At 44.4% G+C, this 121,896-nt stretch overlaps 5 protein-coding genes, 4 long non-coding RNA genes and 1 pseudogene across 15 annotated transcripts; 4 read left to right on the top strand and 6 right to left on the bottom strand.

Annotated features, from left to right (window-relative positions):
• The first annotated feature begins 20,619 nt into the window (after nt 1-20,619).
• Nucleotides 20,620-25,317, top strand: LOC140622094 (uncharacterized). 3 transcript variants are annotated; one of them, XR_012021802.1, is made up of 3 exons: nt 21,127-21,297; nt 21,704-21,846; nt 22,059-25,317. It is a non-coding gene; the product is annotated as an uncharacterized lncRNA (long non-coding RNA). The 3 variants fall into 3 exon arrangements; XR_012021803.1 differs by having other exon boundaries at nt 20,620-21,293; nt 21,704-25,317; XR_012021801.1 differs by having other exon boundaries at nt 20,620-21,297; nt 21,704-25,317.
• Nucleotides 24,864-31,890, bottom strand: ABCF3 (ATP binding cassette subfamily F member 3). 2 transcript variants are annotated; one of them, XM_072807606.1, is made up of 21 exons: nt 31,733-31,890; nt 31,352-31,499; nt 31,134-31,213; nt 30,579-30,625; nt 30,281-30,378; nt 30,059-30,181; nt 29,594-29,860; nt 29,199-29,279; nt 29,049-29,108; nt 28,867-28,923; nt 28,735-28,757; nt 28,573-28,628; nt 28,255-28,455; nt 28,074-28,150; nt 26,966-27,010; nt 26,755-26,887; nt 26,128-26,216; nt 25,945-26,036; nt 25,625-25,757; nt 25,411-25,498; nt 24,864-25,320 (listed from the first exon to the last, which is right to left on the bottom strand). In XM_072807606.1, the coding sequence occupies exons 1-21, from the start codon at nt 31,803-31,805 to the stop codon at nt 25,162-25,164; spliced, it is 2,130 nt and encodes a 709-aa protein (XP_072663707.1). In that variant the 5' UTR covers nt 31,806-31,890; the 3' UTR covers nt 24,864-25,161. The 2 variants fall into 2 exon arrangements, with proteins under 2 accessions (XP_072663707.1, XP_072663708.1); XM_072807607.1 differs by lacking the exons at nt 30,059-30,181; nt 30,281-30,378; nt 30,579-30,625; nt 31,134-31,213; nt 31,352-31,499 and having other exon boundaries at nt 31,733-31,866.
• Nucleotides 31,891-34,365: 2,475 nt separating this feature from the next.
• Nucleotides 34,366-43,559, bottom strand: AP2M1 (adaptor related protein complex 2 subunit mu 1). Of its 2 annotated transcripts, XM_072807608.1 has the most exons (11): nt 43,404-43,559; nt 41,246-41,362; nt 39,077-39,342; nt 38,245-38,327; nt 37,499-37,634; nt 37,270-37,411; nt 36,713-36,832; nt 36,474-36,609; nt 36,274-36,371; nt 35,633-35,744; nt 34,366-34,974 (listed from the first exon to the last, which is right to left on the bottom strand). In XM_072807608.1, exons 2-11 carry the CDS (start codon nt 41,317-41,319, stop codon nt 34,840-34,842), a joined length of 1,302 nt encoding a protein of 433 aa, XP_072663709.1. In that variant the 5' UTR covers nt 41,320-41,362; nt 43,404-43,559; the 3' UTR covers nt 34,366-34,839. The 2 variants fall into 2 exon arrangements, with proteins under 2 accessions (XP_072663709.1, XP_072663710.1); XM_072807609.1 differs by lacking the exon at nt 41,246-41,362 and having other exon boundaries at nt 43,404-43,517.
• Nucleotides 43,560-44,645: 1,086 nt separating this feature from the next.
• DVL3 (dishevelled segment polarity protein 3) lies at nt 44,646-61,154 on the bottom strand. 2 transcript variants are annotated; one of them, XM_072807603.1, is made up of 16 exons: nt 60,939-61,154; nt 55,476-55,545; nt 54,828-54,949; nt 54,595-54,704; nt 54,265-54,400; nt 53,986-54,079; nt 53,695-53,764; nt 52,884-53,023; nt 52,623-52,699; nt 52,440-52,507; nt 52,136-52,285; nt 51,239-51,370; nt 50,886-51,053; nt 47,679-47,894; nt 47,175-47,585; nt 44,646-46,311 (listed from the first exon to the last, which is right to left on the bottom strand). In XM_072807603.1, the coding sequence occupies exons 1-16, from the start codon at nt 61,097-61,099 to the stop codon at nt 46,280-46,282; spliced, it is 2,157 nt and encodes a 718-aa protein (XP_072663704.1). In that variant the 5' UTR covers nt 61,100-61,154; the 3' UTR covers nt 44,646-46,279. The 2 variants fall into 2 exon arrangements, with proteins under 2 accessions (XP_072663704.1, XP_072663706.1); XM_072807605.1 differs by having other exon boundaries at nt 44,646-47,585; nt 60,939-61,153.
• Nucleotides 47,044-57,866, top strand: LOC140622095 (uncharacterized). Its single transcript, XR_012021804.1, has 4 exons — nt 47,044-50,576; nt 51,572-51,723; nt 53,610-53,846; nt 55,428-57,866. It is a non-coding gene; the product is annotated as an uncharacterized lncRNA (long non-coding RNA).
• Nucleotides 61,155-67,747: 6,593 nt separating the features above from the next.
• On the bottom strand, nt 67,748-76,543 carry EIF2B5 (eukaryotic translation initiation factor 2B subunit epsilon). The gene is made up of 16 exons (XM_072807599.1): nt 76,287-76,543; nt 75,168-75,292; nt 73,937-74,122; nt 73,663-73,840; nt 73,324-73,404; nt 73,030-73,107; nt 72,448-72,760; nt 71,321-71,466; nt 70,968-71,109; nt 70,744-70,845; nt 70,246-70,353; nt 69,969-70,059; nt 69,540-69,663; nt 68,827-68,952; nt 68,309-68,419; nt 67,748-68,157 (listed from the first exon to the last, which is right to left on the bottom strand). The coding sequence occupies exons 1-16, from the start codon at nt 76,479-76,481 to the stop codon at nt 68,098-68,100; spliced, it is 2,166 nt and encodes a 721-aa protein (XP_072663700.1). The 5' UTR covers nt 76,482-76,543; the 3' UTR covers nt 67,748-68,097.
• A 79-nt stretch (nt 76,544-76,622) lies between these two features.
• On the top strand, nt 76,623-94,968 carry LOC140622090 (uncharacterized). Of its 2 annotated transcripts, XR_012021800.1 has the most exons (3): nt 76,623-76,735; nt 92,759-92,826; nt 94,500-94,968. It is a non-coding gene; the product is annotated as an uncharacterized lncRNA (long non-coding RNA). The 2 variants fall into 2 exon arrangements; XR_012021799.1 differs by lacking the exon at nt 92,759-92,826.
• Nucleotides 83,038-84,123, bottom strand: LOC140622089 (uncharacterized). The gene is made up of 2 exons (XR_012021798.1): nt 83,932-84,123; nt 83,038-83,817 (listed from the first exon to the last, which is right to left on the bottom strand). It is a non-coding gene; the product is annotated as an uncharacterized lncRNA (long non-coding RNA).
• LOC140622087 (TSSK6-activating co-chaperone protein-like) lies at nt 84,179-85,194 on the top strand (annotated as a pseudogene).
• A 491-nt stretch (nt 94,969-95,459) lies between the features above and the next one.
• Nucleotides 95,460-103,290, bottom strand: LOC140622033 (5-hydroxytryptamine receptor 3E-like). Its single transcript, XM_072807459.1, has 8 exons — nt 103,250-103,290; nt 101,161-101,413; nt 97,996-98,189; nt 97,740-97,909; nt 97,262-97,422; nt 96,460-96,664; nt 96,077-96,292; nt 95,460-95,950 (listed from the first exon to the last, which is right to left on the bottom strand). Exons 1-8 carry the CDS (start codon nt 103,288-103,290, stop codon nt 95,721-95,723), a joined length of 1,470 nt encoding a protein of 489 aa, XP_072663560.1. The 3' UTR covers nt 95,460-95,720.
• Between the last annotated feature and the right edge of the window lie 18,606 nt (nt 103,291-121,896).

Here is a 121,896-nt window from a genome sequence, read left to right as displayed (position 1 = left end):
AGTTTATGGGGCACCTGGGTGGCTCAGTCGGTTAGGCATCTGCCTTTGTTTGTTTAAAGATTTTATTTATTTATTCATAGAGACAGAGAGAGAGGCAGAGACACAGGCAGAGGGAGAAGCAGGCACCATACAGAGAGCGTGATGTGGGACTCATCCAGGGTCTCCAGGATCACGCCCTGGGCTGCAGGCGGCGCTAAACTGCTGCGCCACCGGGGCCGCCCAGGCCTCTGCCTTTGGCTCAGGTAATGATCTTGAGGTCCTGGGATCGAGCCACATGGGGCTTCCTGCTCAGTGAGGAATCTGCTTCTCCCTCTCCCTCTGCCGCTCCTCCCTGTTCCTGCTCTCTCAAACAAATAAAATCTTTAAAAAAAAAAAAAAAAAAAAAAAAAAAAGATTTAGAATAGGTTTTGATCAATATATAAGGAGAGAAAGGAAGGTACCAGCAATATAAACAAAAGCAGGAAATAGGATGCCTGGGTGGCTCAGCGATTGAGCGTCTGCCTTAGGCTCAGGGCATGATCCCAGGATCCTGGGATCGAGTCCTGAATCAGGCTCCCTGTGAGGTGCCTGCTTCTCCCTCTACTTATGTCTCTTTAAAAAAAAAGCCGGAAATCGGGATCCCTGGGTGGCGCAGCGGTTTAGCGCCTGCCTTTGGCCCAGGGCGCGATCCTGGAGACCCGGGATTGAATCCCACATCGGGCTCCCGTGCATGGAGCCTGCTTCTTCCTCTGCCTATGTCTCTGCCTCTCTCTTTCTCTCTCTCTCTCTGTGACTATCATAAATAAATAAAAATTAAAAAAAAAGAAAAAAAAGCCGGAAATCATTAAAAAAAAAATAACCAACTGGAACTATGGATCAATAATCCCTTATCAACAATCCAAAATAAAAACAAAAAAACTCTAAAATCCCAGCCTTTTAGGGAAGCCTGGGTAGCTTTCTCCCTCTTCCTTTGCTCCGCCCTACCTGCTTTCAAACATGTCTTTGAAAAATAAACATAAAGAAAAGTTGAAAATAAAATGATGAAAAAAGATACAGCAAGATGATATAGCCTAAGGAAAACTGGAGTAGCAATATTAATATCTGACCAAGTAGAATTTAAATTTTAAAAATTTCACAAAGAAAAATAAATAATTTACAAAGAACAAGGAAGGACATTGTATACCTAATAAAAAAAACCCAAAACCCAAATAGAACAACAAGATATATATATCACAAACATATATGAATATAACAATAGAATGTCAAAATATACTAAATGACAGTTGGCTGGCCAGCAAGAACAAATAAATATAACAACAATTATAGTAGTCAGAGATTTTAATACACTCTCCTTGCAAACTGACAGATTTTGAAAAAATATTTATTTATTTATTTTGAGAGAGAGTGTGTGTGTGCAGGGGTGGGGAGTAGGTACAGAGGCAGAGGGAGAGGGAGAGAGAGAATCTCCAGCAGATTTTCCACTGAGTGTGGAGCCAAGCTCGATCTCACCACCCTGAGATCCTGACCTGAGTCAAAGTCAAGAGTCAGAGGCTTAACCAACTGAGCCAACCAGGTGCCCCAAACTGATAGGTTTAAAAAAATAAAAAGAAGGAATATAAAAGATCTAGAATATATACTAAGTTTAGATACATTTATTTATTTAACAAACACTAGATCACACAATATTTATCAGACATGGTTCTAGAACTTTACAGATATTAACTTGCTTAATCCTTATGACAACTCTAAAATGTAGATAATATTGCTATTATTCCCATTTAGTAAAGAATCTGAGACATGGAAATTAAATGTTTGTCTGAGTTTATACTGTTATTAATCTACAGAGCAAGTTTTGAAAGTAGGCAATCTGACTCCAAAGCCTGCACTCTGGGGATGCCTGGGTGGCTCAGCAGTTGAACATCTGCCTTTGGCTCAGGACGTGATCCTGGAATCCTGGGATCAAGTCTCACATTGTGTTCCCTGCATGAAGCCTGCTTCTCCTCCCTCTGCCTATGTCTCTGCCTCTCTTTCTGTGCCTCTTGTGAATAAATAAAATCTTAAAAAAAATCCTACACTATGAACCATCACATTATGCTTCATTCCACAAACAGGGAACACTCTTTTCATGTGCATTCAAAAGAATTACAAATATAGGTCACGTATTAGGTGACAAAGACAGACCAAAATTCATTCCAATATGTCAACATATGTTCCCTAACTACAATGCACCACAACTAAAAATAATACAAGGAAAAAATTTAAAATACCATAAATAACCACTACACACCTTTTAGAATGGATAATATCCCCAAACTGACAATTCCATATTATACAGTCATAAAAAAGAATGAGGTCTTGCTATCTGTGACAACATGGATGGGCCTAGAGGGTATCATGTTAAGTGAAGTAGGTCAGACTGAGAAAGACAAATAGCACATGATTCCATTCATAAATGGAATCTTAAAAAAGCACACATGATAAACAAAAAGCAGAATCAAATCTATATTTATAGACCTAAACAGAGAACAACGGATGATTGTCAGAGGCAACTGGGGAGGGGGGTTGGGCAAAATGGGTGAAGAGGAGAGAGAGATACAGGCTTCCAGGTATGGAGTGAGTAAATCAGTAGGATTAAAGGCACAGTTTAAGGAATACAGTGGATGATAGTGTAACAGTGACAGTAACAGTAACGGACAGCTGGTAGCTACACTTGTGGGGAACATAGCACAGTGTTTAAACTTGCCGATGACTGGGCAGCCCCAGTGGCACAGTGGTTTAGCGCGGCCTGCAGCCTGGGGTGTGATCCTGGAGACCTGGGATTGAGTCCCACGTCGGGCTTCCTGTATGGAGCCTGCTTCTCCCTCTGCCTGTGTCTCTGCCTCTTTCTCTCTGTGTGTGTGTGTGTGTGTCTCTATGAATAAATAAACAAAACCTTAAAAAAAAAAAAACTTGCCAATGGCTAGGTTGGATATCCGAAACTAATGAAACATTGTGTGTCAACTATACTGAACAAACAAACAAAAAACCTTAACTGCAGTTGCTGACAAGAGTGTGAAGCAGTGAACTCACTGTTAGCAGGAATGGGAGATGGTACCACCACTTTGGAAGACAAGCTGGTAGTTTTCTGACAAAGCTAAACATAGTTTTAGCTCGCAATCGAGCAATCACACTCCTAGCTATTTACTCAGCTGATCTTAAAACAAATGTCCACACAAAAATCAACACAGAAATGTTTATTGCACCTTTATTCATAATCACCAAAACCCAATAGGTGAACAGATGAACTATGATACATCATACAATGTAATAATTATTTTATTTTTCAATGTAATAATTATTCAGCAATAAAGAGAATGAGCTACCAACCCACATAAAGATTTAGACAAATTTTAAATGCATACTGCTAAGTGAAAGAGGACTGACACACTACAGAGTGTATGATTGCATTGCATTTATAGGACATTCTGGAATAGGCAAAACTATAGAGATGATAAATTAGTGATTGTCAGGGTTTGTTGTGGGGGAGGGTGCAGTGAGGGTTGAATAGGTGAAGCACGGGATTTTGGGGGGTACTTAAGTTATTATTTTTTTTTATTTAAGTTATTTTGAAGATGTTATTTTTAAGTAATCTCTCCACTCAAGGCGGAGCTCAAACTCACAACCCTGAGATCAAGAGTAGCATGTTTCACCAATTGAGCCATCCAGGCACCATTGGGCAGTGAAGTTAGTCTGTATGATACCATGCTAATAGGTGCATGGCACTCTGCATTTGTCAAAACCCATAGAATATTACAGCACAGTGAACCTTTAAAAGTCATTTAGGAGATTGAGGGATCCCAGGATGAAATGAAGAACATGACAAAAGATCTAATTGTATTACATGTGCATAAAATAGCTTCACTGAAGGAGGGGAGTGGGGAATGGTGCTAAGTTATTTTGGAAATGAAAATGAGTAGTCTAAGACTGAAGGTAGATGAACTGTATGTAAGTACTGTACTCTAGTTGATAAAGTTGTTTGCCTTGGAGAAATGCATTAACAAATTTGCAAGTACCATACATGTATACTGGTTTTGATTAATTAAGTCAATGGATAGTGGATAGTCGGAGACAGGTTTCTTACTGTTGTAGTGAGAGGTTACAAACGTAGGGAGATAGCTAAAATGATTTATATGGTAATGAGTTAGAATTGGAGACATCAGTAGGAACTTATTTAGCTTAATATAGACACAGATGGCTAATTATAGATATATAAGTATGTTTAGGGGAGCCTGGGTGACTCAATTGGTTAAGCGTCTTTGGCTCAAGTCATGATCCCGGGGTCCTGGGATTGAGTCCCTCATCGAGCTCCCTGCTCCGTGGGGAGCCTGCCTCTCTCTCTCTCCTTCTGCCACTCCCTCTGCTTGTGCTCTCTGTCTCTCTAAATAAATAAGTAAATAAATAAGTAAATAAATAAATAGGGATCCCTGGGTGGCGCAGCGGTTTGGCGCCTGCCTTTGGCCCAGGGCACGATCCTGGAGACCCGGGATCGAATCCCACATCGGGCTCCCTGCATGGAGCCCGCTTCTCTCTCTGCCTGTGTCTCTGCCTCTCTCTCTCTCTCTGTGACTATCATGAATAAATAAATAAAATCTTTAAAAAAAATAAATAAATCTTTTTAAAAAAGGAATATATATATGTATATTTAAAACTATATATATAAAATGTATATATAAAACTATTGGTGATATAATTATCTACATCAAAAAGCAATAGAATTGAAGGGGAGCAAAATATGCCACCCCCAAAAGGTGCCATTTTGACATAAGGGTTATTTTGAGCAGAAGGCAATCAAGATCCATCAGATTTAATAACAACTTTGACCTCTCCCTTAATAACTGCCTAAAAGAATTTAGATGGGGGCTTGGCCCAGAAAGAGAGCTATTACCAGAGATAACTTTTTATCAGAAAGATTTACCTGCATGGTAGGGCAAAATCTGATTATCAAACATCTGCTTTTCTTATCTTCCTATGCATTGCCCTCCTCCCCTTGGAGCCCCAGGCCTCTATCCCATTCCTTAGCTCAGGTTGGCATTTAAGCCTCAACTGCCTAACTGCCTTTGGGTCTCATATTCTTATGGAGCTCCCATACGTATGAAATTAAATTTGTTTTCCTCCTATTAATTTGTTCTATGTCAGTTTAATTATTAGACCATCCAAAGAACCTAGAAGGGTAGAAATAAATTTTTTGTGTGTGCCAAAGTAATCAACAAGTTATTGCAACTAGTGAGAGAATTTAGCAAGGTAGCCAGATATAAGATCAATCTACAAAAATCTACATCAGCTCTAGCCAACTAAAAAAAGTGCAATAAAAGGATGTCTTTTACAATAATGACAAAAACTATAATCTAGGAGTCTACTTAACCAAGACTATATGAAACCTCTATGAAGAAAACTTTATTTATTTATTTATTATTTATTTATTTATTTATTGGAGAAAACTTTAAAACTCAAAGGACATAGAATGACTGAAAATAACTGGAAAGATATTCCACTGTCTTGGATGGAATGGCTTAATAGTTAACAGTATTAGTTTTTTCCCTAGTTAAGCTATACATTCAATGCAATCCCAATTGAAATCCATGAAGATTTTCTGAAACATAGTATACTTACTCCACTATTTATTTAATGTTACTATTTTTTTTTTTTAAGTAGGCTTCATGCTGGACGTGAGGCTTGAATTCACAACCTTGAGATTTAGAGTTGTGTCCCCCACTGACTGAGCTAGCCAGGTGCCCCATTACTCCACTATTTATACAGAGAAATAAAGTTTCCAAATTCGTAAAGTCGGTATATAAAAAGAAGATTAAAGAGTGGGGTTTATTTTACCGGATTACAAGACAACAGTAATCAAAACACTGTGATACTGTTTCAAGAATAGGCCAATAGAAAATCTAGCCCATGTGTATAATATAAATGAGAATACAATATGCAATAAACATGGCACCAACAATACTAAAGAAAGGATAGGCTGTTTAGTAGATATGTTAGAAAAACTGGTTCACTAGATGGAAAAAAGGTGAAAACCATATTCCTATACAGCATCACATATAAGAGTGAATTCTAGATGGAGTAAACCTACATGAAAAAAAAATAAAACTATACAATTATTAGAAAAGTAATGCTGGGGCACCTGGGTGGGCTCAGTCAGTTAAGTGTCTGACTCTTGATTTACGCTCAGGTCATGATCTCAGGATCCTGAGATTGAGCCCTGTGTTGGGCTCTGTGCTGAGCGTAGAGCCTGCTTAAGATTCTCATTCTCTCTTCCTCTGCCCCTCTCCTGATCTCGCTCTCTCTCATGCAAAATTAATTAATTAAAAAAAAAAACACAATGTTGGGGCACCTGGGTGGCTCAGTGGTTGAATGTCTGCCTTTGGCTTGGGGCATGATCCCAGAGTCCTGGGATCGAGTCCCACCTCGGGCTCCCTGCAGGGAGCCTGCTTCTCCCTCTGCCTCTCTCTCTGCCTCTCTGTGTGTGTCTTTCATGAATAAATAAATAAAATCTTAAAAAAAATAATAACGTTGCAGAATATCTCTGATACCTAGGGGTTGTATCTCTACTTTTTCAAAGATTTATTTATTTTAGGGGGCAGGGGCGGGGAGGGGAGAGAGAATCTTAAGCATACTCCCCACTGAGCTCTCTGCTGGGTGCAAATCCAGATATGGGGCTGGATCCCACAACCCTGAGATCATGACCTAAGCTGAGATCAGGATTCTGTCGTTTAACTGCCTGAGCCACCCAGGCACCCCGGGAACCTAAACCCTTGAAAAGAACAAATCATTTTTGCAAAAATTGATGATTTTGCTTTACTTGTTATTTTTTATTTATTTGAGTATAGTTGACACACAGAAACTTTGATAATTTCGATTACATAAAAATTGAGTATTTCTTCTCCACAAAATACTTATTAATTACAAAGGAAAAAAATGCAATTTACAGCATAGCAACCTCCAGATACCACCTTAACCAAGTAATCAAAATTAACATCACCAGTAATGGGACAAATTGACATCACATGCCTTGTGATAAGACGCACTGAGAAGGCACAGCCTCACTCCTGTGATATTCCTGCCAAAAATAATAGCCTGAATCTAATCATAAGGAAACACCAGACTAACTCAAATTGAGGGACTTTCTACAAAATTATTGTCCTGTACTTTTCCAAAACGTTAAGGTCATGAAAGATAAAGACTGAAGAGTTGTTCCAGATTAAGGAGGCTAAAGAGATAAGACAATTAAATGCAATGTGTGATCCTAGATCAAGAAAATATTGTTTTCTTTTTCTATAAAGGGAATTGATGGTACAACTGGTAAATTTTGGATAAACTCTATAGATAATGATACTATATCAATGTTTATTTCCTGATTTTGATAATTGTACCGTGATTATGTAAGGAAGGTCCTTGTTTTTAGAAAACAACATATTGGGTTATTTAGAAATAAAGGAACATGATGTTCACAGCTTATTCCCATACAGTTTAGGAAAAAATTATACACACATACACACAAATATACACAGAATGATAAAGCAAATGTGGCAACATGGTAACATTTGGGGAATCTGGCTGAGGGGAAGAGCAGAATGCTTTGTAACATTTTGCAACGCTTCTCCAAGTCGGAAATTATTTCAAAATAAAATGTTACAAAAATTAAGGATTTCTGTTTAGTGAAGGAGAAATTTAATAGCTGTCACAATGAGAGAAAGTGTTTCCATACATATAAATTTATAGGTTTACATATTCATATGATTATAGGTAGAGTTTGGGAAACTGTCTAAGAAACTGGTAACAATGGCCTAGAGGGGTATCAATTTTATTTGAAAATACCACTGCATTCTTCAACTTGTTTAAGCACTCATGTATTACTTTTATATTTTAAGAATATTTTTAAAATTTGAAACAATCTCAAGTATACAGAAAACTTGAAGTACAGTACAAAGACCTTTTCCCCCTGGATTTTTTTAAAAAGATATTATTTATTTATTCATGAGAGACACAGAGAGAGAGAGAGGCAGAGACATAGTCAGGGGGAGAAGCAGGACTCCTGTGGGGAGCCCGATGCAGGACTCGATTCCAGGACCTCAGAACCAGGACCTGAGCCAAAGGCAGATGTTTAACCATTGAGCCACCCAGGTACCCCTTTCCTCCCTTGATTTAATGTGTATTTTCTACAAAGGCATTCTTTTTTTTTTTCTTCTTTTCTTCCCCAAGTACATGAGGATTTATTAACAAGTTCAAGCTTGGGTCCAACTATACCTGACACAGCAGAGCAGGGACTTGGACCCCAAAGGCATTCTTTTATATAACCATGGCACAACCATCATAATCAGGAACTTAACTTGATACATTTCTACCATCTGATCCTCAAACTCCAATCCAGTTTTGTCTACTGTTCCAATAATGTCCTTTGTAATAATAATATATAAAAAATAATATCCAGTTCAGGTCATGTGCTGCATTTTATCATATATCTGTAGTCTATTCTCTCTGGAACAGTTCCTCAGTTTTTCTTTATTTATTTTTTATTTATTTCTGATAGTCACACAGAGAGAGAGAGAGAGAGAGAGGCAGAGACACAGGCAGAGGGAGAAGCAGGCTCCATGCACCAGGAGCCCGACGTGGGATTTGATCCCGGGTCTCCAGGATTGCGCCCTGGGCCAAAGGCAGGCGCTAAACCGCTGCGCCACCCAGGGATCCCCTCAGTTTTTCTTTAATCAAAGAAAGTTGACCTTGACATTTTGAAAGAGTACAATATAGACGTGTCTAGGTGGCTCAGTCATTTTAGCTTTTGACGTTTGATTTTGGCTCAGGTCATTGATCTCATGAGATGGAGCCCTGAGTGGGGCTCCATGCTCAGCGGGGAGTCTGCTTGAGATTCTCTCTCTACCTCTGCCCCTCCCTGCTGCGTCCATTCTCTTTATCTCTCTCTTTCCAAAATAAATAAATAAATATTTAAAAAAATAGTACTGATGCTTCCTCATGATTAGATTCAGGTTATGCATCTGGCAGGAATGTTGCAGAAGGGATGCTGTGTTCTTCTGATTGCATCCTATCAGGTGGCACAAGATTTTGATTTTAGGGATGCCTGAGTGGCTCAGCGGTTTAGTGCCTGCTTTCGGGCCAGGGTGTGATCCTGGAGACCCAGGATCGAGTGCCACATTAGGCTCCCTGCATGGAGCCTGCTCTCCCTCTGCCTATGTCTCTGCCTCTCTCTGTGTGTCTCTCATGAATAAATAAATAAAATCTTTAAAATAAAAGATTTTGATTTTACATTACTGATGATTTTGACTCTGTTTACGTGTTTACAGTAGTGTCTGCTAGGCTTCTCTACTATAAATTAACTCCTTTTCCCTCTGTAGTAAGTAAATGTTTGGGGTGGAAGTATTTTTTTTTAAACTTTAATTTTTTTAAATTTATTTATGACAGAGAGAGAGAGAGAGAGAGAGAGAGAGTCAGAGACATAGGCAGAGGGAGAAGCAGGCTCCATGCACCGGGAGCCCGACGTGGGATTTGATCCCGGGTCTCCAGGATCGCGCCCTGGGCCAAAGGCAGGCGCCAAACCGCTGCGCCACCCAGGGATCCCAGTATTTTGAAAATATGTAAGTATCTCATTCCTCACCAAACTTTTAATTTATCCATGTATTTATATATATATCAGTATAGACATGGTTTTATATTATATACATGGGTTATAATCTCTTGCTATCATTATTTATACTGATGCTGAAACCAGCCCTAATTTGTCCAATGGGAGCACTTCCAGCTGGCTTTTGTGTGCTTCTTAAATGTCCCAATCATTCCTTCCTCATGTCTTTGCTTTCTAGTACAAGACTTCTAGACTGGGGGCACCTGGATGGTTCAGTGGTTGAGTGTCTGCCTTCAGCTCAGGGTCCTGGGATGGAGCCTCACATTGGGCTCCCTGCTCCATGAGGAGCCTGCTTCTCCCTCTCCCTCTTCCTGCTGCTCCCCCTGCTTGTACTCTGTTTCTTTCTCTCAAACAAATAAATAAGATCTAAAAAAAAAAAAAAAAAGATTTCTAGACTAATCTTGTATCTTTCATTCCTCAGTCCAAGAACCAGCCTTTTCACTAGGGAGTGCTGGGACTTTATAGCAGAGACTGATATTTAGAAGCCAGGATGTGGGCACTGTGTGTGCCCACTGAAGTTGGGTGGGGGTGTCACTCCTTCAAGATCCAGCCAGAGCTGGGACAGAGCTACATGCACACTTAAGTCTGCATTTATTTCCATATCTCTTTGTATTGAAAACCACAAGTTCATACCAATATCTCCAACTTTAATCCAGGATCACAATGTTTATTCTAGTTTTCTTTTTTTCCATATCATCACTTCCATCTCCAACTGTAAGAAATCTGGCTCCCATTTTCCCTAATACATTTATTTGTATTTTCTTTTTTTAAAATAATTTATTAATTTATTCATGAGAAACACAGAGAGAGAAAGACAGGCAGAGACACAGGCAAAGGGAGAAACAGGCAAAGGGAGCAGCAGGCTACATGCAAGGAGCCCTACGTGGGACTCGATCCCGGGTCTCCAGGACCACACCCTGGGCTGAAGGCGGCGCTAAATCTCTGAACCACCCAGGCTGCCCACATTTATTCATATTTTCAACCCCCCCTCCCCCGCTGCTTCCCTCTTCCACATCCAGGCCCCTTCTTCCCTGCTTGGTCTCCAACCCTCTGCATTGTGTTGCTGTCCTCCTGCCCCCTCAGCAAAGGCCTTCCCCCACATCGACCTTTCCAACACCCTGTCCTGGTCTTCCCCTCCTCAAGAGTGCCCTCCTTTGGCTCTGACTCTCCACTCCAGGCTGCACCCCCAACCCCCATTGCTATGGGCACTCCATCTTAACCCTTTGGGTCTCTGATAAAAATTTATCAGGCCACAGGCCATTCCCAACGCATGCATGTCCTCACCTCACTTCAGCTATGACGCTTCACAATTAGGCCACCTTCTTACACAGATGCCCTCCTCACTCTGTCCAGTTTCTGACATCCCACTCAGGGTCACCGAGGAAGACCTCACCCAATGTGAACACCTACCTTGCTCTACCTCACTTGTCAGCTTTAGGACTGAATTGCTCAAGAAAGGAAAGGAAGGAAAAATTTTTAATTTTTAGGATGCCTGGGTGGCTCAGCGGCTGAGCATCTGCCTTTGGCTCAGGGCGTGATCCTGGGGTCAGGGATCAAGTCCGTGGGCTCCCTGAGAGGAGCTTGCTTCTCCCTCTGCTTGTGTCTCATGAATAAACACATAAATCTTTTATAAATAAAATAAATAAATAAATAAAAATAAATAAAAATAAATAAATAGGTTAGAATAAATAAAAATAAATAAAAAGGTTAGAATTTTACTTCTTGCAAGAAAATTGTATGTCTATGTGTTTATACAGGATTATTTACAATAGCCAAATTATGGAAGCAGCTCAAGTGTCCATGAATAGAGGAATGGATGAAATGTGATATATATATACATACATACACACACATATATATATATATATGTATGTATGTGTGTGTGTATACATATGTGCACACACATACACTGGAATATTATTCATCTATAAAAATGAATGAAATCTTGCCATTTGCAATGACACTGATGGAACTAGATAGATAATGCTAAGTGAAATAAATCAGAGAAAGGCAGATACCATATGATTCCACTCATATGTGGAATTTAAGAAACAAACGAGCAAAGATAAAAAAGGAGGGAGAGAGAGACAAAGAGACAGACTTTCTAACAAAGTCTTAACTGTGGAGAACAAAATAATGGTTAGGCAAGGCGAGAGAGGTGGGGCAATAGGTGAAACAGGTGAATGGACTTAAGAATATACTTTTAAAAAATAATTAATTTGTTTATTTGAGAGAATGCATGGAAGGGGGAGGAGGAGGGTCAGGTAGAGGAGGAGGGAGAAGCACAAGCAGACTCTGTGCTGAACACAGAGCCCTTCACAGGGCTCAACCTGACAACCCTGAGATGGTGACCTGAGCCGAAACCAAGAGTGGGATACTTAACTGACTGAGCCGCCCAGGTGCCTCAAGAGTACGCTTATCATAGTGAGCACTGGGTAATGTATATAACTGTTGAATCACTTTATTGTACATCTGTAATTAACATAACAGTGTAGGTTAACTTCACTGGAATTAAAATTAAAAAGTTAATAAAAAAAGTTTTTACTTCTTGCAAAACAATTGCATCTCTATGACATGTTAACTTATATAATCATGATTACTGAAAAATGGCCGTATGAATAACTTGACATTTTACATTACTAATTCTATTAGAAAACCTTTTATAAACTGCAAAGAAAAATGTAGAGAAAAAAAAAAAAAACTGGAACCTTGGGCAGCCTGGGTGGCTCAGCGGTTGAGCATCTGCCTTCGGCCCATGGCATAATCCTGGAGACCTGGGATCGAGTCCCACATCGGGCTCTCGATTGTGTAATTGCAAATGGCAAAGCATGGAGCCTGCTTCTCCCTCTGCCTGTGTCTCTGCCTCTCTCTCTCTCTCTATGTGTGTCTCTCATGAATAAATAAATAAAATTAAAAAAAACTGGAACCTTATTCTGTTTTAAATATTAAAAGTATCACAAAATAGCAATCAAATATTACATTCCTCCTGATGGAAATATGTCATGCTTTTACATATCATTCTGAGGTGAGGATGAAGCAGGCAAATTGACAGACAGGAGCAGGATTCACAGGGCAGGCAGCACATGGGGGTATAGATGAAACAAGATTAACCAACCTGAACCATGAAGGATAATTGTTGAAGCAGGTAACGTGTACATAGGGTTCATTATTCTGTGTCTCTACTCTTGTTTATGTTTGCAATTTTCCATAATAAATCCCTTAAAATAGTTACTGCAAAATAAAAGAACATATGGCATCATTTTTTTTTAAGTTCAAGATCAAGCCTTGAAATGCACAACTAATATCTTCACTAGCAACCTGGGTGACAGGGATGTCCAAATAAGTGCCCTGCCATATTCCTTCTCCCAAAGTTGCCACACAAGCTGTTTGAACCAAAAGAACTGCATACATCACCAAATAATGCAAATAGCCCTGTGGGCTTGCTGGGACCCAGGCCAGTAAGGCCAGTGACGTGTAGCTATGGAGACAAGAATATTTCTTCCTACAAACCTTTTTTTAAAAATTTTTTTAATTGTTCAATTTGCCAGCATATAGCATAACACCCAGTGCTCATCCCACCAAGTGCCCCCCTCAGTGCCCATCACCCAGTCACCCCAACCCCCTGCCCACATCCCCTTCCACTACCTCTTGTTCATTTCCCAGAGTTAGGAGTCTCTCATGTTCCACAAACCTTTTCTGAGATTGCTGTTGTGTACATCGCCCAGTGTTGGCCCAATGAGGGATTTCAAGAGGAATCCCTTGTCCTGCAACTTGGACACAATGGATGCTCCTTTCAAGGCAGAAAACACATTCTACACCCTAATGGGGTTGGATGCCAAGTGCCTTTGGAATCCAGGAGGAGAAAGGGGAGATTGTTTCAGGAGGGAGGCGTTTTTGTAAGTAGATAGATAGATGAAGTTACCTTGAGACAGATTATGCCGCTTTTCTTCTTTATCAGGAATTACTCTAATCTCTGTTTGTTTTTCTGACACTGTCTACCTTCTAGCATGTTCTGCAAGCTCAACTGTTCTCTGAGGGTGGGTAATTTTACCTTTTCTATGCAGCTGAATGCATTTTGCTGCACAAAATTTGTCTATATTTGCACTGTCTCAGAAGCTTAAAATCTCCAGTGCTCAATAGGCATGAGGGAATCCAATGCCAGGACAGAGATGCATAGAGATAGGGAACTGATGTTAAAATTCTTACCATAGGGATCCCTGGGTGGCGCAGCGGTTTAGCGCCTGCCTTTGGCCCAGGGCGCGATCCTGGAGACCTGGGATCGAATCCCACGTCGGGCTCCCAGTGCATGGAGCCTGCTTCTCCCTCTGCCTATGTCTATGCCTCTCTCTCTCTCTCTGTGTGTGACTATCATAAATAAATAAAAATTTAAAAAAAATTCTTAGCATAATTTCTCTGAATAAGATTTCTAAGATACTGTAGAAAAATAAAACTACTGTATATAATAAGAAAAAAAAGTTCAGGAAAGTTAAAGTGTGAGTGAGATATTGCATGCAGAGTTATAGAGGTTCTTTAACAAATGACTGAGCCCTTGATACATCCTTCAGATTCTATAAAATTTCCTTGCTTCTTCTTCCTCTCTTGAAAGTCTTTAGCAGGGGATCCCTGGGTGGCTCAGCAGTTTGGCGCCTGCCTTTGGTCCAGGGTGCGATCCTGGAGTCCTGGGATTGAGCCCCACATCGGGCTCCCTGCATGGAGCCTGCTTCTCCCTCTGCCTGTGTCTCTGCCTCTCTCTCTTTATGTCTATCATGAATAAATAAAATATTTTTAAAAATAAAAAAATGAAAGTCTTTAGCATGTACACAAAAAGAAAAGTATGGTCCAAATCAGTATGAATTAAGTTCTGATAATAATAGTGACCACCATTTATTTTGTGCCTACTGTATGCAAAGTTCTATATCAAGTGCTTTATACAAATTATCTCATTTAATCATTATAGCTCTTTGGTGGAAATATTTTAATCCCTATATTACCAATTAGAAACTCAGAGGAGGGATCCCTGGGTGGCGCAGCGGTTTGGCGCCTGCCTTTGGCCCAGGGCGCGATCCTGGAGACCCGGGATCGAATCCCACGTCAGGCTCCCGGTGCATGGAGCCTGCTTCTCCCTCTGCCTGTGTCTCTGCCTCTCTCTCTCTCTGTTACTATCATAAATAAAAAAAATAAAAAAAAAAGAACTTTAAAAAAAAAAAAAAAGAAACTCAGAGGAGCACTTGGCTGGCTGTCGGTAGAGCATGCGACTCTTGATCTTGGAGTTGTGAGTTTGAGCCCCATGTTGGGTGTAGAGATTATAAACAAACAAACAAACAAAAAACCCAGGGAGATAGTATGCACACAGATGTTTATTATAGCATTTATCCATAATAGTGAAAATTTAGAAGCAACTCAAATGTCCAACAACAAAGTTTAAAAAAAATAAAAAAATAAAAACAAATAAATAAATTAATTAAAAAAAGTTTAAATAAGCTAGGATACATCTGCTCAGTAGACTATTTTGTAGCCATTAAGGTTTTTAATTATGTAAACTGTAGTAGAAAATTACAAAAAATAAAGAGTTTTTGATATAACAGTAACGCTAACTTTAAAGACAAATACAAAACAGCAAGGGTACTATGATGTAAAAAAATGCAATTATTTATAGTGTGTTCATAAATAAAGATCTGGCAAGATACAAATGATTGTAATTTCACTCTCTGCTTTCAAATGCCCTTTGCTATGTTGTCTTCATAATAATAAGGGCAGGGATTGGCATTGGAAAGCATGGGCTGATACTGAAGAAAGGGGAGCACGTGTGGAGTGAGGTACCAGGAATTTGGTACCACTCTGTAAGGGGAGAACTAGGGTAGAAGGAAACAGGGTTGGTTGTGGTTAGCTTCTTGCATCAATTTAGCTGGGGTAGAATACTTGGTTATTTAATCAAATACTAATCAGTAAAGTATCTCAAATTTATAGGCCCATGTTAATGTGAAAAGAAAAAAGTGACATTCATATTATGGAGAATCCCAAAAAGCCTGAATGCAGGGAAAGCACTGTATCTATTGCCTAAAGTCCTTTCTAAGTTTTCTGCAAGTTCCCAGCAGTTGGGCACTGGTATTTTCATTCCTTTGACCCTGCCTAGCTCAGACCTCCTGCTTCCTTATTTTGTTTCACAGTAATCTGGCTCCTGCCTTGATTTCAAAAAGCAAAAATACAAGCAACAGAAACCATTTATGAAAGATTGAGATAACCGGAAGAGGGTTTTGCATCTCAGAAATGCAAACAACTTCAAATCAAAGAATTGGCCCTCATTGTTCTTAGAAGTCCTTTGGCCACCCCACCTTTGGGAAATGTACTGGTCCTCAAGGGGTAAGAAGAGCAAACCCAGGACACATGCATATCTTCTCTTACCTTCCTCCTTCCCCAGTGACATCCCAACTTTGATCTTCTCACCCCACTTGGCAAAGCCATATAGCTCTGTTCTCCAGCCCTGAAGCAGCCTAGCATGCAGAACATTAGGGCTCTTCATGTAACAGAACTCACCTTCCTTAGCAGGTATTCCTCCCAGCCCAGGTGGGTCAATTCTCTTAATCTTTTCAATGATCTTTTTTTCCACTTAAAAAAATCTTTATTTATTTGAGAGAAAGCAAGGGAGTGCACAAGCAGGGGGGGGGGGGGGGAGGCAGAGGTAGAGGGAGAAGCAGATTCCCTTCTAACTAAACAGGGAGCCAGATGCAGGCCTCTATCCCAGGACCCTGGGATAGGACCTGAGCAACCAACCCACCAAGCCACCTAGGCACCACCCACTTTAAAATTTAAGTAATCCTGGCAGCCCCGGTGGCGCAGGGGTTTAGCGCCGCCTGCAGCCCAGAGCGTGATCCTGGAGACCCTGGATTGAGTCCCACGTCGGGCTCTGCGTGGAGCCTGCTTCTCCCTCTGCCTGTATCTCTGCCTCTCTCTCTCTGTGTCTCTATGAATAAATAAATAAATAAATCTTAAAAAAGAATTTAGGTAATCTTTTCAATGATATTTTTTAAACTTATTTTTCTTTTTTAAAGATTTTATTTATTCATGAGAGACACAGAGAGAGACAGAGACATAGGCAGAGGGAAGAGAAGCAGACTTCCATGCAGGAGCCCGATGCAGGACTTGATCCTGGAATTCCAGAGGCAAGAAGGGACGCTCAACCGCTGAGCCACCCAGGCATCCCTCTTTTCAATGATCTTACCCAAATTATCCTCCCATATTGTCCAAAGGAGAATTGTACTCTGAGAAGCTAGAGAACTCGGACTGAGGCACTGAGCTGATAAGCAGTGGGGCCAGGTGGCAGCCAGCCCTGTTCCAGTCCGGGGCTTAGGCTTTTACCACATCTTCCCTGATAGGCTAGCTCAGGGAAGTGAGACCCTCAAGGGATCATTTCATGAGCACAGAATCAAAGCAAGGGGGTGGAGGTGTGCCAGTGTGATTCGAACTTTGATGGCACCAGGCTCTGATGGCCCGACTGTTCCTTTCCACAGGAAAGGGTCTCCTATTAGGAGCTCTGGGACTTGAAGCAGCCTCCAGGCCACCTTTCTGGCCAGTGCTGAGATAGACATTGTGGGCTAATACATCCCTCTTTTAGGCAGTTTGGACCAGCTATTCTTTATCTTCTCTCTGGTCCATTAGGAGCTGATCATTTAGTTTGATTTTCAAAGTGTAACTTACCTCCTCATTTCCAAGTTCTTGGGGTGGGGGCCATCCTGGAATTACCTCCATCAGCTGTTTTCAGTGGGGCTGTTTGGACCTGAGCTGGTTGCTCCCAGGCAGGCCTTCCCCAGAGAACTGGTACTGCACATACCCCATGATAGGTGTGTAGAAGTTGTTCTGCGAAGAACCCTCCAGTTGTCAAGTGAGGGGGGCCTCTCTGAGCTTCACCTCTGGACAGTGTTCATATCAGAATATTGAGTAAATCAGCCCGGGGATTTACTGGTTGCCATACCTGTTTTACAGAGGGGAAGGCTAAACCTCAAGATTAGCTATTTGGTAAATGGTAAATGTCAAGTCAGATGGAATGCTGTTTCCTTGGACACCCAAACATCCCAGACCAAACCTTCCTGGCTATCCCATTCTTGAGCATACCAGTGAGGCAAAGGTGAAGTAGCAGTGTTCAGAGAGGCAGCCTGTGGAAAGTAGAAGGCAGCAGCCCAGCATTTCCCAGGGCACTAACATCTCAGCCTGGGATCTGAGAAGACAGTAAGATGGGACCAGAGACATTAGTCCTAGATTAAACTATTTCTTTTCTTGGGGCTGGAATCAAATAACTTGGGTTGGCAACTGTGATTATTTAAGGCTGATCAGAAACTGTGATTAGTATCGTATTATGTTTTTGATTACATTTTAATAGGAAAATAATTATTATTTAACAAATTATTTATTTTTATTTTTTAAATTTTTATTTATTTATGATAGTCACACACAGAGAGAGAGAGAGAGAGAGGCGCAGAGACACAGGCAGAGGGAGAAGCAGGCTCCATGCAACGGGAGCCCGACGTGGGATTCGATCCCGGGTTTCCAGGATCGCGCCCTGGGCCAAAGGCAGGCGCTAAACCGCTGCGCCACCCAGGGATCCCTTATTTAACAAATTAAATTTGTTTCATATAATCTTTTGAAACATAGCAATATGCCCCAGATGGGCTGGCAGGCCACTCAGATGTGGCCCTCCTAGGGCCCCAGTTCTCACTGAGGTCACCACGGCACAGAGCTGCTCACCACCACCTCAGGTACTAAATATCAACGTGGTTAAGGTGCCTTGCTGTGCTAGAGTGGGCAAGTGGACCTTTGGGTTCATCGTGACCTCAGAGCAAGCCCAGCTCAGACCCTCAACAAGCTGGCTGGATCCAAGCAAGTTTTCTTTTGCTTTTTCAAGTTTTCTTCTGGGCCTTCATTTTCTCACTTATAAAGATAATCCATACCTCACTGGTTTGTTATGAGGATTGGTCAATTCACATAAAATGCTTAGACCAACGCTTGGTATATAGTGCTCCATATATTGTTATTGTTACATCAAGCCACAGTCTCAGAAGAGACTGCTATATAAACCAGGCATCAGTTTATTAATATGTTATTAGAAATGCAGCTGACAGGAGACCTGAAAATCCAACTTTACTGGTCAGTATATCCTCTCTGGGTGAGAAAGGCCAAACCAAGTCACAAGCTAAAGAATCCAGATGAGGGTGGAATGCAGTGGGGGGATTAGTGGATAAGGCTCTGGGGCCTGTAGTGTCAAGCTCTGAATGACTAGGGCATCCAGGGCCTCTGAAGGCAAGACCTGCTTGAAGGTCAAGTCACCAGGTAACGTCAGCCTCTTCTCAGCAGGTCTGGGGACCCACTGAAAATGCTTGGTCTCTTATACTTTCTCTTCTCCATTGCGGGATCCTGGCACTCTTGATTCCAATCCCATATTGTGTATTGTTCTAATCACTTATTCTTCCTTGCCTTAATTGTGCCTCATTCATGACAGTTCTTAAATGCCCCTCCAACCCTGACACAATGTACAAGCTCTTGAATGACTTCTACATCTCAATCGTTGTTGGTTCTTATGAGTTGTATTCTAGATAATTCTACTTCCAAGTTCTGGACATGTCACACTTCTGTTCTGACCGTAGGGCTTGTGGAAGAAGAGAAGGAAGAAATCATTGGGGGTGAGAAGGTTTAGAATGATTTTACTCAAAGGTCCCTGGCAGTTAGGAAAAACCTAGATTCCTCTACTGTTGGAGAATTCCCAACTTGGAACAAAGTATTGAGTGATGGAACAGATTGAGTAGAGAATATCCAGAAAGAACTAGAGGGGCGTGTGTGCATGTGTAGAAGAATCTAGGGAAAAAGTCTTTGCAATGGGTAGGAATCCAAAAAGCAGTCCTTTCTAGCCCAAGGACACAAAGTTGGACGTGTAGGTACCTGTCATTTTGGTTGAGGCACCATGACTAAATACAGTGGTTTTCAGCCACAGGGCATCATAAATATTACCTCACTAAAAATCAGTAAAGCAGTGCAGGTCACAACTAATATTAATTATCATCATAATGGCTAACATTTATGGAACTAGTGGGCCCATGATGAGAGTGTGGTTTGTATTATCTGATTTAATATTCACAATAAACCTACAGTGTAAAGACCACTACTGTTCTTATTTTACAGATCAGGAAACTGAGGCACTGAGCAGCTTCATTTGCCAAGGTGACATAGCCATTCAATAATAGAATCCAAACTAGAGTGAAGTTCTGATTCCAGAGCTCTCTCTCTAATTTACAAGTTAAAACAAATCAGACTCACGGTCACTTACCCTCATCCCGGGTTCAAACACTTCCCTAAAAGGGCAGAAGGGCTCCTGACCCTGGGAGTGCTCAGTAGAACGTCACCCATTGTATGTAAAGCTGCAGAACAATCTGAGAATGGGGTGATCTGGAGAGATGTGGCAAGGCTGGAAACCCACATACTTTGGTTCTTGGTGCCCTCTCTGCACAAAAAGAGGTATCTGAACCTGAGCAAGACACTTAACATCTTTCTGCTTCAAGTCCCTGTTCTGTAAAATGGGAGTAACTCAGCAGGAGCCATTTAACACAAGATTAGTGGGAGGACAAGACCAAAAGAGTATTTGTGAAGCATTCTTCAGGGTTAAAAATGCTGTAGTGTCGGTTGACAAACATTTATGTACTCTAATTTAGGGTTTCAAAGGTCTCTGTATATATAGTAAAGCAGAAATCACTCCCAAACCACCCATTTATTTAAAATAAAGAAAACAAAACACTAGAATTACCAACAGGGCATGATGTATACATATTATAATGGGCTTAAATTACACAGTGATTTCTGCCCAACTTCATGCAAGTTAGCAGGTGTCAGGCAGTCTCATGCTGCATTCCTGCACACATGCTTTCTGATGCCTGCCTGGCTCAGCAGACAAGGAGGGTTGTGGGGTGGCCCTTCTGGGGTGACATCTTGATGATGGCCTTGAGTATTAGTGTGCTCATGTCTGATTCTGTCTCTGGAGGAAGCTCTAGGCTGTTGCCATATCAGTTCTCCCATGAAATGATACCCGTTAGATCCATAGCACTTTACAGTTTATTGAAAAAATTATTCAGTTTATACAAGATTGTCTGAATTAAAGACAATTAATTGTCTCAATTAAACCATCCAATTACCCAAAGAAGCAGGCAGGACAAATAGTATTATGCCCATTTGATGAATAAAGAGAATTTACTCAGGAGAGGTTGACTTGCCCTCAGTGGTAGAGCTGGTCTCACCAACCCCATGCATGACTTTTCACTATGCTGTTTTCAGAACACTTAATGATCCACTGAGCACCTAGCATGTCAGCCCCTGTGCCAGGTACTTCCATTCATCAGCTTACCCTCTGAGAGAAGCTTGTTCAATCCTGGGCTCCTGCCTCATGCAATCAATGATGAGTTTTAAGTGTTAGAATTAAGAACCCGACTGATGTCACAGGAGGAGCTAAGTGGCAGCTATGTAGCAGCTAGGAGTTGAGGTCTAGAGCCAGCCTGGCCTGAATTCCAGCCCTGACACCCGCTGTCAAGAGTGTTTCCTTATCTGTAAAATGGGCATAATAACTGTCAATTTATAGCGATGTGAAGACTGATTCAGTGTAGGTAAAGCACTTACAATGGTACCTGTTACAAAAGACTCCAAATATTATTTGAGCATTGTGCTGAAAGGAAGAAGGGGAGGTTTAAAAACCGGGATCCTTTTTCAACCTGTTAGTGTCCCAAAGCTTTCATTTCATTTCACTTATTTCAAGATTTAGGCCCAGTGAAAGGAGCCATCTTGCATTTGGGCAGAGCTCAAAACCTCTTATTGAGTCCCCATACCACCCTCCGTGGTCTCGCGACTGCCTCCATCATCCTGACCCCACATCCCTAGGGGTGGATTTTGGTCATGGCCTCCCTGCTGGTCTCCTTGCTTGTGCTCTCCCCCTCCTCCAGTGTCATTCTCCACTTTTTCTCACTTCAGTTTTCTCCAAATATTCACTTACCAAGCATTTTAATTGAACTTTAGATGCACAGAAGATGCAAAGGTGAGCAAGCCATTCAAAGGTATCGAGGATCTTAATGGTAACAGCACGCAGCTTATCACGGGGGAAGCACAGTGATGGAGAGTGCACTTGGAGAGTGTGGATAAAGCAGAGTCCATCACTCCAGGTTTGAAAAACCCTCGCAGCCCTTCAGTCAGGTTACAGACCTACCCTGTGAGTCTGCCTGGTACCTCCCGGAGGCTCTGTCATCCAGTCTGCAAGCTCAGGCTGGTGCAGAGCCATGATGCTCTGATGCGAGCAGGTTGTTGTTTGGTTTGGATCTGTGGGTGGACCAGACCAGGTCTGGGGAGCAGCTCCTAGTAGGATGTTCTGTTCCAGAATGACAGATCAGGTTGTGGCATGGCCAGACAAGGGTAAAAGGCACCTTCTCTATTCTGTGCTAAAATTTACCTGGAAACCAGTGACAGCATACCAGAATGTCTACATCTAGCAAATCTCAAAGACAGTAATATCACACTGGAATAAATAATTCTGACTGGCGTCTTTTGAGTGTTGTGGAGATTGGTACAGAGACCCATCGCGCCCTGGTCCACTGGGGACCAGCCAGGTTGTCTGAGAAGGCATTGGTGAGTGTGGTAGGGAGAAGCAGAGGCTAGGATTTCAGTGAAGATCCTGCAGAATGAGGCCTTTCAATCCAGCTGGCTCTGGATTGGTTCAAAGGTGTGACGGGGGGCCAGGAAGCCCCAGCACCAGCAACTGTGCAGGGATCAGCTTCCCAATGATTGGGAGTTAGATAGGGCCTCCATAGCATGAAAGGGGTGGCTGCCATGATACACTGGCTGATGTGATCAAGGGCAGTCTTTTGTGTCATCTTCCTCTCTCCTCCCTGCCCCATGCTCTCTGGAATGGAGCTGGTTGGCTTGGCCCACATTTCCCATCCCTCAGGACAACCATATTCTGCTAACTCCCTTCCCTAATTTCCAGAAGTTCACTTTACACACATGGTGGAGTCTTTCTCAGCTGCTGCAATTCATTTATTCCACCTTTCTGAAGTCCTGCAGCAGAGGCTTATATTGCCATATTTAAAAGCTCTTCACATTTCTTTCATGGAATCATAAAACTGGAAGCCAACTCAGAGGCTATCCAGTGCTGCCTCCTTAGAGCCCTTCTTCAGAGCCTGGCAGGGTTGAACAAGTCTGAGATGGGAAACTCACTCTTAGAAAGCAGCCTGAGCTATTTAAAAAGTTTTCTAGACCAAAGTGGTCTACTTCTGGAGTCACTCAAGAGAAAACTTACCTTTTTTCTCAAATAAGCCTTCAAATCATAGACTGGTCACCCAAGAATCACTTTCTGAATGCTTATGTATTATGTGCTTGCTGGCTAAGCCTCACAACAATCCTATAAAGAAACTAAGGAAGAAGGTGTTCAGAAAGCTTCAGTGAGGGACGCCTGGGTGGCTCAACAGTTGAACATCTTGCCTTTGGCCCAGGGAGTGATCCTAGAGTCCCCAGATCATGTCCCGGGATTGAGTCCCATATCAGGCTCCCTGTGTGGAGTCTGCTGAGGTCTCTGCCTTTCTCTTTCTGGGTCTTTCATGAATAAATAAATAAAATCTTAAAAAAGAAAAAGCTTCAGTGATTTCCTGTGGTTACTGAGCTAATATTGGTGGCTCCCTCTATTGTGACGTTGCTGGGGCTTGATCTGAGGCCCAACTCCCATGCCTGTGCTCTCTGTACACAAAGCCATGTCTAAAGAAGCACATTCTGTGTCACAGAACCCTCCAGGTACATTTTCACTGACTGAGGAATTGAGGACTCCTAGAGGGATTCACAAGTTACTGAGGGGTGAAAGGGCTGAGAGACTGGCAAACAGGCAGGCACAGAGCCTACCCGACATGGCCCCTGACTGGCTCACCTGTAGGCCTGAGGTTGGGAGTTTGGTGGGAGCTGTGAGAAGGCTCTCACGACTTTGATGGTGCCCATGGCCACAGACATGGCTGGAAGAACACCAACTCTGGACTTCTGGTGTGGGGGGGTGGATAGGGTGGTTTGAGGCTGGCCGATTGGCGGCCCTTTGGCCAGCTTCCTGTGTCCATCAGCACCTGCTCTGTAGTAACCAGAGTCTTCCTTCTTTATTTTCTCTGGCAAAACAGCCTCTTTCCTTCAGCTACCTACACATTACAATAGCCTCAGGGACTAAGAATCCTAGGTTGAGCTTTGTGACTACAATTCTCCACGAAGCCACCACGTTCCTTCTGTGGACTCTGGTTTCTCTGCTGTCTTTCAGGAACGCAAGGTTCCTTTAAAAAAAAAAAAAAAAAAAGATTTATTTATTTATAATAGAGAAAGGCAGAGACACAGGCAGAGGGAGAAGCAGGCTCCATGCCAGGAGCCTGATGAGGGACTCGATTCCGAGACTCCAGGATCGCGCCCTGGGCCAAAGGCAGGTGCCAAACCGCTGAGCCACCCAGGGATCCCCAGGAACTCAAGGTTCCTATTTTGGTTTTCTAACAATTATATATAGCAGCTGAGTCCTTAAGAAACAATATTTACAAGTCACATGGCCTCTATTAAACATCTCCTCTCCTCTCGGAGATCACTTAATTTGAAAACAAAGTGCTGTTTCTTCAAATTTGACCTTGTTCTCAATTCCCTACTTCCCAAGCCCTTCCTACATGATTCGAGGGAAAATAAACAACATGAAACCACCCAAACAAAATGGGGACAAAGATAGTTTCTTGGTTTTTCAACTCCATCTGAGGATCTAGATCAGAGAAGCAGGGTGAGCCTACGTCAGAGACCACTAGACTAAGCAGCTGACAAACGGTATAGGAGGCCAGGTTACAGCATCAGTTCACTTCCACAAGCAGTGGGACTGAGGCAGCAGAAACCAAGCCCCCCTTCAGTTGAGCCTGAGCCTAGGCTATAGGGTACAGCACGCCAGTGATGTACTATGCTGCCCTTCTTTCCACCAGCTCAGCCCACCCAAAGTCAGGCAGGTGACCTCTAAGCCTCAACAGCTTTAAGAACATCTCCTTCCAGAGACAAGGCTGGTGCTGCCACAGCCTCATCCGTGTGACTGATGAAAGTGTTACAAAAACCCCAAACCACAGAGCCCACACTGCCTAACAGTGGGCAACCACTGCAGCCCTGCCAGAGAGCAGCAGAGATGAAGCCAGGGAGATGCAGGGGGAGATTTAATTTACACAGCAGCCACTTGGGGCCCAGTCAGAGCTGGGGCAGTGGGGGGGAATCTATAACCAGAGGGCACCCCCCCACCCCTTCCCTTGAAGATCAGTCCTCACAGACACTTAGAGGCTCCCAGGGTTGTGCAGAGGATGCTCCAGTCAAAAGGAGATTTGGAAATAAGGCTGTCCCCAAAGTTGGGGGAAGTCCGTGGCCTGGAGATGGTTGCCCACATGGCGGCCCAGGGGTCTGAAAGACCAGTCCATGTCCTGGGCACAGTCCTCAGCCTGGTGGCCCTAGAGGAAGCCCTCACGGCGGAACTGTTCCTGGAGAAGGGCGCGGTACTGGTCAAACCCCCCCTCGACCCGGGTGACGCCGCCGCCTTCGCACACCCACAACTCCCGGCACACCAACCGGATGAAGCGCTCATCGTGGGACACCAAAATCACACCACCCTGAAAAGAGAGGAAACCAGGAATCACTCAGGCGGGCTCTCTGAGGTGCTGAGGCTTGGGGAGGACTGGGCAGCCTGAAGGCACACTGACCCTGAAATTGTTGAGAGCACGGCCCAGAGCCTCAATCGTCTCCATATCCAGGTGGTTTGTGGGTTCATCCAGAATGTAGAAGTTGGGGCTGGAAGGCAGTACCCAGGGAGATAGGCAGTTATGGGGGTTGGGAGAAAATGAACTCCCCTGATATGAAGATAAGAGAAACATTTTCTACTAGGCAAGATGGATAGAGGAGAAAGCAAGAGCTCACCAGGGCATGGTCATCTGAGCAAAGGCTACTCGGCTCTTCTGGCCCCCAGACAAGCTGGCAACAGGGCGCACGGCCAGTTCTCCAGAGATGCCATACCGGCCCAGCTGGTGACGATACTCCTCCTCAGGCCGCCCTGGAAGAGGCCTCACCCCATCAAGTGGGTTCTTGACCTGACTCCCTCCCTACACTCCCCCCTCAGCCTTACCTCCAAATGCCCATGTCCTTATACCTAGACTCAGGGCTTGTTGCTTGGCACCCCACCCCAAGAAAGGCCTAGCTGTAGGGGTCACCTCTTTTCTCGACTCAAATCCCTAAGGTACCAGGAAACTTGCGGGCCAGCAGCTCCACAGCACTGACATTCAGGTCCAGCTGCTCCACGTGGTGCTGGCTGAAGTAGCCAATCTTCAGATTCCTACAGGTGGAACAAAGGTGGAACGAGGGAATGGAGGGCAATGACTGTAAAGGAGTGTAGCTACAGAGTAGTTGAGGACTGGGGGCTTTACCTGTGAGCATGTCTGATGCCCCGAACAGGTGCCAGGTCCCCCATAAGTAGCTTCAGCATGGTAGACTTCCCAGCCCCATTCTCCCCAACCTGTGAAAAGAACCATGAGAATCATGAAGAGTGGATGTGTGTACAACACCGAAGCAAAGGAGAGAATTGGTTCCGACCAATGATTCCTTCAACAACTACAGAATATTAAAAAACTATATAGAAAAATGGAACAACTAGTACAGATGTAAAGGGAACTGACACCCGAATACCTACTAAGTGCAGGAAACTTAATCCTCCCAATAACAGAGTGAGGTAGAGGTCCACTTAGTAACCGAGCCAGCAACTGGCAGTCAAGACCTGAAATCTGATCCTGAAGCCCATGATCTCTCTTCCATGTTCCGTGGTTTGAGAAAACTCAGAGCTGAGACTAACTAGTAAGACAAAATCTTGCTCTAAGTATTCATTAAATACCACCAGCCAGGCTATCTCTGCAGAGAAGGATAGCAGAGTCCTTGGCCCAGGCCAACTCCTGCTCCTGCATACCATTTCCCTTTGAAGTCGTAGGATCTGGGCCAATCACACCACATGCTGGTGTGGGAGAGTCCCGGCTCACAGAACAGAGAAACAGAAACCATACCACACAAATGCGGGACTCAAGATCAGCAGAGACGGAGAGACGGCTGAAGATGACGTGCTTAGGGTCATAGTAGAAATCCACCTCATCTAGCTGCAGAATTGGCGGTGAGAATTTCTCAAACCCATCAGGGAACCTATAGGAGGTGGTGGTGAGGAACATGGGAGCAGCCAGAAACACAAGCTCCCCACCAGCCTCTTGGCCCAGCACTCACTTCATCACCACCTCCATCTCCTTGTCCACAGGTTTCAGCTCTGGTCTGAGGAGAGAGGGAACAGACCAGATTTATGACTTTAAAGACTAACTTAATTTGTTCTTATTACACAAGTAATATATGTCCAGAGAAAACTTAGAAAAAGCTTGCACTCCCACCATCCAGACCACATTCTTATTTTAGACTCCTTTATTCCAATTCACTATATGCTGAAAAATAGGGTCATCCTTATTGTAGGTTTTTGGCCCACCTGTTAAAACACTGTGATAAATATTTCAATGTCACAAAAACCTAAGCCTTTGATTTTAGGCTCCCCTCCTTGCACACCCACTAACACCTCTAGAAAGGTTGCTTTAAGATTAAGCCCCCAATGTTCAACATCATTAGTCATTAAAGCAATGCAAATCAAAGCCACAGTGAAATATCATTCACGCCCACTAGGCTGGCTAAAATTAAAAAGACAGACAATAAGTGTTGGCAAGGATGTGGAGAAGTTGGAACCCTCGTACATCACTGGTAGAAATATAAAATGATATGGTTGCTTTAGAAAAGTTTGGCAGTTCCTCAAAAAGTTAAACATAGAATTATCTTGTAACCCAGCATTCCACTCTGAGGTATTCACCTCAGAGCATAGAAAACATATACGCACGCAGAAACTTGTACACAAGTGTCCACAGCACTGTTAAGAAGAACATTTCCAATATCCTTCAACTTACGAAGCAATGGACAAACTGCTGTATGTCCTTACAATGAAATACTACAAAGAAAGGAAGTACTGATATGTGCTACAACATGAAGGAACCTCAAAAACATTATGCTAAGTAAAATAAGTCAGGCACAAAACATCGTCATAGGATTCTGTTTATATGAAACGTCCAGGATAAGCAAATAGATTAGAGAAAGTAAACTAGTGATTGCCTAGGCCTGTGGGGAGCAATACTAATTTCCAACAATAGTATAAAATGCTCTGCTTTCCTGTTGGAGAGGAGACTAAAGCTGGTTTCTAGAAAAAGGGAGATCTAGAATGGGAGGACAAGGAGTGCCCTGCAAAACAAGAGAAGAAATTAAGAGAACAGAAGTCAGGGCCTGGTCAAGGGACCCTACTTACAGCTTCTCCAGCATCTTAAGTTTACTCTGCACTTGAGAGGCTCTGTTGGCATTGTAGCGAAACCGGTCAATGAAAACCTGTGGGTGGATAAATTTAGGCACTGGTCAGGTTCCCAACATTCCTGCAAACTCTAACACCCATGGGATGGGCCCCCCTCCCCCGCCCTGCCTGTCCCATATACCTGGATATGCTGGCGATACTGCTGCTGTGCCTCATATTCACGCTGCTGGTTGAGCAGCCGCTCCTGCTTGCTCTTGATGAAGGTCTCAAAGTCTCCCCGGTAGCCATCTAGCCGCTGGCTGTGCAGGTGGATGATGTCTGTGGCTATGGCATTCAGGAAGTTGCGGTCGTGGGAGACGACCAGGATTGTAGAGGGCCATGTCTGAGGGGTCACAGGATGGCAGGCCCAGTTTGAGATGGCAGTCATCTTTCAGCCCCCGCCCCAGTGTCTTAGAGGCAGACCTTCCCTAGACCTACTCTAGCATCTCTAGGCACTCACTTGCAGGTAATTCTCCAGCCACAGGATGGCCCTTACATCCAGCATGTTTGTGGGTTCTGGAAAAGTGTGGGAGGATACATTTGGGATGAAGAGCTGTAGAACCTGACTGAATATTTCCATCCTTCCCCATCCCAAAGTCAAGGTGCCCCATTTCAAACTCACCATCTAACAGAAGAAGATCTGGCCTATAGAAAAGAAGAATGTAAGCCTTGAGGTCTTAGGTCAGCAGCTTGTGACCTCCCATGAGCCAAGGCCCATCCTCCACAGTATCCACAATAGGCCCAGGAGACTCACCTAGCAAACAGAGCCCGGGCCAGGGCCAGTCGCATCCTCCAACCACCTGAGAACTCTCTAAAGAAACAAAACAAAACAAAACAAAACAAAAAACAGAGATCACATCAGGGATAGGTGTTCACCAGGATAGGTAGAGACAGAGCCAACAGTGTTCATGGCCAAGAATGGCAAGGGCCACTCACCGGGTGGGCTGCTGCTGCATTTTAGGGGTAAAGCCAAGCCCAGCAAGAATGACTGATGCCCTAGAAGTGAAGAGATTGAAGAACCTGGTTGAAACATGTAACAGAAGGGAAAGGTAAAATCTGAAAGAGGGAAGGGGAAATCTTAAATACCTGGCAGGTGCCTTGTCAGCCTCAATCTCCTCCAATTTGGCATATATTTCTGCCAACTGTGCAGCTTCTGAGCCCTCAGCCCTAAAGTGGGGATGGGAAAAAGAGCACTCAGCCTGAATGGGGGCACTCTAGGTGGAATGCCCCATAGTCTACGCAGTTAGAAAGCAGACCACTGACTGCCTGTTGCCAGGACAGGAACAGACTACAGGAAGCACCTGTTCGAGTCAGTGAGGGCAGTGGGCACTGTGGAAGGAACAGGGCTTTATAGCTCCACGGTGCCAAGTTCTAAGTTCTGCTGCTAAGATGAGCGTGCAAGTTATGGATTGTGGCAGTATGACAGGTACTCTGCAAAGAAGAGCCATGGATGCCAGGTGCTCCCCACCTGGAGTGCTTACCTGCCAGTAGCAATCTGTGCGCTGAGCTCCCGCTCCCTCTGCAGAAGGTCCTCTCTTACAGTGTCACTTTCTAGCACACTCTGCAGGGCAGGAGTGTCATCTCCAGCAACCTCCTGCTCCACGTGCAGTAGGGAAATGTGGGCTGGAACTCGCAGGCTCCGAGTGGCCAACATCTTCAGGAGTGTCGTCTTCCCCAGCCCATTTCGCCCCACCAGCCCATAGCGGCGGCCCCATGCCAGGTTCACATCTGCTCCAGCCAATAGTACCCTGCAGGGGTAGGAACAAGACAAAGGATGCTGCTCTAGAGGAACAAGACAAAGGGTGCTGCTCTAGAGACAGGTATATAGCAAATTTAACCACAAAACCTAATGTTATTTTAACCCTGTTTCATCTGTCCAAATTCTTTTAATTGGAAAAAGAAAAGTGCACCCCCCTGCCCCCCCACACACACTGCCACTCCCTCACCTATCACCAAAAGACACATCAAAGTTCTCGATTCGCACATCATATGATTTGTTCTTGCCAGATGATTCCAACCGACTCTCCTTTCTGCTGCCTGCCTGGCTGGCTGATGCCTCTTCCAAGACTCTTTCAAAGAGAGAAATGGATGGCTTTTAGCACTCCCAGCCACCCTTCCATTCCAACAGACTGCTCTATTCTCTTCTCAGCCCTTCTTGCTCAACTCACAGAGGAGTGCTGGTCTTAAGTGTGTCCTTCTCTGAGCGCTTCTCCTGCTTTGCCTTCAGTCGAGCCTCAGCCTTCTCTAGCTTCTTTGCATTCACTGTCTTAAAGGTCCAAACACAACCATTTCAGCCTAGGTTGTAGGCTCAGAAAGGAGCCCCAGAAAGAGCATCTTAAGTCACCCTGCTTTCAGGGAAAGACATAATCAGAAACCCCCCAGAAAGATCCTCCAGTATTTACAGTCAACCTTCACCCCTACCAGAGACCCCCCCCCCTTCTTCCTCCTCCTCCTCCTCCTCCTCACCGAGGACTGTTCCCTCTTTAGCAGTCCTGGAAGTTTGGTGCCACAGTCTGTAAGCGATAAGAAAAGCAGTCACCTTCTCCCTGAGGGAAGGGAAACTAACATTTTGAGTAACTAATATGAAGCAGGCACAGACACAGACATTTCAAGGAAAGTCTCACAATCCCAGAAATAGCTATCATCTGCCCCATACTTCAAAAATGAAAATAAAAAACACCTCCCAGATTGAGAATACAGAGACTGGGGCTGATAAGCAACTCTTAGAAGCTCGTGCAGCTGATTAGAAAGTCACAAAATTGGGAAATAAACCTAAGTCGGTCCAGCTCCAAGGCCCATAAGCTTCCTACCCCACCTAATAGCTTGGAGAACTCTCCAGCCCTACTCCCTTTATTAGTGGCCTTCTTTGCCCTCAGTGAAAACGTCAACTAGCTACTACATCCTTCTTGTGAGGAAAAGGGGTACCAAGAGTCCTGGGTTCCAGGGGATAGCTGCCTGGGTGGGGGGTGGAGGCTGAGACAAAGGCGGAGAGCAGCTAGTTCAGTCTTCCCTCAGTCTCACCGTAGTTTTCTGTTATCTTTGACAACTGGATGGGGGCGTCTAGTAGCACCTGGCTGTTTCCCTGGGTCTGAGGCTCATCCCTTAAGGGCAGGAACAGAAAGTGCAGTCAGGAACTGAATAAAAAGCTCTGCGGCCACCAGATCTTCTTCCCTTACGTCTTGTCTCTTGACCGTCCACCTTCCCACCGCCCCCACGAGCCCCCCTACCCTGGCACGTACAGGCGCAAAGTGTTGTACATGCGCTGGCACACAGCCCGGATACCCGCGTCATCCTTGCTGTCCCCGGACACCTCCTGCAACAGTTCCCCCACCGCTTCCACCAGGTCATCCACAGACTCGAAATCCGCGCTGCCGCTATGCAGGACGCCTGGGCCGGGCATGGCGGGTCAAGGAAGATACAGGGAAGGGCGGACATACAAGCGGTTTTAGTCCCCGAGCCACGCACGGCCCCGGTTCGGGCTCCAGACCTAACCGGCCCTCTGGACGAGAGGTCACGCAGAGGAGAGGCCTAGCAGCGGTCCCCGGCACCACCCTCCCTCAGTCTTTCTCCCACTGGTTTCCATCTCGGCTTCGCCAGCGCACGGATCCGGTTCGGCTCACCCGTCACGTAGTCGAAGACCTGTCCGTCAATTTCGGGGAACTCGCTCCGCAGGATTTCAGCGCAAGTCGCCATGTTCCGGTCGGGCTCCCGTCCGCGCAGGCGCAGTTAGACCGCAGCCCAGACGCGCCTCCCGCCGGTCTCCCAAGAGCTCGCCTCTCCTTCCAAAGCGCATGCGTGGTGATGACGTAAGAAAGGCGCGGAGTGCCCGGAACCCCGTGGACCAGGTGGACGGGGCTGGGGGAACCGTGCGCAAGCGCCACTCAGAGCCTACGCTAGAGCTTCTCTCTCTGCGCTTGCGCTCAACGCTGTTTCCGCTGAAAAATTAGCCACATGTGCGGTTCTCGCTGCCTTCTGGGAGGCAGAGTTCCGAGAGGCGGCGGCGGCGGGGGCGGGGTGCACGGGAGCTCGCGGCTTATCAGGGCGCGATACACGGATGGTCCCGCGGGCGGGAACCTCCCAAGAGTCGGGCGGTTGATAATGCGCACGGGTCTCGCTAGATCCTCTGCATTCCCTTAAGCGCGTCTGTCTCATCGCGCCCAGCTGGCCGGTTTTGGGGGCCACCGAGAGCTTTGCTGACTCATGCTCGTCTCTAAGCTGTCTGAAGTCCGCTGCGCAGTTCTGGCGGCCCACCGGTTTTGTTCTGGGCCCCGGGACCTGCGGACCGGGCTTCTAGTATCCGTGTGGCCAGCCTCATCACCCCTGACAGTTCGGCAGTCCTAACGTCGCCCAAGGGCACAAGCTCACTTAGCGCCAAAGGGCAAGAAAATGAGATCCGCCAGTGCAAATTCATTGGTATTTATTCCGTTCCTACTCACTCAAAACAGACTTCTCGGCACCAGTAAGCTCAGTAAGCGAGCGTATAGAGCTACTTTGTTTCACGGATTCCCTCTAGAAGTTAGGAATTTCCCCCAAATGACGCTGCTTTACATTTAACGTGACATTTACATTTACCGTAACCTAGCTCTAAGATTTTCACCTAAGGTCTATTATCCTTTTGCCATTGAGAAGATTCAGTCCAACTATTTAAAAAGCTGAGGGGCCTGACTTGCTCAGTCCGAGAAGCATGCGACTCTTGATTTCAGGGTTGTGAGTTTGAGCCCCATAGTGGATGTAGAAATTAAATAAAACTTTAAGGGATCCCTGGGTGGCGCAGCGGTGTGGCGCCTGCCTTTGGCCCAGGGCGCGATCCTGGAGACCTGGGATCGAATCCCATGTCGGGTTCCCGGTGCAGGGAGCCTGCTTCTCCCTCTGCCTATGTCTCTGTGTGTGACTATCATAAATAAATTAATTAATTAAAAAAAATAAAACTTTAAAAAACAAAGCTTAAAAAGCTAAGCTACTAGATCTAGCAACCACTTTATGGGCGATAGAAAGGAATTCTGATGGGGAAACTACAAATGATGGCTTCTTCAACAGTATTCCAAGAGCTGAAGGGTAGTAGAACCTATGGTTTATAAGATTTAAAAAGTGAGAGGGGTGCCTGGGTGGCTCAGCTGGTTAAGTGTTGGATTCATGATTTCCACTTAGGTCTTGATCTTAGGATCATGAGATTGAGTCCCACATTGTGCTCCACGCTGGGCAAGGAGCCTGATTAAGAGCCTCTCCACTCTCCCTCTGCCCCTTTCCTGCTCCCTTCCTCAAATAGATGATAGATAGATAGATAGATAGATAGATAGATAGATAGATAGATAGATAGATAAAGATACCTAGATTAGATAGATTGCATTCACTGACCACAATGGACCTTTAGATCCAGATGCAAGTTGTAAAAAATTCCACAGGACTCTTAAGTGTGCCATGAGTTGATAATTGTTAAAATTGAATGACAGGACCTGAAGGTTCACTGGATCTTGATACTTCTATTTATATTTGAAATTTTCTCTAATAGATTTTTTTAAGGTTTAAAACAGTTGGAGCCAAACAAGGGAAAGATGATGACAGCAAATTTGCTTTTATCTGCTCCAACACACAGCAGGGCATGGAATATTCCCTGTAAGAACAAGCTTATCACAAAATTCTTTGGACAGGGAAGTTATAGAAAGGAGAATCCCTTTTATCACCCACTCACCAATGTTTGGAAAGCTTGAGTAATAGGGAAGAGGACAGAACTGAGAGGTCAGTTTCTTAGGACGGTGGGAAAAATAAAAACAAATGTAAACCTTGCTCAATCTCTAATTAAAAAATACCTGCTTAGGGACATCTGGGTGGCTCAGCGGTTGAGCATCAGCCTTTGGCTCAGGGTCTGCCTATGCCTCTGCCTCTCTGTGTCTCTCATGAATAAATAAATAAAAATCTTAAAAAAAAAAAAAAGGAGAAAAAGAAAATACCTGCCTAAAACTGAAAGTGAATGAGGAAAAGAATCTCCACTCTCTGGGAACTGGGACCAGGTGGAGCTGCTTGCCCTTCAGATTGTGTTTTGCGGGGGGAGGGGAGACAGGAGACCGGGGGTAACACCAGTCAGGATAAAGGCTTGGATGACCTCAAGGGGCCTAACAGTTGAGACATGACAAGAGAAGAGCCTTAAGAGAGTTCAGAATATAAACTTCTACTCATAGCAGGCAGCATAAGATCTGGGAAGAGAAATACCATCAGTTCCCCTCCCCATCAAGCTCCCGCAAGAACACTTAGCAACTCCGCTCTACAGAGTTTATTGGGTTTATAACTGGACGAAGTCACACGTGTACAAAATGAAGCTCACACTATCCCAAAGCAGAATAGGGATTGAGGGCTGGGGATCCGTTACTGGCCTTTGGGGGAGCTCCGAGGTGAGGGGCAGCCAACCCTCCCACTCCAGAGATGTGGCCACAGGGGAGGGGAGGAGAGGGAGCCCACCTGGCTTTGGTCACAGAACACAGAGCCTGGCACTGGGCCAGGGCTGACAGATGGATGGTGGAGTAGGAGCCCCAGAAACCACCCTGCCCAGGGAGCCCAGGGACTGCTCCACCAGTCCCGCTCACAACGTGATTGGTCCAGACCTAGACTCAGGGGCTGGTGCAAAGGGAAGGCAGCAAAGCAGGAGGGAGGAGACACTGAAGTGTGGTGGCCCAGGGCACCCAGACCTGTGGAAAAGGGCGGGTAGGGAGGCAGGCTGGCTGCTACTGGGCAGCTAGCAGCGGGTCTCATAAATGCCGCTGCGGCCAATGTAGCGCACCCATTTGATGACATCATGGTCGCTGTAGTTCAGCTTCGGTTCAAACACCTTCAAGTAGCGCACCTTGAGGCCAGAGGGTGCGAATGGCACCTGGGTAAGGGACAGCTCCAGTTAGGAATGTGGTTTTCCTCTCATAGCTGCTCTCCTCTGGGAAGTTCTGTAGCCCTGCCCTACTTCATCTCTCTCTACTACAGGTATTTGAATGACTGGGGTCCTGAAAGAAGCTGGGGGAAGCTTAAGAAGGGTCTTCTTAAGAAGAAAGCATATCCAAGAGCAACTAATAATCATTTGGGTTTGAAGTCAGGCCCTGACTGTGATAACCTGAAACAGTTCCTTTAATCAGCAAGAGGCAGCAACCAAAGACCCACTGTAGAACACACTTATCCTGCTCAATATTATGGGCTTAAAAAAATAAGGTGGAGAAAATTATATGTCTAACACACATAAAGCAAAGTCAGCCCATTCTCCTGTCTACAGATAAACTTTGTGTCTTATTTAGCATGCAGACAATCTAAATTTTTCCAAAAAATTGTTTTATAACAAGCTTTAGAAGTCAAAGATTTTTGTCAGTTGTGAATAGCAATTTCTAGTAAGAGGCCTGAAGAGGAAGGAATGGGTCTATGAATTAAAAGTCACTTCTCCCCTCTAGGTCTCATCTGCAGGTGGTAAGGGGCAGAAGCTGACCTGAACAATCCTAAGATCTTTCTTAGCACACCCTCCATGGGTCTAGGCTCCTCTTTTGCCATACCTCAAAGTTCATGGAAATGGGGGGTCGAGCCCATTTCTTCTTGTCATTGGTGGGCAGAAGTTCAATCTCTGCGCTGATCTGCGATTCCTTCATGCCTGCCATGCGCTTGATCCTGGGAACAGAGGGGCAGTAAGCAGCAAGTGCCCCTGATAGTTTGGAGGAGTTTCAAGGAGGACGGTCCCTTTCTGGAGGGGTGGGGGTAAGGGAACTGAAGAGGTTGTGGGAGTGCTCGGCCAAGGAGTATGGTGAAGACCCTGATAACCACTTGCTATGGAACCTTGGGTCTGCTATTCCTTTAGCACTGTGGGCTACAGTTTCAGCTTAGATACAAAGGTATGCTATCTCCTGCTATTTCACAGAAATATTACAAGAGCAAACTGGGGAAACACTGAAGCATTTTGATAAATGTATGCAGGCATCCAAGTACAGGCATGTGCACACTCACACAGAGGTATAGGGGTGAAAGCAGAAGCAGAGACTCCTGGAGAAGCAGACAGGCACATCTACCACTGCAACACACACACACACACACACACACACACTCTCTCTCTCTTTCTTTCTCAAGAGAATGAAGGTAAAACTTAAAAGAGGAAACACCAAGGCATCTTGAGCCCTGCAGTAGCCTTGTGAAGAAGACTCACTTCCATACGATGGCGTTCTCGCTGGCCTTGTACTTGGCCTTCCCCTTCATGCAGATCACCTGTACTCCGCTTGTATTCAGTGGAGTTGGGATCCTCACCTAGAAGTGATATACCTGTTAGGGAGCTCTGTTAAGCCCTGATATCAGTTGCCTTTATACCTGGAGACAGTGCTTCCTCCTCCCCAAGTCCCTTGTTCTTACCTCAATCTTCTGAGCCAGTAAAGAGGGTTTGAAATTGGATTTGATGACCACCTTGACCTCCAGCTTGGTACGTCCCACTTCTCGCACTAGTGGGATCACCCGGAAAGGAAGGATGATGTCCTTGGTGGTGCGATACCTTTAGGGGTGGGGAGCAAGGTTGGCACAGCAGAGCCTGTCCTCCTCCCTCTCCCCCCCTCTCTGCCAGCAGCACCCCCTGCCTCCTCACACCCCAATGGCACCTCATTAGCTCAAACTCTCCATCTGGTGGGATGAAGCTGATGCTGCGTTCAGAGTCAAACTTGCTGAGTCGCACACACTGGTGGAAGGTGCAGTCATCGATGGCAATTGATTGCTTTCCACTGTGAGCAGGGGCAGAAGGTCTCCTCGTTGGTACGAGAGAGTTGGGCTGGGAAGCTATCCCAATGCAGCTTTCTGCCTCAGGGTTCCCTGATGCTGACTTAGGGATAAGTGTGAGCTTTGTAAGCTCACCACCTCTGGAGAACTCTGCTGCTTGGGACCCAGAGGTTTCAGGCACACTGGGGAGAGGCCATCAGTATATATAAAACAGTCTCAGTCCTGGGGATCAAACAAAGGGCCTACCTACTCCTTAAGATGAGGACAATCCTCTCATCTCTCTTAAGCACAGATGTCAAAAGCAACTAGCCAAGCACACCCTTGGAAAGTGGGAGTTTGCATTACTGCAGAAATGATAATCCTGAAGGAACCTGTGATTCACCAGGCCCCACAGAGCCCTCCAAGGTCTACCCTCTCCCACCAGCAACCCTGCCTCAGGCACCTCTTGCTTGTTTCATCAGCTGTGCCTTTGCCTTGCTTCTCAATGACAATCTTGTCATTCATCCCAAACTTGCATTCAGGCATGCCACTCAGGTAGCTCTTCATCACCACCCGGCCTGACACATGGGCACTCAGCACCTGCCCTGGGGATAGACATGGGAACATCTGAGTTAGGACGAGGATCCTGCCCTGGTCCTGCCCCTCCAGCTTCATCACGAGAGGGCTCTCACCCTGTGGGGACATGAGGAGGTTCACACTTTCCAGCACATCCAAAAAGAGCTCATTCCGGCGATACTTGATGCCCTCCCGCCGCCAGCCAATCTGCCCAGTCACCTGGCTGGTGATCTGGGATTGCTCTTCTTTTGTCTACACAGAGGGGACAGAGAAAAACACTAATGGCCTCATTGCTCTCCACCTTCAATGATCCCGTCTCTGTCCCTACTCCACTCTCACTCCCCCTCCCTTCTAGTCCCCATCCTGTAACTCATCTCTTTCATAAGCTCCATGAAGCAGGGCCCGAAGAAAACTGGATCAAAGCTGTAAAGGTAGAAGCTGAGGGAACAGCTTACCTGATGCTGGAGGCCAAAGGGCCAATGTGATGCCAACCGGAAGCAGTAGGGGGACACAGACGGGAAGAGGCAGGCAGAAGAGAAGGAGAGGGCAGCTATAAGGCCTGTATCCTAGAGGAAGGCCCACGCTCTCTCCCCGAGGAACACCAGGCCTCCAGGGCAGTCCACACCCTTCCTTCCCCCAGTACAGAAGGAAACTGTTTGAACCCTATTCCCAGTAACAGAGATGCTGAGTCGGCTGCTCCTAGGGTGGAGGGCCACATGCAGCAAAATTGGCCTGCAATCACAGTAGAGGGCTCAGGCCTGTGCTTCCTGGTAGAGGCGGGCTCTTGAGTGAGCGGAGACAAGGCTAGGGGGAGCTTGAGGAGGATGGGCCCAACCCTTGCTGTGGCTATACAAGGGAGTACCTGGCTCTTGATACCCTGCTGAGTGATGAAGGTTTTCAGTGCTCCTGTCTCTGAATTCTGTGGATAGCCAAAGTCCAGGATCTCTGCAAAAGGAAGGGAACTATCAGCCCTGGAAAAAGCTGAAGGCTCCTTCAGTCCAATATCTCCCTTGGCCTGGACAAATCTGGCCAGCAGAGCTCTAGAAGAGTGTGGGATCATCTGCAGCAATGTCCTCTAGCTTTGTAGCATTTACTTTGAGATTTGTGCTTCATAAGACAACAATTAAAACATCAGATATTTTTCACAGAGAAAATGAGCAGAAGAATCTTATGGCCAGTGGGTGAGAGATCAAGAAGCTCTGAGTCCTTAGAAAACAAACAGACCCTGGGAAGGTAGAAAGACTCTGTTCCTTTCAATCATACCCTACAAAGGAACAAAGATAATGCAACCCCAGAAGCCGGTCATATCTCAACCTCCTTCAGGCTCTGAGGCAGAGCCTGTTGAGATAGAAAGCTGGAAGGACAGTCAGTGAACTAAGGCCCAAACTACAAAGGTAAGAAGGAAACATGCTTAACTGTAGGAGGTCCAGCTACCAAGCCCCAGATAGGTTCCTAGCCCCCTGAAAAATCTTTTGGTTCTCTGCCCCCTCTCCCCACCTCCACTCACTATTTCTTCTACTTCAGAGCTTCTTTTGGGGCTGAATTTAGACTGGCCTTTTCAGGGCTCAAAAGAGCAGATATTCAGGAAAGAAAGTTGAGAGGGCACTGGAGGGAACCTCACAAGTGCTCCTACCTCCAGGCTAGGCCCCATCAGGTTCATCCCCACCCTAGGCCCACCGCCCTGCCAGCCTCACCATCCAGTAGCTCATATATGAGCACAAAATTGTTCTTGATGTTCTCCTCGCTGATCTTGCCAAAGTAGGCAGCCATTACATCACACATCTTATAGAGGAATTCGAAGACCATGGCAGCATTGACATTTTGCTTGGTGACAGCTGCCAACCAGATGTTGGACCGCTTAACATGGAAGAAACTGGTGCGAGCGATGTTGGTGACGGGGCTGCGCACCTGCTGCCGGGCGTGGATAACATTGACTCGAAAGGCATCCACTGCATTCCTCCTGAGGGAAAAGAGTACACAGGGGCTGCTCAGCACCCAGGCAAACCCCACTCCATGGGGATCAACCACAGCTGCTAACAACTTTTCATCCCTTCACTGCTTAAGTCTGACACGTACTATGAATCTGAAGCCAAAGCCTAAACTACTGGGGCAGTTCCCTTGTGGCTCCCAGCATGGGAATAGGACCAGAGCTGGGCTGGTGTCTGAAGGCCACCAGAGACAGGTAAGTCAGGTGGGAATGACAGGAGAACAGGTATAGTGTTAATAAAGTGAAGTCCATCACACTTAAGGAGGCATGTTCCTGATGCTGAGGCCTGAGGCCTGCTGAGGTCCCAATTTCCCAGCTGCCACCTCTCCAGCTTCTCAGTAAGCTCGAGGCCCAAATGACAAAGACAACTTGCTTGTTCTTCAGTTCTCCCACTTGTGATCCCACCAGTGGGAGGTCTGGCTCTTCTAGAAGTGAGGCAAAGCCAGCATAACTTCAGAGTAGGCTCTAATCTAATCTAAGGAAGAAGCACCAAGGGGCCATGGAGCTGGGCCATTTGTTCCCGTCCAGGATCCAATTCCAGGACAAGTTCAGGGAATGAAAACAGACAAAGAAAACAATGATGGGGGGCAGGGCCCCCCACCCACCTGTGCCTGGGCGGCAGCTTGACAGGCTGCTTACCTATTGCTACGGCAGCCAATGAGATGGGATGAGAGAAATGACGCCAGCAAGAAGAGGAGAGTGACAGCAACGAGAGAGAGGATTAGACACACAACATCCTGGGGTAGGCTGCACACACCATGAAGTGGAAGCAGACGAGCAAGAGGCAAGGGGTGGAAAGCATAGCAAGTCATGCAAGACAGTAGGTGCCCTGGCTTAAGCAGGTCCATCCAGGGCAGGCAGGAGGGGGTGTGGATGGGTATAGCCAGCCAGGTTCAGGCAAGCCAGGCACTGCCACAACTCTAGTTCATGCCCTACCACCAGCCAATGGACAAACAGCCACAAAGGCCAGGCCAGCCCTCTAGCCAGGGAGCTGGGAGCCAAGAAGCTATTGGGCTCTGCAGCAGGCCCATCCTATAACTCTTTAACCTAAGCTCTTGGAGGAAGAAAAACAGGGCAGCATGAACCAGAGATGCCTAATCTCATTAGAGCTGCTGAGGCTAGGACATGTCCTCTCATTCAGGAAAGAATAGTGGCATGCAGTGTGGGGCAGAGTGAGAAGGCAGGCTGTGTCTCTTTGCTAAGGTCTGAGGGACCTAGAACAAGGAGCTATTCCGGGTCTACTCTGGTAGGCCAGGAAGGGCAGCATGGCCTCCCTGCCCTTCCTTCAGTGACCCGGAGAGTGCCCCAAGCTTGCTCACAACCTCTCTTCTAGGAGTGGCCCAGAGGAACTGAAAACAGCTGAGTCAGCAGCCTGCCTCCTCCTGAGAAAGGGAGTAGGAGAGGATTTGGCAGCCTGGAGAAGCTTTCAAGAGAATTCAGTGAAGGCTCTCACCGTGAGAAGGGCTTTTGAGAGCAAGACTTAGATGGACTAGTACCACTAGCCTGTCCACTAACTTCACCCCCTGGAGAAAGATCTCCCTCCTCCTCAAGGGAGGAATTCATCTACCAGGGCAAAAGCACTCATTTCTAGCAACTAGGTCTGTCACTAAGGAAAGGAGAAGGCAGGAAGGACAAGAGTTCCTAAGACTGTGGGGGGCCACACCATTCCACAGGTCCCACCTATTGGCCAATAACTGGCTGCCAGGCCAATACCACCAGACCTAATGGGAACCAGATTGTATTAGCTGAGCTTCTAAGATGCAGCGAGGGATGGGGGTGGCCAAAGTCCAGTCTCTGGTAGGAACGGACCTGGTCCTGCATGCTGGGGAGGAGGGATGAGGGGTGGGGACACAGCTGGCTCAGCCAGGGGACTCACCCGATGTCATCTCGGTAGACCCGGGAGATGAGCACCTCCCCCTTGTGATTATAGATGAATAAGCCTCCAATCATGGCGGCAGCTCAGTCTCCAAGGCCCATCGCTCTGAGAACAGACCTAGGACAGGCGGAGGCAGGGTAAGGGAAGGCCTCAGAACCTCTGCCAACATCCCCTGTGGGGCTGTGCAGGTCACTGGCTGGGCTTTTTTTCCTGACTCAACCCTCCAGTAAGTGACCCTGAAGCCCTCCCCAGGCATGCCCCTCCCCTTAGCCAGGCTCCAGTTCCTGTTTATCTCACACTGGAAAGGAGAAAGAAATGGAGAGGGACTTGGGCCCAGGATTCTAAGGCCATTTTGACCCTCCCTTTCCTGGGGCTGAGCCCAGAGTGTAGCCCCCTCCCCCTCTTTTCAGTGCTGAGCTCAGCACAGATCCTTTTTGGCCCCTTCCTGTGCAGACTCTCACTCAGACTCTAGCCGGTGAGTCACTGGGAAGGCCTGCCTGCGGCTGCAGGAATGGCGGTAGGAATTATTCCACTTGGTTCAGGCCTGGGGCCCCCAGGCACGGCTTTAGGAGCACCCGGTCTCTCAGGCTCCACTAACCCTTCGGAGAAGACAGCAGGGCCTGAACCTGTGGCTCTCTAATTCACAGAAGTCTAAACATTCCAGGAAAGGGTGTGCAGGGTGTGGGGAGGAGACAAGGGAGGCCTTAGGCCCTGACACAGACCCTGGAGTGTGGCTCCAACCAATCCCAGGCAGTCAGATAAGCAGGCAAAAGAGCAGAGGAGAAAGGGCCCAGCCTTGGCCGACTACACTTCAATGACCCAAGCTGCTTATTAGTTATTTTTAACCACCTCCCTTTCAAAAAGGGAGGATCCCTCTCAGTTCCCAAGTGCAGTAAAAATAAGGGGGTGGGAGTACAGGTTTATAAAACACAAAGATCAATCCAGCTGACATTCTATGATTCCAGAACCATGACATAACTCATTTCTGGCCTGAGTACCTATAAGGAAGGGGCAGAGAATAGGTGTGCATTATCCAAATTATTTGGGTCAAAATATTTGCAAGGAGAAAAAGGGTTAATTTAATTCTAGATTTCCTGAATTAGCTCTGGTATTGATTTTACAGGGCAGAGGGAGTTTAGCAGACTTTTCTAAACTGGAAAATAAAGCCCTATTACTGAGGCCATCAGGGTCTCCCCAACTCAGTGAGAGGTCTCTCAAGGTGGTGGTGGACACATTCCACCCCAGAGTCCCAAAAAAGGCTGGGAAAGGAAATGAAAAATGGGAGGTAGAGCCCCGGGCAAAGAAGCAAGTTCACAGATATCAAGTGGTAGGGGCCGCAGGGCACCGAAGGAGCGGAGGTGGGGCCCAGGGCAGGAGGGGAATACTGAGCTAAGGGGAAGGACGGGCAGAAGGAGCCAGGCGGTCTAGTCAGGTGAACCTGCAGCAGCAAGAGGGCTGGGGCTGGGGGCTGGGGGGCGGGGGGGGACGGGGACATCTGGAGGAAGGAGTTTCCAGTGTGGCAAAGGTCAAGACTTTGAAACAGCAGGGAGGAGACTGACAAGTGGCGAATAGGGGAAAGCTGGGGCGGCGTTAACTTGCTTTAGGGTTCAAGTGTGGAGGCATGACGGGGGGTGGGCTCTTCGTCTAGGGGAGCAAGACATCGCGGGGATAAACATGGCTCCACGGGGCTGCGGGGGCTGTCACAGGTCTGAGGAAGAAGAGCCGAGGGGTGTCACTCAACTGGGGGGAGGGGGTGCGGCTGGTGGGAGGCCTGTCACAGCCCAGGGAGACGGCCCGAGGGGGTGTCACCGTCGAGGAGATGGGGGAATTGTCCTTGCGCTGGGAGGAGGCGGCGCCAAGGCACCAGGGGGGCTGTCACGATCCCGAGGAAGGGGGCGCCGCGCGGCATCCTGGCTCCGGGGGGACCCCAGGAGGTCTCCCTGTCACGGAAGGCGCCGGACTGCCGGTGGAGGGCGCCGCTCCCTGCCCACCCTGCAACCGCGCCCCGGGCGCCCCCGCCCCGCCGTCAGCTCCAGATCAGAAGGCTGAGGCCCCTCCCGGCTGTGGGCAGCTTTTCGCGCAGCGCAGTGCAGGGAAGGGCAAAGCTGGGTAGCGGGGTACGCGTTCTCCCTTACTCTCCGCCGGATTCCGAGCTTACCTGGCGTCCGCGGCCGCCTGCTCGGCCCGCCCGGCCACTCTCCAGATCCCAAGATGTCCGCCCGCCCCCTGCTCGCCAGCCCGCTGCCTCGGCTTTCACCGCAGTGCCGTGGCCCCGCCCCGAACACAGTTGCGCGTGCGCGTCCGGCGACCGAGCCGACTACAAATCCCGTCAGGCCCTTCGGCCTTCTAGCTTACAATTTTAGCCTTTCTAGGTTTAGGAAGACTACAACTACCGACTGCCTTCAGCGGGTTAGGCGTGCCTTGGGGAGGGATAGGCGTGGCCACATCCCATCATACGCCGCTCCACTCGCTTCATTTTCCCTACCGAGCATTCTGGGAATTGTAGTCTGCAATCCATCCTGTTCAGCGTCTAGGAGAGCTTCGGAGGATTAATGCCATTTGTTGAAGCCCATCTGTTAAGCTTGAGATTGCTGTAGGCCTTTTCCGTCTCTGGAGTCCGAACACTGGCTGTGCTCACTTTACACACACACACACACGACTTGGCAGAAGTGTTTGCACTAAATTTACTGCTTTCTAACACCAGCTCTGATTTTCCCAAGACTTTTCATCAAATATTTGTTCCAGATGTGAGCCTCTTCCCAGGGATCAAGACCCAAGTAAAAGGGCAAAGATGGAGGAGGCAAATACTTGTAAGAAACTAGCCAAAGCTTTTCAAGAATGTCTGTTCTATCCCAACTACACATACCTATGTGACCCCTTGAGGCCAGGACCTGTGTGCCTTCTAGTGATGGCATATATGTTGCTTAAAAAACTGCTGGCAAGTTTAGCTGGACATGGAACTTGAAATCCCTTCTCTAATGAACAGAGTTAATCTTCACACCCAAGCTGAGAAGAAAACACAGAGCAAACCCTCAGATATGAAAGCCCTGCTTGACTTTTACAGGACCCGAAGAAAATCTGTTAGCTCTTCTCTTTCTGTACGGAGAGCTTCCCTTATGCCTTCACTGGTGCTGAGCCCATCATGGGAGGAAGGGCAAAAAAGGGCAAACCTGGTTACAAACCCTACTGTCCCAGCATCCTCCTGCTAGAAGCCAGAATGTGGCAGGATGAAGATCTGGCCTTCCTCAAACAGTGGTCACCATGTGAATCCATTAAGTGACTGAATACAGGCATTTCTAAATCTTGAACCGGCACTCAGATCTTCACTGCTACCTTTCCAAAAGCTTTATCTTCAATCAATAATACCCTACCAATTTAGAATAAATAATAATAGTAGTAGTAGTAATAATAATAGCTACCATTTATTGAGCACCTATTCTACTCTGTGCCAGGCACTGTGCTAGGCACTTTTCGTACAAGTCTAATTTAAATCCTCACAACAACCCTGTGAGGTAGGTATTATTATCATCATTTTACATATGAGGGAATTGAGGCTCAGAGAGATTAAGTAACTCTCTTATCACGAAACCAAAAAGTAGTAGAGCTGGGATTCAAGCCCAGAACAACCTGACTCCAAATCCCGTGCTCCTATGAATTAGGGTAGAGGCGGGGGGAGAAGAAGGACCATATTCAAGAAAGACTGTTGAAGTGGAATGGATATGATATGCTGACTAGTAAGAGTTGGGGAAGAATTTAAGTCCATAAATGTTCCTAGCTGGTATGCCTATGTAGACTGTGCTAAAGATCATCAGAGTTGGAATTAAGGAGGAACACACTTGATGGGGGAAATGAGTTGAGTCCATATAGATATGTCCATGGTGACGTCCAGTGGATAACACAGATCTAAAATTTGGAGAGAAGTTGTGGCTGGAGATAGGCATTTTAGAATCACCAGTGTATCAGTGGCAATTGAGGACATCAGGATAGATGACACCATTTGGGTAGTAAACTTAGAGGAAAGAGAAGTGAACCAAAGATGGAACACTGGGAGCACCAACATAGAAGGCATGAGCAATAGTGGAGGAATTCTCAAGGGAGTTGAACAAGGCAGAATCAGAAAAGGAAAAGTATAGGAACCAGTCCTGTAGTGGTGGGAGAAAGCCATGGCCTTGGTTGGGAGCAAATCTAGAGCTCCTAGAACGTAAGCAAGACTGAGTCATGCCTCCAACACAGCCCTTGGTCACCAAATACCCCAGGAAGTACTTGTTAAATGAATAAATGCCAAAATATCTCTACCCTGGTTTGCCCCAGAGCCTGGAGCTTAAGACTGAATCCTACTCTTGACACCCCAGTCCTAAAAATATAGATGCCTCAGTCAGCCAGGAGAATTTATAGAAGAGGCTTAAAGAGAAAGTCATGATTTGCTTAAACTGGAGAATAAGGTAAAAAATAAAACCTAGCATTCAGGATTCCCAAAAGTCCCCCTACCCAACCTTTCTCTGGGGTATCATAGTGATTGTGAAATCACAGAAGGTTGTGTGGGGTAAGGGGCAGGGTGAGAACAACCTGTCAGTTGCTTGGGAAGTCCTTTGCAGAGCCTAACCTGAGATCCAGCTTATGAGCTTTATCCAGGTAGGAGGATGATGGGGACATGTGTGGGAGGCTTGAGGGCTATAAGGGAGGGGACAGGGAAGTCGGGACCAGCCCTACGACCTGGGAGAGAGGGTCCGGCCCTCTGGGTAGGGACCAGCCCTGAGGCTTAAGTGAACTTGCATAGGCACATGTGTGTATGTGTGTGTGTGAGAGAAAGAGAGAAAGAGAGAGAGAGAGAGAGAGAGAGAGATGGGGCACTCTCGGGAAAGGGGAACAGAGTCTCTCATACATGGGTGAGAGTTTGGAGCCCTCCACAAAAGCCTAGTGACTCAACATGTTGAAGTGTAGGTGTGGGAGCTGAACATCCTTGGGAAGCCCTGAGGGGCTGCTGAAGCAGGGCTTCTGGTCTCCTCGGAGGCTGGGCCTCCCTTTGCTGGGGGCTCACAGAAAGTCAAACAGCCCGAAATTCTTGGCTGCTCCAGGCCCAGGAAAAATTGAGGGAAGAGAAAAGAAAGAAAAGAAATGTTTCAGGCCCAGAGGTGAGATGAGCCTGGTTAGTAGGGTTAGGGGTCTGATGGAACCAGCACATACAGCAGGCATGGGGGAGTATGGATATAGGGGTAGAACAGTTATGCTTCCTGGAAGCCGCTAGCAGCTCAGGCAACTTAGGAGGCCTTTCTGGGCTTCTAGTAAAGGCTAGCACAGGCTGGGATAGTGTGGATGGTTACTGGAAGTGACCACAGCTCTAGGATGCAGCACTGAAGCAGTGGCTGGGGTGGAGTAGGGTGGGTTGGGCAGTTAGAGGGGGGGTGGATGAAGCAAGTATTTTTTGTTGTCAGTAGTGCAGGGAAAAAGTTAAGAGATTGGCACACATGCTGGAGGCGATGCGGTTAATGAAGGGTGGATGTAGCTGGAAGGAAAGGTGCGAGGTTCCTGAGGGGAGAAACGTGGGGATAAAGGGGTGAACAGGCCCTCAGGGGGTCTGCGGGGGTCAATTCTTGAAGTGTATGTGGGGAATAAGGAGCAGCACCAGCAAGTCGGGTCCCAGTGACATGAAGGGTCCTGGGAGTCCTGCGCAGCGGTTAGTGGGTAGAGGGACAAGCTGGGTCCGGTGGCAGGTTAGGGGCCGCAGCGGCAATTGGTGGGTGCACCCCGCCCTCACTGCGCCCAGCGAGCAGTTAGCGCGCCTGAATTTAGTTCAATTTATTTCCCTTTCAGGTACCAGACAAAGTAAAAAAGATGGACGGATGGAGAGAGGGACGCAGCCGCCCAGGTGTAGGGGTGGGACGGAAGTAGGGGAGGGGTCCTGTTCACATCACATCCACAAAGAACTCACTGGGGTTTCCCATGGCCATGCGGAAGGACTGTCTGCTGGCGGTCAGTTCGGGGGGCACGGAGGCCAGGTCGCGGCCCGGTGGGGCTCCTGGGGGCCCCATGGCCGCGGGCGGTGGGGGCATCATCAGCATTGGGGGACCGTAGAGAGGGGGTACGCCAGGGGGGCCGTAGCTCGGGTGCGTGTGGTGGCTGCGCAGGCTGCTGGCCATTGAGTGGTGGCTGCGGTGGCTATGCTCGCTGGCGGCAGGACCCGAGCGCTCGCTGGGTGCCCTTTCCCGAGGCCCCCGCAGGCTGCTGCGGGTTGTGTGGTCCGACTCGCTGCCGCTGCCGCCCGACTTCGAGTCCCCCGCCTTCGGGTCCTTCTCCTTCCGCCGGTCACTGCCGCTACGGTTGGAGCCACTGCTCCGGCTGCCTATAGGCGACAGGCAGGCCCCCAGCGGGGCATGTTCAGAGCTTGCAGAAGCAGTTTGGGGCTGTGCACCACCCTCCACCCCCTCCACCTTACCTTCACTGTGCTGACTGCTGGCGCTGCCCCCACCATAGCTGTACCCCAGTTCTGGGAAGCCTGGGTGTGGGTTGTAGGGGTGTGGGGGTGGCGGGTACTGGTAAGGGAAGGCCATGGGCCACGGCGCAGCCCCAGGGTGTGGCAAAGGGGCCAGAGTGTCCTGGTCAGAGGCTCCGCTGGAACCGTCGTGATCATGGAGGGACAAGTTGGCCATGTCTGTGGAGGGGAGGGGAGGCCCAGATGAGTTGGGTCTGTGCCCTGCCCCCACACCCCTAGGTCAGGAGAGAGAGGTCCCCAGTCTAGGTCGGTACATTTACTATGACACCTAACAGCAGTGGAAGTTTATTCCCTAAATGAGAGGAGGCAGAGGTCAGAGATCTCTCACTTCTTCAGACCCACCCTGTGCCACCCACCGGAGATGGTGGAGAGGGAGACTGCAGACACAACACCAAGAAACACCTTCCTCAGGAAGGCCCTGAGTCCCCACCCCACTTCAGATGCTCCAGGCAGAATCCTGACACCCCACTCCCAGTCCCAGGGAGGCCCCCTTCCAAGTATTTGACAGTTTCCTCTCCTTCCTCAGTAAACTAGATGGGCAATGTTCTCTTCTGTTCACTTAAGGGAATATGAGAAACTGAAATAGCAGACAGGTATTGCAAACCTGCAAGTCATTGGGCATAATACAAAGCGCTTCAACTCATGCAAATGTTACCACCATCCTATGAAGAGGGAATTAGTCACATTTTTTCCAGGTGAGGAAAGTGAAGTCCAGAGAGGTTAAATGACCCACCTGAGGTCAATCCAAATTGTAGCCAGAGCAGAAGCTAGGAGTTGCTTACTTTCGTCTTACCTTTCCAGGTGAGTCATTAGTAAGAAGTAGGGAGCAGTTTGGGGAAATTTAGGTGAAATTTTGCCCTCACCCTTCACCTAGGGCTAAAAAAAAAAAATACCCATTATAGGCCAAAACAAACAGGCCTTTCAGAGCCTCCCCATACAAAAGAAAGCCCTTGGCTCAGATCGATTTTCTGGTGCTGCTGTGGAAGGTGGAAAGGGATCCGAAAGAGAACAACTTAGGTGCCTCCTCTGTGTCCTCCACTCCATTCCCAGCCAGGCCTCATTCTTGACAGCACTCATCTCAGGGTATTAACATTACTTGTTTCATGTCTCTTGCTCCCACAGTAAACTGTGCAGTCCTTAAAGGCAAGGCTGCCCCGACCAATATTGGAATTACCTAAAAGGGGATACAAGGGGCCACCAAAGAGATTACCTGGCTGGGACACCCCTTGCTCACACCTCATCATACCAGGTCCCAGAGCTCTGAGAGAGCTAGAGTTGCCCTCCAGGCCAGGTGCTGGATACAGATGGAGCCCTTCGTTCCAAGTCCTTAAATAAGCCAGCCCAACCTTCCAGAGGAGAAGAGGTCAGGAGAGGTGGTCTGTGGAATCTACCGGTCAAGCCATCAACATGTTAAGGCCTGCAGCTAGCAGGGTGTAGTGGTGGTGAGAAGCAGGGGCCTGCCCTGGCTCATGCCCCAAGAGCTGGTGACTATTTCAGCCTCCAGGCTATTGTCCTGAAGGGAGTGACTGTGGGTTCCTGGGGATTCCAGATCTCCAGCTCTTTCCTTTGAGCCTGCCACATTCCCAGCTGAGGAGACCCTGGCCAGTGAGAAGCAAAAGACCTGTCAGCATATCTCTAACCTGGGCTTCTGGGGGCCTTGGCCATGGGTAGAAGACCCAAGAGGCTCCAGGGATAGAACAACATCTCTTAAGCAAAAATCACAGCTGTCTTGAGAAGCTATAGGGATCCTCGGAGGTTCAGGGCCAGGGCTGACTTATTCTAATGATGATAATAATAACCACACAGGATAGAGTAAGAAGCCATTAATTATAAGATGCACCCCAATTTCAGAGATACTGAAATGTGAAAGAAATGTTCATCTTAGAATCAATTAAGTTTATGAATAATGGAGAACATTTTAGAGCACTTACTGTGGGCCGAACATGGTGCTCAAAGCATTATACAAGGTCTTAACCTCTAAACAGCTCTGAGAGTTTCTAGTATTACCTCCAACTTACAGATCAAGAAATTAAGGGAATGAGAGGCTGTCACTTACTCATGTTCACAGTGAGAGCAAAGCTAGGATTTGAACTCAGACCTGTCCAACTTCAAAACCCTATGCACCTATCACCCTCCATCATGAACTTATGCCCTGCAGCAATAGCCTTTCTAGTCTTAGATCCTAATCTGAAGCATTTTAAAAGTTAGTTTTTGGACTTTAGCCAGTAAGCACCACTGGACTAACCAAAGACTCCCTGAGGTAGAGGCGGCTGCTGGGAGTGGGCCTCTGCTCCCAGCCCTGAGCAATGTTGTTCTGTTTTGAGGACTCCCCTTCCTTCCCAAGGGCTATCTACATGCTCAGGAAAAGAGGGGGTTCCCTGCACACCTTTACTCCTTAAAAGCCCTCATTAGCTTTGCACTCTCTCGAGATCAAGCCCAAACTGCTCGATGCAGCTTGCAGAGTCCCTCTATAAGATGGCCCTGACAGTTTCTCCAGTTTCATCCCAAGGCCTGGCCCACCCTCAAGGGTCTGAGAAGGCTGGGGACCTGGGGCCTCAGGCCAGCCCCAGGTCTGGCCTTGGTGGAACCTGCTTGGTGCTGGGAGGGTGATCAGGGGCCAACCATAGGACCTTTGTTTGACTCTGCTAGGACAATGCTTCGGCAACACCACACACCTACACAGCTCCAGATGGTAGTAAGTAAAAGGGCTCTAGAGCCAGAAAGACCTGGACCCAAGGCCTAACTCCTCTGCATCTGGCTGTGAGAATGGGTGGACTATTGAACTTCTCGAAGTCTCAGTTTCCTCAGCTGAAATAGGGATAGTGATCCATCTCCCTGAAGGTGAGGAGGCGGGGGTTGTGAGTACTGAGTGAGAGCAACATGACGCTTAGAAATAACCTGCATGGTGCCAAAAACAGAGGAGGCACTTTGAAAATGCCCACCCCAAGATGGGGACACAGAGCAGGTGAAAAGGCCCAACTGGGCTCTGCTTCTACTAGAGAAGGAAGCCTGGGTCAGCGCTCAAGCTGGGCCCCCAGCTTGGCTGCCCACTCCTGCTTCCCATGGGTGTCTGGGGGTCTGCTGCCACATCCCTGGGCACCTCCCCACTCCCAGCCAGGAGACGAGCAAGGAGGTCAGGGAGGCACATACTGCCACAGAGGTCACCGAAGATGTAGTAGCACTGCTCAGAGAAGGTGATCTTGTTGACAGTGTGGCGGATGAAGCCGGCTTTTAGCAGGTTGCTGGCATACTTGCGGGCCTCTCGCCGGTCAGTGAAGCCTTCCACGTTGTGGTATAGCCAGTCCACCACATCCGAGCCTAGGGGCAAGGCCGCCACTTGAATGGGAGGCCCACCTGACTTGGGCTCATCTGACCTCACAGAAGCCACAAGGCTGGGGCTGGTTCCAGCTCAAAGAAGTGGACCAAGGGAGATCTTCAGCCCCCAGCCTGCCCTTCCCAACACTCCCCACCCTGCCCTTCATCCCACCATGGGGCCCTCTCACCGATGAAAGCATTGGGGATGGTAATCTTGAGCCACATGCGGTCACGGACCTCCAGCCCAGATTCAGGGGAGGCCATGGCTTTTACAATGGCAGCCATGTCACTGTGGATGGACAGGTGGAAGTCATCTAGGCCTGGGGGTGGGAGGCAGAATGGTGAGGCAGAAAGGAGCTACAGAGTTAGGTAGAGAAGAGTCTGCATTGCAGTTCTACCACCCAAAAATCATGGACCAATGTTGAACGCACATTACTGACTTCTAGGACACTTAGTTTCCTCTTTTGTAAAAATAGGGACTTTAATATTTATTTTGCAAGGATTTTTTTTTTTTTAAGTAGGCTCTATGCCCAATGTGGAGCCTGACACAGGGCTTGAATTCACAACCCTGAGATCAAGACCTGAGCTGAGGTCAAGAGTCCAATGCTTAACCAACTGAGCCACCTAGGCACCCCATATTTTGCAAGGATATTTGAAGAGAGAACTAAATAATGTAAGTGAAGGTGCTTAGCATACTGTATAATATGAGTGCTATAGTAAAAATGGCAGTTTTTTTACTGAGTGCTTACTTTATGCCACATACTAGAATTGAAGCTTCATTTATATCCTCTCATTAAACCTCCATCCGTCGCCTCAGAACCTGGTAGAGTGCATATCATTGGTCCCATTTTACTAGAGGAAACTGAGGCTTGCTGGGTGTTCAGTACAGGTTCAGAGGCAAACACTGTTTAGTGAGGGTCGGGTGTCCACTGAGGGAAGAAGCTGCAGTGTGAGGTAGCTGGAATGAATTCAGCCTCCTCTCCAGCCCGCTATGACTTTTAAGCAAGAGTCTCCATGTGGGCTTTAATCAGTCCCTCCCACCGGACCGCATCTGCTGGGCCTAGGGGGCAGGGTTGGGCACTCACGCTCTGTGTCAGGGATGGAGCTGGTGATGGAAGAGCTGGTGGAGGTGATGGTGCTCAGGGAGGGGCTCATGCCATAGGCAGGGAAGGTGCCGGTCATGGCTGCAGTGTGGGAGACCCAGGCTGCAGGGTCAATGGGCCGGATGGGCTCACCTGCAGGGAGGATGAGAGGTCAGGGGCTGTCCACCCTGCCCACTGCCAGGCCCAATAGGGTAGGTATGAGGGTTCAGGCAACACAGAAGGAAGGAGAGACAGGGTTCACATGTGCCAAGCACCAGCTTTAGGGCCAAGTCCCCCAACCACTTACTCCTGGGCAGTGTGAAGCAACCACGTGGACTTGGGTCCCAGCACTTGGCTACAGTCAGGGTGATGGGCCTGAAAGCAAGGGTGTCCCTAGTAAGGGCAGGGTACGCGGAATCTAGACCAATCCCCTGGCATGATGGCCAGAAATTCCTGCCCTCTCCTTCCCAATGTCCCATGCCATCCATACCCCGGTTTGTGCACAATCTCCCGCAGCACCCGGACTGCGTCGTCATTACTCATGTTCTCAAAGTTGATCTCGTTTACCTGGGTGAGAGGACCAGAAGTGGGATAAGCAGCTGGGTTGGGGAGGTGAGTAGGGAGGCTGACCTTAGTGGATCAAGAGGTCTTCCCCCTACCAAGAAGTGGGCTCTAAATGAGCAGGGTGCAGGGGACAGGGATTATCTCCCTACTCCCCATCCACACCACCATTCCAGGTGGGCAACGGTACCTGCAACAGCATATCTCCTGGCTCAATGCGTCCATCTGCAGCCACAGCCCCACCCTTCATGATAGAGCCGATATAGATGCCTCCGTCACCACGCTCGTTGCTTTGGCCCACGATAGAGATGCCCAGAAAGTTGTACTTTTCTACAGAGAGTGATACAACCTTAAGAGGGAAACAAAGTTCCTACCCAGATTCTGAACCCCTTATTAGAAAAGGGTGGAAAGGGATTGGGATGAACATTCACTGAACCTGAATCAGGCCCTGTGTTCAGCATGGTCAAGCATACTTCCATTTAGTCCTTGCTAGCTCTGCTGCAGGGATTCTTAGTCCCATTTTACAAAGCAGGCAACCGAGGTTCGGAGAACTTCGATAACTTTTCTAAGCCATTAAGTGGCAGAGCCAGGATTCAAACTCAGACTTAAATTCCAAGGTTGGGGCTCTTTTCACTACATCGAGCTATCTCCTAAAGACAGTACCTAAGGCAGAAATCAGAGAACAACAAGCAATGCTGAAAAACGGAAAGGGGATAGGAATCAGAAATTACTTCCTCCAGGAAGCCTTCCCTGCTGTCATCCTCTGCTTCCACACCTCTCTGTGCTTGTCTCTGCCATAGCCCTGATCTTGGGATATGGAAATGACCAGTTTATGTACTAGTTTATGTTCATGAGAGAGCGCTCCTCAGGGGCAGGAAACATTAACCTTTTTTTTTTTTTTTTTTTTTTTTTTTAGGAAACATTATCTTGTGTTTCGCTGAGCTCCTGCCTGGTGTCTGGCATACAGCAGGAGCTCAAGAGTATTATTTCACCAGACTCACCCATGTTGAGAGTGACTGTGATGATGTTGAGTGACATGGTAGAGTCCGTGATGCTGCTGAAGGATGAGGACTGGAATAGACAGAGGCCCCATCTGTCGCAGTGGCCGCTGGGGTGGCAAGAACTCACTGCTCCCAACTAGCTCCTCCTCGAGGTGAGCCCTCAGCGCTCCCTCCCCTCTAAGGCTCAAACGCTGGCCCGATAGGAGGGGATCTAAGGAAGCACAACACCCTGGGTCTGCCTGGACAGGGCTCAGTGTACCCCCACCCATCCTTGGCATCTCAGGCCCGTACCCGCTCAATCCGTGAAACCTTCTGCTTCCTCCGCCGCCGCTTATGTCTTCTCATCAGGCGTGAGGCGCTGCTCTGTTCTGTGGAGCTGCTGAACCTGGAGGGCCCACAGTCGTTCCCCACCAGGCTGGCCCAGCCCTGCCCCATAAGAGGCACTGCGGGGCCCAAGTCCCCCATGCAAAACCCACTGCCCTCCCAGGGTACCACCATCCTGGGAGGTGAGGGGGTCAGGACTGTTCAGGGGTCACCTGCCCCAAAGTACCAATGAACCCAAAGCCCCACCTGCTGGTGGAGTCATCCTCATCCGAATCAAAGAAGCTGGTGGTCTCTAACTCGCTGCTCATAAGGGTGGATGAGCTATCATAACCCCCTGGTTCTCGCCGCCGTTCCCCCTTTGCAGTTCCATTTAGCCGGGTTGCTGTGGGAATAGAGGCAGCTGGGTTCGCAGTGCTGACACAGGAGGGAAGGGAGGACACAGGGCTGGGCTAAGGGCTGTGCTGCGGGCAGGCACATCCAGAGCTCAGGAAAGGGCAGAGAAGTGGGTAGCTGAATGGAAGCAGTGAGGAAGGTGTAGGGGTGGGGAGGGGAGACATCTGTTTAGGGAAGACGCACTGTGCTCTGGGCCGTCCCTCCTGCGTGGCCGCTCACGCTGGGCAGATACCAAGGAGTCCGTCTCTGTGTCATTGTCCAGGTTCTCCTGGCTGCCTCCACCAGCATGAGGGCTACAGGGAAGAGAAGACTTGGTGGGAGAGGGGGCAGGCTGGGGGCTCCCTCCTCCCCCAGCCCTTGGCTGAGCAGATGCAGCCCTCTCCCATGGGCCCGCTCCACTCTCAGGTCACACTCACTGGAATGATGGGGGCCGGGAGTCCCCAATGCCTCCTGTGCGCTCCATGGGCGGTGGCAGGTCTGATGGGTTGTCAGCACAGAAGGGAGCTGCCTCTGGGTGTGAGCCCTCAGCAGACACCAACTGATGGGGATAGAATGGGTGGGTAGTGTGGTACAGGGGCACCAGGGAAAAAGCAGATAGTTGGCTTCTGGCCGGGCATGCAGCCTTGGGGAGAATGAAGCAGGGGGCATGGAGGAGAAGAGATAGGACTGTGAAAGGTCAGCTGTGATGAGGAACGGACTCACTGCTGGTAGACGGTGAGGATGGGGGGCATGAGCTATTGTAGCGGGATGGGGACAGAGAATAAGGGTCAGTGGTCCAAGGGAGAAGTTGGCTGGAAGCTCAGGCAAAGTGCCTCAAAGGGCAAAGGAGACATTTGTGTCTCCAATGAGTGTTTCTCACCCCTTCCTTCCCCACATTCCACCCCCACCCCTCACCTTTCACTAAGGCTACAGAATCCGGGGTGAGAAACAGTTCAGGTAGAAAACTCAGGGGAAATTCAGATACTGAAGGATAAACCCACCAGCTACAATCTTAGTAATGCTTTTCCTCTGTCTAGCCCACCACAGGAACGCAAGAAGAGAGAGGGCTAAGGAGGGCTCCTTACCCAGGACACCACCCGGCCATTGAAGCAGGGCAGCTTGGCATTGTCGTCAGAAATCTCCTCCTTCACCACTCTGCAGGGAAAGGGTGGGGGTGTCAGAATGAGCTTTCTGGGGTAGAAATGGAAGTGTCATCACAATCCTAACTCAGGGGATCCTTTCTCCACCCTAAACTGGGAATCATGCCACTAACCTAAGCCTATTCAAGTGGGAGCAGAAGTGGGGAACACTTAGGGACAGCTCTTTAGCACCACCAGGAAGACAACAGCCCTGTCCAGGCCATGTGTCATCCTAGGGTGTCCTCTCAGTCATCAGGTGATTGCAAATTACACCTGACAAAGTGTTATCTGCCCTGAGAGTGGCTACTCCCTAGAACCTGAGAGTGCTTAGCCCAGCCCAACATAGCTCTTCTGGGCTGGACTTATTCTTTCCCTCTGACCCTAAACAAGGAAAAAGCACACCCTTATTTCTGTCTTTCCCTTCTTGGGAATCTTGACATTCTTTTGGGAGGTGTGGATGATGAGTTTAGGAAAGAGAAGGGGGAAAGGTATTTACTGAACATCCTCCACTGCCATTATGATAATAGTACAAACTGCTCTCATTTACTGAGCATGTATCATGGGCCAAGCACTAAGCTACTTGCATCACTTCTTTTTATACTCACAGCATTGCTAAGATAGATACAGTAACTAAGGCTTAGTAGGTTCAGAGATTCACTTACAGTCACACCACTAATAAGAACTGGAATTTGAATCCTGGTCAGTGTGATTCTTCAGCCTTTATTCTTACCTATTATACCATCTTATCTTCCTGTAGTAAGAATGTGTAATATTCACATCACCTTCATTGTATGGACAAGATCCTCATTTTATGAATAAAGAAATGGAGAAACATTCAGTAGACATGGGAGAAACTTGTCCCAGGTCACAAAGCTGGAAGATGTCAGAGATGGAATTCAACGCCAAGCTTTCCTGACTCCAAAACCCATGGTCTTTTCATAGTATTTCACATTTTTCCCCATACAGTGACAGGTGATGTGGATCTGTGTGTGTGGCGCGGGTGTGGGGAGACAGTGATGTGGGATATGGAGGGGGTGGATGTGTACACAGGCATGTAGTTTGGCTAAAGGGATGCATCAAGGCAAGAAGTCAGACCATGATTACAGTTTGGGGCCAGGGAAAGGAACGGAAAAGTTTGATGGCTGCAGACTGTGTCAAATAACCCAGGAGTACAGAGAGGGAAAGATGTGATCGGGGACAAGACAAGATCGGGGACACATGCCTGGTTGTGAGCAGAGAGAAGATAGCAAGGAAGGAAGCTGGGAAGCCTAGTCCTGTTCTTGGAGCAGCTTCTGCCCAGAGCCGGGAACGTGCTTGGCTCTTTGTGATGCTCACATTCTTGGACTCACCGCCAAGTCTGAAGATGGAGCCTGCCCTTCTCCCTCCCACCCAGCTCTGGTTCCTCCACCATTTCCAACCCCACAAAGACCCTGGGAAAGCAGCTCTAATTATCCTGGTCAAGCCATAATGGCAGAAAGCCTAGGGATAGAATGTGCTAAAAAGAAGGGACACAGAGGTAGCTCAGAGTCACCAGCCAGTCTTGGCTACAGGGTACCCGAAGCTTGCACCCCATTATGGGAACTGGGGCTCAAAAGAAAATGGGGTATGTGGGTCACAGGGCAGATGATCTGCTCTGGAGAGGGTCTCCCTGTGGTGGGAAACTGCTGCTGAGTCCCCCCCACCCCCTTCCCCAGCAGGCCCCATCACACAGCTCCATGCTACAGATGTTTCCTCTCTTTCTAGGGGTCACCAACAGGTCACCAAGGCTCTGCTGACTCATACGGATCAGCTGATCTTCAGCAACAGCCTTGGGGGACCTCAGACAGTCCTCCCCTCCCACCATGGAGATGAATGCCTCAGGGGCTCAGCGTTGCACAGCATTAACACACACACACTCTCTCTCTCTCTCTCTCTCTCTCTCTCTCCCTCACACACACACATACACACACACACACACACACACACACACAGGCCCCAAGCAGAGTTGAACAAATCTGGGTTTTAATTCTGCCACTTATTAGCCCTCCTATCTTAGAGAAGTTTCTTAACTTTTCAAGCCTTTGTCTTGTCCTGGTAACTGGGATTTGTGAATGCCTGGCATGATCTAGGCTTACAATAAAAGCTTGTTATTAACCGTGTCAATTTTTAGCAAGTTCCACACTCTCTTTCCAACTAGGTGTAAGCTCCTAAGGGCAGGGACCAAACAAATCTGCGTATCACTCATCATCATTCATTCAATTAAAAAGCCTTTACTAAGAACCCAGCAGGCTTTAAATCCTGCGCTTGCCATTGTATAAACCTCAAGAAGCATCAGACCAGGAGTCTAAAAAAAAAAAAAAAAAAGACCAGGAGTCTACCTTGTCCTTAGAGGTTATGGCCCAATGGATAGTTCATACAACTATATGGTAAGTAGGAAGTGGTCAGAACCTGAGAGCAGCAGATGTGTTCACTGGACAGACAGCTGTTGAGTATTACTTAGGTGTCAGGTCCTGGCTAGGAGCTTGGTATGTGTAAGGATAAAGAGGATAAAGTCCTATAACTTTAAAAGCTAAACGCAGAGGATGGGAAATTGTGGACCTGGGGAAGACAAGGGAAGAGCAGTGTGCTCTGGGTAGAAGGCCCAGAGGCTGGGCAGTATGTGATGTGGAGCAGGGAGCAGCATAGTTGGTAGCCCAACTTCCCAAGATGCTCCTGCCCACGGCTCAAGGTCACTCTAGCATCCATCCACCAACTCCCTCAGTGCTGAAAATGTTTATTTTTCCTCCATTTCCCAAGTCATTTAAGAGGGTCCTTTCTGCTTTAGCTTGACAAGTACTTCTGGAGACCAGATGGGAGATGGGGAGTCCTCACGCCCTACAAACCAGAACTTCATAGGGTGAGCCTGGAGAGCAGGCTCTGACCTACTGTCCCATCTGTCAGCAGGGGTCGATGGCCTCTGCCCGACCCTGGTCTCATGGGGCTAGGATAAGTGGCAGCCCTATCACCTTTACAGTTTGCCAAGGCTCAGCATCTCCCTCAGAGAGCATGTATCTGTTCAGTGGTGATAATAATAACACCTACCATTGTGTGATTAAGGTCATAGACTTTGGAGCCAATTTCTTATGCAGAATCAAGCTCTGCCACTTACTTAGCTGTATGGCCTTGAGTTAATTAAGTTTTCTCTGTGCTCTAGTTTCTTCAACTATAAATCGGAGATATTACTGCTTATTTCATAGGGCTGTTAAGATGATTGAAGGAGTAAAGATTTGAAAAGCATTTAGACCAGTGCATGCACACTGAAGCACCATAGAAAGAGTCTGTTAAATAAATAAATGAAATATATATACTTCTCAGTCACGAGTTTTCTGTGACAAGACAGCCCTACCAGCCCTCTCCTGCTCAATAATCCTTCTGTGGATAAAAACAAAATCTCCTCCTTTAGCTTTGTTCTCAACCCTGTTAAAACAGTCTACTATAATATTTTGCAAAAGATGACTCAAGTACCACTAATGTATGAAAGATTGCTTCAAGTGCACCTGAATGTTTAATTCAGTAGTTAAGTATTTATTTTTAACATATTTGAGAAATACAAATAGAAAATCAAACCTTGATTTCATATTACTGATTGGGTCAAGCTAAGAAAGAATGAGTGAACTGATAGTAGATTTAAAGAACAATAAGTCAACAGTAAGCAGATGTAATGGGGTTTCTCCTATAACTGCAGTTAGGCCTGGCTTGACAGCAGCCTGGGGGTAGTGGGAGGCAGCCCAGAGAGGTATAGGTTTAGGAGGTGGGGGCTAAACCCAGTGGGTTCAGAGGTGAGATAAGGGTGGAGACACAGGCCTGTCCTAGTCCCTCAAAGGCATCTGGTCCCAGGGTGGCTCCAGCACACTCTAGCTGATTGCCCTTATCCCATACCCTGAGGCTGCATCTTGTTCTTTTCCAAATCTATTTTTCTCTTACCAGGCCAAGGCATCTGTCCCCTCACTCTCACCCCTTGCAGATCGATCCCTCTTCAGAATCTTCCAATCAAGGGTGTCCGTCTCTGGACTGAAGCCAGACAACCATTACAACACCAGGAATACCCCACCCCAGGGTAGGAAGAACAACAGAAGAATGGTCAAAAGCTGCATAGCCCTTCCCACTGTACAAAGCACTCTCACACAGAATCTCATGGGCTCATCAAACCCTGAGTTCCGTGGGGAAAGGTGACAGCAAAACATGCTAGGTAGAAGAGAGAAGGTGCTTGCTTTCTAGGGCCAAGAGGGCAGGGGTCCTGGAAGAGAAGCCAGACTCATCAACACAGGGAAGGAGAATGTCTCCCCTCACTCAGCTCTGAGGCCTCAGCTCCAGGGAGCAGTGCAGGCCTCAGACTGGGGTTGGAGAGACAGCCTTTAGGCCTGGAGGGCTGGGGAAAGCCTTCCCCACAGGCCTCCAGGCCCAGTGCCCAGTTAGTGTGGGACAGGCAAGTCTGGGGGCCTCCCCCTCCCCCAGTCCCCTGGGAGTTGTGGGGGGGGGGGGCGAGGGGATGGGCCAGACTCCCCCTCCCAGGCCAGCTGCTACAGAACCTTCCGGCTCCAACATTCCATCCCCTCTTAAAGGGGAAGTGGCTGCTTCCAAACTCCGCCTGTCCAAAGCCCTGCAGCTGGGTGGAGAAGACCCCGCCAGGGAGAAGATGAAGAACACCAAGAGACTCTTCCTGGCCCTCCCATCCAGGCTCTGAGGCCCTTTCCAAGGTCTCCCCCTTGGCCACCATCTGGAGGGGAAATCAGCACCTAGGCCAGGGGGGACTTCTCAGGGGTCAGGCACTCCAATTCCCTGACAACATCCTGAACACCCCACAAGGAAGGGGAGACAGCTAAATAAACATTAGGTCTGCTGGCTTAGCTTGCAACCTGGCCCCTGAAAACCCCTTCACCAACTCCCCCTCCCCCCAGTTCAAAGTCCCACTGCATAGCCCCTGTATGCACTACTCCAAATATGGCTGAGTGGTGGAGCTGAAAAGATGGAGAGGGCAAAGGCCGAGTGCCAAACACCCCAATTCTATGCTAAAAAGGTGGCTCCCTTGGCAGGCGGACGGCTGGGGACTCGGCTCTGGAATCGGGTGGGGGTGTGTGTGTCTAAGTGGGCCGCTGGTCTCTGAGGAGGTGAAGGGGGCTTGGAACTCTGGTTGCTCTTGGGGAGCTGGACGTCCTCCTAAAATGGGGGGGGGGGCTAGGTCCCCCCCCAAGGTAAAAGGAGAGTCCCTAAAGGGGCTGGCACTCCAGCCTCTGAAAAAGCCAGGCGGCCCCCCAAATGGCCAGGTCGCCGCCTGGAATCCAGAGTAGGGCCAGAAGCCAGTGCAGCAAGGGGAGCCCAAGCTGGCCCCGCGGGCCCCGAGAAGCCGGAAGGGCCGGGGTCCCCCGGAGGTGAGGCGGGGGCCATCCTCACCCGAAATCGTCGTCCATAGACTTGAAGAAGAACTTATAGCTGGGTCGCTGCAGAACGCCCTTAAAGTCAGCCAAGGTGACGCGCTCGGCGGGCAGGGGCAGCTTCACCAGGTACGGCGTCTCCTGCCCGTCCAGGTGGTAGATGATCTTGGTCTCGCCCATGGCTCCGGCCTCGGGGCCCGCGGCCCGCGCGCGGCCTGCTCCGGCGGCCTGGCCGGGCCGGGCCGGGCCGGGCCGGGCCGGGCCTCTGGCGGCGGCGGCGGCGGCGGCGGCGGCGGCGGCGGCGGCGGCGGCGCTCGGCGGGCCCAGCGGCTCAGCCTCGCTCGGCGGCCGGCCGCGGCGCCAGCTCCCTTGTTCTCCGGCCGCTCCCGGGTCCCAGCGCCGCCTGCCGCCGCCGCGGCCGCCGCTTCCGCTCCCCACTCGCCCCGCTCCGCTGGCGACGGCGACTCTTCCGGCGGCCGCGGCCCTCCCGGCTCTGCGCCGCGGCTCGGCCCGCTCCCCTCCCCCGCCCCCGCCCCCGCCCCCGGGCGGCCCCGCCCCGGCGCGAGCCCCGCCCCGCCCCCGGCCGCCGCCGAGCCGCGCTGGCCTCTCGGCAGATGGCCGGGGCCTCGCCGGGCCCCGCGGACGCCCCGCCCACCCGCCGGGCGCAGAGCTCGGCCGCCGCGCTGCGGCCCCCTGCCCGCGGGGAGCCTGGTGGCGGGCGCCCGGGCCCCCGGACCGCGGAGGGCGGCTCTCACCAGGAGGGCCGCCCTCTCGGACTCCTCAGGGCCTCGGCTCCGGACCCGAGGCGGAAGCGCTGTGCCCCAGCAGCCCGGGGTCACTTTGGTGGTGGTGGTGGTGGGGGGTGGCTCTGACCAGGTGTGGATGGGGGAAAGTGACCTTCACATGGTCCTTTTAGGGTCTGTTGGAAAACATAGCTGCTGTCACTGAGTCTTCCAAATTAAGTTCCTTGAGAATAGAACAGAATCGAGTTCTGATTCCCTCTAGCCTCACTGCAATTTCTAGGTGCAGAGCAGTCAGTGGCTTCATAAATGGACTGAGGCTAAATGAGCACAAGAATGAAAATGAGTGCATGACTGGGACGGTAAGTCTCAAACCAGAATTAGGTATAATCTATCCCTGATAGATCTCCTCACCTCTTAGCTATCTATCTGATATATCTATCTATTTACTTATTTAGATTTTATTTATTCATGACAGACACACAGAGAGGCACAGACACAGGCAGGGGGAGAAGCAGGCTCCGCACTGGGAGCCTGATGCAGGCAGGACTCTATCCCAGGACCCAGGATTCCTACGTGAGCGGAAGGCAGATGCTCAACCCCTGAGCCACCCAGGCATCCCACCTCTTAGCTTTTAATTCATTTAATAAGTGAGTGCCCACTAAGGTGCAAGGCATGCTGCAGGGGATAAAGTGAAGACAAGACAGATAAGGCTGACCTCAGTCTGGACTTTCACTCATCTGAAAGGAGACACACAAGCTTGAAATAAATAACTTCAGAGTGACAAACGCTATGAAAAAGATAAAATGGAGTGATGTGGTAGTAAAAAGGAGAAGAGAACCATGGGTGATTAGAGAAAGCCTCTTCCATTTGAGCGAAGGCATAAAATGGAAAAAGAGGAGCACCTGGGTGGCTAGGTCCCTTAACCAATCTACCTTTCAAGTCACGATCATGATCTCAGGGTCCTAGGATGGAGCCTCAAGGGCTCCCTGGTCAGCCGGGAGTCTACTTCTCTCTCTGAAATAAGTAAAATCTTAAAAAAAAAAAAAAAAAAAAAAAGGAAAAAAGCAGCTAGAAGAAGGTCTGGTGTGGGGGAAAAAGCATTCCAGGCAGAGGGCACAGCCAAGTATAAAGGCTCAAGGCAAGAATGAACTCTCAATCTGAAGAACAAGAAGGCCATTGTGACTATAGTGATAGTGGTAGAATGAGGCTGGAGAGGTAGGCTGGGACCAGACCACATAGGTCCTTTAAGGCCACAGGAACAAGTGTGGGCTCCTCCTCCTCCATTTTATACACTGTTGCCACATTAGCATTTTCAAAGTAAGTACCTCTTCCAGACTCTCCTGCTCAGAAACATCTCCACACTCCCCAGTGCTTTCCAAATATTTTTAGAACAATATTCAAAACTCTCCATAACCTAAACTACCTACCTCTACAGCTATTTTTTCATTATATCCTGGCTAAATTTTTTACTTCAGCAAATCAACCTATTTGCTAGCCTCTGCACATACCTTGTGTATTTTCATTTCATACCCTTCTCTTTACTTTTTTAATTAAATATATGTGCATATTAATAAAGTTCTTAACAGCAGTTCTCTGTTCCATTTTCCATACCATGCCAGTATATACATATTTTTAAGCCTCATACTATTTGTTGATTTATGCATTCTGGACATTGCATATTTATTTCCAAATTTGATTGATGGATTTATCTTTCTTCCACCTCCCCCTAACCTTTTAAAATAGTAAAATGATACTTTTGGTTAAGCGAATATAGTTTTTAGTATTGACATTTTGCCTATGAGTAAATGCTTCCTTTTTACAACTTTTTGTTTCTCCTGGCATTAATCATTGCTTTACTTCTGCTTTTTCTTTTTTTAAAAATTTTTAAAATTTATTTATGATAGTCACACACAGAGAGAGAGAGAGGCAGAGACATAGGCAGAGGGAGAAGCAGGCTCCATGCACCGGGAGCCCGACGTGGGATTGGATCCCGGGTCTCCAGGATCACGCCCTGGGCCAAAGGCAGCCACCAAACTGCTGCGCCACCCAGGGATCCCCCATACTTCTGCTTTTTCATATAGTATATCTACCATTAAGTCTTATAATCTAATAGTTTTCCATGCATATTTTGCTTACACAGCCAAATATATTCGATAATCCAACCATTTTCCCCCCTAGGGCCTTCCATTCTCTTGCTCTGGTCTGCACTATTGGCTGTCTCCGCCTATGCACAGCTGTCATCCTGGGACAGCATCCTCCTCAGAACTCCCTTTACCTCCACGATGTTGGATCCCTGTTTCCCGGATATTTTATTCATTTGCACACCTATGGTGGCTTACTTTGGAAGCACGGGAAAGAAAACCCCTTTCAAGAACTTGCAAATCTGAAAATGACTGCCAAGTAATTTTCCTTCAAAATTTTGAAGGTATCACTACATTGTCTTCCAGCATCCAGTGTTGCTATTAAGCAGTCAGTTTGATCTCTATTTTTCCTAACGTTTTGCACATAGCTTGTTTTTACTCTCTGGAAATCTTTAGTAAGTTCTCTTTATTCCTGGGGCTCTAAAATTTCATGGTGATGCATCTTGGTGCTCAATTACTATGCTAGGCACTTGGTGAGATCTTTCCATCTAGAAATTCAACAGTATTTCCTTGAATTATTTAATAACATCACTACCATTTTCCCTGTTCTTTTTACGACCCGTTAGATGTTGGACCTTCTAGATTGATCCTTATTTTTCTCCTTTACCATATATTCCCTCTTATTTTTAAAAAAATATTTTATTTATTCATGAGAGACACACAGAGAGAGGCAGACATAAGCAGAGGGAGAAGCAGGCTCTCTACTGGGAGCCCGATGTGGGACTTGATCTTAGGACCCCGGATCACAACCTGAGTGGAAGGCAGATGCTCAACCACTGAGCCAACCACGTGCCCCTCTCCCCCCTTATTTTTAAATAACTGCACTTTTGTGAGATTTTCGTATTATCTCCAACCTTCCTTCTATCCAATTGGATAGGTAAAATGTTCACAATTCAAAATTCAACGACATAAGGATGGATATAGTTTCCATCCTATTCAGTTGTCTAGTCCTCAAATTATCAGTAGGAAATAATTTATTTAAATTTCTAAAAGCCTTGTCATCTAGTCCTCCCTTTTCATAGAACTTTCTTCATAGATAAAATATCTTCCCTCTTTGAGTTTTGAGAATAATTATAGCTCCCCCCACCCTGAGGTTTTAAAAAAGCTCCCCATTTTCTCATTGTTTCCTTGATTTCAGTTTTGTTTTGGTCTTCACCTTTCATGTTGGAAGTTTCCTCAAATTTTTGATGGCCATTGGCAGTCTATTCACATTTATTTACTTATTTAAAATATATTTTTAAAATATTTATTTATTTATTTATTCAGAGAGAGAGAGAGAGACACACACACACACACACACAAACAGGCTCCATGCAGGAAGCCTGATGCGGGACTCTATTCCGCATTGAGATCCTCCGGAGATCACACCCCGGGCTGCAGGCGGCGCTAAACCGCTGTGCCACCGGGGCGGCCCAGTCTATTCACATTTAAGAGCGAGATACTAAGCAGCTAATTGGAAGCTCTGTCTTTGTTCAGGGCTTTTTTTTTTTTTTAATTAAAAAAATTTTTTAAAAGTAATCTCTCTACTCAAAGTGGGGCTTCAACTCACAACCCCAAGATCAAGAGTCCCAACTCCACCAACTGAGCCAGCCAGGTACCCCCGTGTACAGGGCTTATTAACTAACAGATTTCACTGTAGGGTAATCAAGTGGGGGTAAAGATGCCTTTTTGTTTTGAGGAAACAAAAAAATAAAAGTATTTAAAGGCTTTCTCCATTTTTCAGTTTGTTTTTGCCTCTGTTGATATTCAGAGCCCTCATATACTTAATCCCTCATTTCCAATCTAGCTGATAACCCCCATCCCCATGTCTGCTCTTGTCCAGAGGCTCTGAAATTTCATGGGGCTATTTCACTCATTCTACTAGGCTCATGAACTCTTGTCAGTCTGAAAACCCAATACCTTTGAGTTTAGGAAACCTTCATAAATATTTCTTTGATAATTTCTTCCCTATCATTTCTCCAGAGACTAATTCTCCCACTTCTTGCAGGAGAGTAGGGGGTAATCACCTGGCTAAATTAGATGAGGTAGACCTGGGAGACCTTCTCTCATATAGATCTCGGATTCCTCTCCACCCAATCCTGTTGTAAGCAACCAATCCTTATCTGCTCTGCTACACCTATTCTGGGTTTTAAAGAGCACATTGGGGGCAGCCCGGGTGGCTCAGCAGTTTAGCGTGCCTTCAGCCCAGGCCGTGATCCTGGAGACCCGGGATGGAGTCTCACATTAGGCTCCCTGCATGAAGGGAGATTCTTCTCCCTCTGCCTGTGTCTCTGCCTCACTCTCTCTCAAGAATAAAATCTTAAATAAATAAATAAATAAAAGGGCACATTGGGTTTGCTTCTTGTTAGTCACCTCAGCAGATAGAACCCATTTTATTCTGCTCTGTTAAGTCAACTTTGACTCTTTCATTTATTTTTCATTTCCCAAAATGTCAGTGTCTCTCAATCATTGGGATCACCTCTGGTTTTCCTTATTGAGTCATGAACTTTTTTTGAAGATTGCTTTACTAGCATTTGAATGGGCTTTTGGAAAAAGTAAAAAACCCCACATGTTTAGTGTACCATATTTATATGGAAATCCTTTGCTTGCTTTTAAAGTCCCCTTCTACCTCTACTTTTAGGCAACTCAGGTGTCATAATCCTGTAAGTCTCCTCAATTACTCCACTAGAAGGAATCTCTTCCTTCTAAAAAGTTCTATAGGCCACTTCTGATTTCTGCCACCCATTAGGTACAAATCAGAAGTGCCCTATAAGTTATTTGTATTTAATTGCTCCTAGTAGGCCATGCCAAAACCTTCATATCCCCTGTAGGTTCTAGGTCCTGTATCTGAAAAGCACAAACTGAGATTTACCGAATAAGAAAAGTAAATTAAGCCAAATCCTAAATTAGATGAGATAAAGAAATACTCTAGAAATACTTTAGAAATACTCAGTAATGCCCTTCACACCTGAATACATTTCAGTATCATTTTCCTTAGCTTACTCTTTTCTACCCAACTAAAATGAACAATGGCAACCATTTTATCTGTGATGTCAAGGAGGGCCACTTATTAACAGTAACATCTGCCATGGTTTAAGTGTCAATAGGATATGAGTTTTAGGACAAGAAAGCCAAGAAAGATGAGACAGAAAGGCAGGTCTCATGAGGTTAAAGGAGACTATACAGCACAGTGGTGAACTCCAGCATGGCTCAATCAACGACCAGTTATGGGACATCTCTGAACTTTAGGCTCCTCATCTGAAAATGGGGATAAGGCCTACCTCATCTACTGTGAAGGCTAACTAAACACATGAAAAGTATTTAGCAAAATTCTTACCATATGGTAAGCACTCTCTCAATATTAGGGGAAAGCCCATTTCATAGGATCTTCCTCTGTTCTTAGGATACCTATTGCTGGCTTGGCATTATATTTGCCTCTGGAGGCAATTTTTTTTCACTGTGACACTGAATATGTTGAAACAGAAAGAATTTTTGATCACGAGATTCAAGTCCTTAGCTTTACTCCTTTTAAGAATCTTGATACCTTAAGCAAATTTTCCTTATCTGAACATCCCAGCTTCCCTGGTAGTAGTACTGGATCAACTGGACAAAGCATGTGAGGGAGTGGCAGTTGGACCCTGTGAGGGAGTGTAACGGACTTTACATATGCTTGGATCATCATCCTCCGGCAGGAAAGTGTTGGGACTAGAACTCTCTATGGAAATAGCCTCAGGCACATCACTCCAGGACCACGGACTGTTCCACAGAGGCTGGAAAAGAATCTAGGCCTTTCATTCCCTATGAGCCACGGCAAAGGTCAATTAGCAAGGGACCACAGTACCACCTAGTGGCCGTAACACCCCACTTCTCCCTCTCCCCCAGGTGTTCGGGAAATGCTGCCAGGTTCAGAACTTTCTGGTCACCTACATCAAGAGCTGATCAGTCATAGTTGGAGAGAAACCAAATACATCCCCCTGTCTCTTTTTTAATATTAACAAATACAAGCAGCAGAAAGGGCCAGCTGCTCTCTGCTGTTCCCTGAGGGAAGGCCAGAGCACAAAATTGTTCCTCTAGACTTCCTCTAACTGCGGAGCCTGCCTTGCTCCTTTTTAGGCAGAGCTTTGTTCCAGCCCAACTTTCCTTTTCCCAAGTCCCCAGGCAGGATGGGAGGCACATGGTTGCTGGTGGTAGGACGAATACTGTAGTTCCAGCCTCTGCTCCTTTAAGCCTCAGCTTAGATGGCAGTCATTCATCCTTCGGCAACCAGAAGCCAGGAGGGCTATCAACTACACCAAGAGAAGCAGACAGTGCAACTTCAGTCATCTTCGGATGACTCCTCTTCTGCCTCTTTTAGCCACTGGATGAACCTCTGCAGCTGTAAGGAAGCAGAGTGGAAAGCTACTGAGGGAGGGGGATATAAGTAGCTTTAACAGCTACAGAGGCTGGAAAAGAATCTAGGCCTTTCATTCCCTATGAACCATGGGACCAGACAACTGCCTTGGTGACAGGAGGGCAGCCTGACTCACCTGTTGGTTCTTGCGCAACTGCCGGCCCTTGTCAGTCATATCCTTTTGGCTGAACCAACTCAGGATTGTTTCCTCAGCCAGGATCTCCAGCTGGTAGAAAGCCATGAGTACCTGCCGAAGGCCAGAAGAGATCTCAGGGACCTTGCAGAATCCAGCAAGATATAACAGAGGAAGAGGGGACAAGATCTTAGCACTTCTCTCTACCAGACTATCAGCTTCCTTTAAAACACCAAGCAGTTGCTCTTAAAACAAATAAAAATGAGCTTTTCATTCTGCAACTGGGACTGGTATAACCTCTGGAATTATTGTCGGGTCTCCAAGATAATCTCCAAAAGGCTGCCTTACTAGCCTGACTCCAAGCTGTATTATTGCAGCAATCAGCACAATAATAGGGGTGGATGGTGCTACTACTCAAATCCCATACTGGATTCATGTTAGCCTGTTTTGTGTCTCCGTGGAGGTAGCCAAGGCCTGTTTCAAAAGAAATCCAGGGCAATGGGGCTTGAGGTGGTATTCACCTTGGCCATGGAAGTACTAAGAGCTTCATGCTCCAGGAAGAAGTCCTCAATGGCTGCCAATGCTTCCAAATGATCAGCTGCACGCTTTATGTAGTTCCTAAAAACAGGGCTCCAGGCCTTAAGCAGCTATGGAAGAAAGGAGAAGGGAGCTGCAATATATTCCTGAGCATGCACCTACATCCGGATAGCAAAGAAAGTCAATATTGGAAATATGGGACTTTTAGGATATAGGAAAACAAGAGGGGAGATGATACAGGCCTGAGGAATCATGTCAGAGGGACTTGGGAGCTGCTGGAGGTCAAGGTTGGCAGAAAAAGAAAATATCTCCCAGGGAAAGTGAAAGGGAGTCAGATCCTACAGGCTGCCTCAAAATACCTATTACCAGCCTACAGGTTGATCTCATTCTGGGTCAAATCATTTCAGTCAGAGAATATAAAAGTCTAGGTCTATTCTGGGCATACCTTTGGGGTCTAGTAATGGTCTGAATCCTGGAGTTTCAAAGAGCACTCAGTATGAACCTAACTTGATTGCTCTGGACCAGCCAAGCCTGCTCTACTACCCAATCTGCATCCAGAGGCAAGGAGAAAGGAACCACAAGTAAAAAAATCCCACAATAAGACCTTCTACTCCCTATTTCCCTTAAAGTGAAACATGGCAAGGACATGGATTTGCCTCCAGCCAATCCCTTGTACTCAGCCCCAATCTTTGCTCACAGGAAGCAGCAGGGAACAGTAACGGTTTGGGTCCAGCAGGGAATCCATTTGTTGCAGGGGGAACTCCAGGACCACGCGGCTCAGTACCTGCATCACCTCCTTTAGGCTTATGTTGTAGGCATACCTGTGGGGAGATGGGGGTGGAGGGGTAACACCAGAGCCTTCACTGGCCATTTCAGCATGCTGTAGGACTATGACTTTGGTAGGACACTGGGGAAGAAGGCGGATGGAACAACATGCAAGGAGAAGGCTTTGGAAGAGAGAAGTCTGTGCTGAGGCCAGAACCTAATGCTCTCCTTGTTCCAAATGCTACTGGCTTTGTCCATTTGGGATGTTAAAGGAATTGGTTCTTATTTGGGAAAGAAACAGGAGAGAACCTCTACCTGCCTGGGATTACCCAGAGGAGAGAAGAGGGAGGGCTGCTCTTACTTGAGAGAGTTGATCTCTAGGACTAGATTGTCACAAGAAATGTTCTCCTCCTTGCCCCGCTGTAGTGTTCCCAGTACTTCATTCTGGAATACTAAAATCAAAGCAAGAATAAGTTCATGAACCAATATGTCACTCCAGAATGCTTTAAGTTCTCTAGTTCTGACTTTATACCAAACCCTTCTGGGAGAAACACAAGTCTTTGGCTAGTTGACCCAGACAGAGAATGAACTGAAGGTTTTTTCTTTTGTCCTAGCACACTGCTCCCCTGGCCCATCACCTTTGATGTCATCCATCTGTGGGGAGCCTGCTCGGCTGTCTAGTTCCTCAGAATCCATACTCTGCTCACTTTCAGTTTCACTCTCTTCTTCCATGTTGATCGTGAGTCCTGAGAACCCATATAGGTGAGAAAAAAGAAAAGTAAAGAAAGAGCTGTTGACAGAGAGCAACATATCTGCCCTGTCTGAATGAATAAAGTAATTAATAAGTAGTCACATTCTGAAGTATACACTTTTCTTCAAAATATTCGGACTTAGGGGCAGCCCGGGTGGCTCAGCTGTTTAGTGCTGCCTTCAGTCCAGGGCCTGATCCTGGAGACTTGGGATCCAGTCCCACGTCAGGCTCCCTGCATGGAGCCTGCTTCTCCCTCTGCCTGTGTCTTTGCCTCTCTCTCTCTCTCTCTCTCTCTCTGTCTCTCATGAATAAATAAATAAAAATCTTAAAAAAAAAAAAAATCGGACTTAGAGGCGGGAGGTTACAGGAATAAAGCCTAACTTACCCCATAGATTCTGATGTAGTTCCTCTTCCTCCTCTATGTTTAGGTCTTCAGCTTTCCAGAGGTAGCCCTGGCCAGCAGCTCCAACTTCTGCTGGATTATAACCTGGCAAAGGCATTGATCTTTAATGAACACACAAGAGAAACACAATCCCTCTAGGAGGAAACACTGGCTTTCTCATGGGACAGAGAGACACACAGATGCCCCACACCTGATTAGCCTCACACCTTTCAGCTTCACTTTCTCCTTTTCTTGGTTAGCCCCAGAATCATCACTGAACTGGCCATCATCCTCATCTTCCTCTGCATCTGGAGGGTGCAAAGAGATCACCGAGCCTTCAGGCAACGTGATGTCTGGGCCCACTACCACCTAGAGGATGCGAAAAGAGTGGGTGGCACAGCTCCATTAATGTGTTGGGGAAAGATACATCCTGATAATGAAAGCGACTATTTTTACTATGCTAACTCGAAGACAAATGAATCTGCTGAATTTGAACTCTCAATTCAGGTTGGATCATGGGTGGACATAAGGCCTCTCTGGCTCAATTTGGAGTCTTCATGCAGTACGGAGCAGGTCTCACCTGGGAAGTGAGGACACAGCGTGGCTTCAGTGTAACTTGTTCCTTGACTTCAGCATTGTCACAGAGCAGAGACTGATGAATCTGTGCTCCAGCAGCCACTTGGACACCCTGCCACAGGTAGGCCTGGTCCAGCACCACGTTATCACCTGGCTCAGGACAGGAAGTACTCCTGGTCACTCAGGGTTCCAGATCAGAGCCATTCCTGGAGGATGGGGCTAACTGGTAACAGCACAGCTCCCACCCAGCTGATACTCTATCTCCCAAACCATCAGAAACACCCTCTCCCTCTCTATATTCCAGCCTGAAAATAGAATAGTGCTTAGCAGGACCATCCTCCACAAGGTTTACAATAATCACTATATACCGGACTTAAGACTGTATACTGAACTTAAGAACCTAAGAACCTTCAAGATATCTAGGATCTCTTTCAGCTCAAAAACCTTATTAGAATCATATCTATGTCTAGAAGTAGAAGTAAAGCTCTCTAGCTCTTCTTATACATTTTAACTTATTTTTTTAAAGACTTATTTTTAAGTAATCTCTACATCCAACATGGAGCTTGAACTCACAACCCCTCTACCAACTGAGCCAGCCAGGCGCCCCTCTCCTTGTACATTTTTTAAAGGGACAGTTCCATTAGAAGTATCACATTCTTATAACCAAAGTCAGTTACCAAGAAGCCAACCAGACAGCTTTGATTGAATAAAAAGAACACTGGACTTAGAATACTTAGATTCAAGTCCTAGCACTGCCTCTCATTAGCTATGACCCTGAGGGAGACAACCTCTGAGCCTGTTTACTTGGCTATAAACTAGAGATAAATAAAACCTTGTGAAGATAAATGAAACAATGTATGCCAAAGCCCTTTGTAAACTACAGTGCACCAAACAGATATTATTATTGCATGTTAAGTATCCACTTGGTCCTGAATGTGAATAGGGTACTCTAGAATGTGAAGAGTCACCCAATAAGAGGCCCATAGGCCACAAATTTCACATCCCCATTCCTTCCTTTATTAAAGCAGACACTCTTATTCCTTATTCTCAGGGACTATCCTTCTGTGTCCTTATCTGGGGTCCCCTAGGTTCCTGCTCCCAGATCATCCTGACTTCCCCACCTGTGCTCACCAATGTGGCAGCCAGGGCCAATGACACTGTTGGTGATATAGCAATTGCTGCCAATGACAGTACCAGAGCCCAGAAGCACATTTTCCTCTAGGATGCTGCCATGGCCCAGGCTGACCTCAGGCCCTCGGTAAATGTTATGCCGGGAATGAGTGCAGCTCTGGGTTGTGCTGTCAGTGAAATTCGCCTCTGGAGTGAGAGGGTAGACCCATCGGCGGATGACATCAGCGCAAACTGCCGCATACATGTGCAGGTTGGTGACCCGGGCACCATATTCCTTAGTTGTCACGTGCATGTGGATCTGGTTCCCTAGAATCTGAATAGGGAGAAGGAAAGGGAGGTCACCGAAGCAAGTAAAAGAGGAAGAACACACTCAGGTACAACTCTTTTCTAAACTTAAGTTACCCTCTCCCCCTCAATGTCATAGCCAAATGGGCAAGATTTTTCTTTGGGTTTCATTCCCTCTCTCTTGCAGCTCTTTTCCCTCATCCTAAGGTTCAATAAAACACAAAAGGGGACCAAAAGTTATCAGCATGGGATAATACCACAGACCTCTTCTAAAGAGGCCTGGGAGCCTTTTCTTACCTCCTCATTCACTAACAGGCCTCGCACAAAGTCATCTCGAGTTTGGTAGTCAAAGTTGTCTGTAAAGAGTTGAGCCACCTGTGGGAGGACGTTTGGTGAGGCTAAGGTGAGTGCTATACTCTGGAAACAAAAATAAGTCCCTACAGATCTATCAGATCCTATGATGGTTGGACAAGGACCAGAATCCCAAAAAAGTTCCCAATAGGATACTGGAGTCAGGATGACAGTGACTTTTTACTGTGGAACTCAGAGTTCTACTCTTTGGATGTGCAGCCCTGGCCCTGAAAAGCTCACCTGAGGAGAGCAGATGCTGATGTGACAGTCCAGTAAATCATAGCGAATCTCTACTCCATCTCCACTGCCCTGGAACAAACTCTGTGGGGAAAAGGTATAGGACTTTATTCTTTTAAAGATTTTAAAAATTTATTTGAGAGGGAGAGCACAGGGTGAGGGGCAGAGGGAGAAGCAGGCTTCCCGCTAAGCAAGGAGGATCCAAGGACCCTGGGATCATGCCCTGAGCCGAAGGCAGATGCTTAACCGACTGAGTCACCCAGGTGCCCACCCAGGACTTTAACTTGTCTCTTGCTGAAGCCTGTCACTTTCCCACTTCAAGGACCCCAGATACCCACACACCAGAGGAAAAGAAAACCGTCGAAGGCCTTGGGTCTTCTGGAAATGGAGAACCCGGTTTGTGGTACTATCCACAGCCACTACCACATTATCCTCATGGCAACGAGTTGGGTGGCTAGGGGATGACTCTTTGAAGATCATTGTCATGACAGATACATTTTTTTCTAGCTTCCGCCTCAATCTATAAAGGATAGGAGGGAGAGAGCAGCAAAATAGCAGTCTTAGGGCTCTGCTGCTAGTCACAAACCCTTTGTCCCTACCATCTTCCCATCCTGACCTGTGTTCTTCCAGAGCTCTGGTAATATTGATGTTTGAGATGACATCCCCATACACCAGAAGGAAGTCAGAGCGCACCAAGGCCTTAGCATCAACATCACGGAGAACATCCCCCAGTGATCGATATAATTCTGACGTAATTATTCGAACCACATTGAGGGATGTAGGGCGGCACCACTTGGATTTCCTAAATGAAGGGGATGAGGGGAACGAGCAAATCAGGCATAAAGATCATGTAGTGCTTCCTTATTTTTCTCACCCATTCAACATTCACACGCCTTCTTTATAGCTTTTTTTGGGTTCCTGCCAGCATTTTCTACTTCAAAGAGATTTGTAAACTATAATTAATGGTTTCAGCATCCTGTGTCACCAGTATTGTTTTATGGGTTAGAGAAACATGGTTATTTCTTCTCCAAACCCTGACACCTGTTCCCTAACATGGATTTGCATTCAAAATCCTGCTGAGATTTAGAGTATACAAAATATCCTGGGAACACACTTTCCATGCCCCTTCTCTCCATCCAAAGTCCAAACCAAATTTAGGAACTGTCCAAAGGACATCAAGCTAATATTCTAGTCTTTTTTCCCTGAACTTCCATAAATCCTGATACGCACTCTTTTTCAAGAAGATTTCATCAAACATTTGTTAAATATTTATTATGTGCTTTATACTAAGCTAGGCACTGGGAATACAAATATGAGGAAGAGCTCAATATCTAGAAGCTCAGTGGAAAAAGAAAGATGTTAGTATTATAACTTCCATACTGGAGCCATTAAATAAAAGCAAAACCTATAGGACCAAACTTTATAAGTGAGATTCAGAAAAAATCCAAATATTATTCTCTAATCTTTGTTACAACTTTAGCTGCTCACCTTCTTCTTCTTCTTCTTTTTTTTTTTTTTAAAGATTTTATTTATTTATTCATGAGAGACAGAGAGAGAGAGAGAGAGAGGCAGAGACACAGGCAGAGGGAGAAGTAGGCTCCATGCAGGGAGCCCGATGTGGAACTCGATACTGGGACCCCAGGATCAGGCCCTGGGCTGTAGGTGGCACTAAACTGCTGAGCCACCAGGCTGCCCCAGCTGCTCACCTTCTGATAAGTGAAGAGAATATGATGGAATCCAAACAGACATATCTTTCCCCCTCACAATTGCCCCTTATTTAGCTACAACCATCCTAAGAAAACTGGAAAAAATGGCAAAACATGGAAAGAAAAATTGCAGAGCCTTACAGTAAGTGTTCCTTGATTTGAGCAGCTTTCCAGCAACAAAAGACAAAGGTTTCCTGTACACCCGTGGCAGTCAGAAATTCCAGAGTGTAGTCGATTAGTGCCACATTGGCCAGGGGCAAGAGGACCTGGAGGGGAGGAGAAGAAAAAAGTCTGAAGTCTTGAATTGACGAAGGCCCTCTGGATACTACTCTTTCCTCCTCTTAAGCACAATTTTCACTTCCCTACCAGTGTTTTACTTTATCTTCGCAAGTTAAAGTAATCAGGCCCCTGCTTTTGATGCTCATGGCATGAGAATCTAGTAAAGCATGGAATCTACTTGCTTAGCACAGGACATGGCTGCTACAGAACAGCAGGCCACCTCGGCGAAGGACAATGCTAAAAATCAATCATATCTCCAGAAACTTGAGCAGTGATAAAACCATTTTCTCCATAAAATTTCCTCCCTTGACCTCTTGCTAAGGGAAGTCAGAGGCTACCCACTCCAATCACTTGTCCCAAATGAACAACCATTATTAGGTGTTTTTGGGGAGGAGTGGGAGTTAGGATTTTTCACGAACCTAATCCAGCTCCCCGTCTGACTGAACTGGGGACTTCTGAGTGACCCAGCAATCCCTAAAACTAGCTCCGTCCAGCTCCCCCAGCATCTAGACAACACGGGGTCTGCTGGCAACCAACCACTAAACCTGTTCTGTCCTCCTTTTGACAGATGGCATCGGCTGTCATTAAAACCTGGAAAGAAAAAAAAAAAAAAGCACACCCATCGAGACTCAAGACAGCTGTTACTATGGGATCAGACTGTTAACCGGTCTGCTCTATTTTTAAGCATACGGCCTCCCTTTTGCAGGCAAAAGGAGGTGCTGTTCCCACTCACCCAAGGATCTCCTCTTCCACAGCATAATTAAAGGCATTACGGCCTCCCTCTGAGGCACTGCATCCCCGTGTGAAGGCTTCTCACAAGAGCTGCTTCTACATTTAGCCCTCTGCATGCCTTCCAAACCTGAGGTGGCCAGTGCTACGAGAGCCCATCCGCCAGAGCACTCCTCACTAGGCAGCCGAAAGAATAACCTGCTCTAGCCCCGCCACCTTCGGGCTCTCCGGCTGCTCCCGCGCGGCGCTCACCCGAGGCTGGTCCTTGGAGATGGGGAAGAAGCGGCGATTGAAGCCATCGGCCACCAGAACTGCTTGCAGGGGCGGCGGCGGTTCCTCCTCCGCCCCTTTGACTCCCCCACCGCCTCCGCCGCCGCCGCCTCCCGGCCCGGGGCCGCTGCGCTTGTTGGCCCGGCTAGCCACTGCAGCAGGCACGTTCGCCGCCATCTTCCCTCACGGCCGCCACTTCCGCACGGAAACTGACACCGCTCGCAGTAGGGGACAAAAAGGGCCCGGCTCTCGAAACGCGAAGGAGAAAAGAAGGGAAGGGGGGTGGAGACTAAGGAGAGAGCAGTGCGCAGGCGTGGCCCGTAGGCACCGCCCCGCCTGGGGTGTGAGCGGGGAGGAGCTAGTAGTGAGTGCCCCGCCGGCCGAGGCGCCGGGTGGGTTGCAGTCCTAAGGACCTCAGACTCGATTTGCAGGTATAGTAGGCCTTCATTTGTACGGGAACAAGCGGAGGTTCTTGAGGGATGCTAGGACTTGGGGTCTCTGCGAAGGGGCCAGGTCCATTAAGTATGCAATCAGCCTCGCCCGGAGCATTAACAATTGTAGTCCTCCATCTACATTCTAGTCGCTTAAATGTGACCCGGCACCTTGGGGAGCTCGGAACCCAGTCTGTCATCCCCGTCCCTCAGGGAACTCACGGTCCACCTAAATACAGAACCTGGTATAGGAGGGAGAGTAGTAGTTCTGTTGAGCGCTGATGGTGGCCAGGGGACGATACGAGCGTTGAGTCATTTAATTCTTCACACATTTCTGCAAGAACAGCTTATCATTCGTTCATTCATTCATTCATTCATTCATTTCTTGAACTCTCAGAAGGGTGAACCTCCCACCCAGCTACTAAGGGAAGAACTGGTCCTGGAGCCTGATCTGTCTGACTTCATAGTTTCACAGTCTTTCTGCTTAAATGATGTGGGGATGAAAGTTACGATTTTATGATTTCATTTCTTCGTTCATTCGGCCTATCAGCATTTATTGAAACCCTACTGATCATTAGAGTGGAATTGGGGCGGATCCAGGAACACCCATGAAGTTGAGTGGGACTGGAATTAAGCCTTGGAGGCGGAAGGAACTGCGAGCCCAGAGGTGCAAAGCTCTAGGCTTGGAAGGTGCGGTAGGATTGGGGGGAGAAGGGGATCCCTGGGTGGCGCAGCCTGCCTTTGGCCCAGGACGTGATCCTGGAGTCCCGGGATCGAGTCCCACATCAGGCTCCCGGCATGGAGCCTGCTTCTCCCTCCTCCTGTGTCTCTGCCTCTCTCTCTCTCTCTACGTCTATCATAAACAAACAAATAAATAAATAAATAAATAAATAAATAAATAAATAAATAAATCTAAAAAAAAAAAAAGGATTGGGGGGAAAGGCGGCCGCTGCAGGGAGAAAACCAGGCCTGCTGGGGAGCCAGACTGTGGGGACTCAGTGGAAGCGAGGCAATGCAGCTTGGGTGTCATTTGGTAGGTCAGGAGCTTTCCAGTAAGGCCCCCTGCCCTTTCCGCCCAAATTCCACGATCCGTTTATCCTGCAGTTTCTGCAAACGTTGTTCCCAGGCCAGCGTTGCGCGTTGGGATTGCACGTGGGAAGGCTTAGATTTCTTGTTTTCATACAGGACCAGGGAGATCTTTCATTTCTTCCTCATACTAGTGAATGATAGCGCTGGGCAAAAACCATTTCTTTCTTTCTTCTTTCTTTCTTTCTTTCTTTCTTTCTTTCTTTCTTTCTTTCTTTCTTTCTTTCTTCTTTCTTATTCATGAGAAACACAGAGAGAGGCAGAGACATAGGCAGAGGGAGAAACAGGTGCCTGGAGGGAGCCCCATGTGGGACACCATCCAGCACCCCAGGATCACCCCCTTAACCAAAGGCAGATGCTCAAGCACTGAGCTAACCAGGCGTCCCCCAAATCCATTTCTTAAGGATTTTGGAAAATGTAGCCTGGAGAAGGAAAGGCAGAAGGCAACTTAGTAAATTTTTTCAATTAGTTTGAAAACTTAGTAAATGTTTTCAATTAAATTTCAATACAATTTCAATACATTGAAAAGAATGCTATTCTACTGTCCTACAAATCCATAGGCAGGAAGAGAAAAAAAAGGATGATTAAATTGGACTAGTGGGGATCCCTGGGTGGCTCAGTGGTTTAGCGCCGCCTTTGGTCCAGGGCATGATCCTAGAGACCCAGGATCGAGTCCCACATCGGGCTCCCTGCATGGAACCTGCTTCTCCCTCTGCCTGTGTCTTTGCCTCTCTCTCTGTGTGTGTCTCTCATGAATAAATAAAATAAAATCTTTTAAAAAAATAAATAAATTGGACTAGTGATTTGTAGACACAGAGACAGAGGTGGGGTGATGGTGGTAGTGGTGGAGGTAAAGCATGTGGAAAGCAGGTTCAATTTTGGAAACTTTTATTTATTCATTCATTCATTCATTCATGAGAAACACACACACACACACACACACACACACACACAGAGGCAGAGACACAGGCAGAAGCAGGTTCCATGCAGGGAGCCTGAAGTGGGACTCGATCCCAGGTCTCCAGGATCACACCCTGGGCTGAAGGTGGTGCTAAACCGCAGAGCCACCCAGGCTGCCCCAATTTTGGAAAATTTTAAATGACTCTTGTGACCCAGTAAAGTGGTAAGTGATAAAACCAGGCCTTCTAATTCTGAAGACAAGTAACTGGGTAGATAAGGGTTTTAATGGATGGGTCTCAGGGAGAATGTTTGTTCAAAACTTACTCGACTCAATAACAATAACAACAACAATCCAAACAAAAATGAGTCAAGTACATGAAAAGATGCTCAACGTCTCTAAACATTAGGGAATTACAAATTAAAAGTACAATGAGGTGTCACCTTGCATCCATTGAGATGGCCACTATCAAAAAGCCAAAACAAAACAAAACGGAAAATAGCAAGTGTTAGTGAGGATGTGGAGAAATTGGAATCCTTGTGCAGTTAGTGAGAATGTAAAACAGTACAGCTGCTGTGGAAAACAGGACAGTGGTTCTTCAAAATATTAAACATAGAATTATCATATGATTCAGCAATTCTACTTCTGGATATATACCCCAAAAAAGTGAAAGCAGGGACTCAGATATTTATACACCCATGTTTATAGCATCATTATTCACAATAGCTAAAACAGGGAAGCAACCCAAATATCCACATATATGACCGAATATTATTCAGCCTTAAAAAGGAAGGAAATTCTGACATGAGTTATAGCATGGATGAACCTTGAGGACATTATGCTAAGTGAAATAAGCCAGTCACAGAAAGACAAATACTGTATGATTCCATTTATATAAGGTACCTGGAAGAGTCATAATCATACAGATAGTAGACTGTGGTTGCAAGGGTGGCCAGGACTAGCCCTTATTTGAAAGAGAGTGCATGTTGATAAACATTCAGATTTTTTTTGCAGGTTTTGCTATTGCAGGTAATGCTGCAAAAAGCATCCTCCTATTGATATCTTTATTGCATTCATTTTCTTATAATTCCTTCTTAAAGGAGAGTGACAGGTTCAAATTGGATACAATTCCCATGGTGACTGATAGGCTATTGAATGCACTGGGAAGCCTGCTAAGGCTGAATTGCTTAATTATTACATAATTGCTATCCATGAAAAATGTGTCTTTTTGTCCTTGCAACAGCAATGTATGGAAGTACCAGTTTCCCTGCAGCCTCACCAACAGAAGAGGTTGTCAACAATTTGGAGTTTCTTCAATCCACAGAGAAAAAGAAGTGTAGTTTTAATTTTCATTTTTCTTATTTTGAGAAATGTTGAACATCTTTTTACATAGTAAAAGACTATCTGTATTTCTTTGGTCAACTATCAGTTCTGGTTCTTTTTGTAAATTAATATATTAGCATTAAGGTTTCAAAATGGATCTTGAGTATCAATCAGTTTAGAACGTAAGGTCTGTGAATACCAGGGCTTTCCAATCTGTTTTATTCACGACTCTATCCCAGATGTCTAGAGGGAATACTTGCACATGGCACATACATGCTCAATAAATATTTGCTGAATGAATGACTGGTTTTTGCTGGTCAGTAAGTGAGAGTCTGGTGAGACAACTTTTTTTTTTTAAATTGTTCACAATAAAGAGGAGTTTTATTTTAGGAAAAACTCATGATGGTCTTTATTCAAGGATGTTTAATTTCTAAAGCCCCAAACCAACATTGTTTTTTAAAATTTAAATTCAATTAATTAACAGATATTGAATTATTATTTTTATAGGTAGAGGTGAATGACTCGTCAGTCTTATATAATATCCAGTGCTCATTGCACCATGTGCCCTCCTTAATGTCCATCACCCAGTTACCCCATTCCCCTTCCCTTCCCACAACCCTCAGTTTGTTCCCTATGATTAAGAGTCTCTTAGGGCTTGTGATGAGACAACTTGAGGCAAATAAATAAAAGTAATTTCAGACTCTCCCATGCTGAGGCTCATTTTTTTTTGTTTTGTTTTTTAATTGTGGTAAAATACACCCAACATAAAATTTCCCATCTTAACCATTTTTAAGTGCACAATTCAGTAGTGTTAAGGACATACAATTATTGTGTTATTGACACCACCACCCATCCATAGAACTCTTTGTATGTTGCAGGACTAAAGCTCTGTACTCATTAAACAACTCCTCATTCCCATCTCCCCTCCGCTCTGGCAACCAGTGTTCTACTCTCTGTCTCTATGAATTTGGGTATTCTAGATACCTATATAAGTGAATTATACAATATTTGTTCTTTTGTGACCAGTTTATTTCACTTAGCATAATATCTTCAAGGTTCACGCATGTTGCAGTGTAGGTCAGAATTTCCTTCCTTTGTAAGGCTGAAGAGTATTCCATTGTGTGTATATACCGTATTTCATTTATCAGTTCATCCATCAATAGACATTTGGGTTACTTACATGTTTTAGCTATTGTGAATAATGGTCCTGTGAACATGGGCATATAAGTATCTGTTTAAGCCCCTGCTTTCACTTTTTTTGGGGGGGGTATACATCCAGAAGTAGAATTGCTGGATGATTTGGTAATTCTGTGTTTAATTTTTTTTTGAAGAACCACCTTCCTTTTTTCCACAGCAGCTGTACCATTTTGTATTCTCACCAGAGTCCACTAGGGCTCAAATTTCTTTTTTTAAAGGTTTATTTATATTTTAAAAATATTATTTATGTACTCATGAGAGAGAGAGAGAGAGAGAGAGAGAGGCAGAGACATAGGCAGAGGGAGAAGCAGGCCCCATGCAGGGAGCCTGACGTTGGACTCGATCCTGAGTCTTCAGGATCAGGCCCTGGTGGCGCTAAACCGCTGAGCCACCTTGGCTGCCCAAGGGTTCTAATTTCTCCACATTCTTACTAACACTTGTTATTAGCTTTTTATTTTATTTTATTAATTTTTAAAAAATATTTTATTTATTTATTCATGAGAGAGAGAGAGAGGCAGAGACACAGGCAGAGGGAGAAGCAGGCTCCATGCAGGGAGCCTGATGCGGGACTCGTTCCGGGGACTCCAGGATCATACCTTGGGCCAAAGGTAGGCACTAAACCGCTGAGCTACCCACCCAGGGGTCCCCTGTTATTAGCTTTTTTTTTTTTTTTTTATTTTTATTTATTTATGATAGTCACAGAAAGAGAGAGAGAGAGAGAGGCAGAGACTCAGGCAGAGGGAGAAGCAGGCTCCATGCACCGGGAGCCCGATGTGGGATTCGATCCCGGGTCTCCGGGATCACGCCCTGGGCCAAAGGCAGGCGCCAAACCGCTGCGCCACCCAGGGATCCCTGTTATTAGCTTTTTAAATAAAACTTTATTTTGTAATAGTCATCATAGTAAGTATAAAGTGATACCTCATTGTGGTTTTAATTTTTATCTCTTTAATAACTAGTGCTGTTCAGTATCTTTCCATGTGCATAATTATTCGCCATTTGTGTATCTGTTGAGAAATGTCTAAGTCTTTTCCCCATTTTTAATTTTTTTTAAGTTGTAGGAGTTCTTTATATATTCTGGATATCAATCTCTTATCAGTTACATTATTTGCAAATATTTCCTCCAACTCCATGGGTTGCCTTTTCACTCCATTGATAATGTCCTTCCATGCACAGAAGTTTTTACTTTGGTGAAGTCCAACTTATCTATTTTTCTTTTGTTACCTGTACTTTTGGTGTAACATCCACGAAATCATTGCCAAATCCAATGCCATGAGGTTTTTCTTCTATGTTTTAACTTTTATTTTTTATTTATTTATTTATTTATTTATTTATTTATTTATTTATTTAATGTTTTAACTTTTAAATGACCCCCCCTCGCCCCCTCCCACCCCCCCGTTTTTTTGCTCTTCGGGTTCTATGATAGAGATGTCAAAATAATCGTAGGATATGTCCCCTGCTGGATACCATTGATACATGCACAAGAGCTGGCTGTTTCCATGCATTGCTAAAGAGTCAGGGCTTTGGTGATTGAATGCATCAAATTGGGGGATTGAACACTTTGATAGTAAATCTTAGAGCCTTTGGTGCTTCTCAGCTGGGCTTACTTGTGGCTTATCAGAATCAGTTGTTCACTGCCACAAGTGTTTATTTTTCTAGTTACTTTTGGGGCTGGAGTTGTTGTTCTGAAAGTTGAGGGTTCTAAATATGTTATAGGATAGCCGAGGTTACTACTATTCATGTCCTAGTTTGCTAGAAAATGACAGAATAACTAAAGGTCTGAGTACTCTCTCATTCTGGGTTTTTGCTTTTTTGTTTTTGTTTTTTTTTTTTAATATTAACTCTCACCTCCAGTAATAAAACTAGTTTCTATAGGTATAACAATCATCTTTGTCTTCCAGGCTGAGAGTTAAGGAAAAAAATATCCTCTAAACTTTCTATAGCTCAGTCAAAACAAGCTGGAGTTATACAAAAGAAACTTCACTCAAAAGCTTAAGGGAAGGAGTGCCTGGGTGGCTCAGTCCATTACGCACGTCTGGTGCTTGATTTCTGCTCAAGTTGTGGTCTCAGGGTGTGAGATTGGGCCCCTTGTTGGGGCTCCACGCTCAGTGGGAAGTCTGCTTATCTCTCTTCCTCTCTCACTCTCTCCCCCTACTCACATATGTACTCACTTCCCCTCTCTCTCTAAAATAAATAAATCTTAAAAACAAAAAACAAACAAACAAACAAAAAAAAACTTAAGAGAAGAAGGGAGGGGAAAAAAGAGAAAATAAAGTCATTGATATATATAATACTTTACTTGGGCTGGGCCTTGATAAGGTGCTAGAGGGTGGCATGTGGAGTTGGGCACCTCTACCTCCCAGAGATCATTGCTGTGTTGTGCACCAACCTATTCTCCAATTATCTTAGACTTACTTTTGATAGAGTGTCCCAGAACTCTAAAGAGGGCCTCACCATATCTACAATGTACAGTGTATCTACCCCAGGATACCTGTGGGAAGCTGTTTGTCTTGGCTACTCTGAAACCAGTTTTCTTGAAGACACCTTGAGCTTTGTGGATGGAGAGAGGGCCAATAGGGTTCTTGAGACAGCATTGCCAAGAAGAAAAAAAGTATGGCTAATGGATCAGCTTGATTATCAGAGTCTTGAATCTATGGAGCAGGGGTTATAGGAACAGTATGATACTATATCTGACCTGATCTTTATCCAGCCTCCCCCAAGGGACATGTGCTTCTGGAGGGGGAGGCTATGGTATGAAGAAGAGGAACCAGGTAGGGTGACCATCTGTCCCTGTTGTCCAGGACTAATCCATTTTTAGCGCTGAAAGTCCTATATCCTGGACTCAAGCAAACTCTCAGTCCTTGGCAAATTGGAATGTTTGGTTACCATAGAGGCAGGTCACTAGGCATCAGGAGTTCTGCTGTGGTAACTCCCCCCTTAAAGAGCCTACCTGGAGAAATAACCAGAGCTTCCTCAATACCTGGACAAGAAGGAGACCCTGAGTCTGGTGGGCCAGAGGATATTAGCAACACTGTGGCGCTTACTGGTGGCAGAACTGCAAAACATCAAAGACAAAAAGAGCTTAAAGGCAGCCAGAGAGAAAATATATATCCAAAGGGGAACAAAAATTAGATTGAGCAAAAATGGAAGCCAGAAGATAATAGCATAACATCTTTAAAGTGTTGAGAGAAAATACTGTCAGCCTAGAATTCTCTTCACAGAGAAATTATCTTTCAAGAACAAGGGTGAAATACATACATTTTCAGAATTTTTTTAAAAAAGATTTATTTATTTATTTATTTATTTATTTATTTATTTATTTATTTATGAGAGACACACAGAGAGAGGCAGAGACATAGGCAGAGGGAGAAGCAGGCTCCCTGTGGGGGAGGACAGGAGAAGGGCTGGTGCTGCAGAAGGAAAACGTTGAGGGAAGCCCTGTTACTGGGAGACTCTGAAGGCACCACACCTCTTGGTGTCCAGATGGAGCAGCATGCTAGCCACCCAAATGGAAAAGTCAAAGAGGAAAATAATGCCATGCTTCTGTGTTGAGCTTTATTAATCTTTAAGCAAATTCCCCACCGGTGACTTTCCTGAACATCCAAAGAACAAAGCTGCCCTCAGGAGTTGAACACAAGCCCAAGGAATGCCTGGGACTCCTAGAATGTATGTATACCAACCTCCAGCTTCAGACCCAACTTGCCCAACAACAGGTGGCTATTTTGGAAAATTTACAAGCATCCATGACACAGCTGGCTCCTGGGAGGGGAAGCAAGAAGTCTTCCCTTCCAGTCTTATCCTGCAATCTGCTTTTAAATCACCTGTCCCAGTTCAGTAAATGAATTGTGGAACAACAACAACAAAAAAATCAATGTGGGACTCGATCCCAGGACTCCAGGATCACAACCTGAGCCGAAGGCAGATGCTCAACCACTGAGCCACCCAGGTGCCCCATATTTTCAGATTAATAAAAACATATAATTAATCATAAAAAGATCTTTATTAATGGAACTTCTTTTTTTTTTAAATTTTTATTTGTTTATGATAGTCACAGAGAGAGAGAGACAGAGACACAGGCAGAGGGAGAAGCAGGCTCCATGCACCGGGAGCCCGACATGGGATTGGATCCCGGGTCTCCAGGATCGCGCCCTGGGCCAAAGGCAGGCGCCAAACCGCTGCGCCACCCAGGGATCCCTATTAATGGAACTTCTTAAGTTCTACTGTCCAGTGCAGTAGCTGCTAGCCACATATGGCTATTTAAGTTAAAATTATAAAATAGAAAATAAATAAAATAAAATTATAAAATAATAAATTCAGTGATTAGTAACATTTGCCATATTTCGAGTGTTCAGTAATCAAGTGTGGCCAGTAGCTTGTATATTGGACAGTACAGATATTGATGATTTCCACCATTTTGAATAGCATATTGAATAGCACTGTTAAAAGATCTACCTCAAGCAGAAGGAGAAAATTCCAGAACAAAGGTCTGAGATGCAGAATGGAAGATCTAGTAAAAAAAAAAAAAGTAAATGTGTGAGTAAATCTCACACATACATAGGATTTATAGGATTTATAAATTTATAAATAATATTAATGTCTAAACTGAGGAGGGTTAAAAAAGAAAGTGCCAAATTACTTGCACATATAAGTCAAGAAGGAGATGATTAGAGTTAAAATATTCTAAGATCTTTTTATTATTCATGTAAAAAGTGGATCAAAAAATTCAACAGTATGCTGTTTGCAAGCAACACACTTAAATATAAGGACTCAGAAAAGCTGAGAGAGATGAAAAAAGATGCACCAGGCAAATATTGTTCAAAACAAATCTGTTGATAAATTTTACAAGAAATTGAAACACTTTATAATGATAAAGCTTTAATTTGCCAGGAAGATAAAATATTTCAAATTCTGTGCTCCTAAAATGAAGCTTCAAAGCATATGAAGTAAAAATTGACAAAACTACAAGAAATAATTGACAAACACACCATTATAGTAAAAGGTTTTAAATATATTTCTCTCAGTATTTGGTAGATCAAAAAGGTAAATGAATAAGGATACAGAAGACTTGAATATCACAATTAACCATTTTGATTTAATAGATATATGTAGAACACCGTTCAATAAGTGAATAATACACATTATTTCCAGATGCCTGTGGGACATTTGTGAGTATTAACCATGCATAAAGCAAATCTCAACAGATATCAAGGAATTGGTATTATATAGACCCTTTCCATGAAAAATATGGTCCGAGAGCAACATCAGCATCATGTGACAACCTGTTAGACATGTATAAGCTAAAAAAAGAAAAAAGGAATGTATAAGCTCAGGGGCACCTAGCTGGCTTAGTTGGTAGACCATGTGACTCTTGATCTCAGGATCCTAAGTCCAAGGCCCACATTGGGCATGGAGCTTACTTAAAAAAAAAAAAAGTAAAAAAATCAGGCCCACCCCTAGATCTCCTGGGTCAAAATCTGCATTTTGACAAGATCCCCAGAGGATTCATGTGTGTATTAAAGTTTGATACAAAGCATGTTTTCTTGTTCCTCTTTCTTTTCTTAATGTATTTTTAAAATTTTTAAAAATTTAAGTAATCTCTATACCTGATGTGGAACTCAAACTCACAGCCCTGAGATTAAGAGTCACATGCTCTTCCAAACCCAGCCAGTCAGGCACCCCATAAGAAGGCTTTTTTAAAAAAATGTAAACTCCTAAGCCCAACATGAGGCTTAAATTCACAACAACACAAAGCATGTTTCCTAATCACAGTATAATTGAGTTAGAAATCAATAATATGAAGATAATTAAGAAAATTCCATGTATTTGGAAATTAAAAACACTTCTGAAAATAGTTATACATACATATATATCTCATGTGTATATTGTATGACATATGATGATATATATATATTTGATATATATATATGATACAGTTTATTCCATCTGCAGATAATACTTGTGTATTTGTCAACCCTGGCTGGTTTCCTGAGTCTGTAACCCCAAAATTGAGAATCACTGCCTCAAACTGTGCCATAATACTAGTTTAACTGTAGATAATATTTTGAGAACCAGTAATGTGCTTTTTTTTTTTTTTTTTTTTTTTTTATCTTTCTGAATACGTGACATCATCATAGCTGGTTTGAGGTCTGCATCTGCCTGAGAAGAGATTAGGATGTGTCACAGAAAGGAGACAAAAGGAAAGAAAAAGGCAAGGTTTTTTTTTTTTTTTTTTTTTTTTAAGATTTTATTTATTTGAGAGAAAGAGCATGAGTGAGAGAGAGCATGAGCAGGGGGAGGGGCAGAGGGAAAAGCAGACTCCCTGCCGAGCAGGGCTCCGAAAACAGGGCTTGATCTCAGGATCCTGGGATTATGACCTGAGCTGAAGGTAGATGCTTAACTGACTGAGGCACCCAGGTGCCCCAATAGTTTTTTTTTAAAGATTTTATTTATTTGAAAAAAAAAAAAGATTTTATTTATTTGAGAGAGTGAGCAAGAGAGAATATGAGTGGGAAAAGGGGTAGAGGGAGAGGGAGAGGCAGGTTCTCCACGGAGCAGGGAGCTTGATCCCAGGACCTTGGAATCATGATCTGAGCTAAAGGCAGAGGTTTAGCTGACTGAGCCATCCAGGCACCCCGAGAAACAGCATTATTTTAAAAACCTTTTATAATGTAAAAGTTCAAATATATACAAAAGTAGAAAAAGTGGTATAATGAATCCTTGTGTACCTGGCACCATATAAAACAATGATCAACTCATAAAGAATCTTATTCCATCTGTAGCACCCCCCCCCCATTTTTGCCTTTCCCTTTGGATTATTTTATTTTTAAAGATTTTATTTTTTATTTGAGAGAGAGAGCAGAAGAGAGAGTGAGCTCGGGGGAGGCACAGAGGGAGAGGGAGAAATAGGCTCCCTGCTGAGCATGGAGCCCGATGTAGGGCTTGATCCTAGGACCCTGAGATCATGACCTGAGCCAAAGGCAGATGTTTAACCAACTGAGCCACCCAGGTGCCACTCCCTTTGGATTATTTTATTATTTTAAAGATTTTATTTATTTATTAATTAGAGCGGCTCATGACTTGAACCTAGACCAAGAGTCAGAGTATTAACTGACTGAGCCACCCAGACACCCCTGTGCTTTTTCTTTGAACAGTTTATTGTTTTACAGGGTCAAAAGAAGAAAGCTCATACATGCAGTTGTTGAAATATCTCCCAAGTTTTTCTCTTTTCTTTTTTTTAAAATAATTTTTTAAAAAGATTTTATTCATTCATGAGAAACACAGAAACAGGCAGAGACATAGGCAGAGGGAGAAGCAGGCTCCCGCAGGAAGTCCTATATGGGACTCAATCCTGGGTCTCTGGGATCACGCCCCAAGCTAAAGGCAGACGCTCAACCACTGAGCCACCCAGGCATCCCATTTTTCTCTTTTCAAAAAAGTATTTTGGAATAATTTTAGATTCACAGAAAAGTTGCAAAATAGTAGAGTTTCCTAATATTCTTTCCCTAATGTTAACATTAACATTAACCGTAATGTTAACATTAACCGTAGTACAATTATGAAAGCCAGGAACTGGTAATAATATTAAGTAAGCTACAGAGTTTATTAGAATTTTAACAATTTTCCCCTTCAGTATCACTTTTTTCTGTTCCAGGATTCCACCAAGGTCCCCCATTGCATTACATTTGTTTTCACTTCCGTAGTGTCCTCCAATCTGTGACAACTCTTCAGTCTTTCCTTGTCTTTCTTGACTTTGACACTTTTGATAAGTACTGATCAGTTATTTTGTAGAATATCACTCAATTTCATTTTATTTAGCAGCTTTAGAATTACGTACCATATAGTCCACTTATTTAACATGCACACTTCAATGTTTTTACTATATTTAAATGAGGTGTGCAACTATCCCCATAATCTAACTTTAGTACATTTTCATCATCCCATAAAGAAACCTTATACCCATTAGCAGTTACTCCCCTTTCCTCCCAACTGAATGCTGTCTCCTCCGCCAGCCATAGCCAGCTCCTATCTACTTCATATCTCTGTGGATGTGCCTATTCTGGACATTTTATATAAATGGTATGACACAGTGTAGCCTTTTGTGTATTTCATTTAACATAGCATTCTCAAAGTTCATCCATGCTCTGGCATGTATCAGTACTTCATTATTTTTTAATGATCAAATAACATTCCATCATAAGTATATACTAGATTTTGTTTATCTATCATCAGTGGATGGGCATTTGGCTTGTTTCCATTTCTTGGCAATTATTATAAATAATACTACTACGAACATTTGTATACAAGTCTGTGTGGACATATGTTTTTATTTGTCTTGAGTATATACGTTGGAGTAGAGTTGTTGAGTCATATGGTAAGTCTATTTTAACATTTTGAGGAACCATCAAACTATGCTCCAAAGAGGCTGAACCATTTTACATTCCCATCAGCAAAGTATTCAGTTTCAAAGGTTCATATTCAAAGGTTCCACTTTCTCTATGTCCTCACCAATACTTGTTATTATCTGTTTTCCTTTTTTTAAAAAAATATTTATTTATTTATTTATTTATTTATTTATTTATTTATTTATTTATTTATTTATTTATGATAGACTTAGAAAGAGAGAGAGAGAGAGGCAGAGGAGGAGGGAGAAGCAAGCTCCAGGCCGGGAGCCCGACGCGGGACTCGATCCCGGGACTCCAGGATCGCGCCCTGGGCCAAAGGCAGGTGCCAAACCGCTGAGACACCCAGGGATCCCCAATCTGTCTTCTTAATTATAGCCATCCTTATGAGTATGAATGGTGTCTCACTGTGATATTGTTTTTTTTAATTGTGATTTTGATATGCATTTTCCTAATTATTAAGATGTTGAGCATCTTTTAATATTTATTGGCCATTTGTATATCTTCTTTGATGAAATATCTATTCAAATTATTTGCTTTTTTAAAAAATTGGTTATCTACTTACTGTTGAGTTGTAAGAATATAATAATATTATTATATTATTATTTATATCATCTGGAGACAAGTCCTTTATCAGATATATGAACTTCAAATATTTTTTTCCCTGTGTGTGGGGTTTGTCTTTCCTTTCCTTTCCCCTCCCTCCCTCCCTCCCTCCCTCCCTTCCTTCCTTCCTTCCTTCCTTCCTTCCTTCCTTCCTTCCTTTCTTCCTTCCTTCTTCTTCATTCTTTCTGATTTTATTTTCAAGTAATCTCAACACCCAATGTGGGGCTCACACCCACAGCCCCAAGATCAAGAGTTGCATATTTCACTGACTGAGCCAGCCAGGTGCCCCTCCCACTTTCTTGATGATTCTTTTAAAGCACAAAGGTTTTAAATTTTGATGAAGTCCTATTTATCTACCTTTTATCATTTGTGCATTTGATGTTGTATCTAAGAAACCATTAACAAACCCAAGATTATGAAGATTTACTCCTATGTAAAAAACTATATAAAAACTCCTATATATATATATTTTAAAAAACCCTCTTTTCTATGAGTTTTAGCTTTTACTTTTAGTTCTGTGATCTACTTTGAGTTAATTTTTCTTAAGATTTTTTTTTCTTAATTCATTTGAGAGAGAGAAAGGGCAAGAGAGCTTGAGCAGGGAGAGGGTCAAAGGGAGTGGGCAAAGCAGACTCCCTGCTGAGCAGGCAGCCCAACCTGAGGCTGGTGGAGCCCAGGACCCTGGGATCATGAACCTGAGCCAAAGGCAGACACTTAATTAACTGATCCACCTAAGCACTCTTGAGTTAATTTTTGTGCAGGTGAGTTGGGAATCCAGTCATTCTTTTGCATATTGAAATGTAATTGTCCTACTATCATTTGCTGAAAAAATTATTCTTTGTCCCCTTTGAATTGTCTTGGTCTCTTTGGGTTTTAAAAAATTATTAATTAATTAATTTTTAAGATTTTATTTATGTGAAAGAGAGCACAAGCAGGGGTGGGACAGAGGGAGAGGGAGAAGCAGACTCCCTGCTGAGCAGGGAACTCCATGTGGGACTGGATCATAGGACCCTGGGATCATGACCTGAGTCAAAGCAGATGCTTACTTAACTGACTGAGGTACCTAGGTGTCCAGTTTTGGGGTTTCTTTCTTTTCTTTTCTTTTTCTTTCTTTCTTTTTTTTTTTTTTTTTTTTTTTTTACAGATTTATTTATTTGAGAGAGAGGGAGAGTTGAGTGGGGGGAGGGGCAAAGGGAGAGAATTCTCAAGAGGACTCCCAGCTGAGTGCAGAGCCCCACACAGGGCTCAGTTCCAGGACCCTGAAATCATGACCTGAGCTGAAATCAAGAGCTGGCCGCTTGACAACCGAGCCACCCAGGTGCTTCTGTCTTGGTCCCTTTGTAAAAAAATAAATTAATCATAAATATTAGGGTTTGTTTATGAACTCTCAATTCTTTTTTTTTTTTTTTAATTTTTATTTATTTATGATAGTCACAGAGAGAGAAAGAGAGAGAGGCAGAGACATAGGCAGAGGGAGAAGCAGGCTCCATGCACCGGAAGCCCGATGTGGGATTCGATCCCAGGTCTCCAGGATCGCGCCCTGGGCCAAAGGCAGGCGCCAAACCGCTGCACCACCCAGGGATCCCCTCTCAATTCTATTTCATTGATCACTATGTCTGTTCTTATGTCAGCAACACATTATCTCCATTTTTTTAGTTTGTGGTAAGTTTTGAAATCAGGTATTATGGGACCACCAACTGTGTTCTCTTCCATGATTATTTTGGCTATTCTGAGTCTCTTGCATTTCCTTACAAATTTTAGAATCAAGCTGGTCAATTTCTCCAAAAAAAGGCAGGTAGTATTTTGATAAGGATTATGTTGAATTTGTAGGTTAATATTGCCATCTTCACAATATTAAGTTTTCCAAATCTAGAACATGATATATGTTTCCATTTATTTACTTTTTATTATTTTTTAAAGATTTTATTTATTTATTCATGAGAGACAGAGAGAGAGAGAGAGAGTGAGGCAGAGACACAGGCAGAGGGAGAAGCAGGCTCCATGCAGGGAGCCCGACGTGGACTCTCCCAGGTTTCTAGGATCACGCCCTGGACTGAAGGCAGTGTTAAACTGCTGAGCCAGCTGGGCTACCCTATTTCCATTTATTTTGATCTTCTTTAATTTTTTCAGTAGTATTTTATAGTTTTCAATATATAAATCTTATACTTTTGTTAAATTTATTCTTAAATGTCTTATTTTTTATGATTCCTAATTTTATTGTCAGGTTATTTATTGCTAGTATGTAAATATAATGCTTTTTGTATGTTGATTTTTGTATCCTATAATCTTGCAGAACTCATTTACAGTTATACTTCATTTTATCACATTTAGTTTTATTGTACCTCACAGAATTTTATTTTTATTATTATTATTTTTTTACAAATTGAAGATTTGCAGCAATCCTGCATCAAGCAAGTCTATCAGCACCATTTTTCAAACAGCACTTGCTCACTTTCTGTCTCTGTCCATTTTGGTAATTCAATATTTCAATCTTTTTCATTGCTTTATTTGTTACAGTGATCCGTGATTAGTGATCTGTGATGTTTCTATTATAATTGTCTTGGAGTGCCGCACACTATGCCCATGTAAGTCGGTGAACTTAATAAATGTTTGTGTTCTGATTGCTCCACCAACTGGCCATTCCCCCATCTCTCCCTTTCCTCTGGCTTCCTCATTCCTTCAGTCAAAACAATATTGAAATTAAGCCAGTGAGCCTTTAGGAGTTCAAATGAAAGGAAGGGTCATACTTCTCTCACTTTAACCCAAAAGCTAGAAGTGATTCAGCTTAGAGAGGAATGCATGCCAAAAATGAGAAGATCAAAAGCCTGGTCTCTTGCACCAAGCAGTTATCCAAATTATGAATACCAAGGAAAAATTCTTGGAGCACCTGGGTGGTGCAGTTGGTTAAACGTTGGACTCTTTGTTTCGTCTTAGGTCATGATCTCAGGGTCATGAGATCGAGCTGTGCTCAGTGCAGAGTCTGCCTGGGTTTCTCTCTCCCTCTTCCTCTGCCCCTTCCCCCCTGCACACTCTTTCTCTTTCTCTCTCAAATAAAAAATCTTTGAAAAGTTCTTAAAGGAAATGAAAAGTGTTACTACAGTGAACGCATGAATGATAAGAAAGTAAAACAGCCTTATTGCTGCTATGGAGAAAGTTTGAGTGGTCTGGATAGATCAAGTCAGTCACAACAATCCCGTAAACCAAAGCCTAATCCAGAGCAAGGTCCTAATTCTTCTCAATTCTGTGCATGCTGAGAGAGGTGAGGAAGCTGCAGCAGAAAAATGCAAAGCTAGCAGAGGTTGGTTCATGTGATTTAAGGAAAGAAACCATTTACATAGTATAAATGTACAAGGTGGAGCAGCCAATTGTTCATGCAGAGGCTGCAGTAAGTTATCCAGAAGATCTAGCTAAGATAATTAATGAAGGTGGCTACCCTAAACAGCAGGTTTTCAAGGTAGAGAAACAGATTTCTATCGGAAGAAGATGCCACCTAGGACTTTCATAGCTACAGAGGAGAAGTCAATGCCTGGCTTTAAAGCTTCAAAGGATAGGCTAACTCTCTTATAAAGAACTAATGTGGCTGGTGACTTTAAGTTGAAGCTAATGCTCATTTACTCTTACAAAAATCCTAAGGCTCTTAAGAATTATGCTAAATCTGCTCTACTTGTGCTCTTTAAATGGAACAACAAAACCTGGATGACAGCACATCTGCATCTGATATGGTTTGCTAAGGTTTTTTTTTTTTTAAGATTTTATTTATTTACTCATAAGAGACACACAGAGAGGCAGAGACATAGATGGAGGGTGAAGCAGGCTCCTTGCAGGGAGCCTGATCCGGGACTCAATCCCCAGACCAGGATCATGCCCTGAGCCAAAGGCAGATGCTCAACCGCCTTAGTAAACCCAGGCGTCCCTGGTTTACTAAGTATTTTAAGCCCACTATTGAGACCTACTGCTCAGAAAAAAAGATTTCTTTCAAAATATTTCTGCTCGTGGACAATGGATCTGGTCACCAAAACTCTGACGGAGATGCACAATGAGATTGATGTTTTCATGCCTGATAATACAACATCCATTCTGCAGCCAGAATGGGTCAAAGTAATTTTGACTTTCAAGTCTTATTATTTAAGAATACATTTTTTAAGGCTGTAGCTGCAATAGATAGTGATTCCTCTGATGGATTTGGACAAAGTAAATTGAAAACCTCTAGAAAAGATTCACCATTCTAGATGCCATTAAAAATATTTGTGATTCATAGGAAGAAGTCAAAATATCGGCATTAACAGAAGTTTGGAAGAGGTTGATTCCAACTTTATGGATGACATGAAGGGGCTCAAAACTTCAGTGGGGGAAGTAACCAGAAATAAAAAGAAAGCTAGAATTAGAAGTGGAGCTTGAAGATGGGACTGGATTGCTGCAATCTCATGATAAGACTAATGGATGAGGAATTGCTCCTTATGGATGAGCAGAGAAAGTGGTTTCTTGAGATGGAAACTACTCCTGGTGAAGATGCTGTGAAGATTGTCAAAATGACAACAAAGGATTTGGAACATTACATAAACTTAGTTGATAAAGCAGTGGCAGGTTTTGAGAGAACTGACTCCAACTTTTAGATCTACTGGAAAACCAAAACGCTCATGGACTCATTTTATTGTGATATTTGCTTTATTGTGGTCTGGAATCTAACCTGCAATATCTCTGCAGTACGCCTGTATAATAATGAAAAAGATGAACAAAAGAATCTACAAGTAAGAAATATGTCTTTTAAAATGTCTAAGAGGGGCACCTGGGTGGCTCAGTTGGTTTAGCGACCAACTCTTGGTTTCAGCTCAGGTCATGATCTCAGGGTCTTGGGATTTAGCCCTGAGTCAGGCTCCATGCTCAGCGTGGTGTCTATTGGAGATTATCTCCATCCCGCGCCCCCCGCCCCCGCGCCCCCGTGCTCCTCCTCTGCTCATGCTCTGTTTTTCTCACTCTCTAAAATAAAAATAAATAAAATCTTTAAAAAAATAAAAATGCCTAAGAAAATTAAAACTTCCCGAACAAGAGAGTTGTTGAACTTGAAGGTAAGAGAAGAGTTTGTTATAGCATCAAAATTTTATCAGAGGCAGAGGGATGCACAGGTGATATTTTGAAACTATCAGTTCTGAATAGTTAATTTGCTACCTGAAAATATGACAAGGAACCAGAGATCTCTGCAGAATGATTTATTGGGACAAGTAAGCAAGCAGAGGAAGTAGGACTAGAACCACATGGGAAGACTGAGGGAAGCCAACACAATGTAGATACAAGAGGAAAATGTCTGGAGTTGGGTTGAGACTGATCAGTGGGGCTGGATTGAGAAGCATGGAATGCAGCAGGGAACTGGTCATCTTTGGGCTATGACAGTCAATACTCAATAAGGGGTAAAGATCTGGCTGGTCTCTGGAAGCCAGAAGCAGTTCTTGCCTGGGATCTGCAGAAGAAGATAGACATCATGCTAGATGTTCCAGAGGACAATGACTGTGACCACAGAGGTTGCCATGAAGAGCAAGTAGAGGCGGAAGAGCAGGGTGTCCATCATGTGGCTGAACTGCACCCACAAGTTGACCAAGTGCTGCCTCTGAGCTTCATCTTCCTGCTGGGCCCTTGTGGACTCAGGACACCCATTTAACTCTGCCTCTCTGGGACCTGACACCTTTCTCACCAACTCCACAGGCTCCTTCACACCTACAGGGGGAAAGAGACTCAGCCATGGGCCATGAAGTGCACCTGAGGAGGGAGGGGGCCACGGAAGGAGGCAGGAGCAGAGCTGTGGGAAGAGGAAGTGTGGGCAGTGCTGACTACTCCCCTTACCAGGCAGATGGGCAGGGGGGAGGCCTATGCCTTTATTTATCTTCTGGGGTGCAGTGGGGCAACATGTCCTTGGGTTGGCCCAGTAGAGGAGCAGAGAGTGGAGCCACCGAGGCATGGGTGGGGGCTGGGTGGTGGCCAGGTGCAGCAGGTAGGTGATGAAAATGGTCTCCAGCAGGCTGACCACCATCAGGGACAGACACAGGGCAAAGTAGACACCTGGAGGGAAGGTAGGCCTACATGTGGTCCAGAGGCACCAACTAAGGACTTCTCTTCCAATCCCACCCCAGCAGGCATAGAGCTTCCTTTTCCTAGTATATCTCCCTCCACTGAGCTAGTTCAGCCAATCCTTCCCACCCTTTTCCCAAAGGCTAGGGAGGCCATACTGATAAGAGGAGTGCCACTGGTGGGGAGTAAGTCATTCATCATGAGCAGGAAGACTTTGTAGCCCAGCAGAAGAGTTATCTTGAATGGAGCACGATTTCCACTTTCTGCTGGCAGGTAGAAGCTGAGGGCATCGATGGCAATCAGGAAGCCACTGGGCACTAAAAGGTTTATGATGTAGAGTCTGGGCCTGCGCCTGATGGCCACCTTGGGAGAGGGAAGAGAAGGCAGTGGATAAGGTATTTGGAGGCTGCCAGGAATAGTAGTGATTATGTCTCTGCCTTTCTTTTCTTTTTCTTATTTAAAATAAAATAAGCATTTTATTTATCTATTTAGAGAGAGAGAGAGAAATAGAGAGAGAGAGAGAGAGAGAGAGAGAGAGAGAATGCATAGAGGGAGGGGCAGAGGGAGAGAGAGAAGCAGACTCCCTACTGAGCAGGGAGCTTGACTGGGGGCTGGATCCCAGAACCTGAGATCATGACCTGAGCCAAAGGCAGATGCTTAATCAATGGAGCCACCTAGATGCTCCATATCTCTCCCTTTCCTGTTGGTCTGATTACCCTGAGATCTAGAGGTATGCAGAATGCAGTTTCATAATTAAGTACAGAATCTGCCAGGGATGAGTTAGGCCAGAGCAGTGAGCTTTAGGGAAAAGAGCATGGCTAGGCAGCCAAGAGAAAAGGTTCAGGTCTGGCAGAAGTAAAACTGAGAAACCCTGAAACTTGGGAGATACCCACCTGGTGGAAATTCTAGGTAAGGGTAGAAGCAAGCAAGGAAGGAAAAAGCAAGGACCTCTGAACTCACATAGAACATGATCTGATCATATAGGCTAGTGCCCAGGGACATCTTTGGGGTGGCCTTGTTGATGCCCAGGAGCTCCCACTCTCCATGTGTTTGAACGATGTCCCGGGACGTGTCTGCTATTTCCCACACTTCTTTCTCCATGCCCAGTAACATGTTCTCCACTGAAAGGGAAATCCAGGTCATTTCCCAAGGATATAGTTGCCTATCAACTCAACTGCACTCTCTTTTTCCATCCTTTCATTAAACACATATTTTTGCGTATCTACCATATGGCAGAAACTTTGCAACAGGGAATGGTATCAACAAGACAGATTTGGGTTCTGCCTTTATGGAAAATATTTAAACATCCATAGAGCCTTAATCTTTGCTTTACCTATACACCTTGGTCACCATCTGTTCATAATTTCTTTATATTTTACTTTCTGTTGTATTGGTTGCTCTCATTCACCCACATCCCTGAGACTCCACTGCAGCTTACCTGTGTAGAGAAATGAGCTGAAGGTGAGTGTGCAGTTCTGCTGGTCAAAAGGGAAGTAGAAGATGTCCAGGTTACAGATGCTGGTCACCTTCATGGGTTTCTTATATCTGATGCGACCTTCATTACTTACGTATGCTGTGAGATCTTTTGGGGTTTTATCTATATCCATACTGTAAGAGAGATGGAGTGGGATGTAGGTATTACGGCTTTTCTTCTTACCTTTTTGGTCATTTCTCAGCCATCTAAGACCACTTATAGTGGCTCCAATGGTATATTGTAAATTCTACTGATTCCAGGAAATGGGGCTTCCCTCTGGCTTTTCCCAGCCCTTAATACGCACAACTCAACGATGAAAATGTCTGGGAGCCATAGGTTCTTGGTTGCCACACTGATCTTCGTGATGCCCTCACACTCTTCTGGGTTCCATCTGATAAATGGGTTATCCCAGACCTAGAGCCCAGTGGAGGAGAAGTGAGAGCCTGATATGAATTGAGGCTATTTTTTCCTGTCCTTTGATTTTTCTTTAAGAGTTATGAAATATTTCAAGCACTTCAAAAGTAGATAAGATAGTATAATAAGCATGTTTTTCTGTCACTCAAACTTTGTAGAATAAATATTTTGATAAATTTACTTTAGCTTTTTTCAAGAAATAAGAATTACAGATAGAATAGAATTGAAACACTCTGTGTTCATTTCTTCATAAATTTTTTTTCCTTCATTAATTTTGATTCCTCTCCTTTCCCATTTCTGTGAGAAACTACTGGTGATCAGAGAAATCCCCTCCTTTCTTCAGTAGGAATGAGATTCAGAGCTGAAAGATCAGTAACTTAGTCTCTCTGAGCTAAAATTTCCTTAGTGTGAAATAAGGGGATTAGTAAGTATCAAATGAAATAAGGCTAATCAATGGATTTTGAAACTAATGTTGTTCATAGGTATTATGTGTTAGTATATAGCATGGCTTCAACTGTCTTCCGGACCCCTTTCACCAGTCTTTATTGTAAGGAGATCTTGAACGAACCCTTGGGTTCTTTGAAGTCAAGAGACTTAGTGGTCTTCCTCTCCTTGGCAGGTACCAGGCACCACCCTCCCTTGTCTCTGGGATGACCTTTCCTAACTCTCTTTTCCAAGGATTGTCCAATTTTGGATGTGCTTGTCTCGTCTAAGGACACTTTCAACAGCAGCTGCAGTTTGTGAAACCACAGCCACAACAGAGGGCTCTATGCACATTAAATGAAGACTTGTACTAGATCAGTGCTTCTCAAATCTCACTTTGTATATAAAACACCTGGGGATTGTATTGAACTGTAGAAGCTGATTCACTACATTGGGTGACTAACTTATCCTGAGGATTTTGCTGGTTTAAGCATTGGAAATTCCACATACTGAGAATTCCTCAGTCTTGGGCATCCTGGGATGGTTGGTTACACTAGGCAAGACCCAAGATTGTGTGCATTTCTAGATTTCCAGCTGGTGTAGTAAACCAGTGCTGCCCATCTGGTAACTACACTTTGGGAGCAATATTAGGTGACCATTACAATTATTCCTCTCCTTCCCTTCAACCAAGCTTTTCAAATTGGAAACTTATTTCATTTACTTTCATTTTCCCCCTCTTGTTTTCTTTTCTTTTTTTTTTTTTTAAAGATTTTATTTATTTATGAGAGACAGAGAGAGAGAGAGGCAGAGACAAAGGCAGAGGGAGAAGCATGCTCCACGTAGGGATCCCGACGTGGGACTCGATCCCGGGTCTCCAGGATCAGGCCTGGGGCTGAAGGCGGTGCTAAACCGCTGAGCCACCCAGGCTGCCCATCCCCTCTTGTTTTCTAATTAATGCACATAAGATAGAAATTTTCTACTGAGTTATACTTTGGCTATATATAAATATATATATAATATACTTTGGCTATATTCATAAACTTTCATATGTAGGACTCTTCATTTCTAATTAGTTCATAATTTCTATTTGCTTTATTTTCTCTTTATTTTTTAAAGATTTATTTATTTATTAGAGAGAGAGAGAGAGCATGCACGCATGAGTGTGCACACAGTGGGAAGAGGCAGAGGGAGAGGGAGAGAGAGTCTCAAGCAGACTCTGAACTAAGTGCCAAATCTGGTGCAGGGCTCTATGTCATGACTCTGAGATCACAACCTGAGCCAAAAGCAGGAGTCGGATGCTTAACTGACTGTGCCACCCAGGCGCCCCTGTTTTCTTGTTAGGCCAAATTATCGGGAAGTTTAATTTTAAATTCCCAGAAAATAAGGTTTTCTTTGGGAGGGCTATCTTTTTCTGGTTAGTTTCATTTTCTTGTATTGTGATCAGAGATTGTGGTCTAGTTAATTTCTGCTTTCTCAACTTTATTGAGATCTTCTTTGTGGCCAAAAATATGGTCAGTGTGGGACAATATTCCATTCATGTCAAAAGATATTCTACATGTTCGTTGGCACAAAGGTTGATGTTTATTAAATCAAGTTTTTTTCTTTTCTTTCTTTCTTTTTTGTTTTTTTTCTAAGTAGGCTCCATGTCCAGCGTGGAGCTCAACATCATGACCCATGACAGCGTGGGCTTAAACTCATGACCCTGAGATCAAGACCTGAGCCAATATCAAGAGTTGATATTGCCAGCTGAGCCATGCAGGCGCCCCTAAATCAAGTTTCTTAATTGAACTGCTAAAAACCACAATATTTTTATTCTTTTTTTACTTGATTTTTGAAAGCAGTATATTGAAGCCTCTCACCATCATTGTAGATTTTTCAACTTCTCCATCATGTGTTCCAAAGATATGTTGTTAGGTACATAAGGGTCATAATTATATCTTTGTTTAAAATCCTTTCTGATTATAAATGAAGAGAGAAAATAAACAGTATTGGCCATACCATTTCCAGCCACAGGAATGATGACAAGAGCTGTAGTTGTTCATCCTGTCAAAAGAATTTCCTGTTTCTAGTATGGTACTGTTAAGAAGTCTGTCCATTCCTCCCACTCCTCACTTTTGTTTACCAACCCCCAGGGTATGTAAAAGTGCTGTGATCAAGACCAACATGTAGATCAAGTACAAGAGCTTGATTAAACCAATGTGTTGGGCCATGGGTTGGAGAGTTGACAGGAGGACTTCTCAACCCTGGCTGTCTCTTAGCATCACTTGAGGAGCTTAAAAATACTGAAGTTTGGGTTCCATCCAATCAGAACCTCTGGGAGTGGAGCCTGAACAGTGGTATGCAGCCAGGGTAAAGAATCACTGGGTGAAAAGAAATTTTCTATGTGCTGTTATATCTCATCCTGTTGAACCAGACACAGTTTCTTTGAGATCCCCATTGGGCAAATGACATATAGCGATGATGGAGGAAGCTGCAATGCAGACAAGGGCTTTTGGGGTTGCCTTGCCAGGGTGGGAAAAAATTAAGGGCCAGAGAGGTCAGCACTCACCACATCTAGGATGGCAGACATAGTGAAGGAGATATTGACTAGAGTGGGGATGCTGAAGTTGGTGACTGGACGGAAAGCCTTCCTGTCAAACGCTGAATCCAGAACAGTGGGGTACACCCCATGCTGGCCAAACCCTGAGCAGTTGATGATGAAGGTACTGCCCTTTCCTGTAGTGGATATAGAATGTGTGAGAAGGAGGGAAGTCTCATGTTGCCTATAGGAAAGGTCCTTATGACAGGATCTTGGGGGTTGCCTGTGATAATAATGATAGCTAAAATTTATTGAGCATTGACTATGTGCCAGGTATAGTCTAAACTCTTAAAACAAATTACCTCATTTAATCCTCCCAACCTCTATCACGTAGAAATGATTTTTATCCTTATGTAATAAATGAGTCAACTGAGATGCAATAAGAGGAATTAAATTCCTGAGGTCAAATATATAAAGGGCAGAAACTGGACTTGATCTGAACCCTAATTTGTTTGCTGTTGCTGCAGCATACACCCCCAATGAGGAGATAGAGAATGGGGAGGAGGATCACCCAGAGGTTGGGTGCTGCCTACCAAGGCCAGGGAGGTGGGTTGGGCTGGAAGGCAAATGATGGAAGCTAATGTGGTAAGGTGAGTTAGGGCTCTGGCCTTCTTCCTAATGTTTCTATTTCCATGCAAAGCATGCCCAAATCCATATGCAAACTGAGCCCTGGGACAGTGATAGCCATCGGATAGGATTCCACTGGGGGGAGGGGGCAAAGAAATGCACCTGTTTCATCTTCACTGCCCCTTATTTCCTTCCTTCTCCCTATTTTGCTGCTCAACTGTCTATCAGTTTTCTACTTTGAGGCTTTTGAGGTATTTCCTCCCCCCCTTTTCTGACTAATAGATATTCCAATTCTCTACTGGTAGAAATTTGTTAGAGGAATAACAACCTGGAATGAGAGAGAGGGTTGTGTGCCAAGAACATCGAGCTTTATCCATTCCCAGAGTCACAGTGCTCTCCAGCTAAATCCTTGAATCATTCTATGAGCAATGAGTATTTATTTGTCAAGCATGGTCTGTGAGTAACCAGATGAACATTTCTAATGTTTTCTGCTGAGTAGACTAGGTGTACAATTTCTTTCTCTTTTTTTGTACTGGCCCCTAAAGCCACCACTGGTACAGCCCTCCTCTATGGACCCTTTCCAGAAGTTATATGACAGTATAAGTGGGAGAGATGACATTTATTGATACCTATCAAATGCCAGGCAGCCACTGCTACTCACTTTCTCTCATTGAATCCTCACCACTCTGCAAGGTAGGTTCTGTTTTACATATGAGGAAACTGGAGCTCAGAGAAGCCAGGTAATTTGCCCAAGGTTAAATAAGGAGCAAAGTGAGGGACCAAGATTCAAACCTAGGTTTGTGTGTCTCCAAATCCCATGTTCTTTCCACTATACCATGCTAACTCCCTGAAAGAGAAGCACACTCCATTTTCACTCTCCACCTGCTACCTTCTGGCATCTTACCTAACCTAGAGCACTTGATTCTGTAGGTGGATGGGCAAGTTATGGCTTGAAATGAGCACTTTGCTAGAATGGGGTGGGTTTCATAGCTATAGAAAAAAAGAATTATACCTGTGTGTAGAAAGATGGATGGACACTTATGCTAAATGGTAGAGAAGACAATCAGGGATAGTTCATGGGAAGAGAAATAGAAGTGTTCCTATGTGGCACATCTCTGGAAGGATATTTTCTATCTTTCAGAGAAGGAAAGTCTATTCAGGCATTATTAAAACAAAATTATGAAATAAGAATGCCCATTTTAGGTAATCTCTGGGAATTGGAAATTTGTAAGAAGTTTCTAGGTGTTCAACTACAGAGAGTCTTTGCTTTTTCCCCCGTTGTTGCCCCTTTCTTACCTTGAAGTAGAAGACTGAGGACAAGGAAGAAGGGGAATCTGTTTTTGTGGAACCAGCTTCCTTCCATCTTCTTTGTCTAAATTCTTCCCTGAGAGTGTGCCAGCACCCGGGAATCCCTAGATTAAAGGATCACAGGCCACACCTAGAGTCTAATTTTGAATATTGATAGCATTGGTTGACCACTGACATTTGTTACCTTCCTGGAAAGAGAGTCCTGGATGTCTTGTTCTTGCCCATGCTGGAGGGTCTGTTTGCTTTTAAGACTTTTTCTCCTATAAAAAATTAAGGAGTCAATCCATTTACTTATTCCAAACCATAAGATATCTAGGAATAAACTTAACCAAAGAGGCAAAAGATCTGTACTCAGGAAACTATAGAACACTCATGAAAGAAATTGAGGAAGACAAAGAAATGGAAAAATATTCCATGTGCATGGATTAGAACAACAAATATTGTTAAAATATCTATGCTACCTAGAGCAATCTGTACATTCAATGCATTCCCTATCAAACTATCAACTTATTTCATAGAATTGGAACAAATAATCCTAAAATTTGTATGGAGCCAGAAAAGACCTCAAATAGCCAAAGAATGTTGAAAAAGAAAACCACAATTCTGGACTTCAAACTCTATTACAAAGATGTAATAATCAAGACAGTGTGGTACGCACAAAAACAGACACATAGAGCAATGGAACAGAATAGAGAACCCAGAAATGGACCCTCAACTCTATGATCAACTAATCTTCAAAAAAGCAGGCAAGAATATCCAATGGAAGAAAGACAGTCTCTTCAATAAATGGTGTTGGGAAAATTGGACAGCCCTTGCAGAAGAATGAAACTGGACCATTTTCTCACACCATACACAAAAATAGACTCAAAATGGATGAAAGACCTAAATGTGAGACAGGGATTCATCAAAATCCTAGAGGAGAATACAGGCAGCAATCTCTTTGACCTTGACTGCAGCAGCTTATTGCTAGACACGTTTCCAAAGACAAGGGAAACAAAGTCAAAAAAGAACTATTTGAACTTCATCAAGATAAAAAGCTTTTGCACAGCAAAGGAAACGAACAAATGACATATCAGATAAAGGGCTAATATGCAAAATCTATAGAGAACTTTTCAAATTCAACACCCAAAGAACAAATAATCCAATCAAGAAATGGGCAGAAGACATGAACAGACATTTCTCTAAAGAAGACATACATATGGCCAACAGACACATGGAAAAATGTTCAACATCACTTGGCATCAAGGAAATACAAATAAAAACCGAATGAGATACCACCTCACACTGGTCAGAATGGCTAAAATGAACAAGTCAGGAAACAACAGATGTTGGCAAAGATGCTAAGAAAGGGAACCCTTGTACACTATTGGTGGGAATGCATGCTGGTGCAGACACTCTGGAAAACAGTATTGAGGTTCCTCAAAAAGTTGAAAATAGAGCTACCCTGGGCAGCCCTGGTGGTGCAGCAGTTTAGCGCTGCCTGCAGCCCAGGGCGTGATCCTGGAGACCCGGGATCGAGTCCCACGTCAGGCTCTCTGTATGGTGCCTGCTTCTCCCTCTGCCTGTGTCTCTGCCTCTCTCTCTCTCTCTCTGTCTCTATGAATAAATAAATAAAATCTTAAAAAAAAAAAGAAAAGAAAATAGAGCTACCCTATGACCCAGCAATTGCATTACTGGGTATTTACCCCACAGATACAAATGTAGTGATCTGAAGGGGCACCTGCACCCCAATGTTTATAGCAGTAGTGTCCACAATAGCCAAACTATGGAAAGAGCCTCGATGTCCATCAACAGATGAATGGATAATGAAGATGTGGTATGTATATACAACAGAATACTACCCTGCCATGAAAAAAGAAAAATCTTGCCATTTGCGATGACGTGGATAGAACTAAAGGATATTATGCTAAGAGAAATAAGTGAATCAGAGAAAGACAATTATATGATTTCACTCATGTGGAATTTAAGAAACAAAACAGGATCATAGAGGAAGAGAAGAAAAAACAAGATGAAATCCTAGAGGGAGACAACCATAAGAGACTCTTTTTAAAAAATTTTTTTATTCATGAGAGACACACAGAGAGGGGCAGAGACACAGGCAGAGGGAGAAGCAGACTCCTTACAGGGAGCCCGATATGGGACTCAATCTTAGGACTCCGGGACCACGCCCTGAGCTGAAGGCAGATGCTCAATGGCTGAGCCACCCAGGCATCCCAGAGACTCTCAATTATAGGAAACAAACTGAGCATTGCTGGAGGGGAGGGGATGGGAGGTGGGGTAACTGTGTGATGAACATTAAGGAGGGGATATGATATAATGAGCACTGAGTATTACATAAGACTGATGAATCACTGACCTCTACCTTTGAAGCCAATAATACATTATATGTTAATTAATTGAATTAAAGAAAATTTTTAAAAGTTAAGAAAAAAAAAGACTTTATCTCTTATATAATTCACTACAATGTTCATGGTTGTGGATTAGTTGATAGGTATCACATTCAGACTTTTGTGTGATTTCTCAATATGAAGACACATCTCTTCAATTCTGGAAAATTCTCAGCCATTTAAAAATACTATATTTCCTCTATGTGTTTTCTCTTATTAGATATATGTTGGCTCATTCCTTTCACTTCACATGGCTTTAACCTCTTATATTAGTTTCCCACTGCTATTGTAACAAATCATAAACGTAGTTGGCTTTAAAAAACACAAATTTATTATTTTACATTTTTGTAGGCCAGAAGTCTGAAATGAGTCTCACAGAGATAAAATCAATGTTTTGCCACAGCTTCATTCCCTCTGGAGGCTCTAGGAACAAATTCATTTCCTTGTCTTTTCCAGTTTTTAGAGGCTGCCTGCATTCCTTGAAGGTTCATGGTCCCATTTTCCCATCTTTAAAGCCAGAAACATTGGCAAGTCTTTTTCACACAGCCATCTCTCTGCTTCCTATGCTCTTCTCTCTCCTCTTTCGCTTTTAAGGACCTCGATGATTACAAGGGGCCCACCTGGATAATCCAGGACACTCTCCCTACTCAAGGTCAGCCAGTTAGCCAATTTAATTCCATCTGCAACCTTAATTCACCCCTTTCCATGTAACATATTCACAGGTTCTAGAGATTAGGATGTGAACATCCGGGATCCCTGGGTGGCTTGGTGGTTTAGCACCCGCCTTCAGCCCAGGGCGTGATTCTGGAGTTCTGGCATCGAGTCCTACGTCGGGCTCCCTGCATGGAGCCTGCTTCTCCCTCTGCCTATGTCTCTGCCTCTCTCTCTCTCTCTCTGTCTCTCATGAATAAATAAATTAAAAAAAAAAAGGATGTGAACATCCTTGGGGGACCATTATTCTGCCTATTATATCCCTCTTTTATGTTTTCCATCCATTTATCTATGTCCCTAGTAATTCTTTCAGATCTACTTTCCAGGTAACACATTTTCTTTTCAATTGTATTTAAACTATTATCTAATCTGTCTACTGAGTTTTCAATTTCAGTGATTATATTTTTTGTTTCTGTAAGTTCTATTTGGTTCTTTTAAGAAATCAATCTATTTGACTCATTTGTTCCTTCCTCCCTCCCTCCCTCCTATTCTCCCTCCCTAACTTCTTTCTTTCTTTCTTTCTTTCTTTCTTTCTTTCTTTCTTTCTTTCTTTCTTTCTTTCTTTCTTTCTTTTTTGTATTGTTCTTTCATTTTGGATCCAAATATTTCTTTAATTTTTTATTATTTGTAACTGTTAAAGCAAAACCAAAATGGAGACCACAGTTTGAATATATTCCTAGACCAAACACTCATAATCATGCAACCAAAAGTTAAAACTGTCCTGATTTCCCCAAACGCTTACTCTGACCTTAAAAGGTCAAGATTTCTTCTTGTCCGGATGACTTTAAAGCTTTATAGCCGGAGGGCACCTGGTTGGCTCTATCAGTGGAGCCTGCGACTCTGGATTTTGGGGGTAGTGAGTTTAAGCCCCACGTTGGGTGTAAACCTTACTAAGAAAAAAAATGCTCCCTAGCTAATTAGCTACAAAGTGAGCTTGGGATGAAAAAGAGTCTAAGTTTCTAGTACAGGACACAATAGAAAATGCACTCCTGCTTTCATGCTTTATAAACTGAGCTATAACTGCTGAGACTGGAGTTTAACTACTTTAGATTGGAAGTCTCCCGGGCAGCCCCGGTGGCTCAGCACTTTAGCGCCACCTTCAGCCCAAGGTGTGATCCTGGAGACCAGGGATCGAGTCCCACGTCGGGCTCCCTGCATGCAGCCTGCTTCTCCCTCTGCCTGTGTCTCTGCCTCTCTCTCTCTCTGTCTCTCATGAATAAATAAATAAATCTTAAAAAAAAAAAAAAAAGGAAGTCTCCCTATTCTCCAACAGTTTGTTCCTTGCTCAATAAAGTATTCATGTTAAGTAGAGATTTCTGAATTTTCTTTTGATAGAACATACTTATTTTACATTACATTCAGATTGTTTTATTACATCTAGTTCTTGGTATGCTAACTATTTTGCTAACTTTGTTTTGTGGTTTGTTTCCTCATGATTTGTAACTCTTGATTGTAAATTCATTTCCAGAAGATTATTTCAGTGGGGATTTCACATGCTTGGGTTGTGAAGTTTCCCTACAAAGAAAATTGTCATTTGTCTCGGACATAGCCTTTGAATTTTTAATCAGGTCCAGTTATTTCTTGTGTGTGTGTGTGAGTGCGTGTGTGTATGTGAATTTTTAAGAATCCCACACCATATGAGTAGTGTAAATTTAGACTGCATGCCAATATGTGACACGGGTTTGGTGTTTCAATTCCTTGCATATGACTTTTCCTCTCTACTGCTAGCCTCAAGTCTTTGGCTACCTTTAGTCTGAGATAGAGAGAGTAGTGGATGGTCAACTCAGAGACATGTCAGTCTGCTTGCTAATAATGTCAGAAGAGAAATGATTAAAATCTCATTTGGAAAAAAAAAAGATGACAGTCTGTATCCTTAGGTAATTTTAAGGTCATTTATTATGATCTTTAAACCAAGGTGGATTTTTTCCCCTATGTATCTTTGATCAGCAGCCATCCAAACTTGTGATTTAATACTAACATTTCCAGTGACACCATCCCATTATTTCTTATATTATCCTTTTTTTTTTTAAAGGAAGGGATAATTTTTAAAAAGATTTTATTTAGCTATTCATGAGAGACCCAGAGAGAGAGAGAGGCAGAGATGGAGGCAGAGGCAGAAGCAGGCTCCATGCTGGGAGCCAGATGTGGGACTCCATCCCAGGACTCCAGGATCATGCCCCAAGCCACAGGCAGACACTCAAACGCTGAGCCACCTAGGCATCCCTATTTCTTATACTATCTTATTTTATGTTTGAACAAAACCTCTGGTCACTGGAAAGTTTTTAAAAAAATCTAAATTTGCATTCCTGTAGCTTACACCACTGGTGTATTTCAGCCCATTAGAGAATAAAGAATAAGTTAATTCTATCTTCTGGATCACATCTTTCAAATATTTCAGGACAATTATCACGTGTAATTGGGTAATGTCTAAAAATACTAAGGCTATGAAATTTTCAATCTTCACCATTCCCTTCCAACACACATACATCTACCTCCTAGCAGGCCCATAAATCAGTTTTCTCTGTAACCCTTCTGCTATTAGAGACCTGGGGAAGGACAAATGTTACCCCTATAAGAATATGACTTATGGAACATCTCTTCTGCAGTATAAGGTAATGGAAATCCTAATTCTTCTGATCTGATAGAATATGGGACAAAGAGAAGAGAGAAGGGAGTAAGCAATAACATTCAAGTGTGATCACACACACACATTGATTCTCTGTGCTGAAATCTCTGTGTGTGCATGTGTATGTGTGTGGTTGAGAGGGGATTAGGTAGGTTGAGAGAAATGCCAAAAGCAGAGGAGGCCTGTGCTCCATCATTCATTTGAGATCCTGGAAAGAGACTGTTATTTCCTGTGGGGCCAGTCTGGTAAGTGCAAGTTGCAGAGTACAGAGTGGTGAGGCAGAGAGAGGGCCTGGGGTAGCACTCCTGCATCTCCTTTGGTCCCCATGAGGTATGGAAGGGCACCAGAAATTCCTCAGGCGGATGAAGCACCTCTGCAGGAGAGGCTGTAGGGGAGACTGTCAAGGCCAGATGGAGGCCCTGTATGAGGCTCAGAGGGTCTACAGCAACAGCAATTGCGGAGGTAGAATCAAACCAGTTAAGGAAAACTCTATTAGAGCCAAGACTGATCAGAATTCACAAGTGATAGATTTTAAGCAGCAGGTACCATCAGAGCACCCAGCAACCAAGAGGCAAAGGAGATCACCATGGAGACAAGAGAGGACTCACAGGACGTGCACAGGCTGATCGGAGACTTCATTTTTTTCTCACTGCCATGAGATCACAAAAGCCTCTGAGTCTACAACTTTGAAAATCTAATGAAAGCTAAAAGACCCTTTGTCCAGCCAGAAAAATGTTCACATGCACTAAATTTTGCGTGTGATTTCAAAGTTCACAAGCCACAGACTTTATAAATTTTTTATTTATTTATGATAGTCACACAGAGAGAAAGAGAGGCAGAGACACAGGCAGAGGGAGAAGCAGGCTCCATGCACCAGGAGCCCAACGTGGGACTCGATCCCGGGTCTCCAGGATCGCGCCCTGGGCCAAAGGCAGGCGCCAAACCGCTGCGCCACCCAGGGATCCCCAAGCCACAGACTTTAACTTAAGACCCTTTTCTTAGAATCAGTTAAAGAACCATATAAAAGAGAAAATGGGCTTATTTTGGTATGCTTATTGGTTTTAGTGAAATAGTGATCACTATGTTGTGCTCTATAAGTCATTCGTTTAGGATTCCACTTAAGAGTTTTGCTCAAGACTGAGGTCAAACTTTAGTGATCTAATGTTTTTGGAATTTACCCCCCTCCCCCAATTTTAGAAATAAGGAAAATGTTTGTGCATTATCAGATACTCCTTCTTTTCTCCATGATTTGTGACTATTACTAACTTTGGTTCTGAAATTATATCTGCAAACTCTTATGTAACCTTTGATGAAAACTCATTGAGGGTTAGAGATACAAAATCTCTTAAATTAGTTGAGTGTCTTTTTCCTCTTTCCTATTTGTTAGTATTCAATTCTCTTGGTCATTTTTGCTTATCTCCAGTTGGCTTAATTATTTTACCCAATTAAAAAAATGTAAATCTCTTCCCCAAGGATGACTCTCTTTGTATGTATTCTATTCTGAATATACCAAGACATTATTATGAGAAGAGTATTGACCTTGGATTTGGAAGACATAGATTCAAATCCTGGTTCCATCACATACTGACTGTTTAATTCTGGGGAAAGCTCTTAAATTCTGAATATTTGATCTCATCTCCAAAATGAGGATAATAATACCCTCTTATTAGGTTTTGAATGGTGATTAAAGAGATGGCATTTGAAAAAAGTTAGCTCAGTGCTGGATATTTCACAGGTACTGAGTAAATGTTCTCCTTCCTCATTTTGGCATTATTCTTAAGCACTCACTTATTCTGGAAATTAGCGTTTTTTCAGTGTTCTTACAAGTTCATGCTACTCTTTTGTTTTTGCTCTTGTTTCTGAGTCCCTTCTCATGTTTACATAAATCAACAGGAGTATTTTGTTTGTACTGGGGGCATAGTGCACAGAGTTTAAGAGATTCCTAGTAGCCTATTAGATGGTTGATATTTGGGAAAAAGTTATTGGCTCCAAAATAGAAAAAGAAAATTCAAAATTAATAAATATTTAATTAAATGTCAAATAACCTGAACATTGTCAGGTAGCCTATTCAACTCTTACATTGATATAAATAGCCCCACAAGTCTTTATCCACAATTCTGGAATCCAGAAAGTTCTGAAAATGAAAAATTTTTTGGCTAGTTTGGGGTGAACTGATTTGGCAGCACAGCATAACCTGAAGCTGTTTATGATCTCTATTCCTCTTGGTGTGAATATTCATATTTTTTGCAGAAATAGAAATGTGTTTGACTATGAATACTATCCCAAGCCCCTGTGGAAGCATTATGTAATATGTGGTATGTGCAATCTATTATCATTTCAAAATCTGAAAAATTCTGAATTCCAACAGCATATCTACCCAAGGGAATTAGATCAAGGATTTCATTCTTGTGTAAATAATATGTGAGATAGGAGTGAGTTTTCATATGTTTACTATAATGTGTGTATGTGATTCCAACATTAAGTGAGATGCTGTAAGTCTCTTGCAGCAGGTGAAGGGAGAGCAAGAGAGTGAGCAGGATGCTCCGTGCAAGCACGGCCAGTACTCTTAAGAAAATCACATTCTAAAAAAAAAAAAAAATCACATTCTTTTAAAAGGACTTCTGACTAATAAGTGCATAAAAATAGGCTCAACATCCTTAGTCATCAGAGAAATGCAAATTAAGATCACAGTAAGATACCATTTTATGCCCTCTAGAATAAGACATACAATAACCAATGTGTGGAAGACACAAAGAAACTGGAAAACTTATACATTGCTGGTTAACTTTGGGTTAATAGAAAGAGCAATTTTTTTGATTTATCAATATAGATATAATACAAGGTTATGTTTTTATTCAACTTAGGTAAGTTCTTCCTAAATGTATACAGATATACTCAAAGAAGCTAGCATTACTTCTACTTAATTTTTAAGGTATGAAAAATATAGATTTGTGTTTAACCAAATTGATTCATTATTCTGACAGTAATTATTTTAAAGTTATTTATTGACAATTGTATTTCAACAGTATCTTCTGTAGTATATCAGCTTGAAGATGATTTGTAATGTGGTTAGCTTTGGACTGACAATAAATTGAGTTAATGGATATTTATTGGATATTTAGATCATTTCTAAATTGAAACACTGCTTACTAAACATAATTTGAAGTTTATTTTATATATTTTTGCTTCTTCATTTTTGTTTTGTAATAACAGCTGACATTTACTGAGCGCGTAGTTCTGTAACATGAGAATTACTTGATTCAATCCTCAAAACAACCCTATGAAACAGGAACTGTTAGTCTTCCACTTTTAATTTTTTAAATTTTTATTCATTTGTTTATTTTTAAAGATTTTATCTATTTATTCATGAGAGACAGAGAGAGAGAGAGGCAGAGACATAGGCAGAGGGAGAAGCAGGCTCCCTATGGGGAGCCCAATGCGGGACTTTATCCCAGGACCCCCAGGACCCATCCTGAGCTGAGGGCAGATGCTCAACCACTGAGCCACCCAAGCCTCCCAGTCTTCCACTTTTTAGGTGAGGAAACAGAGGCTCAGGGTTGCTAAGAAACTTGCCCAAGATCACATAGCTAGTAAGAAGCAGAGGTGGAAGGTGAGCCCAGGTAGTTGGACTCCAGAGAATATGATCTTAACTATAAAGCTGTACTTTCTAACTTTCAGGCAGTACTATTACTGGCTAGGCTCTTGAAACCCCTTTGTAAATTCCTCCCCTGGTTTATTAAGATAGGCCATATATATTTTTGTTTGTTTGTTTTTATTGAGGTAAAACTGACATGATGTTATATTAGTTTCAGGTATACAAAATAATGATTTGATATTTGATATATTGCAGAATAATCACCACCATAAGTCTAGTTAACATGTCACCACACATAGTTACATAGTTTTTTTCTTGTGATGAGAACTTTTAAAATCTATTCTCTTAGCAACTTTCAAATGTGTAGTACAGTATTATTAACTATAGTGACCATGCTGTACATTACATCCCCATGACTTCTTTATTTTATAACTGGAAGCTTTTGCCTTTTGGCTCCCTTCACCCATTTCACATTCCCCAGCTTCTTAATTTATATGCTATGAAGAGGCAATATAAACATGTTCATTTTTGCCACTTAGAGAAGTTATAAAGTCTGTGATGCATATGGCCATATAAAGCTGAATTATGAACTGTGCTAGTCTACTAAAATGCTGATGTGTGACATTGCACAATCATGCACTCCCACTCTTATATCATGAGAAAGAAGCAGCCTCTGATGTCCAGAAGTGACCTGACACTCACAGGCCATTTGTTCATTTTAAATAATCTTGCAGAATGCCAACCTCAGACATCATTACCCCGAGATCATGATAAAATGGACAAAACAAGCTGCTTCATAATTTTGTACTCACATACAAAAGCAAGATAACTATGTAAAACCACAGAATACAAAATACCTCCCTCTTGCTAAATGAATGACTATTATTTTTTACGTATTCATACTGTTGATTTCTGACAGTATTCAATTTTGAACAATTTCTTGCTTCTTTATACTCTCCCCAAATCACCCAAGGGAAGACCAAATCCTCTAACAGACTCTTTCTTATTCTCTCTCACTGAGATATCCCACGATTACCTATAATTTGTGTTCTCTCTTGTTGCAATGATTGGTAAAGCCAACTTGTTTAACTATATGAATGTTTATGGTGGTCTTTGGCAGAAGGGCATCGACAAATGAAATGGTCATTTCCCCCATATTTCTGTCATTGCCATATCGTCAACTACTGCTTTCTTTGTTGGTCCAGAGTAAGTACAAACAATTGACCCCCCAAATAAATATTGATAGGGGTGCCTGGGTGGCTCAGTTGGTTAAGTCTGCCTTTGGCTCAGGTAATGACCCCAGGGTTTTGGTATTGAGCCCTGAACCCCAAGTCAGGCTCTCTGCTCAGCAGGGCACCTGCTTCTCCCTCTCCCTCTGCCTGCCTACATGTGCACTCTCTCTCTCTCTGTTAAATAAATAAATAAATAAAATATTAAAAAGAATAAGAACAAAATAAATATTGATAATAGTGTATTTAATGCTTTGAAAAACATAACGATCCATGAATATGTTCTGATATAAATGAATAAAATAAAAAGAAAGCTCTACTTTACATTAGAGCACCAATGAAGTGTAGAAGAAATGATGGAATTAGAAAAGAATGATTTTATTAAGATCCCCAAATAAGTAATTCATATAAGAATCATTATGATGAGGAATGGGATAATTACATGGTCTCAAAGCATCTTTTCACAAATCTTATTAATTACTTACTAATTAATAAGCATGCCATACTTATTAATTATCTTTAATTACTCATTAACTACTAACTAATTTAATTACTAATCAGCTAATTCATTTAACTACTAGTTAACAGTTATATCATCAGTCAAGGGACAAATTGACATCGTGCATCACTTCTGGGGTATTCCTGCAAAAAATGCATAAATTATAAGTAAATGTTAGACAAATACAAATCGAGGGAGAATCCTCAAAGTAACTGGCAGTACTTTTCATAAATGTCAAGATCATGAAAGACAAGGAGACTGAGAAGCTGTTTCAGATTGAAGGAGACTGGAGCTAAATGCAGTGTTTATTTCCTGTACCTATAGAAGACATTATTGGGACAAGAGGCAAAATTCAAGTAGGGCTTGTAGATTAGATGGTAATTTTGGACTGATGTTAATTTTCTTTTTTAAAAAGGTTTTATTTATATGAGAGGGAGAGAAAAAAAGAGTGAGCAAGAGAGAGCATGAGTTGGGTGAGGGGTAGAGGGAGAAGCAGACTCCTTGTTGAGGAGGGAGCCTGATATGGGCTCCATCCTGGGACTCCAGGATCCTGATCTGGGCTAAAGGCAGACACATGACTAAGCTACTCAGGCACCCCTAATGTTAATTTTCTGATGTTGATGGTTGTACTGTGGTTTGTATAGGACTCTTGTTTTTAGGAAATATGCTCTGAAATATTCGGGGTTAATGGATCATCAATTCTGCAACTGTTTCTCAATGACTTAGAAATACCCATGATTGAGGAATCCCAGTGAAGGGTACACAGGAGCTCTTTGTATTATTTTTGCAATTTTTATGTGAATTTAGCATTATTTTTTTAAGAGGAAGAAAGTAAGAAAAAGCAAAAGTAAGCCTAGAGGTTCTGCGTGTGTCCTCTTTCCTTGAAGTCAGAACTGAATCATGGGATATTGGCCTCCAGAAGAGGGCAGCAGATCTCTTGGCTATGTGGTTGGAGCCTTTGGTCATAATTTCAGTTATTATTTCTTTTTAATATAGCATGGTCACATTTTTACTTTATAAATTTGAATCTAGCATCTTCTGGGCTTCAACTGGAGATTCATATTATCTATGTAGTTTAATTAATATACAGATATTTAGGACTTAAGACTTATTGAATCTCTAAGCATTCTTGATGTGTTCTTGGTATATTCTCACAAAAAGCTTGATATATTCATAATATATAAAATCAGGATTATTATATGTTATGTCTTACTATTTTTCCTTTTTATAAAGTGTGTTCAGGGGATCCCTGGGTGGCTCAGCGGTTTAGCACCTGCCTTCGGCCCAGGGCATGATCCTGGAGTCCCGGGATCGAGTCCTGCATCAGGCTCCCTCAATGGAGCCTGCTTCTCCCTCTGCCTGTGTCTCTGCCTCTCTCTCTCTCTCTGTGTCTCTCATGAATAAATAAATAAAATCTTTAAAAAAATAAAAAAAATAAAAAGTGTGTTCATCCATTTTTATAAATTAGTTGTAATGTTCACTGTCTTTAAAATAGTTAATCACGTTTCTAATTATTTTGTCTAAAGCTTTTCTTAGATTGATTTTATTTAATTTTTTATTTTTTAATAGATTTTATTTATTTATTTTGAGGGAGAGAGAGAGAGAGAGATGGAGCACGAATGCGGACGGAAGAAGGAGCAATAGAGGGAGATAGAGAAGCAGACTCTCTGGTAAGCAGGGAGCTAGATGCAGTGATGCTCAACCGCAGAATCACAGGATCATGACCTGAGTTGAAGGCAGACGCTTAACCGGCTGAGCCACCCAGGCACCCTTAGATTGACTTTATTGTCTTGTTTTGCATGCCATAGAAACAACCAAAGTTCCTTATTATATTGCATAATTCTTATAATATATTCTTATCCGCTCTTTCATTTTTGAAAATTACGAATAATAAGCTAGTAGGCTTACTACAACCCTTTAAAATTTTTTGGCATATACAAGGGTGCCTGGGTGACTCAGTTGGTTAAGTGACCTACTCTTGATTTCAGCTCAGGTCTTCTCAGGGCTAAGAGTTTGAACCCCATTGTTGGGCTCCACGCTGGGCATAGAACCTACTTTAAAAAAATGGCTAAGATAGTAGATTAAGATACCTGGGTGGTTCAGTCAGTTAAGCATCTCTTTTTTTTCATTTTTTAAAATTAAAATTCAATTTCCCAACATATAGTATAACACCCAGTGCTCATCCCATCAAGTGCTCTCCTCAGTGCCCATCACCCAGTTACCCCATCTCCCCACCCACCTCCCCTTCCACAACCCTTTGTTTGTTTCCCAGAGTTTGGAGTCCCTCATGGTTTTTTTTCCCCACTCAGTTCCTCTCCTTTCCATTATAATCCCTTTCACTATTTCTTATATTCCATATATGAGTGAAACCATATAATGATTGTCCTTCTATGATTGACTTATTTCATTCAGCATAATAATACCTTCCAGTTCCATTCACGTCAAAACATGGTGGATATTTGTCTTTTCTGATAGCTGAGTAATATTGCATTGTGTGTGTGTGTGTGTGTGTGTATATATATACACATCTTCTTTATCCATTCATCTGTTGAAGGATATCGTGGCTCCTTCCACAGTTTGGCTATTGTGGATATTACTGCTATGAACATTAGGATGTAGGTGTTCTGTGTTTCACTACATCAGTATCTTTGGAACAAATACTCAGTAGTGCAATTGCTGGGTCATAGGGTAGCTCTATTTTTAACTTCTTGAGGAACCTCCACACTGTTTTCCAGAATGACTGTACCAGTTTGCATTCCTACCAGCAATGCAAGAGGGTTTCCCTTTCTCCACATCCTCTCCAACATTTGTTGTTTCCTGTCTTGTTAATTTTCGCCATTCTCACTGGTATGAGGTGGTATCTCATTATGGTTTTGATTTGTATTTCCCTGATGGCAAGTGTGTGGAGCATTTTTTCATGTGCTTGTTGGCCATGGGTATGTCTTCTTTGGAGAAATTTCTGTTCATGTCTTCTTCCCATTTCATGATTTGATTGTTTGTTTCTTGGGTATTGAGTTTGATAAATTCTTTATAGATGTTAGATACTAGCCCTTTTTTCTGATATGTTGTTTGCAAATATCTTCTCCCATTCTGTAGGTTGTCCAAGCATCTGACTTTTGATTTCAGCCCAGGTCATGATCTCAAGGTTGTGAGATCAAGCCCCGAGTCAGGCCCTTTGCTGGGCATGGAGCCTGCTTAAGATTCTCTCTCCCTCTCTAAATAAGTAAGTAAGTCAGTCAGTCAGTCAGTTGGTCAGTCAGTCAGTCAGTCAGTCAGTCATATACAGATTGTTTTTTATTTGATGCTTCTCTGAAAGCTTTTTAATCGACTACAAGCCAAAGTACTTCATCTTCAATGAAGGAGTGTTTCAGAATTCTGTGGAAAAGGACTATGGTAGATACTTTTGAGGTACAGGTTTCTGATAGCATCACTTAAACAATTTTGAGACCCTATTAGAGGACTGAGTCAGGATTTCTAGAACTCTAAAGAAGCCAGTGGGTTCATAAGACTGCTAGCCCAATATCCACTGAAACAAGAATTAATTGCATAGGAGTGATGAATTGCTGAGGGATAATTATTGTTTTTGTTTAAACTATTGTTGATTTTTTTGTAATGTTCTATTTTCTGGATACTGAAGGAAGCCCTTTTTCTTTTCTCTTAAACTATATATAACTCATAACAATTTAATAATTATAACTCTGCTTTATTTCAGACTCTGCTTTTATACACTGAAATGAAACATTTATGAATGATAACTCATTTTCTTTGCCTGAGCCCTCTGGAATTTGGAAACTTTTATTGAATATTCTTTATTTCATGACAATATAATTATCATCTTTTCATGATAATATAGTTACTGGCAGAGAATCAATAAGAATCTGTCCTCCTTTTTACCAGGGCATAATTTGAAACACTGAGTATGCAAGCAAGGCCTTGCCTAGAATGTTATCCCTGGGTATGATGCTCTTTTAATCAGATATGTATGGCCAGACACATCTAAGGAACTAGGTTGACTTTATGGAGCCAATGCTTATAAATCCTTCCAGGAAAACTGGTTGATTCCTGGTTTACAAAGTTCTCAGCTTCTGGGTGGGTAAGTCACTTTCTTGTCAGATCCAGGAATCTTAGGATATTTGGGGAACTTCAAGAAAAGACAAATTCGCCCAGTGGCTACCACAGCTGAAATCTGATGTTGAGTTCTGGGTGTGGCTATCTAGCCTCAGAGGCCTTTAAAAGTTAAATTTGAGATTTTGGGGGAAGTCTTTTAGCAAAGCAAGTTTAAGAAGGCCTAAGTGGCAAATTATCATCACTCCTATTGCAGCAATGTAAATAGAGACTAGCCTTATTTGTGATCAAGTATAATCTTCCAGGGCACTTGGGTGGCTCAGTCGGTTAAGCATCTGTCTTTGGCTCAGGTTGTAATCTTAAGGTCCTGGGATTGAGCCCTGCATCTGGCTCCCCGCTCAGTGGGGAATTTACTTCTCTCTCTCCCTCTCCCTGTGCCCCTCTCCCTTCTCATGTGCTCTCTTTTTCTCAAATAAATAAAACCTTTTAAAAAGAGAACAATCTGCCTTTGAGATTATTTTTGATCAAAAGGGAGGAGATTATAGGGAAAAAGTGTGTATACTTCAATGAGAAATTATGCATTGTCAATAGTAATGGTTCCCAGCATTCTGATATGAGCCCTGTTCATTGTCTTTGGGCTGCTCTTGGTCAACTCTTTTTAAATTGCAGATGACTGATGAATATTGCCAATGACAAAAACCAAACAATTAGGAAGACTGATTTTATTTAGTCTATTGCAGTAGGGAGATCACCCAGATCTGTAGATCAGAGTATCTCAGCAGGGTAGTTTTATCTTAGACTTTTTTATAGGGAGAAGTGGACAAGTTACAGGTAGAATTATTTTTTTTAAGATTTTATTTATTTATAAATGAGAGACACACAGAGAGAGGCAGAGACATAGGCAGAGGGAGAAACAGGCCCCCCATGGGGAGCCTGATGCAGGACTCGATCCCAGGACCTTGGGATCATGACCTGAGCCAATGGCAGATGCTCAACCACTGAGGCACCCAGGGGCCCCAGGCAGAATGATTTACAGCTGGGATTGCTTCATAATCAGGAGAAGTCTCAGTCAGTTAAATAGGAAATGTTTACCTCTGTGTCTGGCTAGTTTTAGGGGATAAACAACTCTAATCTCAATTAATCATTCATGTGACAAAGAACTGGGAGTTGGAGGATCTGTATCTTGCCTTGCTGGTGGGTTCAGGCAAAAGGGGAGAAGTTTGGTCTTCTCACAAATAAACAAGGGAGGCATCTGTAAGTCCTACGGGAGTCATGAGAAAGAGGATAGTGAGTGAATGAATCTTATCTAAGTCATTCAGGAAGGTGGTTCTTTTCCATCAGGCATTTCTGGAACAAAAAAAGATTGGTGGAATTTCAGAAAGCAAAGGTTTGGGGAGATTTCTTAAACATTGATATTTTCTGGGAACACAGGATTCAGGAAAAATTCAGCATTGTCAAGATGTAAACTCTGCCTTGTCCTGTATAGTTCCCATGGACTTTCCTCCTCCTCCTGTGGAAAAATAACCTCTATTTACAATTCAGTATCTTTACTCCATATAAATTTGTGCTTTTTGATTTTTCCTTTGAACCAGTTATAACATTTGTTCTCATAATGTATAAGTTCAATCAATTCTTCAATATGTATTCCTTTTTATATTTGTATGAGAGCCATGATTTTGCCTTTTTCTAAAAGTTGTCTTTAAATGATATGATCCATATAGCTTATTCAGATTTCACCAGATATACATGCATTCATTTTCGTGAGTGCAAACAAGCCAGTTTTTAAGGTTCCCAGTGAGAGACAGGAGATCAGGAGAGCTATGGAAAGTCCAAAGACTGGTGGTGCCTACAGTGAAGATTGACACCCAGAGGTTAAGAGTTATCAGATAGAGTGAGGTGGGATGGATCTTTTGGCAGAGATCATTCTGGGTTGAGAGTCTAAAGCTTAGTTTATTCAAGAATTATCCAATAATTATTTCTGCATTCCTTGGCACTGATCTACATGTATTAAAACATAGGATTAAGAGGTAGACATAATTGGGTTCAAAGTGTTCTATCATTTACTTGCTGTGAGATTGTGGGGAAGGATCTTAACTTCCTTCTACCTGTTGTCCCTAACTGCAAACTAGGAATAATGTTAATATCTGCCTCATAGAATTGTTGTGAGAAAAAAGTGAGATAATAGATGTGATAGACTTGGCATATAGACAGTACTCGGTAAGTGATGGCTATTATTATTTTATTATTTTTTTAAAGATCTTATTTATTCATGAGAGACACAGAGAGAGAGAGAGGCAGAGATACAGGCAGAGGGAGGAGAAGCAGGCTCCATGCAGGGAGCCTGATGTGGGACTCGATCCTAGGACTCCAGGATCATGCCCTGAGTTGAAGGCAGGCCAGGCATCCCAGTGATGGTTATTATTAAAATAACTTTTCTATTATCATCAAGGAAATGCCTAAGCAAACAATCTTTCATGAAAACTGTAGAAGCTACCACATCTCTATTTTACTTCAGATACATTAATACCCAAACAAACCTAGTTCTTGTCAACAAAGAGAGATGGAATAATAGTTCATCAACTTATCAACTTCAATAGTAGGTCAGTGATGAAGACCACATGCATGTTAATACATGTTCTTTGTGGGTTTTTTTTTTTTTTGCCACTTTCATATTTCTTTTCACATAATTTTTTTTAATGTAGGCCCCATGCCCAGTGTGGAGCCCAGTGTAGGGCTTAAACTCATGACTCTGAGATCAAACAAGCCAGTTTTTAAGGTTCCCAGAGTTGAGATCAAGAGTCAGACACTAAAAAGAAAAAGAAAAAGAAAAAAAAAAAAAAAAAGAGTCAGACACTTAACTGACTGAGCCACTCAGGCACCCCTCATGTAACTTTGTTTTTAATAAAAGCAATTCACTAAGTCTATGAACAGAATTTCATTTATAGGTTTTTATAGACCTATTCACATTTACAAATTATCTGACAATATGTCCAAATTTAGTCAGGAGAATATGGATAATATACTCTGCATAATATGCTCTTTTGCGTATATCCTAAGGTAATGAATGATCTCAGAAGAGTCTGAGTAGGGGATCCCAGTAGAGGGTGGTACGGATCTCCCGAAGGGCTGACAAACACTTTTCCACTTTTCTTCAGATCTTCTTTCAGCTTTCATAACTAAGGACCTGCTAATTCAGGATTGCTAAAAAGGAGGCATTTGTAAACTAAAATTTACACATTACTTGATGTTCTCCAGATTCAAATTTGGCATTCTAGTATGATCCGGCAGCCTATGAGAAAGTCACAAAGCCTCTACCTGCTAGCAGACATGGGGCTTGTTGGGATTCTCTCAATTTCCAGGACTTTTTCTTAGTGCATCAGCAGCATTGGTCTGAGATAGTCGAAATGCTATTCATGCTCTTTAATAAACTGCTTACTTTGCTTCATCATTTATTCAACACCACATGGATTGTTTGATTCCCCCCTTCAGGGTGTTGTGATGAATTTGCATCAAAAGCAATTTCACTTTGTGGATATATACAAGTTCCCTCAAAATCTGCTGGTATTGGGGACACCTGGGAGGTTCAGTGGTTAGGCACATCTGCCTTCGGCCCAGGGTATGATCCTGGAGACCGGGGATGGAGTCCCATATCGGGCTCCCTGCATGGAGCCTGCTTCTCTCTCTGCCTGTGTCTCTGCCTCTCTCTGTGTGTGTCTCAT

Source organism: Canis lupus, chromosome 31, assembly GCF_048164855.1.
Source record: "Canis lupus baileyi chromosome 31, mCanLup2.hap1, whole genome shotgun sequence".
Lineage (NCBI taxonomy): Eukaryota > Metazoa > Chordata > Mammalia > Carnivora > Canidae > Canis > Canis lupus.
The sequence above is the reverse complement of the archived record's forward strand: the minus strand, read 5'-3'. Positions and strand labels throughout refer to the sequence as shown.

What these genes read in the sequence shown, in the direction of transcription:
- ABCF3 (XM_072807606.1), bottom strand. Translation starts at nt 31,805, where the DNA reads ATGGCGACTTGCGCTGAAATCCTGCGGAGCGAGTTCCCCGAAATTGAC. An exon ending in GGCTGGAGAATTACCTGCAA is followed by an intron (nt 28,456 to 28,572) that starts GTGAGTGCCTAG and finishes GTGACCCCTCAG; the next exon opens with ACATGGCCCTCTACAATCCT. An exon ending in AGTATCGCCAGCATATCCAG is followed by an intron (nt 28,151 to 28,254) that starts GTATATGGGACA and finishes ATCCACCCACAG; the next exon opens with GTTTTCATTGACCGGTTTCG.
- AP2M1 (XM_072807608.1), bottom strand. Translation starts at nt 41,319, where the DNA reads ATGATTGGAGGCTTATTCATCTATAATCACAAGGGGGAGGTGCTCATC. An exon ending in CATATATGAGCTACTGGATG is followed by an intron (nt 38,328 to 39,076) that starts GTGAGGCTGGCA and finishes TTCCTTTTGCAG; the next exon opens with AGATCCTGGACTTTGGCTAT. An exon ending in CCATTTCCATGAACTTTGAG is followed by an intron (nt 34,975 to 35,632) that starts GTATGGCAAAAG and finishes TCCCTTACCCAG; the next exon opens with GTGCCATTCGCACCCTCTGG.
- DVL3 (XM_072807603.1), bottom strand. Translation starts at nt 61,099, where the DNA reads ATGGGCGAGACCAAGATCATCTACCACCTGGACGGGCAGGAGACGCCG. An exon ending in TCTATGGACGACGATTTCGG is followed by an intron (nt 55,546 to 60,938) that starts GTGAGGATGGCC and finishes CTTTCCCTGCAG; the next exon opens with AGTGGTGAAGGAGGAGATTT. An exon ending in CATGGCCATGGGAAACCCCA is followed by an intron (nt 46,312 to 47,174) that starts GTGAGTTCTTTG and finishes GGCCTGGAGCAG; the next exon opens with CCAAGAATTTCGGGCTGTTT.
- EIF2B5 (XM_072807599.1), bottom strand. Translation starts at nt 76,481, where the DNA reads ATGGCGGCGAACGTGCCTGCTGCAGTGGCTAGCCGGGCCAACAAGCGC. An exon ending in CAAATCAAGGAACACTTACT is followed by an intron (nt 74,123 to 75,167) that starts GTAAGGCTCTGC and finishes CCCTTCATTTAG; the next exon opens with GAAATCCAAGTGGTGCCGCC. An exon ending in TCAGCATCTGCTCTCCTCAG is followed by an intron (nt 73,108 to 73,323) that starts GTGAGCTTTTCA and finishes GTCCTCCCACAG; the next exon opens with GTGGCTCAACTCTTTACAGA.
- LOC140622033 (XM_072807459.1), bottom strand. Translation starts at nt 103,290, where the DNA reads ATGGGCAAGAACAAGACATCCAGGACTCTCTTTCCAGGAAG. An exon ending in AATATACCATTGGAGCCACT is followed by an intron (nt 97,910 to 97,995) that starts ATAAGTGGTCTT and finishes TCTCTCTTACAG; the next exon opens with TATGGATATAGATAAAACCC. An exon ending in CAGTGGCACTCCTCTTATCA is followed by an intron (nt 96,293 to 96,459) that starts GTATGGCCTCCC and finishes CCTTCCCTCCAG; the next exon opens with GTGTCTACTTTGCCCTGTGT.